The sequence below is a fragment of the Zosterops lateralis genome (assembly GCF_965231275.1).
Source record: "Zosterops lateralis genome assembly, chromosome: 5".
Taxonomy (NCBI): domain Eukaryota; kingdom Metazoa; phylum Chordata; class Aves; order Passeriformes; family Zosteropidae; genus Zosterops; species Zosterops lateralis.
Window position 1 is genome coordinate 1,823,985 of NC_139766.1, and position 113,186 is coordinate 1,937,170.

The window sequence follows — 113,186 nt, forward strand, 5'->3', positions numbered from 1 at the left end:
CCTCGGATTTTGGATGGATCCACACTTGGATAAACCTTTGGGAGGGCTCAGAAAATCTTTTCTATGGAGCAGGAATTCCAGAGGGAATTCCCAGGGATCCCTCATCAACCCTCCCCAAGGAAATTCTTTGGAAAACACTTCAAAAAATTCATGGAATTCTCCCAAATATTTGAACCAATTGGGAAAATTGACCGGATTCCCACTTCCTTCAAATCCCAAAGGGAAAAGAGGAATCTTTTTTCCTTTTTTTTTTTTTTTTTGATCCTTATTTCCTTTAATTCCTTGGAAGGGGAAAAGTGGAAATTATGGGATGTCTCCACAACAGGAAAGGGAATCCCTGGAAAAATCCCTGGAAAAGCTCTGAGCACTCAAAATTCCATAGGAACCTGGCAATTCCCTGATATTGGATCCCTGATCCCACATCCCAAACTCAGCAGGGAACGGGAATTTCTCCTTGGAATCCTCTCAGCTCCAGTTGTCCCATCGGGAGAAAATTTTTCCAGGATTTTCTAGGATTCTTCTCTCTCATCAGCCTTGGAGCCTTTTTTTCAACCCCAGAAAAAAAAAAAAAAAAAAAAAAAAAAAAAAAAAAAAAAAAAAAAAAAAAAAAAAAAAATAAGATTTAAAAAAATTTTAAAAAATAAAAATAAATAAAATAAAATAAAAAAAAAAAAAAAAAAAAAAGAGAGAGAGAGAAAAATCTGGGAATATCCGTGGAGTGGGAAATTTTAAAGGGAATATGGAGAGGGAATCTTTGAAGGGGAGGAGGTGGAGGGATTTTCCAGGAATATTGGGATGACGGGGGTTTTTTGGGAGCCTCGGATGGCAGGGACCGGGAAGGGGCTCCAGCTCTTCCAGGTGGGATCTGATCCTGGAAAAACTTGGAATGGGAAATTCAGGATTCGACAGATTCCGGCTTTATCTGTAATGGAAGAGCTCCCTCTGCTGCCGCCAGGAATTCCCACTTTTCCTGTTTTTTCCTATTTTTTTCCCTATTTTTTCCTCCTTTTTTTCCCCATTTTTTCCTCCTTTTTTTCCCCCAGTTTTTTTCCAGAAAAAATCACTTTTGCTGCTCCAGAGGGAAGGACAAAGCTCATCCCGATTTTTTCCCAGAGTCAGGAAAATCCAGTTCCTCCTTGGAATATCCCAAATATCCATGGATACCCCAAGAGAGGCTGAAACCAGGAATCCCAAAATCCCAAATCCCGAAATCCCAGGGAAATATTCCCTGGAAAAACAAGGCAGTGGTTCCCCCACCTCAGAGAGTGTTCTGGAATTCCATGTTTGGAATCCATCCAGGGAATTTTATCCGTGTCCAGTGGGATGGGATCCCAAACTGGGAAATGTCCCACTATCAAACCCTTTATCCCACTTTTTTTTTTTTTTTCATCCCAGTCCTTTTCCAACAAGAAACTGGAGTTTTTTCCATCTAGAGAATGAAGGAAATTTTTTGTGTGTGTGTCAAAAATCCAGCCCAAATAAAATGAAGGAAAAGGAAATGAAGGAAAAAAAAATGAAGGAAAAAATAATCCCGGAGAGGATTTTTGGGATGGAGAAATTCCAGAGCTGATTCCATGGGCATGGGATCATCTCCAAACCTGGGGATTGAGGAGATTCCTGCCCTCGGAATGAAGAGTTATCCAAGGTTTTTTTGGGGATGCAGAGACAAGAGAAATGTCCAGAAGAAGGTCATCAAATAAAATTGTTCTTGGGAGATTCCAGGGAAAACTTGGAGCTTTTTCCAGGGCCTGAAGGGGAAAACTCCAGGAGAGCTGGAGAGGGACTGGGGCCAAGGGCTGCAGGGACAGGACACAGGGAATGGATCCCACTGGGAAAGGGGACATTGGGCTGGGATCTTGGGCAGGAATTGCTGGGAATGGAATTCCCACATTTGCTGGGGCTGCCCCTGGATCCCTGGGAATGTCCAAGGCCAGGTTGGATCCACCTGGGATAGAGGAAAATATCCCTGGATTGAACTGGATGGGATTTAAATTCCCTTCCCACCCAAACCACTCTGGAATTCTGCAATTCCATGAAAGATTTTTCCCTCCTGCAGTTCCTGGGATTCCCCTCAGGATGACATTCATGGGAATTATCCCATTCCAGTCTCTTTAAATCCCAATCCCATCCATAATCATGGGATTTGTTCTCACCCAGCTCATTTCTCCCTGCCCAGGGAAAACAGGAATCAAGAATTTTCCAAGACCTCTCCATTCCCTGGACCCATCCAGAATTCCAGGTTTTTCCATTTGCTTTCATAATCAGGAGAAAAATTTAAAAAAAAAAAAAAAAACGAAAAAGAATAAAAGCTGAAACAAACAAACAAACAACAAAATCCGGTGGGAATTCTCAGATCCTCCTTTGCCAGGTCGGTTTTGGGAGGGGAAAAGGAATTTTTTCCTGGGATGGAGCCGTTCCCTTCCCCATCTGGGATGGATCCATCCCAACAGCTGCTCCCTGGGAGCACCTCTGATCCCTGTGGCTGCCCAGGGCCCTTTCCCGGCTATTTTAGGAGGGAATGTTTTGCCCAGAACCCCCATGGAGCTTTTCTGGGAAAAGGAGGGAACAACCCGGGGCTTTGGGTGGATGGAAAAGCGACGGCAGAGCTCGGGATTCATGGAATCCTGGAATGGTTTGGGTTGGGAAGAGACTTTAAAAACCTTCTAACTCCAATTGGATGTGCAAGGACATCTCCCACCATCCCAGGTGTTCTCCAGGGGAACATTCCCAGCTCTCCCAGAGCAGAGGGGCTCCAGAACCCTGGAATGGTTTGGGTTGGAAGGAACTTTAAATCCCATCCCATTCCCACCCCATCCATGGGCAGGGACAATTCCACTGTCCCAGGTGGATCCAGCCTGGCCTTGGGCATTCCCAGGGATCCAGGGGCAGCCCCAGCAAATGTGGGAATTCCATTCCCAGCAATTCCTGCCCAAGATCCCAGCCCAATGTCCCCTTTCCCAGTGGGATCCATTCTCTGTGTCCTGTCCCTGCAGCCCTTGGCCCCAGTCCCTCTCCAGCTCTCCTGGAGTTTTCCCCTTCAGGGACTCGGAGCATTCCCTGCACTTTTCCCTTCTCCAGGGGAACATTCCCACCATTCCCAGCCTTTCCCCCAGTAGAGCTGCTCCATCCCTCTGATCATCCCGCTCCTAAAAAAAACCCTGGAGCAGCTCCTGGACAGCCACCCTCAATCCTGATCTTTGCTCCTAAAACATCCATGAGGAGCCTTAGGAAAAGCTGAGCTCTGGAAAAGGTTTTTTTGGGAACTCTGATGGAGCTTGGGATGGATTCGGGATCTTCGCATTTCTGCATTAAAAAAAAATCCCAACAAAAATCCCAAATCCCAACAAAAAAAAATGAGGCAGAAATTCTGGAAATCAAAGGATTTTCCACCTTTTCCAGCTCTTTCTCCAGGAGTTACGGATCCACATCCCATTTTAGGGCCTGAGAAGGGAATTCCCGACAGCATCCACTTCTCATTCCTGCACTTCCAGGTTTGGAAATTCCACCGGAAAATCGAGATTTTACTGGAAAATGGAGATTTCACCCCCAAATCACTTGGAAGGACAGACAGGAGTCTTGGGATCCTTAGGAAAACTCGGAATCTGCGGGATAAAATCCGTGTGGAACAAGAAGTTACTTTTAGCCGAGATCCAGCTCCATCTGTTTCTGCCAGATTTTGGGATTTAAAAATCCAAGACCTCTTTCTATGGAATTTCTGGAATTCCATTTTTTTTTTTTTTTTTTCAATCCCAGAATTCCCAACAACTTTCTCCTACTTTTTTTCCCCTCTGATCCAGCTCCACTTTTTCCTCAGGAAGAGTTTTCCCGTCTCTGCTCCGTTTTATTGGATTTCCATGCCCTGACGCGACCCCCGTTAATTCCCAAATAAAAATCCGGCTGAAGATAAAAAAAAAAAAAAAAAACAACCCAAAAAACTCCTCTGTTTTTTCCACCTTTTGTTTGGTTTTTCTTTCTTTTCCTTCTGTTTCTGGGCTCATAATTTTTTACGAGCTCGGTGATTCCATTTCCCAGCTCTCCTTCATTATTTCCATGTTGGGAATTTTATTGGCCGGGGCTGGTAAACAAATAACATTTGTTTTCCCCTAAAAATCCACATTCCCCCCTCCCACTCCTTGTTTTCCTGGCTGTTCCCAGTCTGGCTTCTGTTTGTCTCATATCCCACGTGGAAAAGGGATGGAGGTGCAGGAATATTTTGGATCCCTGTTTTCTTGGAGAAGGTTTGGGGGTTGGAATGAGGGCAGGAAAAAAAGGAGTTTTGAGGGAAAAAAAAATTTTTGGGGGGGGGGGGATAGGTGGTTGATCATTCCCAGAGAAGTTGTGGATGTCTCATCCCTGGAAGTGTCCAAGGCCGGGTTGGATATTGGGGTTTGGAGTGACCTGGGATAGTGGGAAGTGTCCTTTCCCATGGTTGGGGTGGAATTGTTGGGATTTAAGGTCCTTTCCCAATCCAAAGTATTCCATGATGTTTTGAGGGATATGGAAAACTTTGAATTCCCCAAAAGGATGCAGCACATCCAGGGAATCCCAGAATTCCCACACTGAGCTGGAGCTGGGTGCACACCCCGGAGCAGGACCTGTCCATCCCAATCCTAATCCCAATCCCAATCCCATCCCATTTCCATTCCCATCCCATCCCATGGATCCCACTCCCTCCCAGTCCCATCCGATCCCATCCCATTATCCCACCCCATTCCCATCCCATTACATCCCATCCCATGGATCCCAACTGATGGATCCCATCCCAATCCCAATCCCATTATCCAATCCCATCCCATTATCCCATTCCAATCCCAACCCCAAACTCATCCCATTATCCCATAATATCCCATCCAATCCCAAACACATTCCATTCCCATCCCATTTCCATCCCATCCAATCCCACCCCATCATCCCATCCCCTCCTATCCCATTATCCCATCATCCCATTCCCATCCCATTACCCCACAGATCCCATCCCATTATCCCATCCCATCATCCCATTCCCATCCCATTATCCCACAGATCCCATCCCCTTATCCCATCCCATCATCCCATTCCCATGATCCCATTCCCATCCCATTATCCCACAGATCCTATCCCATCCCATTATCCCATCCCATTATCCCATCTTATCCCATCCCATTATTCCATCCCATTCTCCCATTATCCCATCCCATCCCATTCTCCCATTATCCCATCCCATCCCATTCTCCCATTATCCCATCCCAGAATGAGCAGGGAAAACCTTTCCATGGGACACTCTCAGCACTGTCCTATCCCCCCCAAAAAATCCAGACCCATCCCTGGGAAGGAAAAAACTTCAGAGCAAGAAACGCTCGGAGCAATTTCCAACTCCCCTCCCTCATTCCTTTGGCCAGGAATAAATCCACGGAGAGCAAAAAAACCCCAAAAACCTCTCAGGGACTCGCAGGTGCTCGGAGGCCGTCGAGATTTTCCCGGAATTGCTCTTTTTTCCTTCAAAAATGGGATAAAAATCCATCCAGAGCCCTTGAAAAACACCCACGGAAGCGGCGACATCCTATGAAAAGTCCTTGATTGGAGTTTCCTTCCCGTTTTCCCCTCTCGATCCGTTGGGAGGAGAGCGGCTCCTTTGAGGTGCTCGTCAATGCTGGGGGAAGAGAGGGATGAGCGCAATTAGCTCGGGAATTGTCGCGGAATAAAGGTCGGCTCGTTAGGAGAACGGAATTAATTAATTCCTGAAGTGTTTTTTGGTTTTTCTTTTTTTGTTTTGTTTTTCCGGGAGGCTCTCCAGGCCCTCGGGAGGCTCAGCCAGGTGAGGAAGGGGGAAAGAGGGAATTGCGGCGCCTCCGGATCCAGAATTGTCCTCTGGGAGCAGCTGCACCAGGGAGCAGCTGTGGGAGTGCAAAAAAAAAAAATAATCCCTGTTTTCACAGAATCCCGGGAAAGGTTTGGGATGGGGTGGGTTTAAGGCTCAGTCGGTTCTTCCCAGGGATAAATCCCACTGTCCCAGGTGGACCCAAGACACAGTGTCTGACCTGGCCTTGGACACTGCCAGGAATTCCAGGAGGGAATAAAGCTCCTTTTGTTTTTCCAGAGGCAGGAGCCATTGACGGTGAGGACGGGAGGCTCCGAGGATGGGGATGGGATCCGACTGGATTGGGATGTGGGATCCAACTGGGAGCAACTGGACGCAGGGACAGCACACAGGGAATGGATCCCACTGGGAAAGGGGACATTGGGCTGGGATCTTGGGCAGGAATTGCTGGGAATGGAATTCCCACATTTGCTGGGGCTGCCCCTGGATCCCTGGGAATGCCCAAGGCCAGGTTGGATCCACCTGGGATGGTGGGAGGTGTCCCTGGATGAGCTTTTAAGTCCTTCCCATATCAACCCTTCCCATGATCCCACTTTTTTTTATTCCCCCTGGGATGAAAGAACCTCTCCTGGGAGGTGCAAATGTCACCAAGGAGCTGCTCCTGCTCCCAAAATCCAAATTTTCGGGATCTGATGAGCTCAAGGTGACTCTTCCCAACCCCATCAGGGTGAATCCCTCTGCAGGGGCTGGAGAAAAACCCATGGAATGAATTCCCGATAGGAATCTGACCTGTGGATATGGAAAAATCTGTGAAACCACCTGGGGTTTTTCGTGGGGTTTTTTGGGACAAACTTCCCAAAAAAAAATCTGTCTCAATATCCCACTCGACTCTGCCCTCCAGCAGTCGGAAGCCATTCCCAATTTCCCTGCCCCTCACTGGGTACAATCCCATAAATCACCTTTTTTCCCCATAAAGCTGCACCTGAATCCGGACACAAAGATCCTTTCCCACCTCTGGATCAAATCCCACCTTCCCAAAAATCTGCTTTTCTGGGGTTTCCCTTTCCCAGTTTTTATACCAAGGGAGCTCCCTGGAATTCCAGGGGATTTACACAGACAAATTTCTGATGTGGTTAAACCAATCCCATCCCGGATTTTCCTCCCAGAGCTCCATCAGCAGATCCTTCAATGCCATTTTTCCATGGAAAAAAAATCCTGGATTTCTTCTCACTCCCAGAATTCAGTCTCACTTTAAGTGGCTTCCGCCTAAAACCAGGAATGAGAGAGGCAGATTTTCAATCCCTTTGGGAATAACTTGGCTCCTGCTGGGATTTCTCCCTTTCCCAGCTCCAAGGAGCCCAGAATTCCCTCCTTTCCCTCCCTCTGGAAGAGCAGCTCAATCTCCTTTTCCACCCCTTCCATTTTTATTTTCCTTTCAAGCCTCCTGAGGCCAAGGAATAAAATCCCCTGAGCTGGAAAACCGGGAGAGAAAGGAGCCAAGCAGACTTTGGCCTTCAATTTAGGCAGGAAAAAAAAAAAATTAAAATTATTTCTCCCTTTGGGAAAATCAATTCCAGACCCGGAGCCACCGGGATGAGGGAACAGCTGCCACCGCCCCGAGTGCATCCAGATGTGCCACCCCCCTTTCCCTCACACTTCCCACCCTCCCTGTGTTCCCAGAGCCAGAGAAAACCCGGGAATAGCCGTGCTGACAGGATGGATGGGTTGTTGCTGTTGGTTCAGGAGTATTTTTGGGAGTCGGGAATGTCCCGACGGCTCCGGGGTTGTGATGTCACCATCAGCTGATGGATCCAGGCTTCCAGGAGATCAGGAGGATGGGGCTGGAAAAGGCTTGGAGGGATCTGGGATAGGGGAAGGTGTCTGGGATTTAAGTTACTTTCCCGACCAAGTCAGTCTGGGATTTTTGGGATTTTTTGATTTTTCCCAAATTTCCCTGCGGATGGTGCTGAATGATCCCTGGGAAATGACCTTGGATCACATTCCCCTGTTCCCTCTGGGAGCGCCTGATGCCCCTTCCAGGTCTGGAATTCTGCACCTGGGAGGGCACTGACTTGGAATTATGGAATGGTTTTGGTGGGAAGGGAACTTAAATCCCATAGATCCCACCCCATCCATGGGCAGGGACGCCTCCCACAATCCCAGGTGGATCCAACCTGGCCTTGGACATTCCCAGGGATCCAGGGGCAGCCCCAGCAAATGTGGGAATTCCATTCCCAGCAATTCCTGCCCCAGATCCCAGCCCAATGTCCCCTTTCCCAGTGGGATCCATTCCCTGTGTCCTGTAGGAATGGGATGGTGGGGTAGGGAGAGGAAGGTGCTCCAGAGGGGCCTGGATTTGACACATTCCCAATTTCCAAGGGGCAGCAGTGGGAGAACAATTCCCTGGAACAGGAGCAATAAAAGGTTATGAGCTCGGCCTTCCCACCTGGCCAGGAGAGATCCTTTGATGTTTATCCATGGATTTCCCATAAACCCTGATTGGAAAAGCGGCTGCTGGATTTTGCTTTGGCTCTGTGGAGTGCAGAAAGGAGAGTTGTCCCAATTCCCGGCTTTTGGTGGGATCCTTGGAGCAGAGAAATGCTGGATTTGGTCCACCAGAGAACCACCTGATCCCAGGGATTGGTTTGGGAATCTGTTGGGAACTGCGCGGAGCCGATGAAGGAGGCAGCTCCAAATTCCATCGCAGCCTGGCCTTGGACATTCCCAGGGATCCAGGGGCAGCCCCAGCAAATGTGGGAATTCCATTCCCAGCAATTCCTGCCCAAGATCCCAGCCCAATGTCCCCTTTCCCAGTGGGATCCATTCCCTGTGTCCTGTCCCTGCAGCCCTTGGCCCCAGTCCCTCTCCAGCTCTCCTGGAGTTTTCCCCTTCAGGGACTCGGAGCATTCCCTGCACTTTTCCCTTCTCCAGGGGAACATTCCCAGCTCTCCCAGCCTGGCTCCAGAGCAGAATCCTGGAATGATTTGAGTGGGAAGGGACCTTAAATCCCATCCCATTCCCACCTTTTCCATGGGCAGGGACACCTCCCACCATCCCAGGTTTCTCCACACCCCAATGTCCAACCTGGCCTTGGGCACTGCCAGGGATGAGACTTCCACAACTTCTCTGGGAATTCCATCCCAGCCCCTCACTCACCTCACAGCCAAGAATTCCTTCCTAAATTACAGAACTGGAACAATTTTTTTTGTCCATTTCTCTCAGTTTTGAGGTCTCCCCGATGACACTTTTGGAAGAAGGATCCTCATCCCTATTCCCAGAGAATCCATTCCAGGATGGAAATTAAAACCCACATTTCCCCATACAAATCCTGGCTATTCCAAACCTGGAATTCTGGATTCTCTGGGTGCTGAAGATCCTAATATTTCTAAAAGTATTTTTCCATGCTTGGGATGTCATAGCAGAGAATCCATGTTTGATATTCCAATGGGGTTTTTTTTCCATCTCGCATCCCATCATCCATATTTTATTATTTTTTATTCCTTCCTTTTATTCCTTTTTCAGCATCCATCCCTCAACTCCCTGGATATAAAAACAAACAGCTGAAATCCAAACCCCATTCCCAAAAAAAAAAAAAAAAAAAAAAGTGGCATTTAATGGAGTCCAGAGCTCCAGCTGCTCTTTAATGGGAATCAGAACCTTTGGAATTGGCCAGCCTGGAATGTCTCGTCCACCCACTGGCACAGCAGGAGTGGAATTCCTGCTCCAGACCCTCTCCAGCCTTCTTTGGCACAGGGAAAACTTGGACACGAAGGGTTTGGAATTTTCCACGGAGCCCTGAAGTTGCTCCAAGGGGAATTTTCCCAGCGGTGAGGAGAGGGTGGAAAATCGTCTTCCCAACCATCGGAATTTGGGATTGGGTTTTCCATGAATTTGTGGCCTCCCGTCCCTGGAAGTGTCCGAGGCTGGATTGGGATGGATTTGGAGCATCCTGGAATATTGGGAGGTGTCCCTGCCCATGGAATGGGATTTGAGGTCCCTTCCCTGAACCATTCCATGATCCTGGGAAAACTTGGGAAGACAAAGGATCATGGAAAAACTCCAACCTCAAGGAAATGTCAAGGCCCAACCCGACCTCAGCCGCTGCTCCTGCTGGAATAAAATCTGGGATGAATCCACAACCTTTTCCTCTCTATTTTATCCCAATTTTTCCTTTTTTTTTTCTTCCCGCTTGGCCGGGATTTATTCCCAGCTGTTTCCTGGTTCTGGATGAGTTTGACAAAACCTGGAAATTCCAATTTCATCCCACACAGAATCTCCCTTCTCCCAGATATCCCAGCTCTCTTCCCTATATTTTTTTTCCAGCTTTTTTTCCTTGTCCAATTCACTCCCATCCAGTTCTTCTGTGGGAAGGATAGAATTTCCCAAAATTAAATATTTGGGACAAATCGAATTTCCCAAAATTAAATATTTGGGACAAATTGAATTTCTCAAAATTAAATATTTGGGACAAATCCCTGTTTTTGAGTTAATTCCTGGTTGGGGATTGGAGGTGGGAGAGGCAGGAAAGAGGGAACGATCAGCTCCGAGTTAATTTTTTTTTAGGGTCAAGTCGAGAACTTAAAAATTATTTAATAATAAATTAGTCTATTAAAATGAATCTATAATTAATTAATAATAAATTAATTAATTAAAGGCTTCAGCATCTCTGGGATTTCCAGAGCTCAGACCACGTGGGAGATGATCCCAGATATCTCCATCACCCACAAAATTTGGGATTCCTGGTATTCGGAAGGCTGGAATTTCCCAAAATTAAATATTTGGGACAAATCCCTGTTTTTGAGTTAATTCCTGGTTGGGATTGGAGGTGGGAGAGGCAGGAAAGAGGGAACGATCAGCTCTGAGATGGTTTTTTTTTTTAGGGTCGAGTTGAGAACTTAAAAATTAATTAATAATAAATTAGTCTATTAAAATGAATCTATAATTAATTAATATTAAATTAATTAATTAAAGTCTTCAACATCTCTGGGATTTCTGGAGCTCAGACCACAAGGGAGATGATCCCAGATATTTCCATCGCCCACAAAATTTGGGATTCCTGGTATTCGGAAGGCTGGAATTTCCCAAAATTAAATATTTGGGACAAATCGAATTTCTCAAAATTAAATATTTGGGACAAATCCCTGTTTTTGAGTTAATTCCTGGTTGGGATTGGAGGTGGGAGAGGCAGGAAAGAGGGAACGATCAGCTCCGAGTTAATTTTTTTTTTAGGGTCGAGTTGAGAACTTAAAAATTAATTAATAATAAATTAGTCTATTAAAATGAATCTATAATTAATTATTAATTATTAATATAAATAATTAATTAAATGTTAAGATAGTTAATGAATTAATTAATTAAAGCCTTCAACATCTCTGGGATTTCCGGAGCTCAGACCACGTGGGAGATGATCCCAGATATCTCCATCACCCACAAAATTTGGGATTCCTGGTATTCCTTAAAAAAAAAAAAAAAGGTGCTGGAACTGAAGGAAAATTCCACAATCCGATGGGAATAGGAATATTTTTAGGGCTTTATCCTTGCGAAGGAAACAATGGAATTCCACAATCCCTGATTACCCGGACAACCGGAAAACAGAAATAAAATCCAACCTGCCTTGGTGTTGTTATTGTTCTGTTTGTTTTCCCTGGGATTTCATAATCCCTAAAAAAAACAACCCAAAACTGACTCCAAATTCTCCCAGTCCCTGTGGGGAAAAGTGGGATGAGCTCTTCCCGGAATTCCAGCATGGAAAACCTCCAAACCTCTCCAAGTCCCCACTTGGGGTCCTTGGGAAGCTCCAAGGCCATTCCCAGCCTTGGGAATTTGGGAAGTGACTCATCCCAATGTTCCCTGTTATCCATGGAGGGACACGATGAATCCAGGCTTTGTTTCCCCAGTCGTGGATGATTCTTCCCGCTGTTTTTGTTGGAAAAAAAAGAGGGAATTGCAAACCTCTGGCTTGTCCTGGGATTTTTTTTCTCCAGTTTTTTCGTGTCCATCAATCTCTGTTTGTGTTTATTGGATTGGGACAGGAGCACAACCTTTGGAGTTTGTTCCAAAGGAGGAAAAGACAGGGATAAAGGAAAAAAAACAGGGATGAAGGAAAAAAACAGGGATAAAGGAAAAAAAACAGGGATAAAGAAAAAAAACAGGGATAAGGGAAAAAAAACAGGGATAAAGAAAAAAACAGGGATAAAGGAAAAAAACAGGGATAAAGGGGAAAAAAAACAGGGATAAAGGGAGAAAAAACAGGGATAAAGGAAAAAAACAGGGATAAAGGGAAAAAAAAACAGGGATAAGGGGGAAAAAACAGGGATAAAGGAAAAAAACAGGGATAAAGGAAAAAAAAAAAAAGGGATAAGGGGGAAAAAACAGGAAAAAAGGCCAAAAAAAAAGGGTTAAAGGAAAAAAACAGGGATAAAGAAAAAAAAAACAGGGATAAAGGAAAAAACAGGAATAAAGGGAAAAAAAACAGGGATAAAGGAAAAAAAACAGGGATAAAGGAAAAAAAAAACAGGATAAAGGAAAAAAAACAGGGATAAAGGGGAAAAAACAGGGATAAAGGAAAAAAAAAGAGGGATAAAGGAGAAAAAACAGGGATAAAGGAAAAAAACAGGGATAAAGGGAAAAAAAACAGGAATAAAAGAATAAAAAACAGGGATAAAGAAAAAAAAACAGGGATAAAGGAAAAAAACTGGAATAAAGGAAAAAAAACAAGGATAAAGAAAAAAAAACAGGGATAAAGGAGAAAAAACAAGGATAAAGGGAAAAAAACAGGGATAATGGAGAAAAAAACAGGGATAAAGGGAAAAAACAGGGATAAAGGGGGAAAAAACAGGGATAAAGGAAAAAAACAGAGATAAAGGAAAAAAAACAGGGATAAAGGAAAAAAAAACAGGTATAAAGGAGAAAAAACAGGGATAAAGGAACTAAAACAGGGATAAAGAAAAAAAACAGGGATAAAGGAGAAAAACACAGATAAAGGAAAAAAACAGGGATAAAGGAAAAAAAAACAGGGATAAAGGAACTTCTCCTTCCTTCCACCAGCCCCAGGAATTCCATCCAGTTAAAGTGCCCTGACTCCATGATTTTCATAAATATGGGATTAAGCTGTTCCCAGGGAAAACCTCCTGGAGATCACAACACTGAGGCGGGAGGATGGATGGATTTAATTCCCAGGAGTTGTGGGGAAGAAGGAAAAAGAGGGAAAACCAGGCTGGATTTGGGAGGCTGTAATTCCCATCCCTTCCCAGGATTCTGGGCTTGGATGGGACCTGGATACAAACCACAGGTGGAAAAGGTGGAGAGGGTGGAGGGAAAAGTGGGAAAAGACCAAAAAAAAGAAGGGAAAGAAAAGGGAAACAGCACCGGGAGAGGTTTGGATTGGACATGGGGAAGAATTCCTTCATGGAAAAGAGTGGAAATTCCTGATGTTCAACCCAAGGAATGGGTTGGAGCAGCCAAAGGGTCAAGGAGTCTCCATGGAATTATCCCAAATGCCAAAGAGGAGAGCTCAGGGAATCCTGGAAGTTGGGAAAAATCCCCCAAATCCAACCTTCAAAATCCTGGTTTGGATTCCCCATCCCCGGAATCATCCAAGGACGAGGCTTGGGGCAACCTGGGATTGGGGGAGGTTCTGAATGGGCTTTAAAAGATCCATTTCACCCCAAACCTTTCCATGATTTCCACAATTCAGCCCAAAATCCCAAATATCCACCAAACCTTTCCCAAAAGTCAGAATTCCGCGGCCAGAAGACGAAGGATCACGGATCTCACGGAACGGGAGGAACTTTCAGGTCTCTTCCCTGAACAATTCCATGATTCTGGGAAAAGCTTGGGAAGATAAATCATGGAAAACATTCCGGCCTTGAGGGAAGATCCAGGCCCAATCCAAGCTCTGGCTGGAATAAAAACCTGGATGCATCCAGAGATTTTTCCTCTTTTTTTTTTTTTTTTTTTTTCTTTATAAGGAATAAAAGCACCCGGCACATTTCACGGATCGGTTTTTTTTTGGGAAGGCTGGGATGGGAATGGGAAAAGCAGATGGGAAAAATTAAACCCAAAATGGGACAAAATAAACTCATTTTCCTCTGGAAGTGGATCCGGGATGGAGATAAACCCGGAGCAGTTTCACGGCTCATTTTTTTGGGATTCTCCTGCAGATCCCCACAAATCATCCCTCAATCCCGAGGTTTGGGCTTTTCTGGGATGAATCCTGATAAAACCCCAAGATTATCCATGGAAAAATCTGATTTTGGGAATTTCAGGTTATCAATCCACCTTTAAATTCATCACCAACTTTTCCATGGCTGCTTTTTCCAAGGGGGGAAATTCCAGCACTGGGAATCCTGGAAAAACCTGGAAGGGGTCAGGTTGAAATGGGTCATGTCACCCAAATCCTAGAAAATCTCCAGCTTCCCATTGGAAAACTCACGGATTTGGGAGCCAGCAGGCCACAGTGGTGTTTTTTAGGGAGCATCCCATGGGATCAGTGTTCCCATTGGATCCGTGTTCCCAGGAATGAGCATGGGGAGGTTAAATCCACAAATCCAGCTGCCAGCAGCTCCCAAAAATTTTTTATGGAAGCACCTTGACCTGGATCCCACTTCTCAACCCCCTCTCCGTGCACCACCTCCCTCTTTTCCAAGTGCTCTGGAAAAATCCAGATTTTTGGGTGGAAAAGGGTCGCTTTGGAGCAGATAAAACCAGGGACTGTCTGGAAAATTGTTCTTATTGGGGAGGAAAATCAATCCAGCTCATTCCCAGGGATTTTCGGGATGGATGGTGGAGATTTAGGGAATTCAGTCCAGGTGTGGGATGGAAGATTTCCAGCTCCTCCAGCTCCTGGAGGGAATGGGGATACAACGGGGGTGTTGTGTGTGGATGGTCCCAAAGGAGCTGCCACACTTCGGAATTCCAGGCTGGAATTACTCCCGGCATCAGGCTGAGGAAATCCGGGATCAGGGAAGCGCTCAAGCAGTGGAACATTGGGATATTCACTTCCATGCACGGGCAGGAAATCATGGAATGGGTTGGGATTGAAGGGACCTTAAGGATCATCCCATTCCCATCCCACCCATGGGCAGGGACATCTCCCACCATCCCAGGTGGATCCAACCTGGCCTTGGACATTCCCAGGGATCCAGGGGCAGCCCCAGCAAATGTGGGAATTCCATTCCCAGCAATTCCTGCCCAAGATCCCAGCCCAATGTCCCCTTTCCCAGTGGGATCCATTCCCTGTGTCCTGTCCCTGCAGCCCTTGGCCCCAGTCCCTCTCCAGCTCTCCTGGAGTTTTCCCCTTCAGGGACTCGGAGCATTCCCTGCACTTTTCCCTTCTCCACAATCCCGATTTTCCCATTCCCAAGAAGAGCCGCAGTTCCACCCCCACAATCAAAACACTGGGAGAAGGAACGTTTCAGAGCATTTCTTTGGGAATCACAGTGCTTTGGGCATTATTGTGGATAAGGCAGGCACGAGTGATCCAGAGCAAATTCCAGCCAATTCCCTGGAAAACCGGAAGCCACAGGGAATTCTTTCTATGGCTCCCACCTGGATTTGGAGGAGACACAACCAGGCCTGGAGTTGGATGTGGCTGTTCAGGGAAAAAAAAAAAAAAAAAAAAAAAACGGGATGGAGTTGGTTTTTCCAGATGCTCCAACCTGAATTTGCCCACCGGAATCCCATGGGATCCTCTTGGATGAAAACTGGGCAGGGAGCACGGATTTCCCTCTGGAAATCCCTGTCTTCATGGAATGGGATGCCCTGGATCCTTCCCTCCCATCCCTGCTGACCCAGGGGAATAAAAACAGGATTTCCCACTGGAGTGAATCCCAAATTTTCAAGCCCGTCCCACTCCAGGCATTCCACAATCCCAGCTGGATCCGATCCTTATCCAGGCTGGCCTTGGACATTCCAAATGGATGGATTTTGCTTCCTTGTCTTTCTGGGAGAGACAGCGGCGTTCCTGATGGGATGGGGGGATGAGCATCCCACCCGTGGTATCCCAAGATGGATCACGCGTCCATCCGGGGGCTCTTGGCTCCAAGATTTTGGGTTGGGATCACGGGGAATTACACCAGGATGAGAAATCCCAGAATCCCTGCAAACCCAAGAGATATCGAACCTGAATTCCCACTGTGGGATTCCAGGGGAGCACTCAGGGAATTCCAGATTCCCTCTGGTGGGAAAGGAGCCGGGACCAACATTCCCACAAAACCCAAATTCCCAATCCCAGCGAGAGCCAAACAGAAGCAACTTCTGTCCTCGGCTCCTCAGATCCTCCGGGATAATAAAACCTCTGGAAAATTGGAGCGAATCCTGGTGGTTTGATGGCGGCTATAAACAGGGAATGGGGCTGGGAGGATTTTAGGGGAAAAAAAAAAGAAGGAAAACGAAGCGTTTAACGACGGAAAACGAAACCTCCGCCCTGGGACGTGCAAATCCGGAGCCGATTCCTCTGCTCCGACTTTCTGGGAAAAGGGCCACGGATCAGCCAAAGCTCAGCAGCAGGGACGGGGTTATAAATCCCCATAAATAAATCCCTATAAATAAATCCTTATAAATCCCAAAGCCACGTGTTTTCCGCGCGGAAAACGCGGAGAAGGAGCTGCAATCCAGGAGCTGTTTCGATGAGAATCCCGGGATTTAATCCTCTATGGATTACATCCCGATCCAACAAAGAAATCGGGATGTTTTCCCTATTTTTTTTAATTTTAAAATTAAAATTAAATTCCCTATTTTTTAAGGTTAAAATCCTGGCTGGAGTGGGGCAGGAGTCGCCCTCGGCACGGTTTTTCCCGGGAAATTGATCCCTTGGGATCATTTTTCCAGAAAAGCCACAGCTCCAAGGAAAACATGGAATCAGGGATAAATCTCATCCTGCTGAAGGGAGGGTGGGATTATCTCCAATCAGCAAAGGTGCTGGAGGAGCAGGATATTAACGGGATTTTTTTTTCCAGTGGAAAAATGGGAGTTGATTCCTTGCGGGATGAGAATTTTCCTCACAGCACTGGAAAAGGCTGGGAATCGTGGAATTATGGAAGCATCCAGGGTGGGAAGGACCTCTGAGCTCAACTCCGACCCTGCCAAGGTCACCGATCCCCAAATGTCACATCCCACGGGATCATCCCTCTCCCAGCAAAAGCAGGAATGTCCCAGCATTCCCATGGGAGGCCGAGCAGGTTGCGGATCATGGATTTGTTTGGAAAAAAAAAATCCCATCCCGGGATAAATTTTTCGCTCCGTTAATGCCTGGAAGCCGCGAGTATGGGTTGGGGATGTTTTCCGTAAGAATCTTTGGGAATATGAGGAAAAAATGACTGATTTTAAAGGAATATCAGTGAGGATCAGCCTGGAGAAAAGGAGGATCAGGAGGGACCTTCTGGCTCTCCACAATTCCCTGAAGATTTGGAGCCAGGTGGGAGTTGGGATCTGATCCCAGGGAATCACAGGAAAAGAGGGAACGGCCTCAGGTTGTCCCAAGGGAGGCTCAGGGTGGGCAGCAGCAGCAGGAATTTCCTCATGGAAAGGATGATCAGGCCTTGGAAGTGCCCAGGGAGGTTTGGAATCCCCATTCCTGGAGGTGCCCAAGGAATTCCTGGATGTGGCACTCAGTGCCAAGGTGGGAACACGACGATCCCAAAGGTCTTTTCCAGCCTCAAGGATTCTGGGATTCTGCAAATGCTGACACTAAAACCACCGAGAATTCCCAAAAAAAAAAAATAAAAGCGTCTGGAAGACAGCGGGAGAGGAGGAAATCAAAGCCCAGCCGCTCCTGGGATCCCTCTGGGATTGTGGAGCAGCTCCAAGGGAAAACCAGCTCCAGAATTCCATGATGGAATGAAAAGGCCTCAAGAGAAACTGGGGTTTTGAGGAGCACCAACTCCAAATCCCGGGTTTTGCACCGCGGCTTTTCCTGGAATTTCAGCTTTGGGAAAGTGATGTTTCACCCCAGGAATTCTGGTTTTTTCAACACATTTTTTCCATAGGTTTACAATAGATAAATGGGATAATACAGGGAAAAAGGAAAAACTGAGGATGGATCAGAGAGCAAAAAAAAAAAAAAGTGCTTGGAATCCGTGGGATTCGCTCTGGCCGGCAAATCCCAAATCCTGCCCTGAGGATTCTCTGCCCATTCCCAATTTACGGATGGAAAGGTCCTTTCCCTGCTCCCTCCTGGGATTTTCACCGGAATTTGGGATTTACCAGCCAGAGCAGCAGGAAAACTCAAACAAAACACAAGAAGTCTGGAAAACCGGGAATATTTTCATGGAAGTCTTTGGTTTCGTGACGCTTCCCAGGCGGAATTCCGAAGGGGAGCGAAGCCTTTGGCAGCAGCTGGAGGCCTGGGTGAGGTTGTTCCTTCTCCACTTCCAGAGGCAAAATTCCTTCCCAAAATTCCCAGGCGGGCACAGGGAGCAGCTTCAGTTGAAAGGTTTCACCAGTTTCATAGCAGCGTAGTTCTGGAAGGACGGAAAAACACGGGAATCGTTGGAAAAAATGAGGGGATGATTGGAAAAATGAGGAAATCGCTGGAAGAATAAGGGAATTGTTGGAAGAATGAGGGAATGATCGGAAAAATAACAGAATCGTTGGGAAAAGGAGGGAATCATTGGAAAAACATGGAAATCATTGAAAAAAAATGAGGGAATCATTGGAAAAATGAGGGAATGATCGGAAAAATGAGGAAATCATTAAGAATGAGGGAATCATTGGAAGAATGAGGGATTGATTGGAAAAACTGGGAATCATTGGAAAAATGAATGACTGGAAAAATGTGGGAATGATTGGGAAAATGAGGGAATTATTGGGAAAACATGGGAATCATTGGAAGAATGAGGAAATCATTGGAAGAATGAGGGATTGATTGGAAAAACAGGGAATCATTGGAAAAATGAATGACTGGAAAATGAATGAATGATTGGAAAAAAAGAGGGAATCATTGGGAAAACATGGGAGTCATTGGGAAAACATGGGAACCATTTAAAATGAGGGAATCATCAGAAAAATGAGGAAATCACTGGAAAAGGGAGGAAATTACTGGAAGAATAAGGGAATCATTGGAAGAATGAGGGAATGATCGGAAAAATCACAGAATCGTTGGGAAAAGGAGGGAATCATTGGAAAAACGTGGAAATCATTGAAAAAAAATGAGGGAATCATTGGAAGAATGAGGGAATGATCGGAAAAATGAGGGATTGATTGGAAAAATGATTGGAAATGGGAATGGGAAAAATTATTGGGAATGATTGGAAAAAAGAGGGAATTATTGGAAAAATGAATGACTGGAAAAATGTGGGAATGATTGGAAAAATGAGGGAATTATTGGGAAAACATGAGTATCATTAGAAAATGAGGGAATCATTGGGAAAATGAGGAAATCACTGGAAAAAGGAGGAAATCACTGGAAGAATAAGGGAATCATTGGAAGAGTGGGAGGATGATTGGAAAAATCACAGAATCGTTGGGAAAATGAGGGAATCATTGGAAAAAAATGGAAATCATTGAAAAAAATGAGGGAATCATTGGAAGAATGAGGGAATGATGGGAAAAATGAGGAAATCATTGGAAGAATGAGGGAATCATTGGAAGAATGAGGGAATCACTGGAAAAAAATGAGGGATTGATTGGAAAAATGAAGGATTGATTGGAAAAAAGGAGGGAATGATTGGAAAAATGAGGGAATTATTGGGAAAACATGGGAATCATTGGAAAAATGAGGGAATGATCGGAAAAATTAGGAAATCACTAAGAATGAGGGAATCATTGGAAGAATGAGGGAATCACTGGAAAAAATGAGGGATTGACTGGAAAAATGAGGGATTGATTGGAAAAATGAGAGAATGATTGGAAAAACAGGGAATCATTGGAAAAATGAATGACTGGAAAAACGAATGAATGATTGGAAAAATGAGGGAATTATTGGGAAAACATGGGAACCATTAAAAATGAGGGAATCATTGGAAGAATGAGGGAATCATTGGAAGAATTTAACAAACTTTCAGGGAATTGTGGAGAGCCACAAGGTCCCCCCTTGATCCCACTTTTCTCCAGGATGAGCCCCTTTCCCATCTCCCTCAGCTTTTCCTGGTGCTCCAGCCCCTTCCCAACTCCTTCCCCATCCCTGGACATGCTCCAGCCCCTCCATATTTTCCCCATGAGGATCCCAACCCCCAAAAAAAGTCTCTTTTTAACCCGTTGTGTTCCTCATCACGAAATTTTCCATCCTCCCCCTCAGACCTCGGCCAATCCCTGTCCTCTCCCAGCCGCTCCGTACCGGGAAGGCGTAGACGAAGATTCCCAGGAAAAGCAGCAGGATGAAGAGGAGGATGGCCAGGATCAGCACCCACTTGTAGCGGCGCCACAGGATGAACTTGAGGGTCTTGTAGGGGGACGTGAACCACAGGAAGGAGGTCTCGGGACGCCTGGAGACAAGGGAAAGGGGAGGTCACCTCGGAATTCCGTCCTCATGGATCCCCAATCCCATCCGCCTTGGTGGTACAGACCAGACTCCAAATCCCACTGGATTGGTGGTCCAGGCCAGTTTCCAAATCCCAATGGATTCATGATCCAGACCAATCTCACAATCCCAGTGGATTGGTGGTCCAGGCCAACTTCCAAATCCCAATGGACTCGTGGTCCAGAACAATCTCCCAATCCCAGTGGATGGGTGGCCAAGACCATCTCCCAAATCCCACTGGATTGGTGGTCCAGGCCAGCTTCCAAATTCCAATGAATTCGTGGTCCAGACCAATCTCCCAAATCCCAGTTGATGGGTGGCCAAGACCAGCTTCCAAATTCCAATGAATTTATGGTCCATACCAATCTCCCAATCCCAGTTGATGGGTAGTCAAGACCAGCTTTTAAATTCCAGTGGATTTGTGGTCCAGACCAGTCTCCCAAATCCCACTGGATTGATGATCCAGGCCAGTCTCCCAATCCCACTGGAATGCGTAAGCTCTCCATCCCTCTGGGTATGTCCCATCATCGTCTCCCAAATTCCACTGGATTCATGGTCCAGACCAGATTCCATATCCCAGTGGATTCATGGTCCAGACCAATCTCCCAATCCCAGTCGATGGCTGGCCAAGACCAGCTCCAATGGATTCATGGTCCAGACCAGTCTCCCAATCCCAGTCGATGGCTGGCCAAGACCAGCTTCCAAATTCCAATGGATTCATGGTCCAGACCAGTCTCCCAAATCCCACTGGACTGGTGGTCCAAGCCAGTTTCCTAATCCCACTGGAATCTCTCAGCTCTCCATCCCTCTGGGTCTGTCCCTTCAATGTCTCCCAAATCTCACCGGATTCGTGGTCCAGACAAATATCCCAATCCCAATGGATTCATGGTCCAGACCAACCTCCCAATCCCACTGCTCTCAGCTCTTCCATGTTTCTGGACACATCCCATGAATATCCTCCTTGGTGATCCAGACCAGCCTCCCAATCCCACTGGACTGATGTCCAGACCAGACTCCAAATCCCAGTGGATTCATGGTCCAGACCAGCCTCCCAGTCCCACTGGATTGATGTCCAGACCAGACTCTCAATCCCAATGGATTGATGATCCAGACCAGACTCTCAATCCCATTGGATTCATGGTCCAGACCACCCTCCTAATCCCACTGGAATGTGTCAGGTCCTTCATCCCTCTGGGGATGTCCCACCAACATCCTCCTTGGTGATCCAGACCAGACTCCAAATCCCATTGGATTGGTGATCCAGACCAGATTCTCAATCCCATTGGATTCATGGTCCAGACCAGCCTCCCAATCCCACTGGATTGATGTCCAGACCAGACTCTCAATCCCAATGGATTGATGTCCAGACCAGACTCTCAATCCCAATGGATTGATGTCCAGACCAGACTCTCAATCCCAATGGATTGATGATCCAGACCAGACTCTCAATCCCATTGGATTCATGGTCCAGACCACCCTCCTAATCCCACTGGAATGTGTCAGGTCCTTCATCCCTCTGGGGACGTCCCACCAACATCCTCCTTGGTGATCCAGACCAGACTCCAAATCCCACTGGATTCATGGTCCAGACCAGACTCTCAATCCCATTGGATTCATGGTCCAGACCAGCCTCCCAATCCCACTGGATTGGCACTCCAGACCAACTTCCCAATTCCACAGAATTGGTCCTCCAGGCGTCCCTCCCAATCCCCACCAGTTCAGAGTGGATCCCACCCAGTTTCAAACCCATTTTATCCCAATTCCCTGCAGCTGGAAACCCAGAATTCCCATTTGGGACCTGGAGAATTCCATGCCCCGGCGGTTGCTTTTCCATTTGGGATGTTCTTACTTGGGATCCTCCAGCCTGGGGTTCATGTTTGGCTCATCCCGCCCCATCCCGGCCGGACGCTCCTCGTGCTCCTGCTCCGCCACGATCTCCAAAGTCATCTCCAGTTTGCCCTGGATGGGTCCAACAAAAACAGATTTGTTATCCCCAAAAACATGGGGGAAAGGTGAGGAATGAACATGGGATGGGAAACAGGGATTAGGGGAGGAAAATATCCTTTGGGCGCAACCAAACCACTCCCAACAATGGCCATGAGGATTCCAGGATTCCAGAGATCCCTCACCTTTTACTGGAGATATTCCAGGAAATCCCACTGATACCCAAATTTGGGCAGAATCCCAGGATCACTGAGGCTGGAAAAAACCTCTGGGATCAAGTCCAAGCTGTCACCAATCATCCCTAAATACCACATCCCGTCTTTCCCTATTCCCCGATTCCCAATTTCCCTGGAACCATCTCAGGGGATTTTTGGTTGAATGAGCCAATTCCTCTGCCTGGATTCCCTCAGCTGCGTGGAACAGTCACCAAAACCTGGAACAGGAGCCCAGACACCTTTAAAATTATCGCTGGGACAGCTGGAATTTTTTTCCTGGTGCTCAGGACACAAGATAATTGGGAATAGTCGTGATATGGAGCCAAATCCGGTGGCACATTCCAAAAACCGCAGTGAAAATCCCACAAAACCTAAAAATTCCTCTGCACAGCGCCAGAAAAACTTCCAGCCAACCACGGATGGATCCACAAAAAAATCTGGATCCACAAAAATCCCCAGCTGGAAATGGAATTTTTCATCCTGGATGAAGCTTCCAGGGAATCCTGGAACGGTTTTGGATGGGGAAGGAATTTAAGTTGCCGTGATGGGCAGGGAAAATTCTGCCATCCCAGGTGCTCCAATCCTCATCCAACCCGGCCTTGGAGGCTCCCAGGGATGGGAATTGGAGTGGAAAATCCAAGGGAAAACGTGGAGAGGCCACTTTACCGCCAGGATCTTGTGCTTGTCCTGCTCGGCCACGCAGGGCCACCAGCCCTTGACGGTTTTCTGCTCGAAGAGGGACACGGAGCGGCCGGAGGACAGGGAATCATCCACAAGATCCAGGGAGCACTTTTCCGCCGTCTTGGCAGGCTTGGGCATCCTGTTGAGATCCATCTGGATGGATCCTGAGAGGGAGAACATTCCGGGTGAGACATTTCAGCGGGACAATGTTTAAAATGTGGAATATTCCCTGATCCTGCAGAGTTTTGGGCCACCCCAACCATCCCAATCCAAATTCCCAATTTCCACTATCCCAGGTGGCTCCAACCCAGCCTTGGACAATTCCAGGGATGGAGCATCCACAAAAAACCTGTGCTGGTGATTTTTTTTCCTTTTTTTGGGGAGATAGATTCCCAAAATTCCCAACTCACCCAAATAGTCGTCAAAGGAGAATTTGTCGTTGTCCCAGATCTGGAGGATCAGCTGGGGTGGGATCTTGTTTTCTGTCTTGTCCAAGCTCCAAAAGTGTTCCTAAAATCCCACCAAGAAAAAAAATCACAGGAAAATGAAAGATCCATCGGAAAAACTGGGCAGAGCCTGGAAATCCTGGAATTCCCAAGGTGTCCCGCCACTGGAAAACTCTTGGATAAAGATAATCAGTGGAAAAACACAAGATGCTTCTGGAAGTTGTTGGCAATAATTTATGTCTTAATTTAATGAATTAGATTAATGTCATTGATTTTATTTAAACAATTTAATTCATTTAAATTCAATTAAATTTAGTTTAATTTAATTTATTTTAGGAAAAGGCTCCATGGGATCCCAAACAGAATCCTTAGGAGTGATAGAAATTCCCACAATTCCAATGAGGGAAAGTGAAGAGAGCAGTAAGTGTTGAGTGCCAAACTTCGCCTTCCTCTTAATTCATGGAAAAAATATGGGATTGACACCAAAATCAGAACTTCTGGTAGAGAATTCCCAAGGATCCCATCCCTTCTGGATCCATCATGGTTCAAATCTGCTCTGAGGTCTGTCACAGGCAGTGGGACAAACAGAGACCATCAAATGCCAGCTCAGGCTCCTGGATTTATTCACGGAACATGGATATGGAAAGGAAGATTCCCTGGAATCCCAGGAATATCACACAGGCTGCTCCAAATCCCAACGTCCCAACCTGGCCTTGGACATTCCCAGGGATCCAGGGGCAGCCCCAGCAAATGTGGGAATTCCATTCCCAGCAATTCCTGCCCAAGATCCCAGCCCAATGTCCCCTTTCCCAGTGGGATCCATTCCCTGTGTCCTGTCCCTGCAGCCCTTGGCCCCAGTCCCTCTCCAGCTCTCCTGGAGTTTTCCCCTTCAGGGACTCGGAGCATTCCCTGGAATTTTTCCCTTCTCCAGGTTGAACATTCCCAAGTTATCCATCAGCTCTGCACCCCAGAGTAAGGAATATCCACTGCCTGGGAAGCGGCATCCATGTCTGTGTGTGAAACCAGGAATTTTTTCCAACAGGGATCTAACACTAAGAATCCCAGAATCCCTGAGGCTGGAAAAGCCCTTTGGGATCAGCGAATCTGATCTGTGCCCAATCCCCACCTCAGCATCCAGGAATTCCTTGGACACCTCCAGGGATGGGGACTCCAAACCTCCCTGGGCATCCTTTCCATGTAAAAAAATTCCTCCCTGATGCCCCAAAAAAAGAAATGTTGGGATAAAGAAGAAAATTCAAAATCCCACCCAAAGCTGAGGAATAGTTGGGATTGTTATTCCTGGCTCCAGCAAAGAGGAGGAAAATCCCAGCAGGATTCCTGACACCCCTCTGGGGGTTTTCCGAGCAGCAATTCCTCCTGGAAGTGTCAGAAATGACGAGATTTAATTAAAACCAGGAAACTCCAGCGTTATTCATCCGTCTCTCCATAAATTTAACCCCAAGACTCGGATTCGTTATTCCGTCCGATATTAAATTATATAAAAAAAAAAAGGAGGAAAAACATTCCATAGGAACATAAATATTCCAGCTGGGAGTCCGTGGGCACTCCAATCCCATTGGATTCACTTTTAAGAGATCCCCCTGGATGGTTTTGTTTCCATTCCCCTGCCCAACTTTGGGAAAACCTGCCAGGAATTTTGCACTGGAGCATTTTATGGATGCGTTTTGAGATATCGGATAATCCAGAAATCCCAAATGAAGCCCGTGGAAAATTCCCTCTCTCCCCTCTGCCGGTTGCAGCAGGTTGAGTTGGGATGGATGTTGATCCAGGGGAATGTTTTTCCAAGGGGATTTTTTTTTTTCCAGCTTTTTCAGCCATTTTAAATTAAAACTGCTAAAAAATGGGGGGAAAGCTGATGGAGATTCTTCCCTTTCCCAGAAACTGAGGAAAGAAGGGATCCACAGGGATCCAGGAGCCTGGGATCCACAGGGATCCAGGAGCCATGGATCCATGGATAAGAAAGCTGGGATGACCTCAGGGAGGGGCTGGAAAATTCCAAGGTGGTGGAAAATCCATTTCCAAGGCAAACACCACGAGCTCCTTTGGATTGTCCCTCTCTGGAGAAATCCAGGTGCCCAGCTAAGCTTGGGTTGGAAAAGGGGGAAATAAATGGAATTCCGGACTGGTTTGGGGCTGGAAGGGACCCTCAAGTCCATCTCATTTCCCGGCTGGAATATTCCCTGGAAAGGAAACTTCCACGAGCTCTGTGTCCTCCAGGTGCCTCTTCTTCCCAGAGAATCCCTGGCTCAGGGATTCACCCCATAATTCCCGCATTCCATGGATTGGAATTTCCAATGGAGAACCGTTGGAAAACTCTTCTGGGTTGATGCAACTTTTCCCAAGGATTTGTTGGAATTTCTCATTGCCCCATCTGGAAAGGACTTTAAAGCCCATCCAGGGACAAATTCCGCTATCCCAGGTGGATCCAAGCCCTGCCCAACCTTGGACATTTCCAGGGATGAGACAATCGTGGCAAATCTGGGAATTCCATCCCGGCTCCTCCCCGCCCTCACAGCCAGGAATTCCTGCCCAATATCCCATCCAGCCTTTCCTTCAGCTTCGTTATCCCGAGGGACACGGATCCAGTTGGGATTGGTGGGAGATGACCCCAAGTTTGATGGGATATTGGGAAGGAATTCCAGGCTGTGAGGGTGAAGAGGAGCTGGGATGGAATTCCCAGAGAAGGTGGGAATTCCATGGTTGTCCCACCCCTGGAAATGTCCAAGGTTGAGCAGGGCTTGGATCCACCTGGGATAGTGGAATTTGTCCCTGGATGGGCTTCAAACTCCTTCCCATCCCAAACCATTCCATGATTCCATGGAACTGGAAAATCCAGGAAAACCTGAAAACTGCTGGCAAACCCAACAGACTTTGGGATCCCCCATTCCTTCCTTCTCACCACAACATCCAAGGAAAAAAGGGAACAAATCCTTGGCTCCGCACTGTCTGCATCCCAATCCTTCAAAACAACATCCTGGCATTCCAAGGATAACTCGGGTGGAGTTCAACCCTTTTCCAGGTGGGAATTCAATGCTCCATCTCTCCAAATTCCCCTTTTTTGCATCCCAATCCCTCAGAACAACATCCTGGCATTCCAGGGATAACTCGGGTGGAGTTGGAACTCTTTTCCAGGTGGGAATTCTATGCACCATCTCTCCAAATTCCCCTTTTTTTTTTTTTTTTTCTTTTTTTTTTTTAATGGAAAAACACCATAAAATATAATTTGGCCGGAAACAAAACCTCCCTGCTCCGAGCCCTGACAACCCAGAACTCCTCTGGAAAGGCGGGAAAAGGAACAGGGAATTGGGAAGGGGGAATTTGATGCCGAGCGAAATTTATGGGTCCCTTTCAAGGGCAGCGTGAAATTCACATCCATGATTAAATCGAGCTCCGAACATTCCCTATAAAAACAACCCGGAGCACGAAATTTATATCCCAGCCTTGTCCAAGCCATGGGGGGGAAAAAAGGGCTGGAATTATTGTTTTGGGGGGTTTGTTTTCCAAGAGAGGGGAGACTCAGGGATGTTTTATGGATTTGTGTGGATAAAGCGGCAGGAAAGTTGACAGGGCAGCATTTCTCCCGGATTGTGAATGTGCTCCGGAATACAAAGGAGGAAATGGGATTTTTGGGAAGGAGAAGAAGTTTGCTCCTGGAAAGTCCTGTTTAAGCCTCATCCTGCAGAATTTGGGAGTCGTGGACAGGCAGGATCCCTGGGAATGCCCAAGGCCAGGCTGGATCCACCTGGGACAGTGGAATTTTTCCCTGGATGAGCTTTCATCTCTCTCCCCACCCAAACCATTCCATAATTCCGTGATTCCTAATCCACCTGCCCACACTCCCGGGATCTCCAGCACTGAGCAAACGAAGGAAAACCATTGGAAAACTCTTTCCCTCCCAGCCCAGTTGGGCACAGGTGGTTTCGAGCAGCTCCTCAAACTCCCCACAGTCCCTCCCAACCTTTTGATTGGAATTCCACCTTTCCATCGCCTGCCTCTCCAGCCGGGATTTTTTTACAACCGCAGGAACCGAAGCCGGAGTTCAAACAGCACATGGCCAGATTAAAAAAAAAAAAAAAAAAAAAAAAAAAAAAAAAAAATTCCCGGGGCCAGGAATGCCCCACCCGGCTTTTCCCCTTCATTATTCCGGCCTTTACAGAGAGATTTTACAAGGTGTTTATTTTCGGATCCAGCCTTGGGATGGCCATGTGGCGGGAAAAGATTCCAGATCGGCACAGCGGGATGGATTTGCTTTAAAGGGGATTTTTTATGGAGGGCTTTTTTTTGTTTTCCAGGCGGGATAATTGGATGTAGCACACCCTGTACTCGGGATTTGTTGGGATATGAAGCGTGAAATGGGCCCGGCTGGGATGTTGTCAATCATCGGAACTGCCCTGGAAAGGGTTTTGGATGGTTTTTGGGAATTGTCTGGGATAGGGGGGGATTTGCTCGGCATCTTCCCAGCCGAGGCGCTGGTTCAATGGAAAATGAGATGGGATGGGGATCTCGGTGGGGTTTGGGGATCCTGGTGGGGTTTTGGGGATCTCGGTGGGGTTTGGGGATCCTCAGGGGATTTTTGGGGATCACAGGTGGTTTCAGGAATCCTGGGGGTTTTGTGGATCCCAGGGAATTTTTGGGGATCCCAGCAGGTTTCAGGGATTCCAGGGGTTTTTTGGATCCTGGGGTTTTTTGGGGATCACAGTGGGGTTTCAGGAATCCCAGGGGTTTTGCAGATCCCAGGGAATTTTGGGGATCACAGTGGGTTTCAAGGATCCCAGGGAATTTTTGGGGACCCTGGGGGTTTTGCAGATCCCAGGGAATTTTTGGGGGTCCCAGTGGGTTTCAGGGATCCCTGGGGGATTTTTGGGGTTTCCAATGGGTTTCAGGAATCCTTGGAGTTCTGCGAATCCCAGGGGATTTTTTGGGATCCCAGTGGGTTTCAAGGATCTCAGGAAATTTTGGAGGATCACAGTGAGTTTCAGGAATCCTTGGGGTTTTGCGAATCCCAGGGAATTTTTGGGGATCCTGGTGGATTTTGGGACTCCCGGCAGTTTTGCAGAACCCAGGGGATTTTTGGGGATCACAGTGGGTTTCAGGAATCCTTGGGGTTTTGCGAATCCCAGGGAATTTTTGGGGATCTTGGTGGATTTTGGGATTCCCGGGGGTTTTGCAGAACCCAGGGGATTTTTGGGGATCACAGTGGGTTTCAGGATCCCTGGGAGATTTTTGGGGATCCAAGTGGGTTTCAGGAATTCCAGAGGTTTTGTGGATCCCAGGGAATTTTGGGGGATCACAGTGGATTTCAGGAATCCTGCGGGTTTTACGGATCCCATGGGATTTTTGGGGTTCCCAATGGGTTTCAGGGATCCCAGGTGTTCTGCAGATCCCAGGGGATTTTTTGGGATCCCAGTGGGTTTCAAGGATCTCAGGAAATCTTTGGGGATCCCAAAATCCGAGCATCCCCAAGGGATGAAGGCTCAGGATGAGGTGGAGGAAGGACTTTGAGCCTCCAGGGAGGTGCCACAGGAAGTTGGGATTTTCCCTGTTGTCCACAGACACAAAGAGCCAAAAAAATCATGGAATCATGGAATGGTTTGGGGTTGGAAGGGACCTTAAAGATGATCCAGTTCCATCCCTGGATAGGGAATCTTCCATCGGATTATTCCTCTTAATCCTTTTAATCTCCAGGTGAAGGAAATTCAAATCAATTGATGTCCTCTATTGTTTGGTGTCCAATTTTCCCTAATTCCCAACTTTAGCCTGTGTTATTCCATGCACAGATCCCAACCCCATTCCCATTTCCTTCCATCCATGCAATTCCCATGAATTGATCCATGGAGGAATGAGGGGATCAAAATCCCATCCGAAAAAAACCCCATCCACTTCAACTCCCAATCCAACCCTCTCCCTGAATCCAAAGCTTTTCTTCCCTGGCACATCCCAGCCCATTTCCCATCAGGAATTTGGAGGCAGCTCCTTTCTTTCCCCATTTTTAGCTTTTTTTTTTTTTGGGAAGTTTTGGCACGGCACGACACCCATTATTCCATGCGGGAAAACAGAGATTCCCACCAAACCATTCCCATGGAATCACCAACTCCAGCTTTAGAATATCCCCATTCTCCAAGAGCATTTGGACACTCTCTCCAATATTTTTCCTGCTCCAGCCTGGATGAATCATTCCCAGAGGGATCAGTGCCTCCAAAAAAAAAAATCCACCTCTAATCTCGACCCCATTTTCCTTCCAAACTTGGATTTTTGAACAAAATTCCCAAAAATTTTGCTGTCAATACCACAAAAAGGTCTAGCTTTGCACAGCTCTGCTCATGAAGGTCTAAAATTCCCCGTTCCACCCCAGAATTCCCAGAAAACTGCAGAAATTCCATCCGGGACCGCTCACCTTCTTGGCCACGTGGCACATCTGCTCTGCCGGGAGATAATCGAAGGGGAAGATGAACCTCCAGTTGAAATTCCCTTCTCCTCCCATGGATCTGTAGTGGACGTCCGTCTTCTGCTTGTTCTCCTCGTGTCCCACCAGCCACCTGCCAGGGACAAGCAGAGCCCATGGAAAATCGGGATCACGGCGAGGATTTGGGATCTTGTTCACCGTCACAAAAACATCCAGGAGTGGGAAATGATCCTGATCCCGGTGGCTGCTGGGGGTGGGGAAAACCTGGAGATGGGAGAGGGAATGCGGCAGTCCCAGAGTGGGGAAATCGGTCAGTGCTGAGGGGAGCAACTCCAGAATTCCGGGATCGTGGAATGGTTTGGGTGGGAAAGATGTTAAGGATAATCCCATTCCACACCTGCCATGGGCAAGGACACTTTCAACTGTCCCAGGTGGATCCAACCTGGCCTTGGGCATTCCCAGGGATCCAGGGGCAGCCCCAGCAAATGTGGGAATTCCATTCCCAGCAATTCCTGCCCAAGATCCCAGCCCAATGTCCCCTTTCCCAGTGGGATCCATTCCCTGTGTCCTGTCCCTGCAGCCCTTGGCCCCAGTCCCTCTCCAGCTCTCCTGGAGTTTTCCCCTTCAGGGACTCGGAGCATTCCCTGCACTTTTCCCTTCTCCAGGGGAACATTCCCAGCTCTCCCAGCCTGTCCATCACTTCTTGGCAATCCCTTTCCACTGCTTGACAGCTTTTCCATAAAGAATTTTTCCCGATTATCCAATATAGGACAGGCAGGTTCCATTCCCTGCTCCAGAGGCAGCAATGGATGGAGGAAACAGTCCCCACTGGATTCCCAATCCATAGGGCAGATCCTTAGGATCATTTCACCCCTTCCCAACAGGATTTTTCTGGATGACTTTCCTTTGGGATGAAAGACCTGGAAGCTGAGCAAGGTTTTACTCATTCCAAACCTCGCAGGATTCTCTTGGATGATAAAATTCGGGAAAGGGATCTCAGCAATCCCTGGATGTTCTCACTTTTCCAGCAGCACGACTTTTTAGGAGCCCCAAAAGACACGGAACAGCTCAACTGGAGCTGATAACAACAGACTTGATGGGAATACCAGGAAAGCCACAAGGAATTCTGGATTTACAGGAGAAAATCAGGATTGTAAACCAGGGATTTACAGTCCGTTCCTAAATCCCACCTCTTCCTGCCTGTAAATCCCAAAAAAAGAAGTTCCTTTGGCTGGGATTGCAATCTTTGACACAAGATAAATCCTAAAGAGGGAAGGGAAGGGAAGGGAAGGGAAGGGAAGGGAAGGGAAGGGAAGGGAAGGGAAGGGAAGGGAAGGGAAGGGAAGGGAAGGGAAGGGAAGGGAAGGGAAGGGAAGGGAAGGGAAGGGAAGGGAAGGGAAGGGAAGGGAAGGGAAGGGAAGGGAAGGGAAGGGAAGGGAAGGGAAGGGAAGGGAAGGGAAGGGAAGGGAAGGGAAGGGAAGGGAAGGGAAGGGAAGGGAAGGGAAGGGAAGGGAAGGGAAGGGAAGGGAAGGGAAGGGAAGGGAAGGGAAGGGAAGGGAAGGTGTTAAAGGAGCTGTTTCCAAGAATAAAGGGAATTCCAAAGAAATCAGCCATGCAAACAATCCCACCAGTGAGCACGGAAAAAGTCTGGGAGAGGACCTGGGAATGAGCAGACAGTGAGCTCCTCTCCCCACAGCCAGGCTGCTCCCACATCTTATCCCACTGTGGGAACATCCAGATCGTCCAAGGAAAAATATTGCCACGGGATCATCGCAGAGATCCGAAGGAAAAGGTGGTGAGCTCAGCAGAGACGTGTCTTCCAATAAGCTGGATCCAGAGATGGAGAGGGGTGGATCCATAGTTGGAGAAGTGAGGATCCATAAATGGAAAGGTGTGGATCCATGGCTGGAGAGATGGATCCATGATTGGAAAGGTGTGGATCCATGACTGGGGAGGTGTGGATCCATAGTTGGAGAGGTGGATCCGCAGTTGGAGAGGTGTGGATCCATGGCTGGAAAGGTGTGGATCCATGATTGGAGAGGTTGATCCATGGTTGGAGAGGTGGATCCATGATTGGGGAGGTGTGGATCCATGGCTGGAAAGGTGTGGATCCATAGTTGGAGGTGTGGATCCATAGTTGGAGAGGTGTGGATCCATAATGGGAAATCCATGATTAGAGAGGCAGATCCATGATTGGGAAGGTGTGGATCCAAAGTTGAAAAGGTGAATCCATAGTGGAAATGCATGGATCCATAATTGGAAATGCATGGATCCATGGCTGGAGAGGCATAGATCCATAGTTGGAGAGGTGGATCCATAGCTGGAGAGGTGGATCCATAGTTGGAGAGGTGTGGATCCATAGTTGGAGAGGTGGATCCATAGCTGGAGAGGTGGATCCATAGTTGGAGAGGTGTGGATCCATAGTTGGAAACATGTGGATCCATGATTGGAGAGGTGTGGATCCATAGTCGGAAAAGTATAGATCCACAGTTGGAGAATTGTGGATCCATGGCAGGAGAATTGTGGATCCACAGAAGGAGACGTGAACCCACAGATGGAGAGCTGCGGATCCACGGCTGGAGAATTGTGGATCCACAGTTGGAGAATTGTGGATCCATGGCAGGAGAATTGTGGATCCACAGATGGAGACGTGAACCCACAGCTGGAGAGTTGCGGATCCACAGCTGGAGAATTGTGGATCCACAGTTGGAGAATTGTGGATCCGCAGATGGAGAGCTGCGGATCCACAGATGGAGAATTGTGGATCCACAGCTGGAGACGTGAACCCACAGCTGGAAATCCCTGGATCCATAACTGGAGAGCCACGATGGCCCCTCCATCCCAGCAGCCTCCAGGTCTATCCCAGCAACCCCAATCCAAGGACCACCCTAATTCCTTCCCTGCCGCTCCTGCACCTCCGGAATAATCCGGGAGACTCCAGAGTGGGACACTCACCCTTTGACGTAGATGTCGCTCATCTTCTCCCCGGTGATGCTGAGGTCATCCAGGATCACGTCCTTGGCGTTCCAGATGATGCAGCGCAGGTAGAACCTGGAAAATCCCGGGAATAAAACCACGAGAAGGTGGAAAACTCATCCAGCTGGAAGCCTGATTGTCCCACTGATGGATTTCCCTGCAGGAGGCATTTCCCTGGAGGTGATCCCACATTTTTTCCCTCACCCAAGTGGGTGAATCCAGCCACACCTGAGGCTTCCAAGAATTCCCAGCTCCTTTCCCAAAGAAAAGATGGGGAATAAATGGGAAGTTACCTCTTGGCTTTGCGTGGAGTGACGTTGAAAGGGGGTCCTGGATGTCCCAGGGATTTGGGGAACAGATCCACCCACATCTGGAGCTTTCCCTGTGTGGAAAAACAGAGCCTTGAAACCTCGCGAGATTCCAAACTGGAACACCGGAACCTCCCCAGGGAGATCTGGGATCCGTGGGTGGGAGGGGAGGATTCCTCGAAGGAAAAGTGGCATTAAAGGTTATATTAAAATTATTTTAGGGACAGTTGGGAATGTGTTGATAAGTCCTGAGGAGCAGCTGAGGGAGGTGGGAAAGGGGCTGGAGCACCAGGAAAAACTGAGGGGGCTGGGAAAGGGACTCATCCTGGAAAAAAACAGGGATCAGGGGGGACCTTCTGGCTCTCCACAACTCCTTGGAATGTTGGAGCCACGTGGGAGTTGGGATCTGATCCCAGGGAATAACAGGAAAAGAGGGAACAGCCTCAGGCTGGGCCAAGGGAGGCTCAGGGTGGACATTGGCAGGAATTTCCTCATGGAAAGCCTTTGGAAGCATTGGAAGTGCCCAGGGAGGTTTGGAATGCCCATCCCTGGAGGTGTCCAAGGAATTCCTGGATGTGGCACTCAGTGCCAAGGTGGGGATCGGGACTTGATGACCTTGGAGGGCTTTTCCAACTTCAGTGATCCTGGGATTGTGGGAGAAGAATTCTGAGCGGGACTTTTAAACCAAAAATGTAAAATTAAAAGATTGAATTAAATCAAAATCAATCAAATAAATTAAATCAAATTAAATTTAAAAACGGGAGAATACGCCCAAGGCAACGACCACCTCTCCTCCCTGGGGAACACCCCATCTCCCAGGGCAGACATTCCCAGCAGGATTCTCCCCCTGGACAGGGCTGGATCAGGAGATTCTGCTCCCGGGTTCATCCCGAGATATTCCAGGGCCCACCTGCTCGATGTCAGGCTGGAGGGGGCTGAAGAGGCGCCGGGTCTCCACGTGCTCCGGAACCAACCCCTGTTTCCTGAGGGCAGCCAGGGCCAGCCGCTCCTCCACCGGCCCCAGGTGTGGATTCGGGGGTTTTCCATCCTCTGCCACAAGGGAAAAACAAACCACTAAATCCCACAGGGGATGGATTTTGGCCAGGAGGAGCTGGAGCAGCACAGCCTCCGTTCCCAAATCCACGTGCGGCTTTACACGTGCCGGGAAAAGAAACGAGCCCCTCTTGGAGAACAACAAAATCTGGGAGTTATGGAATAACGGGCCAGGGGGGAGAGAGAGGCTTGTAAAATCCCAGCTCTCGTGTTTAACGGCCCCGGTTTATTCGCGGTCCGGCTCCGGAGCTCGCAGCTGGATTCCAGATCTGCTCCGGGTCAAGCCTCGGGCTTTGTTCTGCTGTTTGAACTCGGAGAAGGTGACACCAGGCGCTGCCACAGGGAGGGGGACACATTTTAACACCTCTCCGGCCCTCCCTGGAAAACTTTTCCATAAGGGTTCCTTGCTTCCCTTATCCTCAGGGGAAAACTGGAATTCCTGAGGGAGTTTGTGCTTTGTTTCCCAAGAGTGCAGAGAGGGATCAAAACCAAAAATCCCGTCAAAAATCTCATCAAAATTCAGGGATATTGGGGATTCTTGGCTGTGAGGGTGGGGAGGGGCTGGAAGAGAATTCCCAGATTTGCTGTGGAAGTGTCCCAGGCCAGGTTGGATCCACCTGGGATGGTGGGAGGTGTCCCTGCCCATGGAGGGGGTGGGATGGGATCATCTTTATGATCCCAGCCTAAACCATTCCATGATTCCAAAGTGCAGCTCCTGGGTCAGGCCTGGTGGGATTTCACCTCCTTCTGGGACTAAAACATTTTTTTTGTCCCTTGAAGGAGAGTTTTCCCAAAAAAAAATCCCTCCTGCCCCTGGAATGTTGGGTCAGAGGGAGGTGCCATGGGCAAACACAAAACTCCTCCCCAAAAAGCCCAGAACTTTTCTCCTGTTTTTAGAAGTTGGTTTTGTCCTCCGATTCCCTCAAATCTCAAAAGAATTCTCGGGTCTGTGTGTGGGACGTTGTCTCCCTCTAGTGACCATTCCCAAAATGAGATTCCAATCATTGGAATGAGATCCTGGCTCTGGCAGCACCTGGAACATCAAGTGGAGCTTCTCACTCCCAATGCAGGGGTGTTGGGTTTGGTGCAACTCAAGGTCAACTTTCCTTGAAGGAATGTTGGGATTCCTGGGATTGAAGGTCTGGATTCAATCCCAGGATTTGGGGCATGGCCAAGATTGGGAACAGTTCAGAGCCAATGGGGATGGAGAGGAGGAGGAGGATGGGGACAATGCCATCACTCAGTCCTGGTGACGTCTCCATGACATCCAGCTTTATCCCTTATTCTCGAGGAAGGAAATTCCTCTATCCCAAAGCATCCCTGACCCCTTACCCAGCTCGGAGAGGACGTACTCCTGGTCCCGGAAGATGATCCGGTCGGATTTGTAGGTGGGAGGTTTGTAGTTGTGCTGCAGGGAGAACATGTGGAGCAGCTGGGAAGGGCGGAGTTGGTCTCGCCACTGGTTGGGGCCGGAGCTGAAACCAATCAGAATCACAGAGTCAGGGAATGGGGTGGGATGGAGAAAGGGTAAAGTTCATCCCATTCCATGGGCAGGGACACCTCCCACTGTCCAAGGCTGCTAAGTCACAGTGTCCAACCTGGCCGTGGACATTCCCAGGGATCCAGGGGCAGCCCCAGCAAATGTGGGAATTCCATTCCCAGCAATTCCTGCCCAAGATCCCAGCCCAATGTCCCCTTTCCCAGTGGGATCCATTCCCTGTGTCCTGTCCCTGCAGCCCTTGGCCCCAGTCCCTCTCCAGCTCTCCTGGAGTTTTCCCCTTCAGGGACTCGGAGCATTCCCTGCACTTTTCCCTTCTCCAGGGGAACATTCCCAGCTCTCCCAGCCTGGCTGCAGAGCAGAGGGGCTCCAGAATCCTGGAATGGGTTGGTTTAGAAGTGACCTTAAATCCCATCCCATTCCCACCCCATCCATGGAAGGGACACCTCAACTATCCCAGATGGATCCAAGTCCCAATGTCCCACTTGGCCTTGGGCACTGCCAGGGATCCAGGGGCAGCCCCAGCAAATCTGGGAATTCCAGCCCAGCCCCTCCCAGCCAGGAATTCCTGCCCAATATCCCACCCCAACATCCTCTTTTCCCAGGATATGGCACCCACAGCTTCTCCAGGGGCCTCCCCAGCATGATGCCACCAGGGATGGAAAAGAACCTCCCTGGAGGAGAACCAGAACTCTGGGAAGTGTGGGGGTTCCCTGGGACAACCCTGCTGTGATCGTGCGGCCACCCCAGCCCCCCAAATCGAAGGATTCCCGGGTGTTCCAAGCCCCGGGGAGGAACCCACACGCAGTAGGTCTGGGGGAGGCCGCAGCGGGCGCCGTATTTGGACAGGAAGCGGTTCTCCAGGTCGATGACGGTCTCGCCGATCTTCTCATCCTTGGACAGCAGGTCGTAGTCGTAGAGGGTGACCTTGAGGTCCTTCTCCAAGGGCAGGGTGCAGCTCAGCTCGAACATCCTGGGGAACGGGGGAAAAGGGAAAGGATTGGGAAAAGAGGATGGTGCTGATGGAATTCTGTGGGGGTGGATCCACACCCTGTCCTGACCCCACTGGGGATGGGATGGGTCAGAGTCCCTGATCTGTGTCACCTTTCGTGTCACCTTCCGTGTCACCTTGAGCCAGCAGGGCCAGGGCTGTGTTGTGCTGGTTTCGTTTATCAAGGAATTGTGGGATCATGGAATGGTTTGGGTTGGGAGACACCTCAACGACCTTCTCATTCCACACTTTCCATGATCCCAGGTGGATCTAAACCCCAATGTCCAACCTGGCCTTGGACATTCCCAGGGATCCAGGGGCAGCCCCAGCAAATGTGGGAATTCCATTCCCAGCAATTCCTGCCCAAGATCCCAGCCCAATGTCCCCTTTCCCAGTGGGATCCATTCCCTGTGTCCTGTCCCTGCAGCCCTTGGCCCCAGTCCCTCTCCAGCTCTCCTGGAGTTTTCCCCTTCAGGGACTCGGAGCATTCCCTGCACTTTTCCCTTCTCCAGGGGAACATTCCCAGCTCTCCCAGAGCAGAGGGGCTCCAGAATCCTGGAATGGTTTGGGTTGGAAAAGACCTTAAATCCCATCTCGTTCCCACCCTTTCCATGTTTAGGGACACCTCCTGCTATCCCAGGTGGATCCAAGCCCTGACGTCCAACCCAGCCTTGGACATTCCCAGGGATCCAGGGGCAGCCCCAGCAAATGTGGGAATTCCAGCCCAGCCCCTCCCCACCCTCCCAGCCATGAATTCCTTCCCCAAATTCCATTTAAACTCATCTCCCTCTCCATCTTGCTCTGTTGGGAAGGTGTCCCAGCACTGGCGGTCTGGACTGGTGGGAGCAGCCTTGGAAAATCAGATGGATTTTATGGGAAACAAGATTTGATCCCTGTTTGTGTCCCCAGTCCCGGATTTTGGCAGCCTGGAGCTTATCCCAAGGGACAGCTCTGATCTCTGGGATCCAAGGAATGGCTGGAGCTGTGCCAGGGGAGGTTTAGGTTGGATATTGGGAAAAGATTCCTCATCCAGAGGGTGTTGGGGCACTGGAACAGCTCCCCACGGAATGGGCACATTCCCAAAGCTTCCAGAGTTCCAGGAGCACTTGGACAACATTCCCAGGGGCAGGGAGGGATTGTTGGGATTGTCCTGGGAAGGAGTCAGATCCATGATCCTTATGGGTCGTGTCCAACCCAATTCCATGATTCTCTGATTTTCTGGGAGAGCAACACCCCGTGGAGTTGAGCTTCCCTCAGTTTCCCCGCTCCTTTTCCAGCCTTGCCGAACATCTTTTCCCAGAATAAACCATTATCCTTGGAATTTTATCCCATTTCTGAGGGAAACAACTCAATTATCCATGGATAATCCTTTTCTAGAACATTGGGAGGTGTCCCATCCCTCTCCATTCCTCAGGCTTTCCCTTCAGGCATCAGATCAAAATTCCTGGATGACAAAAAGTTCACCAAACTCTTTCCCATCAATGGGATGAATCCATATTCCTCCACTGCGGAATTCCGTATCCAAAATCCCAGGGATTGATGAACAAGAGCCAAGGGAATCACGGAACAGTTCGAGATGGGAGAAACCTTAAAATCCATCCCATTCCCGATCCCTGCCGTGGATTCCATTCCCACCCCAACATGGAATCGGGTGTTGGAATGGGACGCTCCCGTTGGCCCAGCACAATTCCCTCAACAGGACACCCAGAAAATTCCGCGGATCCCGAACACGGAATCCACACTTACTTCCCAAAGACGGGCTCCAGAGTGCAGGGGAGGTAATTTTCCTGGTCGTTTATGGATTTCTTTCCCACGGAAATCTTCACGTAGGGATCACACTGGAGGCGGGCACGGAAATAAAAACAAAATTCCCATGGGATTGTTGGATTGGGAGCGACCTTAAAGCTCACCCAGCCCAACTCTTTTTCATAGTTTTTTTCCCAATTCCCATCCCTCTCCCAAAAAAAAAAATATTCTGGGAATTCACCAACGATTTTGAAAATGGGGAATTTAATTCAAGTTGGATTTTTTTGTCGGGAGAAGGAAAAAATTCAAGGAAAAAAATCCAATTCTGCCTAAAAAGATTTTACCTGGATCTACAGGGATCCACCATCCCTGTCATATCCAAAAATTCCTTGGAAAAAACACCCAGGTCAAGTTTTCTCATCATGATTTTCCTTTTCCTGCTGAGTTGTTTCTTAAGGAATGGATGGGAAACATCACTCAGGGAATGGAACGAGCACCCAAGTATTCCTTGGGTTGGGATGAGCCTCTGGAAAATTCCAATCCCAGGGGAAATTCAGGATCAAATTTGGGTTGGTTTGGGGCTTTAAATGGAAAAACTCCCATTTTTTCCCCCTTCTTTTTAATCCTCGGGAATTACTCATGGAAGATTTCTAAGGAATTAAACACTCCCATTCCAAATCCATTCAAAAAAATGGGGAAAATTCAGAAGTGGTTGGAATTTCTTCATCTATTTTTCCATATATTCCATACATATTTCCCATATTCCACTTTTTTTTTTCCCCATATATTTTCATATCTGTTCATTATTTTTCCATAAATTTTCTATGTGTATTTATTATTTTCCCATCTGTCTTTCCTTTATATTTCCCCATATATTTCCCACAGTATTCCTTAAATTTTCTCCTCTTTTCCAGTGGAACAAAGAGTCATAAAAAGGATTTTTCCCTTCCCTGAGTTTTGGGTAGTTTTGGACCTACACAATTATTCCCATTTTCCCAGAATTTTCCTTCCTGACCAGCGAAACTTTGCAAGAAGGAATTTTGGGAAAAAACGGGATTTTATTTCCTTCAGCACCAAAACACCAATTAAAAAAGCCTAAAATAAAACAAAACCCAAAACTGATGGAACTAATCCTGAAAAACCCCAGCAGACAAAAGAAGACTTGGCTCCTGGAATTCCCAGATATTCCAAGGGAGACAAAAAACAGAAAAAAAATCTTAAATTTTAGGGTGAAAATATTGTAAATTTTGACCGAATTTTGACCATATCTTGACCAAAATTTGACCCAATTTTGGCCCAATTTTGACCCAATATTGACCAAATTTTGGCCCAATTTTGACCTAAATTTTGACCTAAATTTGAACCCATTTCAACCCTGGTTTGACCAATACTGACTGAAATTTGAACCAATTTTGGCCCAATTTTGACCCAATATTGACCAAATTTTGCCCCAATTTTGACCAAAATTTGAATCCATTTTGACCCAATTTTGACCAATATTGACCAAAATTTGACCCATTTTTGACCTGACAGTGACCAAATTTTGACCCAATTTTGACCCGATTTTTGCTGAATTTTGACCCAATACTGACCCAATTTTTACCTAATTTTAACCCAATTTTCACCCAATTTTGACCTAAATTTGAACCAATTTGGTCCAATTTTGGCCCAATTTTGACCAAATATTGACCAAAATTTGACCCAATTTTGGCCCAATATTGACCAAATATTGACCCAATATTTTCCCAATTTTGACTCAATATTGACCCAATTTTGACCTAATTTTAACCTTATTTTTGCCGAATTTTGACCGAAATTTGAACCAATTTTGACCCAATTTTGGCCCAATTTTGACCAAATTTTGACCAATAAAGGCTGAGCTCTTCCAAGAATCCACTGCAGGAGCCGACCCTGGGCTTTCCCACTGGGATACCTTCCCGTTGGAATCCTTGGGCTGGAGGCCGAAGGCGCGGATGACGTAAACCCGGACCAGGCATTCCTGGAGTCCCCGGGCCGGGAGCTGCTGGAATTGCCGGGGAGGCGCCGGGACACGCGGATCGTCGGGAAGAGGGTAAATCCTGAAGGAACCCTGGGAAGGACATGGGAATTCAGGGGGATGGGTCCTGTGGGAGCAAGCTTGGAATGATGGGAATGAATCGTGGAATTATGGAATGGGTTGGGTGGGAAGGGAGGTGAAAACCCATCCCAGTGTCATGGGCAGGGAAATATTCCCGCTATCCCAGGTGGATCCAACCTGGCCTTGGGCATTCCCAGGGATCCAGGGGCAGCCCCAGCAAATGTGGGAATTCCATTCCCAGCAGGAATTCCTGCCCAAGATCCCAGCCCAATGTCCCCTTTCCCAGTGGGATCCATTCCCTGTGTCCTGTCCCTGCAGCCCTTGGCCCCAGTCCCTCTCCAGCTCTCCTGGAGTTTTCCCCTTCAGGGACTCTGAGCATTCCCTGCACTTTTCCCTTCTCCAGGGGAACATTCCCAGCTCTCCCAGAGCAGAGGGGCTCCAGAATCCTGGAATGGTTTGGGTTTGACAGAACCTTAAATCCCATCCCATTCCCACCCTTTTGATAGGCAGGGACATCTCCCACCATCCCAGGTCGATCCAATCCCCTTTCCAGCATCCTTGGACACTTCCATGGATGGAGATTCCACAACTCCCACAATTCCTGAGCTCGCGGAACGATTCGGGATTGAAAAGGGCTCTGAAGATGCCCCAATTCCCACCCCTACGGATACAATCCATGGAGAGAGGGCCCATCCCACCTTGAATTCCCCCACCACCGAGGGGTCGTCGCTAGAATCCTGGGATCTGCCCCGGAACAGTTTGAAGGTGTGGCAGAAGTCGGAGAGGTGCTCGAATTCCTCGACGTTTTCCAGCTCCGTCTCGTAGACCTGAAGAGGAAAAGGTGGAACAGGGAAGAAAATCCCAACCAAATTCATCAATCCTGGGAAAATTCATCCCATAGGGAGGAATTTCTGGGAATTTTCCCCCTGGGGCAGTGAGGTGAGGAGAATTTGGGAATCCCACAATAAATTCCAGCTCATCCCAACAACCCAGACAAAGCCAAGGTCTCCTGGTGGGTTTTTCATGGATAGAGATCTTCCAGCTGGGAATATTTTCCTTTAAAACCAAGGAAAATCTTCCCTATTTGGGAGTTTGGGTTAAATTTAGCATTTCTTGTGCCTTAATCTCCCTCTTCCTTGAGAAATTCCTGATTTTCCTCATTCCCAAACTCCTCCCAGGGCAGTAGTTCCCAACCTCCTTCGCCACTTCCCAAGGGAAAATTTCAAGAAATTTTACAGAAGGATTTTCCTCAGGAAATAGAATTTTCTACACCTGGGGAAAATGTTTCGGGGTTTTTTGTTTTGAATCTGGATGGAAAAAAAACCCAAAATCCCAAGGAAATCGTGGAGAGGAATTCCAAGGATCCACACCTGACGGAAGCCACTCACCTTCAAGGTGTCAAATCCCTTTTCCAGGTAATATCCACATTTCTCCCTCTCTCCCGTGGAAGCGTAAAATTTGCTCCACCAGTCGATGAATTCTTCCTCCTGCAGCCAGAGATCCCAAAGTCACTCATTTTCCACACAAAAAAAATAAAATCCCGGGAAAACAGCATCAGCAGCTCCCAAATTTGGGAAGTGAATCCTGCATCAATCCCATCCCTGATTTCCAGAATTTTTGGGATGCTCCCAGCCCAAATCCGGGGGCGTTACAGCCACTGTGGAGATTCCCAAGAGGATTATTCCTCATGGGAAGATGAGGTAGAGCTCCAAGAATTTGGAGCATTTTTTAGGGAATTTTTGGCTGCTCGGAGGGTGATTTTCCTGGGATTTCCATGCAGGGAATAAACCAATTTAACTCCGGTGTTCACAGCTTGAAACACCCCAATTTTCGGCTTTCCCTGGAAAATTTTGGGATTTGGGAGACACGGATTGACTTCCTGCACCACCCAACCTCCCCATCCCAAGAAAAGTTGCAGATAAATCAATAAATCCATAAAATTCCCAACTTTCCATTAAAACTCAACGGGGCTCAGGTCTCCGGAAAGATACAACCTTAGGATGAAAAAAACCTGGGAAAATCCCACAAAAACCTCAGCCGTCACCATCTCCCATTGCCTCATTCCCAGTGCAAACCCTTCCCACTCCAAGGATGCCGTTCCAAGAGGAAAAATGGCCACGCCAGCTCAATATTCTATGGATTTTATAGGAATCCTGTGTTTTTTGCCAGCAATCCATGGAAAAAAATCCCTGGAAAATCCTGGTGTCTCCTTTTAGGAGGCCGCAGGATTCCAGCTCAGTGACCTCCTGGAGGATTCCAAATGGAGATTTATTGGATTTACATTTGAAGCCAACGGCACGGGATTTTATGGATAAGCATTGGATTTAATTGGAATATTTCAGAAATTCACTGAGGCTTCTGCCACCTCCTTTTTTTTTTTTTTTTTTTTTTTTTTTTTTTTTTTTTTTTTTTTTGGAAAATCCCAATTTTCCTTTTGTCACTTCCCATTTTATTTGTTCCAAGGGCTCCATTCGGTCACTGTGACATTCCACAGGTATTGGGATTCAAGGAAAACCTTTGGATTCATCCCGGGACTTACCCACGGAATCTTCCGCAGCCCAAAAGGGAAAGACTTGGATTAGAGATTTTGGTGGACATTGACGGTTATTCCAACGAAAAACAGGGAAAATGTAAGAAGGAGGGAAGGGGAGCGGTTGGAATGTTAATGGTGATGGATATGATTCCATTTGGGAATGGGAAAGCAATGGATGGGCAAAGGATGGGTTGAGGAATTCCGTTTATCCAGAGGATGGATAAAATTCCCTCCAGGTATCCCAAACCACCTCCAGGGGTTTATCCCTGGCACTGACAATCTCTGGGATTGGGATCTCTGCTCCTTTTCCAATTTTTTCATGGATCCCACTGGGCACAACCCCCGGGGTAGAATCCCTTGTGGATAAATTTAACCCCAAGTGACCAAATCCTGAAATTTTCCTGGAAAAGGAGCTTATTCCGACCTGGAAAGCTGCTCCAGGATTATCCACAGGTTTCTGGTCTCCCTATCCCTGTCCTGTCCCTCTTTCCTCTCATCATCTTGGAACTCCAACCTTTTTCCCAAGAGATCCCAATCATTTGGTTGTCCTGGGAATAACGGGGTCATTTCACCCAATCCTGTCACCCCAGGAACAGCAGCAGCTCTGGGAACAAAGCACGGCTGGAGGAAGGAGAATTTCTCCTTCATGGAAAAAAAATCCTGGCTGGGAGGGTGGGGAGGGGCTGGGCTGGAATTCCCACATTTGCTGGGGCTGCCCCTGGATCCCTGGGAATGTCCAAGGCCAGGCTGGATCCACCTGGGATATGGGAATTATCTCTGCCCGTGGATGGGGTGGGAATGGGATTTAAGGTCACTTCTAAACCAACCCATTCCAGGATTCTGCTCTGGAGCCAGGCTGGGAGAGCTGGGAATGTTCCCCTGGAGAAGGGAAAAGTGCAGGGAATGCTCCGAGTCCCTGAAGGGGAAAACTCCAGGAGAGCTGGAGAGGGACTGGGGCCAAGGGCTGCAGGGACAGGACACAGGGAATGGATCCCACTGGGAAAGGGGACATTGGGCTGGGATCTTGGGCAGGAATTGCTGGGAATGGAATTCCCACATTTGCTGGGGCTGCCCCTGGATCCCTGGGAATGTCCAAGGCCAGGTTGGATGGACTTGGATCCACTTGGGATCAGGGAATATCTCCCGACTCACGGCACTGAGATGAGCTTTCAGTTCCCTCCCCACCCAAACCACTCCACGATCCTACAAACCCCGGCTGTGGAAATCCTGGAGTTTTCCCTGGGAACACTTTTCCCCCTCCCCGGTGGCAGTGCCGTGGGCTGGCTCCCAACTGGGAATATCAGAGCCATCAGGAACATTCCAGGGAGGGGAGCTCTGGTACGGGAACCATTCCCAGGAGGAGCCATCCAACCCCCAGAGCTCTTCCAAGGAACAGTAACCGGAGAAGCCGTGAAATGGGGGCTCGGATTTGGAAGGAGCAGACACAGCAAACAACTAATTATCCCAAATAGTTCACAGACATGGACAGGCTGGAATTGGCTCCGCTCGGCTCCGTGAACGTGGCCTGGGATGGGGGATTTGGAAAACAGCAAGAGCTGGAGTAACCGAGGAGTAACAGAGGAGTAACGGCCTTGGAGGGCTCCTCAGCAGGGAATGGAGGAGCAGAGGGGTCTGAGAGTCCCTCCTGAGCTCCTCCCCTCTGGGAGCTGCCCAGGAATCATGGAATTATGGATTTGGGGAATGGGAAGGGACCTGAAAGCTCATCCCACTGCCATGAGCATGGACAGTTCCCACCATCCCAGGTGGATCCAACCTGGCCTTGGACATTCCCAGAGATCCAGGGGCAGCCCCAGCAAATGTGGGAATTCCATTCCCAGCAATTCCTGCCCAAGATCCCAGCCCAATGTCCCCTTTCCCAGTGGGATCCATTCCCTGTGTCCTGTCCCTGCAGCCCTTGGCCCCAGTCCCTCTCCAGCTCTCCTGGAGTTTTCCCCTTCAGGGACTCGGAGCATTCCCTGCACTTTTCCCTTCTCCAGGGGAACATTCCCAGCTCTCCCAGCCTGGCTCCAGAGCAAAATCCTGGAATGGGCTGGTTTAGAAGCGACCCTAAATCCCATCCCATTCCCACCCTTTCCATGTTCTCGGACACCTCCCACTGTCCCAGGTGGATCCAACCTGGCCTTGGACATTCCCAGGGATCCAGGGGCAGCCCCAGCAAATGTGGGAATTCCAGCCCAGCCCCTCCCCACCCTCCCAGGGCAGAATTCCGCCCCGATATCCCACCCATCCCTGCCCTCTGGCAATTTAAACTCTCCCCTCTCATCATTAACGCCCCAGCCGGAGGCAGATCCCGGTGAAATCCAGGACTCTCCTCACACGCTCCGCTCTGAGCTGGATTTTTTTGGCTGGAAAAGCTTTTTTCCAAGATTTTTTCCCCAGCTGCAGCCCCTGGGCCTCATTCCCAGCTCCTGCTTTTCTGCAAAGCTCCCAAGCCATAAAGGAGAAAGAGCAGGGAAGGAAGATGGAAACTCAGTTTTCCAAACCAGGACAAAAGGTTTTCCCAAGGAAACATTCCCAACTTTCTGCAAACTCAGATTTATCACATTGACTCCCATTCCTGGAAGATCCTGGAAAAATCAGGACAACGGAATGGTTTAATCCTACTCAATATTCCCTTAGTTTGATTTTAAATTAATGCCTCACAGCTTCTCTCTTTTTTTTCTTTTTCCCTGAATTTTGTTCATCCTAAACCAAAAACATATCCATGGAAATTAAAAATGTGGATGGACAGAGGGATGGGAGGGGAATTTCAGGAATTTTTGCTTCCACAGTCAGGATCTCAGCACTGCCACCTCTCTGGGATGGAGAAATCCATCCACTGGACAATATTTGGAACCCTGGAAGTGTCCAAGCCCAGGTTGGAATGGGCTTGGAGCCACCTGGGATAGTGGGAGGTGTCCCTGCCCACGGAAATTGTGGAATGGGACAGGATTTAAGATCCTTCCAACCCAAACCATTCCATGATTCCGTCAGGAATCTGATCGGGATGAATTTGGGATGAAGGGAATTGCTCCTCTGGAGGCAAAGCAGCTCCTCTGCCTTCCCTATAAAAACCCAGGAAAATCCCAACATCTGCTTTTCTCATGGAAAAGAAACAAAGTGAGGAGGAAAAGGGAAGGGATCCTTAAATCCCATCCCATTCCCATCCTATCCATGGGCAGGGACACCTCCCACTGTCCCAGGTGGATCCAAGTCCATCCAACCTGGCTTTGGACATTCCCAGGGATCCAGGGGCAGCCCCAGCAAATGTGGGAATTCCATTCCCAGCAATTCCTGCCCAAGATCCCAGCCCAATGTCCCCTTTCCCAGTGGGATCCATTCCCTGTGTCCTGTCCCTGCAGCCCTTGGCCCCAGTCCCTCTCCAGCTCTCCTGGAGTTTTCCCCTTCAGGGACTCGGAGCATTCCCTGCACTTTTCCCTTCTCCAGGGGAACATTCCCAGCTCTCCCAGCTTTTCCTCCATCCCTCTGATCATCCTGGTCCCACCTCTGGATCTCTCCCACATTCCCATGTCCTTCCTGTGCTGGGATCCCTGAGCTGGGGACAGAATTCCTTCAAAACCGCCCTCATTCCCTTTGGAATGAATGGAAAAAACCCAAGGACATGCTGGAATTGCCACTTTCCAAACACCAAGTGGGATCATTCCCGGAAGGAAAACGCCTCCTTCCACCTTTATCCCCCGTGGATTCCGGCCATTAATTAAGCGATCAATTAATTAAGCGATTAATTAATTAGCAATTAGAAAGGAAGCGATACCTACATGAGGCGGGGCCCGGGAATCCGGGATGTTAATTAGTGCTGAGCTCGTCAAGCCCTCGGAAAGCTACAAATTAATTAAAACGATCCGTTATCCAAGGAATTCCGGGAACGGCGACGAACGCGCGGCAGCGAAAGCAACAATTAAAGGGATTAATCCAAAGTAATTAATCCAAACTAATCCGACCCTGGCATTTCCCGGGATGAGGGAAATTTGGGATGAGCGCAGGGTTTGTTTTTAGGGATGTTCAGCAAACAGCTGGGATGAAGCAGAGGAAAAATGGGATGTTAAAGGGGAAAAATGCGATAATTAAAGGGGGAAAATGTGGAAAAGCCATTAGTAATTCCAGTGGAGGAGAGGCTTTTCCCTGGATACCGAGGGCTGCAAACTCAGGGAGTTATCCCGGAATCCTGGGAAGGATCTGAGCCAGAGGGATTGGGAATGAAATTGGGAATGGGATTGGGAATGGGATTGGGAATGCTCAGGATCAGCTCATCCTGGGCAAACCAAAACCTGGGATCACTCCCATGGGCAGGAGGCAGCAGTGATGCTCCAGAATTCCAAGGATCCCTTGGAGGTGGATAAGGGAATGAGGAACGAGAGGTTCTTCCCAGAAAACAGCCAGGTTTGAGGATCAGCCCAATCCCAACAGCATTCCCAAAAACCCTGCTCTGATCCCACCGGATCCAGACTTGGATCTTTGGGCCAAACTCCACAATTTCCAGCTGTTCCATCGGGAAAAAAATTCCCCAAGGATTGTTTTCCACCAGGATTCCCTGGGGGCTCCCAGAGACTGCTGGGAGCGGCTCCTTTTCCAGCAGATTTATCCACGAGTGGACAGAACAAATCCCTGCTCATCCCATGGAGCTGTGGAAGTCCTTCCCAAGCCTCTTCCCATGGGAACGAACCCTCGGAAAACACCGGGAGCAGAGCAGGCAGGACAAGGCCTGATCCACAAATTCCCACATTTCCAAAACCCCATTCCATGCCCTTCTCCCAAAGAACCAAACTAGACGGGATCAGCCGGGGGGGAAAAAATCACTTTTCCACAATTTTTCAGGAGGATTTTCCTCACTTTGGGTGACCGGGAATTAAAAACTGGTTTTAAACTCCGGCTGAACTCTTGATCCCGCTCGGATGAAATGGATAACACGCTCCCAAAAACCTGGGAGCAGAGGGATTTCACCTCTGGTTGTTTTTTCCCCCGATTTTCCAGGGAAAGCAACAAAGGGATCCTTTGTTCCAACCATCCTTCGGAGCAGGGACCAAAGCCAGGCTTGGCAAGGAGGAAGAAAAAAAAAAAAAAAAAAAAAAAAACAAAAAAAAAAAAAAACCACAAGGAAACATATCCATGAAAAATCCTGGCTCCCGCCTTTCCAAAGAGCCCCAAGCATGAGCTGTTGGCTTGGGATCCGTCCCTTTTCCCGGGAAAGCGGAGCGGGATGGTCCCTGTGGGATGGGATTGCTCCTCGACCTCCCAAATTTGGCCCTGGATGAGCGGAATGATCCCAACGCTCCGTCCGCGCCTCGATCCGTGTCCAGCTCCAGGAGAGGAGCGGCTTCCAGGGCTGAAATCCCGAGGTGGGAATTTTTGGGTTGGCTTTTTCAGGAAGAAGCTCCCTCCTTTCGCAAAGTAATGGGAAAAACAAGGAAAGGAACAATAGGAGAAGGACAAATTTGGGATCAAACTGAAAAGCTCCGTTGGTGGCAGGGGGGATTGTTTGGGAAGTGTTTTTTTCCAGGGAAAAAAAAGCTGGAATTTTCCGCTTTGGAACAGTTTTGTCGCACTCCTCTCCCCACTTTTCCTGCTGTTTAAACTCTTCCCTAAAAATTTGATCTGAGCTTGGATTTCCAATAAAATTATTTCCAACAAAATTATCCCAGGGAACAAAGCTCTGGGATTCCAAAGCTCCGTCTCGTTCCTTCCTCTGGAATCTTCAGGATGAGATCCCAAATTCCCGGGAGCAGCTCCCAGAGCTCCAGGGGTATAAAGGGAGGTGTGTCCCTATCCAGAGGTTTTATTCCCAAAGGGAAAAAAAATAAAAATGGGAGCAGCTTTGCCACCAACGTGGTTTTCCGTGAATAAATCATGGAAATCTGAGCAGAGAATTCCAGGGAATTGTGGGCATGGCTGATCCCACTCTGGGCATTCCAGGGTGTTCCTCCCATCCTGACCAATTGGAAAAATGGGACAAACTGGGAATTCCAGCAGTGGGAATGGCCAGCACCACATTGTCCAAGCACTCCCAGCGCTGGATCCTGGGAAATCCTGATTCCAGGATAACGGGAAACCCCGGATCGGGATCACGGACAATCGGGATCAAGCTCCGCATCCCAAGCTGGGATCCCGCAGTGGGTTCAGCCCCCAGGAGATTCCCACATTATTCCCAACGTTTTCTCCCAAGTTTCTCCATCCTGGACTTAAAAAAAAGGGGGATTTTGATACAAAAAATTCCTGTTCCCCAATTCCATCTTTTCCATGGACACGCTCCAGTTACTTCCCTGATAAAAGACGAAGCTCAGTTACAAATTTTAAGGATAAATCCTTAAATAGGAAGGGAAAAGGAGGGAATGAGGCCACTTTCCCAATTTCCCAATGCTCCAATCAGGAGCATTTTCAGGAGCTGCTTTTCCCTTTCCGCATTTTCCACCGGAACCAACTTTTCCCAATTTCCCTGACCGGCTCCTAATGGAGGCTGAAGAATTTTGGGATGAGATCCCAATGGAGCCGTGAACAGGATCATGGAATCATGGAAAGGTTTGGGTGGGAAGGATATTAATTCCCATCCCATTCCAGCTTTTCCATGGGCAGGGACACCTCCCATTATCCCAGGTTTCTCCTCTTCCAACCTGGCCCTGGACACTTCCAGGGATGAGGATTTGGAATGAGCAGGGCCACATCCACAGAGAGGTTTTTTTTGGGAATTAGCTGAATTCCCGATTCCCACCTTGATGTGGGACCAGCCCGAGCCTCCCTTGGGATACACCACAAATATCCCACAGCGCCAGAAAATCCTTGGGAATAGAAAACCCCTGGAGCCATCATGGATATGGATAAAGAGCAGGATCCATGCCCAGGTTGGAAACATCTTGGATTTAGCAGCTCCTCCATCCCTGGAATCGCTCAAGGGCAGGGGAAACTGAGGCAGGAAACACTTGGAAGGCACATTCCTTCCAGGAACTCCCGGCTTTTCCTGCCCTGCGGCATCCAGGAATAGGGGGGAGGGGGAAATTCCAGCCCTTGATATCCCACCGAGGGATGGGAGAACAGGAAAAGCTCCACCAAACATTCCCAACACCATTCCCAGATATTCCAGAGTCACCAGGATCGTCTCTGGATCCGTGTATCCCACACACAGCTTGGCACTGGTCTATCCCAAAGATTCCTTCTAGAATCTGATGGATACAGGAAGTTTCTGGAAGAATGGAATCTCCAGGGCTGTGTCCATCCTGATCCATTCCCAAGGGAATGCTGAGATTCCTCAAATTCATTGGAAATGCACCAATTCCATCCCTCCTTCCACGCTCCCACCACCACGGATTTGGGATTCGGGATTCCGCAATCCCAGTCCGGTAAAATTCCTGCAAACCAGGAGCCAAATTGGGAAAAGGAGACCTGGCCATGGAGCCTGAAGGAATTTTTGCTTTCCTTGGGAAGAGCCCAGCATGGATTTCTCTCCATTGGGAAAGCAAATCCAGCCTGTCATTCCCAGCATTGGGAATGGGGAGCTGTTTGGGGTTGTGCAGGTGAGGAGAGTGAGGGAAAACACATGGAAGTTGGAAAAGGATGGATCCAACTAGATCCGGCCTCGGATCCACCCTCAGCAGACCCACCAGAGCACGGAAAGAATCCGGGATCTGGGAAGATCTTCGGGATCTTCCCGCGTTTTCCGTACCTGGATGGGGATCAGGGGCTCTTTGTCGTCGATGTCGATGAGGACGTCGTCCCTGGGCGTGAGGCTGACGTCATCTGCAACCGGAGCGGGGCGGCACCGTCATGCCGGGATACGGGAATTCCCGGAGAAATCCCAGAAACATTGGGATCGACCTCCAGGAGTGATTCCGGTTTCTCCCAGACCCCATCTCCAGCACCCCAATCCCATCCAAACCCTTCCCACCATCCAAAGTTCATCTCCATGATCCTAAACTCATCCCAGACATTTCCCATTATCAAAAGTTGATATCCATGATCCCAACATCTCCCAGACCCTTTCCATTATCCAAAGTTGTTATCCATGATCTAAATCCCATCCAAGCACTTCTCACTATCCAAAGTTGATATCCATGATCCCAAACTCATCCCAGACACTTCCCATTATCCAAAGTTCATTTCCATGATCCCAAACTCATCCCAGGCGCTTCCCACCATCCAAAAATGGTATCCATGATCCCAAACTCATCCCAGACACTTCCCACCACACAAAGTTCATCTCCATGATCCCAACCTCATCCAGACTTTTCACAGCACTCAAAGCTCATCGCCAAGATCCCAATCCTGTGATCCCAATCCCATCCAGGGGTACAAGGAATGAGGAGAGGGACTGGGGACATGGGCTGGAGGGGCAGGACAAGGAATGGACTGGACTGAAGGAAAGGGGAGATTGGGCTGGGATCTTGGATGGAAATTGCTGGCTTGGAGGGCAGGGAGGGGCTGGGATAGAATTCCCAGATGTACTAGGGCTGCCCCTGGATCCCTGGGAATGTCCAAGGCCAGGCTGGACATTGGGGCTTGGAGCAGCCTGGGATAGTGGGAGGTGACCCTACCATGGAATGGGTGGGAATGGGATGGGATTTAAGGTCTTTTCCAACCCAAACCATTCCAGGATTCTGGAGCCCCTCTGCTCTGGAGCCAGGCTGGGAGAGCTGGGAATGTTCCCCTGGAGAAGGGAAAAGTGCAGGGAACGCTCAGAGTCCCTGAAGGGGAAAACTCCAGGAGAGCTGGAGAGGGACTGGGGCCAAGGGCTGCAGGGACAGGACACAGGGAATGGATCCCACTGGGAAAGGGGACATTGGGCTGGGATCTTGGGCAGGAATTGCTGGGAATGGAATTCCCACATTTGCTGGGGCTGCCCCTGGATCCCTGGGAATGCCCAAGGCCAGGCTGGATCCACCTGGGATAGCAAGATGTGTCCCTACCCATGGATGGGGTGGAACGGGATCACCTTCAAGTTCCCTCCCACCGAGAACACAAATCCCGACATTCCCGCCTACCCGGCTGCTCCTGAGGCGCCCCCGTGTCCTGCTGGGAGGGATCCCAGTAGAATTCCTGGAGGGAACGGACGGTGCACTGTCCCACCACGGGCCTCCGGCCGAAGGGACGGTTGTCGATGATCTTCAGGATGATGGGGGGGCTGTAGAGGCTCTCCCTGGGAAGACGCTGCGGGAAGAGGGAGGATGGAATGAGGCTGGAAAGGGAGGGAAGACATCCGGCACCATCCCCAAAAAAAACCAGAAAGGGCAGAAGGAACCATTTTTATGGAATTTTCAACAGAACCGATTTTATGACACCTCCAGGTCCTTCACCATAAAATCCATTTTTATGGGGGTTTAAGGTCCTTCACCAGATCCATTTTCATGGGATTTGGAGGTCCTTCACCATAAAATCCATTTTTATGGGGTTTGTTTTAAAGTCCTTCACCAGATCCATTTTTATGGGACTGTGAAAGATTCACTTTTATGGGATTCTGAGGTCCTTCACCACAACATCCAGTTTCATGGGACCTCCAGACCCTTAAAAAGATCCATTTTTATGGGACCTCCAGACCCTTAATAAGATCTATTTTTACAGGACTTTGAGCTCCTTCACCAGATCCATTTTTAAGGCATTTTAAGGCACCTCACCCCATTTTTGAGGACCCTGCACGGCCCCACTCCCGTTGGGACCTCACCACTTCCATGAAGAGCACGCAGACATCGAAATTCGGGTTCTTCTTGACGTTCTTGATGACACCGGACTGGACGCGCTGCCCCCCGCACTCCACCAGCAGGCTGGGCGAGGTCACGCTGGCCAGCTGGAAACTCTTGAGGTTCCTCAGGCCCCAGGCCAGGATCTGTGGGATGAGGGGACACCAAATCCTAAACCAAATCCCAGTCCCAGATCTGCGGGATCAGGGGACACCAAATCCTGAGCCAAATCCCAGCCCCAGATCTGTGGGATGAGGAGACACCAAATCCTGAGCCAAATCCCAGCTCCAGATCTGCGGGATGAGGGGACACCAAATCCTGAGCCAAATCCCAGCCCCAGATTTGTGGGATCAGGGGACACCAAATCCTAAGCCAAATCCCAGCCCCAGATCTGTGGGATGAGGGGACATCAGATCTTCAGCCAGATCCTTGAGGTTTCTCATCCCTCAGGCCTGGATGTGTGGGATGAGGAGACACCAAATCCTGAGCCAAATCCCAGCCCCAGATCTGCGGGATCAAGGGACACCAAATCTTGAGCCAAATCCCAGCCCCAGATTTGTGGGATCAGGGGACACCAAATCCTGAGCCAAATCCCAGCCCCAGATCTGCGGGATCAAGGGACACCAAATCTTGAGCCAAATCCCAGCCCCAGATTTGTGGGATCAGGGGACACCAAATCCTGAGCCAAATTCTGGAGATTCTTCAGCCCCCAGCCCCAGATCTGTGAGATGAGGAGACACCAAATCCTGAGCCAAATCCCAGCCCCAGATCTGTGGGATCAGGGGACATCAAATCCTTGAGGTTCTTCATTACCCAGCCCCAGAGCTCTGGGATGAGGTGACACCAAATCCTAAACCAAATCCCAGATCTGCGGGATGACAGGACACCAAATCCTTGAGGTTCCTCATCCCACAGCACTGGATCTATGGGATGAGGGGACACCAAATCCTGAGCCAAATCATTGAGGTTCCTCATTCCTCAGGCCTGGATCTGAGGGATGAGGGGACACCAAATCCTTGAGATTCCTCATCTTCCAGTTCCAAGTTCTGTGGGATGAGGGGACACAAATCCTGAGCCAGATCCTGGAGGTTCCTCATCCCCCGGCCCCAGATCTGCCGGATGAGCAGGGACACCAAATCCTGACCCAAAACTCTGCTTCCAGGTTTCCATGGAGCTCCTCGGCAGTGGAGGAGAACCCGGAGGTTGAACCGTGTAGGACAAGAAGTGGTGGGAATTATGGAATTACTGAGGTTGGAAAAGACCTCCGAGGTCATCGAGTTCAACCTGTGACCAATCTCAGCCTTGGCACCAGGAATTCCTTGGACACCTCCAGGGATGGGCATTCCAAACATCTCTGGGTGCTTCCAATGCCTGAGCACCTTTTCCATGAGGAAATTCCTCCTGATGTCCAACCTGAACTTCCTCCTTATCCTATCCCTTGTTCCCAGAACTTCATCCGTATCCCATCCCTTCTTCCCTGAACTTCATCCTTATCCCATTCCTTGTTCCCTGAACTTCTTCTTTATCCCATCCCTTGTTCCCAAACTTCATCCCTATCCCATCCCTCGTTCCCCGGGAGCAATCCCCTTTATCTCCACCTTCCCTCGGGAGGAATCCTGGATCCCATTCCGGAATCCGTGGGGCTCACCTCGATGGCCGTGTGCTGCAGGACGGGTTTGATCCCTCATTCCCTGAACTTCCTCCTTATCCCTTCCCTTCTTCCCTGAACTTCCTCCTTATCCCATCCCTCATTCCCTGAACTTCATCCCCATCCCATCCCTCGTTATCCGGGAGCAATCCCCTTTATCTCCACCTTCTTTCGGGAGGAATCCTGGATCCCATTCCGGAATCCGTGGGGCTCACCTCGATGGCCGTGCGCTGCAGGACGGGTTTGATTCCCTGCGGGACCATGTAGACGTTGGGCTCCCGCTGTGGCGGCGGGTAGGGAAGGTCGGAATCCTCGGACTGCGGGAAAGGAAAATGTTGGGAAGTGCCCGGGATGGGACATCTGACCCCTTTTCTGTGGCGGATCCACCCGGAATCTCCATCTTTGCCAAACTCATCTCTCCCGGGAAATCCGGGATAGCCGGAGGAGGGAGATGAGGAATGGCAGGATGGAAAAGCAGTTTTATCTCTTTAATCCATTCTGGAGAAGATCCAACATTCCCGAGGTTTTCCCAGGGAAATGCAAAGGATTTGCCCTCGAGGGTGAATGTTTTTTAGGGAATGGCGGGATGGAACCACCTCTATCCCATCCCCTTTTTTAGGGAATGGTGGGATGGGACCATGTCTATCCCATCCCCATTTTTAGGGAATGCCGGAATGGGACCATGTCTATCCCATCCCCATTTTTAGGGAATGGCAGTATGGAACCACCTCTATCCCATCCCCTTTTTTAGGGAATGGCGGGATGGGACCATGTCTAGCCCATCCCCATTTTTAGGGAATGGCAGGATGGAACCACCTCTATCCCATCCTGGGATCACGGCGGGATGAGGAAAGGGATGAAGCAGCAGCAGCGGCGGGTTTGTAGTTGGGCAATCCCCAAAAATTTTAGTGGGAGCAGCAACCGTGGGATGGGGGATTGGCATCGCCTCTGGATCCGGGAAGGGGCTGTGGTTCATCCCACACCTCATGGATAATCCAGGAATCCGTGGGATAAGGCTCAGGTGAAACTATCTGGGAATTCCATTTGGGATCATCCCAAATCTGGGAGACACCCAAGGAATTCCTAATTTGCCTTCCCAGAGGAGGGAAGTGGGAGCCGGAATTCCTCCCCTTTTCTTTTCCTGCATCTCCCAGAACCCCCAGAAAGGCTGGAATGAAAGCAAAAATCTCTGGAAATCCATCCCAGGAGTGTGGAATTCTCTCCCAGCTGGAATTTTATGGGATTCAATGACGTATGGGTGAGTTTTAATGACGGGATTGGGTGAGGGATTGGCTTTCCAAAGGGATTTTCCACATGGAATCATGTTGGGGTTTGAAAAGACCTTAGGGATCATCCAATTCCAACTCCCCTTCCCATAAAATCCCAAGCTTTAATTTTCTTTGGGAATCGCTGGTTCCTGAGTCCAGCTGCTCATTAATTGAAGGTTTTTGGGAATTCCATGTGGGAGAAGGTGCCTGGGATTCCCACAGGGAGCAGCCACTCCTCCATCCCATGATCCAGGTGCTCCCAGCGCTGGTTAGTGCTGGCAGGGATCGGGAATTTTATCTGGGATGACCTGAAGGCGAAGGGAGAGCTGCAGAGAATTCCCACATTCCCTGGGAATTGAATTACCTCTGGAACTCTAATTCCCATTAAAAAACCCTCATTTCAGGCTGCTCAGGCCCAAAATCATGGAATGGTTTGGGTTGGGAGAGATTTTAGCGTTCAATCCTTCGGCAAATCCAACGGGAAATCCTTGGGGAGGGAAGAGCTCCTGCCCCATCCATCCTCTCCAGGATCCAGTTGGTTTTGAACTCTGCATCATTCCAGGATTTGTTTTGGTTTTTTTAATCCTTCCTGCTGCTCTCCCAGTGATTTTTTTTCCTGGATTCCAGATGAATGTTCCACTGGATGGGCGGGAATGGGCAGGGAATGCCGAGGATGAGGCGGGAGAAGGGAGGGATCAGGACGGGAGTGGGAAAAAAGCAATTCCCGGACAAAGCCGGCCGGAGGGAGGAAAATCCATGAAAATCCTGCTGGGAGCCAGGATGGGTTGAACAAGGATAAATCTGAGGGAATCCGGGTGGCAAGGGAGCTCTGGGGATCATGGATTCCAACACGGATTTGGAGCAGAAATCAACATGGATGAGGCCAAAAAAAAAAAGGCTGGAAAAGATTCCCAGTTTCTATGAAAGCTGGGATGGGATCCAAAGATAAATCCCAGAGTTTGGCGGGAATTCGGCCCCAAAAGGCCATTCCCAAGGAAAAACAATGGATAAGGATGGAGCCAGCCTGGTCCTTCAGGAGCATCCATGAGGGACCAGAGATTCCAGATGACACCAATCCTTGGGATAAAGCCTCGGGAATTTTTGTCAGGATGGGGTTCCTGCAATCCTGCTCTCCCTGAAAGGCTCTGCCAGGATTTTCTTGGATTCTGGGAAAAAAAAAGGGGAAGCGAAGGGAAGAGAGCGATACCCATTGGAGGAGCCCCTCCGAGAACATGGCGGGGATGCAGAGCTGTGGAATTCCCCATCCCGGAATTCCGGCAGTGGGGAGAAATGGAGGGAGGAAAAAAGAGGAGAGAGATGATTACGGACACACGGAACAGCAGGATGAGATTCCCGAGGGAAGGCGGCTCGGGTGGGAAAACAAAAAAAAATCTTGGAAAAATGTGTTTATCCCACCCGATCCGACCTTTCCTGGGAATGTGGCTCAGGTCATTCCCAGCTCGACTCCCGGATTTTGGGATTAACGGCTCCGAGGGCCACCACAACATTCCAAGGGTTGTTCCCTTTCCCTGCCTGGAGTTTTCCAAGATCCCAACTCCACCTCTTGGCTCAGCCCGGGATCGGCTCCATGGGATGCACATGGATAAAGTCTTGGGATCTTGGGTGTGGAATCATGGGAATGATGGAATCATGGGAATGATGGAATCATGGAATAGTTTCCGTTGGGAAAACTCATCCCATTCCATAGGCAGGGAACCCTCCACTATCCCAGGTTGCTCCAAGCCCCATCCAACATCTATCCCTGAATTTCTCCTGGGATGAGGGATGAAAATTTCCTTCGGAAAAATCCAGCACATGCTCGATTCACGGCAAATTCCCTATGGAAAGTTTGGGATTGGGATTTCCCAAGGAAATTTGAGCTCTGGGATGCCTGGGTTGAAAGGATTGGACACCTCATTCCAGAGGAATGGATCCCAAAATTCCCACCATGGAGAAAAGCCCATCCAGCTGAGGGTCACTCATATTCACAAAATCCCGATGCTCCCAGCTTGACCCATCCGGGAAAAAGAAGAATTCCCAAGAAAGCAAATTTGAACAATTCCAAGATGAAAAACATGGAATTCCCAAAGACTCACCTCATCCAGGCCGGAGGAGAGCTCGCTCTGGGAAAGAGGAGGAGAGGACGGAATTAGAGGAATTCTCATCCCTAAACCCATCCCAAGGTTTATAACCGGAGCTGGCAACCAAAGGGAATCATGGAATGGCTTTGGTACAAAAAAATCCTTAAATCCCATCCCAGTCCCACCCCTGCCCCAGGAGGATCCAACCTGGCCTTGGACATTCCCAGGGATCCAGGGGCAGCCCCAGCAAATGTGGGAATTCCATTCCCAGCAATTCCTGCCCAAGATCCCAGCCCAATGTCCCCTTTCCCAGTGGGATCCATTCCCTGTGTCCTGTCCCTGCAGCCCTTGGCCCCAGTCCCTCTCCAGCTCTCCTGGAGTTTTCCCCTTCAGGGACTCGGAGCATTCCCTGCACTTTTCCCTTCTCCAGGGGAACATTCCCAGCTCTCCCAGCCTGGCTCCAGAGCCTTTGGAGTATCTCCATGGGATCCTCTGGATCCTGGAGTGGGATAAATTTGGTCTGTCAGGGAGGAGCTGCGCCACTCCCAGTTTTTCTTATCAGCTGAGGAAAAGCAGAATTCCTCCATGGGAATTCCTCCATCCCACAACAATTCCCCAGGACAGGATTGAGGCACTGCTGCAGGGCTGTAAACGGGCTCCAAATCCCTGGGAAAGCTGGGAATGGTGCCAGATTTGTGAGGAGGAGGAGTCTGGAATTACCTCAAATCCAGGGATGTGATGAACAGCCGGCTGCAGGGAGAAAACACAATTCCCATTAACATTCCCGGTGCTAATTCCTCCTTTTCCCAGCAAGGAAACTTCAGCCCCTTCCCTTCCCAGCTCTAAAACTCCTGGACTCTCATCCCACCAGGAAGCACCAAATCCACCCGGATAATTCCCACTGGGATCAAACAGGAGCACATCCCATTCCAAGGCTTTTCCGAGGCTTTTCCCACCCGGATCTGAGGGAATGAGGAGGAGGAAGAGACCACGTGTGGATATTCGTGGTCTTGTCCTGATGTTTGAGATGGAATTTCCAGGGAAGAGGGAATTGTGGGATTCCCATTCCCAGATAAACCTCGGGGCTGGGAAGGAAGAATGGGATTCAGGGATTGAGCTTCCCAATCCATCCCTTTTTCCAGGCAAATCCATTGGAAAAGCCGGAGTGGCTTCAGCTCTCCTAAACCTCCTCCAGCAATAATTCCAAGGAAAGAGAATCCCCAATTCCTTAGGGATTTGGCAATTCCCAGCTCCCTCGACATCCCCGAATCCCCCAGGACTTGTCTGAGGAGAGAAGGATCCATCCAGCCCATCCCACCTGGAATTCTGCAGTTTTTCCCAACCCTAAACCCACCTCTTTTCCCACCTGTAAAAACCTCATCCTATGGAATCACCCCTCAAAAAAGGGACAAATCCCAAATCCCTTCCAGCTCTTCCAAAGGCACCAATGGATGGACTACGCCCGACACCCGGAAAAAGCTGAATTACGGGGGGAAGAACCGGAATTCCGAAGTATTCCAGGCTCAGGGATGGATCTCACCTTTTCCCTCTGGATGAGCTCGAAGGCGGCCAGGAGCTCCCCGACATTCCGGCCGGATTTGAGGACGGGATACCAGGAAAGGCGGGGAGAGCGCTCCAGGCTGGGCCGGCAGATGCAGCGTCCCATGAATTCATCCGCGCCCTGGAAAAAGGGAATTCCAGGGAATTCCAGGGAATTGGGATTGTCCTTCCCATCCCTTTTCCCAGAGAAATCCATCTTCCTCCATCTCAGCCAAAAATCGGGAGCGAGGGATGGGAATTACGGGATCAGGGCAGGAAAAATTAATGGATTGGTGCCCACAGAATGTCCGGTTTTCCAACTCCTCCCTGGAATTCCCAACATTCTTTTTAGGAGTTTTGGCTTAGGAGGTGGAATTCCCTATTCCAGGTTTTCCAAAGCAGGAATTCAGAGCCTTCAGCAGCTCCTAAAAATCCCATTCCTCTGCTCCAAGCTGGGACATTTGGAATCTTTCCTGCTGGGAAGGAGCAGGAGAGAGGGAAAAAAAAGATTCCTGACATATTCCTGAGGTGTATTCCAAGTGTTTTTCAACAGAATTCCCTCCTGCACTTGGTTTTCCCAAGGTTTTTTTTGTTTGTTTGTTTGTTTTTCCCAGGAAAAAATCTGGGGTTTTTTTCTGGTTTTCCTGGGGTTTTTTTCTGGGAAAAACCTCAAGTTCCTGCCACCAAAATTCCATCATTCCCAGGCCTTTTGGACACGGCAAACAGCAGAGGGCATTTCCCCACTTCCACCACTGTTTCCAACCTTATCCCAAGGTTTTTCCATGAGGAAACTCCGTTAATTTCTTCAGTTTAAATACCAATGAGGAAGCTCAATGAATGGAACCTCAAGGACACCACGCCCAAGGATTTTTCCCTGGAAAATTTTCCCTTCTGGAACATCCACCTCAAGGCCTGAACCGCCCCGGGGATGGCGGATTCCAGAGGCCGGGAATTCCCACCGGGAAAGCCCCGCACTCACGTAGGTGTCGTGGTCGTAGATTTCCACCAGGATGTTGGGAGGCGACTCGGCCACGTCCCGGGGATTCCCAAAAATCTCGATCTCGTAGAAGATGAGGGTCTGATCCCAGGTGGGGTTCAGGGTGTTCTTCTCCACCACCGTCTTCTGGCTCTGGTGCAGGAAGGACACGATGGCGTAGGGATCTGCAGGAATGGGACACAAGGATTGGGAATTCAGGGATGGATCCTCCAGATCCGACTCTTCCCAGAATTCTGAACTACATCCAGAACCGGCTCCCAAAGAATTTGGAAATTCTCAGCTCGCTCCACCTCGTCCTGAGGTCCCTCAGGTCTTGATTGAGGAAAGAGGAGTTGCCCAGTCCATCCCACCTGGAATGTGGCATTCCAAGCCCAAATTTCCTGGCTCTCCAGGAAGTTTTCCAGCTGGAAAGGCTCAGTCTGAGAGTTGGGATTGTGCTAAAGATCCAAGGAAATCTTGGAGGAAATTCCAGGGTCTAAAGGGGCTCTAGAAGAGCTGGAGAGGGATTTGGGATAAGGACAGGACACAGGGAATGGCTTCCCACTGGGAAAGGGGAGATTGGGCTGGGATCTTGGGAGGGAATTCCTGATTGGGAGGCAGAGGAGCATCCCACACATCCCTGGGAGCTTTAATGGGATTGGATGCAGCTCCCAGGAACATCCCTCATTCCTGGATTCAGCTCCCAGGAAAACCCCACACACATCCCTGGATTCAGATCCCAGAACTATCCCACATCCATGGATTTATACCCCAGGATTATCCCACAAACCACTGGATTCAGATCTCAGGATTATCCCACACACATCCCTGGACTCAGATCCCAGAACTATCCCACATTCCCAGATTCAACTCCCCAGGAACATCCCACATTCCTGGATTCAGAACCCAGAACTATCCCACATTCCTGGATTCAGATCTCAGCGTTATCCCACAAACGACTGGATTCAAATCCCAGGATTATCCCACACACATCTCTGGATTCAGATCCTAGGAACATCCCACATTCCTGGCTGCAGATCCCAGGATTATCCCACAAACCACTGGATTCAGATCCTAGAATTATCCCACACACATCCATGGATTCAGATCCCAGAACTATCCCACATTCCTGGATTCAGCTCCCAGGAAAATCCCACACACATTCCTGGATTCAGATCCCAGGATTATCCCACAGACCACTGGATTCAGATCTCAGGATTATCCCACAGACCACTGGATTCAGATCTCAGGATTATCCCACATTCCTGGATTCAGATCCCAGCAAAATCCCACAAACCACTAGATTCAGACCCCAGGAAAATGTCACGCATCCCTGGATTCAGCTCCCAGGAGTATCCCACATTCCTGGATTCAGAACCCAGAACTATCCCACATTCCTGGATTCAGATCCCAGGATTATCCCACAAACCGCCGGATTCAGATCCCAGGATTATCCCACATTCCTGGAAGCAGGGCCAGCTGATCCCAGCAGCATTCCCCCTTTTCCCTCTTTTTCCAAAAAAAATTGTGGCCCCAGGGGCTGGATTTTCCCCTCTATCCATCCTTAACAAACCAGGACCACTCGGACATTCCCAACAATCCACTCTGGGAAAAGCCCTTCCCACTTTTCCTCAGCCAAATCCATTACAATAAACAAAAAAAACACCCCTGGATTTGGAGTCGTTTTTCCCTTTTTTTTTTTCTCCCCATTTTTCCCTCCCTTCTCCCTCCTCCTTTTTTTTTTTATTTTTTTTTTTTTTAATGGAAACCTCTCTAAAGCCCCTTTGTTGGGAGCAGGGAATGTTTATTTTTCCAACTGCTGAGCCCCTTTAATGAACTCCTTTATTCCCGGCAGCGGGAATCACAATCCCGCATTGTGGAAACGTTGCTGCCCGTGTTGTCCTTGGCCGGGATTTTTCCAAAGGAAAACGATTCCGGGCTCCCCTCCCCGGGCCATGAGATCACCTCGCTCCCACCTCCTCCTCATCCCGACAAGGAGCCTTTTGTGGGAATTCCAGGTGGGAGCAGACACCCACCAGGGGAATTTTTTTTTTTTTTTTTTTTTTTTTTAATGCTCCAGGGGTGTTTATTCCCCCCCAAAAAATCACATTATTCCATTGGGAAAAGCAGGATTCCCTCAGGCTCACAATCCAGCTGCTTCCCCAATTTTGGGGTTGTCCCTGTTTCCCATCATTCCCGGGATGTGTTGTTCCAAGGGGGGTTTAAGTCCCAGAATTTGGAGGGAAATCCCTCTGTAAATTCCCGTGGGAATGGAGCAGGATGGGATGTTGGATTTATCTCACCAGTGGATTCTTATCCCAGGATTTGGGACCTTCCACATGATCCCAGCTCTGATCCACAGGAGGTGACACAGGGAATGGCTTCCCACTGGGAAAGGGGACATTGGGCTGGGCTGGAATTCCCAGAGAATCCCTGGCAGTGTCTAAGGCCAGGTTGGATCCACCTGGGATCATGGGAACTGTCCCTGCCCATGGGACGTTCCCTCTGTTCCCGGAATTCCATCCCGGAGCAGATCCGGACTCACCAGAGAAGCTGTCCTTGTCCATGGCCATCAGATCCCGAGCCTGGTACAGGTAACAGCGCAGGTGGAATCTGTTCCCGGCTGCCGGAAGAACGGGAAACATGGGGAAAAAAAATCCCAGGGATGGTATTCCATCATTCCCAGTCTCCCATCTAAGGGAATCCCAACTTAATCCCTCCCAGGATATCCCAAGCACCAATCCTGGAGCCTGTGGATGTTCCCATAAGCACCATCCTCCCGTTCCACTCTTTTTCCGTCTTTCTTTTTCCATCTTTTTCCTGGAAAAGGATGGGAAACGCCTTTCCCGCTCTCCTGGGATCCTCACAGTCAAAAATGCAGGAGATGGTGGGTCTGTTGACTCCGAAACTCAGGGTGGACGCGGATTTTCCGTCGGATTTTCCGTCGTCGCTCCTGTCGTCCGTCACTCCTCCCTGCAAGGAAAACCGCGGAAAGTCGGGAATGCCGGGATCACCTCCGGGATTCCTCACGGGATGGAATTCTCCGGGGTGTCTGAGAGGGGTCTGAGCTTTCCAGCATTCCCCAGAATCCTGAAATTTAGGTTGGAAAAGCTCCTGGAGATTCCCGAGTTCTCCTAATTCCCCATTGGCCTTGGAATATTTGCAGGGAAAAGGAGCGATTTCCAAGGCTGAGAATTCCCATCTCTGGATCCCATGGGAAAAAGGGGAATAGGAACAATCCTGCCAGGAGCTGGGATTCCCCAGGATGGGAGCAACTCATGGAAAACACCACGGAGCTGCTTTTATCCCAAAGGGATCGACTCCGGATTGGAGGGAAAGCCAGAGCAAGGAAAGAGGGAGGGAAAAAAAGCGCCAAACGGGAGAAGGAAAAAAAAAATTCCATAAAAACACAGAATGGGAGCTTTGTGCTGCTTTGGCTCTCGTGGAATCATTGGAAAAGCGGCAGATTGGGAAACCCAGAGTGAGGAGAAATCCGGGAACAAACAGGGTGGATAACGGGAAGGAGATAACGAGTGTCTGATAACGAGCAGCCGATAACATTCCTGGGGTCGGAAATTTGGGAATGGGAGAAGCCGTTCCCAACCTGTTGGAGTCCAGGACACGGAGAAACCCCTCAAATTGCCCTGGGGGATCTGGGACCCCATCTGGGACTCCAGGAAATCATTGCCTGTGACCTCAGCCCATGGGAAAAACTCCCAAAACTTATGGATGAAATGAGAACAACAAAAAATTCAAATTATATAATAGTTAAATTTGTCACAGGGTGAAAATTTGTAGTTTTGGGTTTTTAGAATGGAAGTAGATAACACCAAGATGGAGAATTTTGGAGTCCTTCTTCGATTCCACCTTCTGCTGTGACGGCGGCACAGAGACATTGGTAGGATGTGTTTGATGTAGAGAATTGCGTGTCAAGAATTAGTAGCAATTATTGGTACAAAATTGTAAATATAGTACGTTTCAAGAGTTAATTGGATTAGAAACCTTTGAGAGACCTCGAACACCAGGTCCTGTGCTCTTGGCAGAGGTTTTTCTCGGCGTGCTAAGCCTGGTGTTGGGCAGTGCATAAACCCAGAGATAAAAAATTGTGCGAAGCCTGGTGTTGGGCAGTGCACAAACCTTCAGATAAAAAATTTAATAAACACCTTTTGAGATCTTCAGATAAAAAAATTTAATAAACACTTTTCAAGACCTTCAGATAAAAAACTTAATAAACACCGTTCAAGACCGAGCTGCGAGTTCCGCTCTTCTTTCAAACTCTGGCCTGGAACTTTGAAAGGGAAAAAAAAAAAAAAAACCAAATTAGGGGGATCTTGGACTCGAAACACGAGACCTACCAGAGCCCCTTCCAGGGCGAAGACGGCGGCGGGGCCGGTGCGTTCCAGGGGCTCCATCCGACGTCTCCAGCGGCGCCGGCGGAAGGCGTCGGAGCGGCGCTGCTGGAGGTGGAAGCGCCATCCAAAGAGGGAAGCGTATTCCCAACCGTCCCCATCCAGCTCCTCCTGCTTGTGCTGCCGGGACAGGGGTCACAGGGATCAGGGTTTTTCCAAGGACTGGACCAAAAGCTGGATTTGGGGTTTTTGTGGGGATGTTGTTGGGATGCGGCTGTTCCGCCTCCAGGTCTTGCATGTTTTCCCCTCCAAGGTGGGATTGTGGAATAGAGTCGTGGGATTGTTTAGAGAATCATGGGAATGTTCAGGTTGGGAAAGATGTCCAGGGTCAGGTGGTTTAGGATGGGAACGGCCCTGGAGATCGTTATGGAATCATGGAATGGTTTGAGTGGGAAGGGACATAAAATCCCATCCCATTCCCATCCAGTTCCAACCCCAGGGACACTTTGCCTCTCCCAGGTGGATCCAAGTCCCAGTGTCCAACCTGGCCTTGGACATTCCCAGGGATCCAGGGGCAGCCCCAGCAAATGTGGGAATTCCATTCCCAGCAATTCCTGCCCAAGATCCCAGCCCAATGTCCCCTTTCCCAGTGGGATCCATTCCCTGTGTCCTGTCCCTGCAGCCCTTGGCCCCAGTCCCTCTCCAGCTCTCCTGGAGTTTTCCCCTTCAGGGACTCGGAGCATTCCCTGCACTTTTCCCTTCTCCAGGGGAACATTCCCAGCTCTCCCAGAGCAGAGGGGCTCCAGAATCCTGGAATGATTTGAGTGGGAAAGGATCTTAAATCCCATCCCATTCCCACCCTATCCATGGGCAGGGACACCTCCCCTATCCTTAGTTTTCTCCAGGCCCCAATGTCCAGCCTGGCCCTGGACAATTCCCAGGATGGAGCTGGATTTTCCCAGGATGGAGCTGGATTCTCCCAGTCCCACCATTAACACTGCTGGATGCACCACTGGGAATGCAGCCCTGGGATAAATCCCACATGGAGTGGGATCGCTGGGCTGCAGCTCCAGCAGCTCCACTTCCCATCCTGCTTTTCCCTTTGCCATCATCCCGACCCCTTCCCACGGCTCTGCCACCTCTGGAATTTCCCCATGGATCATCCACCCACAAGTTCTGGAAAAGGTTTTTCATCCACAGCGAATGGGGTAACAGTGGCTACAGTTATCCCGAAAAATTTTCTGGGAAGGGAGACAAGTGGCCTTGGGAAGCGGCGGGAAGGGAGGGAGGCTGGGAAGTGGAATTCCCGGTACAACGGCACCATCTAGAGGGAAGCGGGATAGGGACAGGCCAGGAACACTATCCCTCCATCCCTTCCACATTTCCCATATTCCAGGACTTTCCTGGATGTCCCCACCCCAATCCCTCCAGAACATTCCCCACCCCTGGGAATGTGGCATTTTCCGCTGAAAACTGGGGAACAACCCCCCGCCAAAATCTCCAAGGAAAAACAGATCCTGCCAAACCCAGGCACCCATCCGGAGGGATTGGGCCTCATCCTGATCCCATGGGAGCTTTTCCCACCTTTCTCCCGGTTTCCATGTGCTCCGGGTCGCGCCGGCGGAGCCGCACCCAGCGCCGGCGCCGGTTGGTGTGGAACATCTTCTCCGCCGGCACCCAGGCCTTGGGCTTGCGCTCCGGAGGGATGGTGATCCCGTATTCCCAGCCTTGGGAAGAAGGGAAGAAATGCCTGCTGGAGGTGGGAGAAGAGCCTCCAGCCCGCCCCCACCTTGGGTCCCAGCAGGATTTTCCAGCAGTGAAGGTGTGGCTGAATCCAGTGAAAATTTCCCAATTGGATTTCCCATCATTCCATTCCATCCCGCTGGAATGCCCAGAGGTGGATCCGTGAGGTCTTTGGCTCCAAATCCCTCTCTGGGGACTCTTCCTGCCTTTTTTTCCAGCCACTCCAACCCCCAGGACCATCCCAGCACTCTCTAGCCTGGTGTTTTCCATTTCTATTCCACCAGGATTTTCCCAGATTATCCCAGCGCTGCCTTTGGGAATTCCCATCCCACTGCTGCAGGCAGAGAGAAGGGGAAAGGATCCCCCAGAGCCTGATCCAGTTCCCGCAGCCATGGGAATGTTTTCATCCATAGACCATTGAAAGAAATCCCAGAATTCCCAAATCCCAGATCCCAAATTCCCCAATCCCAGATCCCAAAATCTCCAAACCTCCCAAATTCCATATCACAAAATTCCCCAATCCAGGATCCCAAAATTCCCAAATCCCAGATCCCAAAATTCCCCAATCCAGGATCCCAAAATCCCCAAACTTCCCAAATGCAAGATCCCAAAATTCCCCATTCTGGGACCCCAAAATCCCCAAACCTCCCAAATTCCATATTCCAAAATTCCTGAATCCCAGATCCCAAAATCCCCAAATCCCAGGTCCCAAAATTCCCCAATCCAGGATCCCAAAATCCCCAACCTTCCCCAATCCCAGATCCCAAAATTCGCAAATCCCACAATTCCCCAATCCCAGATTCCAAACTTCCCAAATCCCAAAATCCCATTTTCGTTACCTTTCTCATCCACAGCCCTGTTGAGATCCGTGTCCCATTCCACGTCTTCCCACTTCCAGCCCGGAGGACACTCGATCTCATCCTTGGGCAGCACCTTCTCCCCGTTCTGTGGGACACAGGGAATCCTCACCCAAACTCATCCCTAGAATTTCCCCCAGGATTCCAGCCCCTGAATTCCCGGAATTCCCAGTTTTCCTCCTCACCACGTCCGTGTAGGAATCGGTCATGTGGATCCACTGCCCTCCGGGGAGCCGGACCTGGTTCTCAAACACCTCCTCCACAAAGCTCAGGTGTCCCGCGTCCACGTCGTGCAGCAGCCTGAATCCCGGGAACACCCCAAAAATCAGGGATTCTCCATCCCATTGAATTATTTAAAAAACTATGATTATTGATCTAATACCAATATCCAACTATGACGGACAAAGACTCTCTAACAGTTTAAAGTTAGAAAGTGTGTGTTTATTACGACACTGGGATCACTCCCAAATACACACATCACAATTTACAGATGATCACAGGGTCTTTTTATGTCCAGGAGTATTGAATACTCAAAACACAAATTTATATTCATAACTCTGGTACATCCCATTCCCCGCTCCGTATGGTAATTAGCCCCAAAAATCCATTAAGCATGCGTAGTTTGTTCTTTAAAATGGGTCAGTGGTCTTTTTTATAGGGTGGGGTCCCAAAATGATGAAGTAAGATGGGTCTTCCTCTCTTTGACCTTTTTAACCTTTAGTGTTACGTGACAGCCGAATCCTGGTTTTTTTTCAGGACTGTTTGATTTATGATTGTATTGTATTGTATTGTATTGTATTGTATTGTATTGTATTGTATTGTATTCATGGGGTCTATTGATTATTCAGGATGCAAAAGCCTAGTTTGACAACTTCCATGATTTATCAGTTCCTTCAATGATTTATCAGTTCCTTCAGTCTGGCTTCTGTTAACAAAAAAGGAAGTCCTGGCTACATTACCTCAGCACCATCTATTTTGACTAAAGTCTTTAATTCTTCTAAATCAGTCCTTCGCCACCTTCCTCCTGAGCACCACCCTCAGCATTCCCAAATTTCTCCCACCCCTCCAAGCAAAGTTTCCCCCTCAGGAAAAAAAACCCAAACCAGGATGAAAACCCCACCCCCAAATCTCCTCGGTTTTGGAGCATCCCAAGATTTGGATGAGGGGGAAGAACAGACGAGGAACCCCGGGGGCATCCCAGATTTTTGGGATTCCTGGGAATTCCCAGTGGAAAAGCCCCACTCACGTCTTTTCGGGGCAGACGAACCAATCGCCGGCCCAGGTCCATCCCGCGGAAGGACGGAAGCTGTCCTTGGGAAGCTTGATCCGGCCGGTGACATCGGAATATTTGGGATAAGTGAGGCCGGTGGTGCCCCAGTTCCCCACCAGCGCCAGCTTGGTCTGGTTCTCGTACTGGGAGAGAAAAAAATTAAAAAAGAGATGGATTTGGGGTTTGAATAACAGAATTCCATTAATAATCCCATAGAATCCCGTGAATAATTCCATAGAATCCTGTGAACAATTCCATAGAATCCCATGAATAGTCCCATAGAATCCCATGGATAATCCTATAAAATCCCATGGTAGTCTCCCACAGAATCTTGTTAATAATCCCAGAGAATTCCACCAATAATCCCACAGAATTCCACTAATAATCCCATAGAATTCCATTAACAATCCCATAGAATCCTGTGAATAATCCCATAGAATCCCAAGAGTAATCCCATAGAATCCCATGAATAATCCCATAGAATCCTGTGGATAATCCCACAGAATCCCATGAATACTCCCAGAGAATCCCGTGAATAATCCCGTAGAATCCCAAGGATAATCCCATAGAATTCCACCAATAATCCCATGGAATTCCATGAATAATCCCATAGAATCCCATTAATAATCCCTGCAGAGGGACGGATTTCCTGGGAAAACCCCAACCCATCCCCTGGCATCCCAATTTTCCCATTTTGAGGGACAACGCGGCTCCATGGCTCATTCCCAACTTTTCCCCTCAGCATTCCAGGCCGAGATGATGGAAACAGCTCCTCCTTCCCATAGATTTTAGGGAACAATGAGATTTTAGGTCCAGCCCACCCCGTTTTTCCCGGCAGGATGGGGATCCCTTGGGAATTGCTCACGGTTTCGGCAAAGACGGAGAGTTTTCCCTCGGCGAACTGGTTGAACTCCTTCTCATCCACGGCCAACCCGAACCAGAGCCGCACCCGGATCTGCGCCAGGATCCGCGGCCCCATCGCCTCCTCCTGAGGGTACTGCCAAGGAAAAGGACCCCGGGAAGGGATTAATGGGAATTCTCGGAATTCTGGGATGGAGTGGGTGGAGCGCTTTGGGGATCACGGGATTGAGGTTGGAAAAAGACCTTCATGGTCATCCCAACGCCACCATCAACGTCCCTAAAATGTGTCCCCAGCTGAGGTTGGAGAGCTTTAAAATTCCAGTGGTGCTGGACAGGATCGGGGACAAGGATAGGGAAAAGGACATGGACAAGGTCAGGGACATGGACAAGGTCACAGAAAGGTCAGGAACAGGGACAAGGACATGGACAGGGATAGGGAAAAGGACAGGGATAGAGATAGGGAAAAGGACAAGGACAGGGACAAGGACAGGAAAAGACATGAACAAGGTCAGGAACAGGGAAAAGGACAAGATCAAGGTCAGGGATAAGGACATGGACAGGAATAGGGAAAAGGACCTGGACAAGGACGTGGACAGGGACAAGGTCACAGAAAGATTAGGAACAGGGACAAGGACATGGATTGGGAAAAGGACAGAGACAAGGACAAGGAAAAGGACATGGACAAGGTCAGGGACAAAGACAAGGTCAGGAACAGGGAAAAAGACAAGGTCAAGGTCAGGGACAAGGTTAGGGACAAGGACATGGACAAGGACATGGAAAAAGACAAGGACAGGGACTGGGAAAAGGAGAGGGATAGGGAAAAGGACATGGACAAGGTCAGGGACAGGGACAGGACATGAACAAGGTCACAGAAAGATCAGGGACAAGGACATGGACAGGGATAAGGAAAAGGACATGGACAAGTTCAAGGACAAAGACAGGGACATGGACAGGGACAGGGACAAGGACATGGAGAAGGATATGGACAAGCTCAGGGACAAGGACATGGAAAAGGACATGGAAAAGGTCAGGGACAAGGACAAGGTGATGGACAAGGACAGGGACAGGAACGAGGACAAGATTAGGGAAAAGGACAAGGACAGAGACAAGGACATGGACAATGTCAGGGAGAAGGACAAATACAAGAAAGGGGACAAGGACAGGGACAAGGTCAGGGACATCCTCCAGGGTCAGGGCACCAAACCCAACCCACACATTCAGAAAAACCAGAAACAATCTCCAAGAATTTTTCCTCACTGCTCTTTTCCCTCTCTCCCAGACAGTTTTTCCTGCTCTGAACACAGCTGGTTTTCCATCCGAAAATCAGAGATAAGGAAAAATCAAAATTTTGAGATTTGAGTTCATTTTTGTTGCCAGCTGCATTTGGGAATTGCAATTTTATTCCATTTATTTTATTTTCTTTCCTTTTTTTTTTTTTTTTTTTTTTTTTTTTTTTTTGCTTGTTCCATGCTGATTTTCTGCTCCAGATTTTTCCAGACCTGAAATATCCTCAGAGATGGGAGAAGTGCCTGGGAGAGGAGGCAGCAGCCAAAATTTTCTGGAGTGGCAAAGGGTCAGGAATTTGGAAAAATCTTTAAAAAATTTAAAAAATTAAATGGCTCTTCCTAAAAAAGCACAAAATGGGAATAATCATCACTGCTTTAGAATTGCAGGATAGAGGGAGCTATCCAGGGAATCTGCTGCAGATCCATGGAGGAGGAGCTGGACTCTGCCAGAAGCACAACCTGGAATTTTTCCTGCAGTTTCAACCGGGTGGAATTCCCAGATTTCCTGTGGCTGCTCCGTCCTTGGAAGTTTCCAAGGCCAGGTTGGACAGACTTGGATCCCCCCGGGATAATGGAAGCTGTCCCTGCCCACGGATGGGGTGGAATTGTTGGGATTTAAGGTCTCTCCCAACCCAAACCTTTCCACAATTCCACAAAACTGGGGGTGAACCGTGTGCTGGGATTTGATCTTTCCCTGCTGGATTTTTCCATCTCTTTTTTTTTATATTATTTTTTTTTAGCAGGAAAAAATCGTTTAGGAAAATCAAGATTCCATCTGGACATGCTTCCACAGGTACCTTGAGGAAGATGGTCTGGAGCTTCCCGCAGTTCCGGCCACAGCAGTCGGGGATGTTCCGGGAATACAGGACCTGGTGGGCCGGGACTCGGGCGAAGGCCACGCGTTTGTCCCCCTGGAGCATCCAGATGACGATGTCTGGGAGGCTGTTCTGGGGCTGGAAAACACAAATCCGTGGGATCCCCTCGGGAAGGATCCACCGCGGGATCGGGAAATCGTGGAATGGTTTGGGTTAGGAGGGATCCTAAAGCTCATCCAGTTCTGTGGGCAGGGAGACTTCCCTCTATCCCAGGTGGATCCAAGTCCATCCAACCTGGCCTTGGACATTCCCAGGGATCCAGGGGCAGCCCCAGCAAATGTGGGAATTCCATTCCCAGCAATTCCTGCCCAAGATCCCAGCCCAATGTCCCCTTTCCCAGTGGGATCCATTCCCTGTGTCCTGTCCCTGCAGCCCTTGGCCCCAGTCCCTCTCCAGCTCTCCTGGAGTTTTCCCCTTCAGGGACTCGGAGCATTGCCTGCAGTTTTCCCTTCTCCAGGGAAACATTCCCAGCTCCCCCAGAGCAGAGGGGCAGAATTCTCCCTTTTTCCTGCTGTGGGATCAGCCCAGAGCACGCGGAGCTTCCCACCCACCAACATTCCAAGTCCTTCTCCCAGCCCATGAGGTGACCTCAACTTATCCACCACCAAGACCAACCTCAACCACCAGAGCCAAACCTGGCACCATTGGAGAATCCATTTGGGAGCCAGGACAGAACATCACCTCCAATTCCCGCAAAAACCACAACGGGGAAAAAACCAGGAAGAGTCACCTCCTCCGCCATGGCCCGGAGCCGGCACAGCCAATCCTCCGCCTGATCCAGGATTTGGGAAAGGCTGGAATTGTCGTGCTTGAGCCTCAGGGCCACCTTCAGGATCTGCTCCAGGTGGGTGCTCCGGAAGCGGAACAGGTTCTGGTCCAGGTGGGTGCTGGAGGCTTTCTCCAGGACGTTGGGAAGCTTCAGGCTGCAGGGATGGGCGGGAATCAGGGATTGGGTTGGATCAGGATGGATCCAGAGGGTCGTTAAGGGTTGTTAATTGTCACTAATCATCATTAGTGGTCATTCGTGGTCACCAATCGTCATTAATGATCATTCATGGTCATTAATGGTCACCAGTTATCATTAATGGTTATTAGCGGTCACTAATGGTCATCAATTAACATGGATGGTCATTAATGGTCGTTAATGGTCATAAAAGGACATCAATGGTAACTAATTATCATTAATAGTCATTCATGGCCACCAATCAGCATTAATTGTCATTAATGGCCATTAATGGTAACCACTCATCATTAATGGTCACTAATGGTCACCAATCATCATGGATGGTCATTAGTGGTCATCAATGGTCATCAATCATGATTGATGGTCAATAATGGTCATTAATGGTCACCAATCATCTGTAATGGTCACTAATGGTCACCAATCAACATGGACGGTCATTAATGGCCATTAATGGTCATTAACGGTCACTAATGGTCACCAATCAACATGGATGGTCATTAATGGTTGTTAATGGTCATAAAAGGTCATCAGTGGTCACTAATTATCATTAATAGTCATTCACGGTCATCAATCAGCATTAATTGTCATTAATGGCCATTAATGGTCACCAATAATCATTAATGGTCACTAACAGTCATTAATGATCATAAATGGTCACCAATCATCATTAATGGTCAATAATGATCATTAAAGGTCACCAGTCATCATTAATGGTCAATAATGATCATTAAAGGTCACCAGTCATCATTAATGGACCATAATGGTCATTAATGGCCACCAATCATCATTAATGGTCACTAATGGTCACCAATGATCATGGATGGTCATTCATGGCCATTAATGATCATTAAAGGTCACTAATGGTCACCAATCATCATGAATGGTCATTAATGTTCACCAATCATCATTATGGTCATAAGTGATCATTAATGGTCATCAATGATCACTAATCATCATTAATGGCCATTCATGGTCATTAAAGGTTACCAATAATCATTAATGGTCATGAATGGTTATTAATGGTCACCAATAATCATCAATGGTCATTAACAGTTGTTAATGATCATTAAAGGTCATTAATGGTCACCAATCATCATTAATAGTCATTAATCCATCCCAAATCCACCCCAAATAACTCATCCAGCTTCTTGAGGGATTTTTTGGCCTTTTTTAAAAGTTTTTTCCAAATTTTCAGCACATTTCCAAAGAATTGAGAAGCCCCCAAAGATATTTGGGAACGGGAAGAGCAAAAGAGTTTTGAACCACGGCCGGAATTCCCCCTGGAATCAGGATGGGAACGAGCCACACCCACATTTTAATATCCATCACTCCAAGATCCTGGAAAAATGGATCAGGTGCCAGACTGGGAGGTTTTCCTGTAAAACTCAAGGATTTATGGATCCGTTGCTATAAATGAACTTCCTGCTCCCGGCTCCCGAGCCACAAATCAGGATTTCCTCCGGAAAAAATAGACGGACACAGAAAGATAAATTTGTTTTTGGGCCGAGGAGAGGTTTGGAAAGAGGTTTTTTAGGGATACATTCCCGCCTCGGGAATTGGGATCTGTAAATCCCGTTTTTATTGCAGGTTAATAGGGAGAAGGTGGAATTATGGAATGGTTTGGGATCTTCCACTATCCCAGGTTGCTTCAAGCTCTGTCCAGCCTGGATTTGGACATTTCCAGGGAGGAGGGTTTGGAGTGAGGGGCAATGAGCAGGAAAAAGGTGGGAAAAGAGGGGGAAAGGGGAAAAAAAGGGAAAAAAACAAACAGGGAGGAAAAGGGGGAGGGAGAAGGGAAAAGAAGGAAAAAAGGAAAAAAAAAAGGGGGGAAGGAAAAAAAGGGAAAAAAAAGGGGGGGGGGGGAAGAGAAAAGGGAAAAAAAGAAAGAAAAAAAGAAAAAAAAAGAAAAGAGAAAAAAGAAAAAATAAAAAGGCAAAAAAAGGCGAAATAGAGGGAAAAAAGGGAAAAAGGGAAAAAAGGAAAAAGCGAAAAAGGGACTGGTCCGTTCCAAGACGGAGAAGAAACATCAGGAATGGTTTCCCACCCCGAATTCCCAGAGTACCTGCAGTCGGCGATGACGTCGTCGAGCAGTTGGGACCCCAGGGCCTCCAGCTCCAGGGGAGAGCGGTTGGATTTCAGCGCCACCTGCACCTTCTCCAGGTTTTCTTCCTGCAGGAAAAACGGGGATCAGGAATCGCCTGGAATCCCGTCCCACTTCTGTAAAATTCCCAGAAAAATGCTGGGAATTGATCCCCAATTCTACTCTGGGATCTGCATCCAAATGTTTGGAGCTCCATGGGGAACCAACAGGGAAATCCAACAGGAAATCCCAGAAATTGCTCAGGAGCTGAGGGGTGGCCCCTGGAATCCTGGAATTGTCTCCAACCAGGGCTTGGAGCAACCTGGGATTGGGGAAGGTGTCCCTGAACATGGAATGGGGTGGGTTTGGAATTCTCCAAATTCAAACCATTCCAGGATTCCAGAATCCCTCTGCTCTGGGGGAGCTGGGAATGTTCCCCTGGAGAAGGGAAAAGTGCAGGGAATGCTCCGAGTCCCTGAAGGGGAAAACTCCAGGAGAGCTGGAGAGGGACTGGGGCCAAGGGCTGCAGGGACAGGACACAGGGAATGGATCCCACTGGGAAAGGGGACATTGGGCTGGGATCTTGGGCAGGAATTGCTGGGAATGGAATTCCCACATTTGCTGGGGCTGCCCCTGGATCCCTGGGAATGTCCAAGGCCAGGCTGGATCCACCTGGGACAGTGGAAGGTGTCCCTGCTCATGGATGGGGTGGGAATGGGATGAGATTTTAATTCCCTTCCCATCCAAACCATTCCAGGATTCCGTGATTCCATGATGCTCCTCATTCAGCAGATACACGGCTGTGACACTCCCCAGCCTGGACGTCGCCTTGGGGTGTCCCCAGGGGAGTCCCCAGTCACTCCTCAGCCTGGAGGTGTCCCCAGGGATGTCCCCAGGGTGTCCCCTGTGGCTCCCCAGCCTGGAGGTGTCCCCAGAGGTGTCCCCAGAGATGTCCCCGGTCACTCCCCAGCCCGGAGGTGTCCCCAGAGGTGTCCCCAGAGATGTCTCCGGTCACTCCCCAGCCCGGAGGTGTCCCCAGAGGTGTCCCCAGAGATGTCCCCGGTCACTCCGCAGGCTGGAGGTGTCCCCAGGGGTGTCCCCAGGCTGTCCCCAGGGTGTCCTGGTCACTCACCAGGCGCTGGGCCCCGTGCAGCAGTAGGTTCTGGGCGTCCGTGCGGTGTCCGATGTCCTCCCAGTACGAGGAGAGCACCACCACAGGCTTCACGTTCCCCCAGGGCAGGTAATAGTAGTGACAACCTGGGGACAGCACAGCGTCACCTCGGGGACAACAGGACACACCCCTCGGGAGTGGGGATGGAATGGAAAAACGGGATCAGGGTGGGAATGGGGCTCAGAAAGTGTTTGGGAGAAAGGTGGGCATGGTGTTCCCCAAATCCTGGAGATCCCACCAAGATCCAGCAGGATCTGAGTCCACGGGTCTGGTAGTGAGGCCAGAAACCAGATCAAGATTCCTGGTGGGACAAGGATGGGAGACAGGGAATGGCCAGGGAAAGGCCAGGGAATGGCCCGGGAATGGCCAGGGAAAGGAGCTCCCAAAAACCAGCCCATGGATCTGAGCAAAGTCCCGGCTTCCCTGCTCCTTCCCAGACACAAACTCCCCATGGCTGAGGTGGGAAAACCCTTTGGACTTCTCTGCTCCAAGCAGGGAAACCTTCAGCCAAATCACCTGGACACAACCTCGGGCTGTCCCTGGATCCCTGGAAGTGTCCAAGGCCAGGCTGGACATTGGGGCTTCGAGAAAACTGGGATAGTGGGAGGTGTCCCTGCCAAAGGTGGGGTGGGAATGGGATGGGACTTAAGGTCACTTCCCACCCAAACTATTCCAGAATTCTGGAGCCCCTCTGCTCTGGGAATGCTGGGAATGTCCTCTGGGAAAAGGGAAAATCCAGGGAATGCTCAGAGTCCCTGAAGGGGAAAACTCCAGGAGAGCTGGAGAGGGACTGGGGCCAAGGGCTGCAGGGACAGGACACAGGGAATGGATCCCACTGGGAAAGGGGACATTGGGCTGGGATCTTGGGCAGGAATTGCTGGGAATGGAATTCCCACATTTGCTGGGGCTGCCCCTGGATCCCTGGGAATGCCCAAGGCCAGGCTGAGTGGATTTGGATCCACCTGGGACAGCGAGATGTGTCCCTACCCATGAAACCTCCAAACCCAACCCATTCCCTCCCACCTGCCAGGTTCGGATGATCCCAAAGGATGGAATTCCGCGCTCACCATCGAAGACGGCCCGGCTGTACTGGGTGGTGGAGGCCAGGGGCAGGCAGGTGTTGTCAAACTTGTTTCCATAATTCCCGACGCTGACCTCGAACTGCACGGCCCCGTCCACCCCCTGGAGCATCGTAGCCGAGTAGAAGGCGGCGAAGAGGGAATATTTCCGCCGGCGCAGGAATTTCTGGAATAAGGATGGGAATTCCAGGTGGAGGAGGTGGTGAGAGTGACCCCCGGGAGTCTGAGCCAAGAAGAGGCTGGAGGGCAAATCCTAAGGAGAGGCTGAAGGAGCTGGGATGGGAAAAGCTGAGGAAATTGGGAAGGAACTGGAGAACCAAGAAAAGCTGAGGGAATTGGAAAAAGGTTGGAGAACCAGGAAAAGATGAGGGAGATGGGAATGGCCTGGAGAATCGAGAAAAGGTGAGAGAACCAGGAAAAGCTGAGGGAGCTGGGAAAAAGCTGGAGAAGCAGGAAAAGGCTGGAGAAGCAGGAAAAGCTGAGGGAATTGGGAAGGAGCTGGAGAATCAGGAATAGCTGAGGGAGCTGGGAAAGGGGCTCATCCTGGAGAACAGGAGGATCTAGAGGGACCTCCTGGCTCTGCACAAATCCCTGGAATGCTGGAGCCAGGTGGGAGTTGGGATCTGATCCCAGGGAATAACAGGAAAAGAGGGAACAGCCTCAGGTTGTCCCAGGGGAGGCTCAGGGTGGGCACCAGCAGGAATTTCCCCATGGAAAGGGTGCCCAGGGAGGTTTGGAATCCCCTTCCCTGGAGGTGCACAAGGAATTCCTGGATGTGGCACTCAGTGCCAAGGTGAGGATGGGGCACAGCTCGGATTCAGTGACCTTGGAGGGATTTTCCAACCTCAGGGATCCCAGGATGGGAATTTTCTTTCAGGAAGAATAACAAACTGCAGCACGGGAATTTTGGGAGAATTTTAGGAAAACCAGATAAAAGAGGAGGGTGCAACTTCTCATGGAAATGGAGCCAAAGAAGGAAATCTGAGAGCCGGAATGAAGGGAAATCTCCCAAAATGTCATGGGAGACTTTGGAGCCTCTTCCAGGCCCTAAAGGGGCTCCAGGATCTGTGGGGAGGGACTGGGGCCAAGGGCTGCAGGGACAGGACACAGGGAATGGATCCCACTGGGAAAGGGGACATTGGGCTGGGATCTTGGGCAGGAATTGCTGGGAATGGAATTCCCACATTTGCTGGGGCTGCCCCTGGATCCCTGGGAATGCCCAAGGCCAGGCTGGATAGACTTGGAGCAGCCTGGGATCAGGAAAAGTTTTCTCTGCCCATGGAACAGGATCAGCTTCAATGTCCATTCCCACCCAAAACATTCCATGATCCCACAACTCCATGTCCAGTTCGGATGGACCAACTTCCAACTTTGGGTTGGAATTCCAGCAGGAGACCCTTCCAGGAGCTCACAGTCCACAGGACAACCCCCACCCACATCCAACACCCCTTCCTTGGCGTCCCACCTGCCCATCCCAGAGACTTTCCCGGGAATTCCAATACCTCCACCCTCAGGATGTCATCGGCAGGGATCTCCTCCACCTTCTGCTCCATGTGCTCCACCAGTTTGGTCTGCAGCTCCACCAGGATCCGGCCCCGGTACGCCACCCCCTCGCCCTTTGGGATAGACCAGGAACAGGCGTCAGGATCCCGGAATTCCCTTCCCGAGGCCTTTTGCTTCCCGGGAGCTTCACCGTGGAGCGGGCAAAGAATTCCAGCCGGTGCTTCCAGGGTGGAATTTTGGGAGCAGAGCGGGATCGGGAGGCGTTAGCGGGAATAGCCGGGAGCAGGAAAGGCAGCGCGGGCTCCTGATGACAAAGCCAGGTTGGGTTAGAAGCAGCTTTATTTTTTGGGAAAAGAGGAAGCCGGAGGGTTATTTTTCCGGGAAGCAGCCGATGTCACCTTTCCCAGATTGAGCGTCTCGTAGGGATCGGGAAATCCGGTGAATTCCCGGGGGCTGCCGTAGAGGTTGATGTAGCAGGGCCCGAAGGTCGGCAGGAATCCCAGCCCGTCATCCACTGGGAATGGCAGGGAAAAGAGGGATTAGGGATTCCTGGAGGAACATTTGGGGCGCGTCGTGCTGGCTGTGGGATGGCGGGGATCACACAACACCAAAATCCTGGAATTTCTGCTCGTTTTGAGTCCCGCGGCCTCATCTTGGAGCGGGAGGGTGTGGCGCTGAATCCTGGGAATTCCCGATCCCAGGAAAAGTCCCCATGGGAAAGGGCAAGGTCAGAGAGGGGTGGGACAAGAGTGAGAGTGACAGGAGAGAGGGAAGAGCCTTGGGATGTGCCAAGGGAGGTTTAGGCTGGATTTTCAGGAATAATTCCTTCCTGGAAAGGGCCGTCCCCATCCCTGTGGTGGGACTGAACATCCATGTGGATGTGGCATTTGGGGACATGGATATGGGGTGGCCTTGGCAGCCCATGGATCAGAGGGATGTGATTCCATGAGGAGAACCACTCGTTTTTTATGGAATTTTGCTCAGGAATCCTGCCATGAGAGCTCCATGTGCCCGGCTGGCTCCGCATTCCAGACACATCCCAGAATCCTGGGAATCCCCAAAGCTATTCCGGAGCCATTCCCTTTTCCCAAGGTGCCCAACTCATCCCAGATGATGCTCCCCCCCCAAGTCCAGAGAGCGGAACCAGTAAAACCAGTCCCGGGAGGCGCCGGAAAACCAGGATGTTACTGGGAACGTACGGTCCGAGGGTTTCAGAGGCTTCACAGGAGCAGGAAATTCATCTGAGGCACAAAGAGAGGGAAGAGAGGTTGGGAAAGGTGGGAAGAGGAGCCTGGAAAAGGGATGGGGAGATGGGGATGAGGGTGGAGATTCCCACGGGATTTAGTGCAGAGAGATAGAGAGAAAGGGAGAGGTTTTTCATGGAATCATGGAATCAAGGAATCATGGAATAATGGAATCAAGAAATCATGGAATAATGGAGCCATGGAATCAAGAAATCAAGGAATCGTGGAACCATGGAATCATGGAACCATGGAATCACATAATCATGGAACCATGGGACCATGGAATCGTGAAATAATGGAATCAAGGCACCATGGAATCATGGAATTATGGAGTCATGGGATCGAGGAATCAAGGAATCATGGAATCACAAAATCATGGAATCATGGGACCATGGAATCAAGGAACCATGGAACCATGGAATCAAGGAACCATGGAATCAAGGAATGGAATAATGGAGCCACGGAATCGAGAAATCACGAAATCATGGAATCGTGGGACCATGGAATCATAGAATCACGAAATCATGGAATCATGGAACCATGGAATCATGAAATCATGAAATAATGGAATCAAGGAACCAAGGAATCATGGAATTATGGAGTCGTGGATTCGAGTAATCGTGGAGTCATGGAATCAAGGAATCATGGAATGTTTGGCACGGGAAGGGAAGTTAAACCCATCCAGGTGTATCCAGGGACACTTCCCGTTATCCCAGTTTGTTCCAAGCCTTGTCCAGCCTGGCCTTGGGCAATTCCAGAGGCTGGCAGCAGGATTGGAGCATCCCTGGGTTGCATTCCCAGGAATTTATTCGGGATCAGGCAGATCCCAGCGGTGGGACAGGAGATGACAATCCTGGATCTCCCCATTCCCATCCTCCCTCCCGGCTCCTCTCTCTCTCTCTCTCTCTCTCTCTCTCCAGCCCATCCCGGGCTCTGTGGTGGGATTGGGAAAAGGGTGGAGCCCCTGGATCGTGTCCTGATCCATGGAATCCCGGAATGGCTTGGAAGGAGCTCAAAGCTCATCCCATCCCATGGGCAGGGACACATCCCACTCTCCCAAGGTGCTCCAAGCTTTTTCCAGCCAGACCATCCCGTGTCCCCACAGTCACAAAGCCAAGCGCGGAATTCCCGCCGGGATCGCGGATTCCGTGGAAGTGCTGGCAGCAGGAAAAGCTCATGCAGGTGGAAGCTCCAAGCAGCTCCAAAGCCGTGTCCCAAATGCACCAAATCCGAAATCCAGAGGGGTTGGATCCACCCAGAAAGCACACACAGCTCGGGGTGACCGCGGGACCCCACCCCGTGTCCCCAGGGAGGGGACAGTGACAGCTGTGACATCCCAAAGCCACCACCAACCTCCAGCCACACCACGGGCCTATAACTTCCTTCCCCCATTCCCGAGAATCCACCGAATCCTAAATCCAGAGGAATCCATCCAGAAATGGGACAGAGCTCGGGGTGACCTCAGGACCACATCACATGTCCCCAAGGCAGGGACAGTGACAGCTGTGACATCTCTAAAGCCACCACCAACCTCCAGCCACACCACAGGCCTGAAACTTCCTTCCCTCATTCCTAAGAATCCACCAAATCCTAAATCCAGAGGGATCCATCCGGAAAGCGCGCACAGCTTGGAATGAGAGCAGGACCCCATCCCATTGTCCCCAAGGTACGGACAGTGACATCTGTGACATCCCAAAGCCACCAGCCATGACATGCAGCTTCTCCATAGCCCCATTCCCAAGAATCCACCAAATCCTAAATCTAGAGGGATCCATCATTGGAATGACCACAGGACCCCATCCCATTGTCCCCAAAGCAGGGACAGTGACAGCTGTGACATCCCTAAAGCCACCACCGACCTCCAGCCACACCATGGACCTGAAACTTCTTTCCCCAATTTCCAAGAATCCACCAAATCCTAAATCCAGAGGGATCCATCATTGGAATGACCACAGGACCCCATCCCACTGTCCCCAAGGCAGGGACAGTGACAGCTGTGACATCCCTAAAGCCACCACCAACCTCCAGCCACACCACAGGCCTGAAACTTCCTTCCCTCATTCCTAAGAATCCACCAAATCCTAAATCCAGAGGGATCCATCTGGAAAGCACGCACAGCTTGGAATGAGAGCAGGACCCCATCCCGTGTCCCCAAGGCAGGGACGGTGACATCTGTGACATCCCAAAGCCACCAGCCACGACATGCAGCTTCTCCATAGCCCCATTCCCAAGAATCCACCAAATCTTAAATCCAGAGGGATCCATCACTGGAATGACCCTGAGACCTCATCTTATTGTCCCCAAGGCAGGGACAGTGACAGCTGTGACATCCCCAAAGCCACCACCGACCTCCAGCCAGGCCACAGACCTGCAACTTCCATCCCTCATTCCTGAGAATCCACCAAATCCTAAATCCAGAGGGATCCATCACTGGAATGACCACAAGACTCCATCCCATTGTCCCCAAGGTGGGGACGGTGACATCTGTGACACCCCCAAAGCCACCACCGACCTCCAGCCACACCATGGACCTGCAACTTCCTTCCCCAATTCCCAAGAATCCACGAAATCCTAAATCCAGAGGGATTCATCCAGAAAGCGTGCACAGCTTGGAATGACAGCAGGGTCCCGTCCCATGTCCCCAAGGAGGGGAGAGTGACAGCTGTGACACCCCCAAAGCCACCACCAACCTCCAGACACGCCATGCAGCTCCTCCATAGCCCCATTCCCAAGAATCCATGAAATCCTAAATCCAGAGGAGTTGGATCTATCCAGAAATGGGGTGGAGCTCAGGGTGACTGCGGGACCCCATCTCATTGTCCCCAAGGCAGAGACGGTGACAGTTGTGACATTCCCAAAGCCACCACTGACCTCCAGCCACACCATAGACCTGCAACTTCCCCAGTTCCCAAGAATCCACTGAATCCTAAATCCAGAGGGATCCATCCAGAAATGGGGCAGACCTCGAGGTGACCCCAGGACCACATCACACGTCCCCAAGGAGGGGACAGTGACAGCTGTGACATCCCAAAGCCACCACCGACCTCCAGCCAGGCCATGCAGTTCCTCCAAGGCCATGCATCCCAAATCCCGGCCCGCTTCCCGCTCTTACCCTCCAACTCCCCTCCGGGGGCCGAAATCTTGGACATGCCCAGGAAAGCCGTGCCGATGACGTCGTTGTGCGTCAGGCGGTCCCTGCGAGGTGACACAGTCACTTTGGGGACCAGGGGATGTCCCCCAGCCAATCCCAGCACTGGGAATTCCCTTCCCGCTCACCAGTCGGTCACACGGATCCTCATCCGCTCGCACATGGACGGGAACTGGGAAAAAGGGACACGGGAAGAGGAGGGTGAGCGGCACTGGGGACATCAGGAGGGGACCTTGGGGACACCAGGAAGGGACCTTGAGGACACCGGTGCTCACCATGGCCGGAAGAGTCAGGCACTGGTTCCACTGGGGGTTGGCGTTTTTCTCCAGGATCCGGGAGTAGAGCTGGGAGGGAAGGATGGGAAGAGGGAAAAGTTGGGGTTGGAAAAGTTTGTGGAGTTGAGAAGCCTCAGATTCCCTAAAACCCAGTGCACAACCTTTTAGATTCCCTAAAATCTGGCGTCAGGTTCCCTAAAATCCAACCTCAGGTTCCCCAAAATCCAGCTTCAGGATTCCCAAAATCCAGCCTTAGATTCCCTAAAGTTGAGGCTCTGATTCCCCCAAATCCAGCTTCATATTCCCTAAAATCCAGCCTCAAATTACCTCAAATCCAGCCTCAGGCTCCTCCAAATCTGGCCTCAAACTCCCTAAAATCCCATCTCAGGCTCCTCAAAATCCAGCCTTAGATGCCCTAAAATTCTGCCTCATAGTCCCTAAAGTTGAGACTGAGGTTTCCCCAAATCCAGCCTCAAATTCCCTAAAATCCAGCCTCAGATTCCTCCTCCATTCCATGGGGTTCCTAAACCCCCTCGTGCAGGAGGCAGAGGATGTTTTGGATTTTCCAGGGATCCTCCCACCTTGGGATCAGCAGGATCCTGTTTGCCTCATTCCAGGAGCAAATTCCCCCATTCCAAGACCAAATTCCCCCATTCCAGGATGGAATTCCCTCATGCCAAGACCAAATTCCTCCATTAAAAGACCAAATTTCCTCATTCCAGGACCAGGCCTGGGGATCCACAGGTGGTTTCCCAGTGCCATTGCAATCCCAAGGACATCCCACTGAAACCCCAACCCCAGAGACCAGGAGGGACTATCCCACTGAAATCCCAATCCCAAGGACATCCCATTGAAATCCCAATCCCAAAGACCTGGGTGGGAATGTCCCACTGACATTCTAGTTGCAAGAATATCCCACTGAAATCCCAATCCCAGGATGATCCCGCCATTATCCCAGGCCCAGGAACACCCCACTGCCATTCCCAATCCCAAAATCATCCCACTGAAATCCCAATGCCAGGGATCTGGGAGGGAATGTCCCACTGCCATTCCAATCCCAGGATGATCCCACTGCCATTCCCAATCCCGGGTTCCTCCCACTGAAATCTCAATCCCAAAGATCTGGGAAGGAATGTCCTACTGCCATTCCAATCCCAAGGACGTCCCACTGCCATTTCCAATCCCAGGATGATTCCACCGTTATCCCAGTCCCGGGAACACCCCGCCGCCATTCCCAATCCCAAAATCATCCCACTGAAATCCAAATCCCAAAGATCTGAGAAGGAATGTCCCATTGCCATTCCAATCCCAAGGACGTCCCGCTGTCATTCCCAACCCAGGATGATCCCGCTGCTATCCCAGTCCTAAGGACATCCCACTGAAATCCCAATGCCAGGGATCTGGGAGGGAATGTCCCACTGCCATTCCAATCCCAAGGACGTCCCACTGCCATTCCAATCCCAAGGACGTCCCACTGCCATTCCCAATCCCGGGTTCCTCCCACTGAAATCCCAATCCCAAAGATCTGGGAAGGAATGTCCTACTGCCATTCCAATCCCAAGGACGTCCCACTGCCATTTCAAATCCCAGGACGATCCCGCCGTTATCCCAGTCCCGGGAACACCCCGCCGCCATTCCCAATCCCAAAATCATCCCACTGAAATCCCAATCCCAAAGATCTGAGAAGGAATGTCCCATTGCCATTCCAATCCCAAGGACGTCCCGCTGTCATTCCCAACCCAGGATGATCCCGCTGCTATCCCAGTCCTAAGGACATCCCACTGAAATCCCAATGCCAGGGATCTGGGAGGGAATGTCCCACTGCCATTCCAATCCCAAGGACGTCCCACTGCCATTCCCAATCCCGGGTTCCTCCCACTGAAATCCCAATCCCAAATTTTGGGAGGGAATGTCCCACTGCCATTCCAATCCCAAGGACATCCCGCTGCTATTCCCAATCCCAGGATGATCCCGCCGTTATCCCAGCCCCGGGAACACCCCGCTGCCATTCCCGGTATCCCGCTCCGCTGACCGTTTTCCCGGCAAAGCTGACTTCCACAAAAGGATCCACCAGGTTCTTCTTGTTGCTCTCGAAGCCGAAGATTTGCCGCACGTTGTCCATGACGGCGTCGTCCACTGGGAAAAAGATGGAAGTGCCAAAATCCGCGGAATTCCGCAGCATCCGGAAGTTCCCGGCCGCCCCACCAGTGGGATGAGCATTCCCAGAGAGGAAAACCCCTCCAGGCAGGGGGAAAAATTCCTCCAGGGGGGATAAAACCAGTTTGGACCAGTAAAAAAATCCTCCCCCACAAAACTACACAATATCCTTGGATTAAAACACAGATCTTTCCCTTCTCCAGGCCAAAATTCCTGCCTGGAATGCCACAATTTCAAGGGATCCAAAGCGAAAACCTACTCTGGGGCAAATCCTCGGCTTTGAAGATCTTGAGGCAGAACTGGGCAGCCCTGAGGGTGACCCCGGTGGGGCGCAGCAGGTTGGCCTCGATGTCCTCCTTGTCCTCGGCCACCTCCTTCTTCTCCAGCTGCGGGAAAAGTCACCCCGGATCTCGGGAATGAGCGGGAGAATCCCAAAAAAGGGAGAGGCTGGATGGGTTTGGAATCCCCAGGAGTGGCCAAGGTGGGTTTGGAGGGGGTTTGGAGGTGCCTGGGATAGTGGGAAGTATCGCTGGACATGGAATGGGATTTAAGGTCAATTCCAAATCCGAACCATCCCAGGATTCTGGAGCCCCTCTGCTCTGGGAGAGCTGGGAATGTTCCCCTGGAGAAGGGAAAAGTGCAGGGAATGCTCAGAGTCCCTGAAGGGGAAAACTCCAGGAGAGCTGGAGAGGGACTGGGGCCAAGGGCTGCAGGGACAGGACACAGGGAATGGATCCCACTGGGAAAGGGGACATTGGGCTGGGATCTTGGGAAGGAATTGCTGGGAATGGAATTCCCACATTTGCTGGGGCTGCCCCTGGATCCCTGGGAATGTCCAAAGCCAGGTTGGACAATGGGGCTTGGATCCACCTGGGATAGCAAGAGGTGTCCCTGAGTGGGAATGGGATGGGATTTAAAATCCCAACCCAAACCACTGCACAATTCCATGAGAAAATGTGGCTTTTTTCCTTCAAAACAGAGGAAGATCCAAACTGTGGCTTCCTTGGGAATGGCTCTAGGGGTAGGTGGCTCTTGGCTGGAATATTCCAGAGCTGGAATATCCCAGGGCTGGAACATCCCACAGTTGGAATATCCCGGGGCTGGAATGTCCCAAAGCTGGAATATCCCAGGGCTGGAATATCCCGGGGCTGGAATGTCCCCCCATTCCCAGTGGGAATACTCACGGGAGCTTCGTCTCCAGGCCCCAGCACGCAGGCGCTGACCTTCAGGTATCCCTTGGCTCCGGCGGAAAAATCCTCAGGATCCGAGAGGAGCAGCCACTTCCTGCGGAAAGCGTGTTCTGCGGGAAAACATGGAAAAACTGGGAATTGTGTTCTGCAGGAAAATGTGGAAAAATGGGAATTGTGTTCTGTGGGAAAACATGGAAAAATGGGAATTGTGCCCTGCCGGAAAACGTGGGAAACTGGGAACTGGCCCTTGGGTGTGCAGGGAGGTCAGGGATGCTCCTGGGTGGGGTTTAAATGAAATCCATGGAATGGGATAAGGGAATGTTTCAGTTCCTTTCCCAGGAAGGGAGCAGGGTGGGGTTTTTGGAATAGAATTCCCAGTTTTGCTGTGGCTGCTCCATCCCTGGCAGTGTCCAAGGGCAGGTTGGACATTGGGGCTTGGAGAAAACTGGGATAGTAGGAAGTGTCTCTGAACATGGATGGGGTGGGAAAATGGGATGGGATTTAAAGTCCCTTCCTACTCAAACCATTCCAGGATTCCATGACCATGGATAGGGGGTTCCTCTATGGAAGAACTGGGATGTGTGGGCTCATTTCCCAAAAAAATAACCAAAGGAGTTTCCCAGGGCTCACTTGGCTCGGAGTAAACGGTCTCCACGTCCATCTGTGGGATTAAAGGAAAAGGAGATTCCAGAGTTCATCCAGAGCGGGGGAAAGCCGGGAATAAGGAGATGGGAATTCCCTTACCCGGAATTCCCCGATCACCGAATCCGTGCGGAACGACCGAGAATCCACGACCTGAAAATGAGGGAAAATGGGCGATCCAACCCAAATCCTGCTGGGATGGAGGATCCTGGGGAACAGGGGAAGGGGAGAATTCCAGGATTTCCCAGCACTCACCGTGAGGAAAATGGGAGCATCGAACAGCTCCGACGGGGACTCGAAGACGTTGAAGAAAAAAGTCTGTGGAAAACCGGGATGAGGATGAGGCGTTATCCCGGTTTTCCCCCATTCCCAACATCCTGGAATCTCCCAGGAATTGCTGGAGCAGGAATTCCCGCTGACCTCATCGAAGAAGGGGCTGTTTCCTTTCCGGATCCGCGTTCTCCGGGTCTGTCCGGCCACCGTCACCTTCACCACCGGCCGGATCTGGATCCCGGGAAGCTGCCGGGCCTCGATGACCCTCACACGGATCTGGGATGGGATGGGGGACAGGGAATCAGCGGGATGGGGATCACCGGGATCATCCCATGGGATGGAGGACAGGGAATCACCAGGATCCAGGATGGGATGGAGGACAGGGAATCAGCGGGATGGGGATTACTGGGATCATCCCATGGGATGGAGGACAGGGAATCAACCACGGATGGGATGGGATGGGATGGGATGGGATGGGATGGGATGGGATGGGATGGGATGGGATGGGATGGGATGGGATGGGATGGGATGGGATGGGATGGGGGGCAAAGAATCACCAGGACCATCCCACAGGATGGAAGAAAAGGAATTACCAGGATCATCCCATGGGATGGAGGACAGAGAATCACTGAGATCATCCCATGGGATGGAGAACAATGAATCACCAGGATCATCCCAAAGGATGGAGAATGAGAAATCACCAGGATGGGAGTCACTGGGATCATCCCATGGGATGGAGAGCAAGGAATCAACTGGGATCATCCCATGGGATGGAGGACAGGGAATCATCAGGATCTGGGACAGGACAGAGGAAAGGAAATCACCAAGATCTGGCAGGGGATGAGATGGAGGACAAGGAATCACCGGGATCATCCCATGGGATGAAGGACAGGGAACCACTGGGATCTGAGATGGGATGGGATGGGATGGGGGACAGAGAATCACCAGGATTTGGGATAGGATGGAGGACAGGGAATCACCAGGATCATCCCATGGGATGAAGGACAAGCCATCACTGGGACAACCCGCCAGATTTTACGGGAACGCCTCATCCCACCTGGAAATCCTGCGGTTTGTTGGACAAAGGTTTTTTGGGAGAGCTCCTCCTCCTCCTCTTCACCCCCTGGATGTGATTCCCGGGGGGTTTCCTCGGGAGGGAGGGCGGCTCCGAGCCCGGCGCTCCCGAGGACTCTGCCGAGGGCTCCGTGTCCGCCGCCGCCTCCGGGTCCTCCGTGTCCTCCTCTCCGGCCGTCTCTGCCCGCCGGGAAAGGGGGAAAAAGTGGGATTTGGGAATGGGTTCGGATCCCAAAAAAGCGGGATGGGAAGGGTGTTATAAATGTGTGTTATATGGTTGGTTTTTCGCGAATATTAAAATGAATGTTGTAGGTATAATTGTATTGTGTTATCTTTTATTAATTAATATTATCTTTTATTAATTATGCCTATATTAGTATAGTTATAATTGTACTGTGTTATCTTTTATTTATTATCTTTTATTAATTATACCAATATTATTATAGGTATAATTGTACTGTACTATCTTTTATTGATTATCTTTTTTTAATTATGCTTATATTAATATAGGTATAATTGTACTGTGTTATCTTTTATTAATTAATATTATCTTTTATTAATCATACCAATATTAATATAGGTATAATTGTACTATATTATCTTTTATTGCTTATGTTTTATTAATTACACCTATATTAATATAGGTACAATTGTACTGTGTTATCCTTTATTAATTGATATTATATTTTATTAATTATACCTATATTAATATAGGTATAATCGTACTGTATTATGTTTTATTAATTCTCTTTTATTAATTATACCTATATTTATATAGGTATAATTGTACTGCATTATGTTTTATTAATTATTATTATCTTCTATTAATTATAGCTATATTAATATCGGTATAATTTTACTGTGTTACCTTTTATTAATTAATATCTTTTATTAATTATGCCTATATTAATATAGATATAATTGTACTGTGTTATCCCTTATTGATTATCTTTTATTATTTATACCTATATTAATATATTTATAATTGTACTGTATTATCATTTATTGCTTATCTTTTATTAATTACACCTATATTAATATAGGTACAATTGTACTGTGCAATCCTTTATTAATTAATCTTATATTTTATTCATTATACCGATATTATTATAGGTATAATTGTACTGTATTATATTTTATTAATTAATATTATCTTTTTTTAATTATGCCTGTATTAATATAGGTATAATTGTACTATGTTATCTTTTATTAATTAATATTATCTTTTATTAATTATGCCTATATTAATATAGGTATAATTATACTGTATTATCTTTTACTAATTAATATTATCATCTATTAATTACGCCTATATTAATATAGGTATAATTGTACCATATTATCTTTTGTTTATTAATATTATGTTTTATTAATTATGCTTATATTAACATAGGTATAATTGCACTGCATTATCTTTTACTGATTCTCTTTTATTGAATAATATTATCTATTTATTATCTGTTATTATTAACTATTTATTACTATTATCAATTATCAATAAAGGTGATAAATCTATATTTTACGATTGTAACATAGCATTAACAGTAAAAACACAATTATTTTTTTCTCTTTATAATATCTAAACTGACCAAACCAGAAGGCGTGGAGGGTGACCCCACATTCCTGCAAAACAACTGCTGAACTTCCTGTTTCTTATCCAAACCAAAGATAAGATAAGATAACCAAAAACCCTCAGGTGAAGAATTTTTGAGACCCAGACAGACAGAGCCACCCACAGATGGATCTACCGGATGAAATTATTGGGGAGGAGAATTGAACCTCAACAAACCCAAAGATGTACAACACACATTTCTTATCTACTCCAACAATAAACTCTCCCACCCCCAGATATTCTGCTACAATTTAACTCACTGCTAATATTTGCTTTGCCCTTGAATTCTCCCATCTAATATCATTTTATAATTCTCATCGAATTTTATTTCAGTTTGTTCGCCTCAGCCGGGGAAAAACACCAAATAAAGTCGATTTGAATTCAAATTGGGTTTGAATTTTTTCGTTAATGTACTATTTTGAAATTAATAATTTTGGTTAATGTACTATTTGAAATGAATTTTTTTGTTCGTGTACTATTTTGAAAATAATTTTTTTGTTAATGCACTATTTGAAATTAATTTTTTTAATGTACTATTTGAAATTAATCTTTTGGTTAATGTACTATTTTGAAATTAATTTTTTTGTTAATGCACTATTTGAAATTAATTTTTTTGTTAATGCACTATTTGAAATTAATTTTTTTAATGTACTATTTGAAATTAATCTTTTGGTTAATGTACTATTTGAAATTAATTTTTTGGTTAATATACTATTTTGAAATTAATATTTTGGTTAATGTACTATTTGAAATGAATTTTTTTGTTAGTGTACTATTTTGAAAATAATTTTTTTGTTAATGCACTATTTGAAATTAATTTTTTTAATGTACTATTTGAAATTAATCTTTTGGTTAATGTACTATTTGAAATTAATCTTTTGGTTAATGTACTATTTGATATTAATTTTTTTGGTTAATGTACTATTTGAAATTAATTTTTTGGTTAATATACTATTTGAAATTATTTTTTTGTTAAAATATTATTTTGAAATTAATTTTTTGGTTAATATACTATTTGAAATTAATTTTTTTGTTAATATACTATTTTGAAATTAATTTTTGGTTAATGTACTAATTGAAATTAATTTTTTGGTTAACGTGCCATTCATGTGGCGGTTTTATATTTGTCAAAATTTGTTTACTGACTGAGATACAGGAATTTTTGGGAGAGGAGCCTCTCTGGAGTTTATGGAGATAAATGGGACAAGGAAATGTCTCAATGTCACAAACCTGCCCGGAATTCTGCAGGTTCTGTGCAGTCCCACCCAAATAACAATTCCCTGAGCTGCTTTGGGGCATCATTTTAAGAACACCTTTCTAGTATAAAACAAGGATTCTCTTATTTTATTTCTAAAATCATCTCTATTTCAAAATAAATAGAGATCTTCTAATTTTTTCCTTATTTTAGGGACATATTCCATTCAAAATTCTCAATTAAATCTCACATATATCAATATGAACTACCCTTTGGCTACAATTCCCCCAAAAGGCATTTTAAACTGTTTTATAAGTAATACCAACCCGGAATTCTAAGTTTTGTCTCTTTACATTGTTTGTAGAAAATAAATAGTAAAAGAAAAATTTGGTTTTTAGAAATTAATTTTTGTTAGGTTTTGAGTTGTTTTTTTTTTTTCTTATTTTTTCCTCTTAGTGTATATTAATAAAATCTGTTTCTGCCTCTAAGTTAAGCCTGGTTTTGCTTTTTTTTTTTTTTCCCAAAAAATCCTGTCTCGCAATTAACAAACAAATTAAGCAAACCTAAACCATGACAACGATATTACAAAAAAAAAAAAAAAAAAAATAGTTTGAATCGTGCGTTAGGGTCTATTGAAAATGTAACACAGAGATCTTTAAAAAGAAGAAATCTGAAAAAGATAAAGAATGCGCCATTGGCTGGTTTTATGTCGAGAAACTTTTGCTTTTCTGTCTCCTGATTGTCAATTTGTCACTCTGATTTTTCAGCTTTCTGATGTGTTTTCATTCTCGGAGCTTGTCCACACACGTGCGACATAAACAAAGGCTGGTATTTTGTAAATACGCTTTCCTTCCGGAGGGGAAGGACAAATTGATGGATTTCCAAGTTGACTCCTCTCGTCTCCCAATCTCTGAATAATTCCTGAACTTTATATAAACCCCAAATCATAATAAAAACTCTCCTCACTTCTCAACTTGACGGGTGAACGTCCGTTTTGTGTCCCGATCGCGACATCTTTTTTATTTTTTTTTTTTTTTTTTTTTTAATTAAACTTATAAATTCTTCTAATTTATAGAAAAAACCTTGTTTTTCCCAGGAGGAGTTGTGGTTACCCGTGACCGTGTCCAGCTCGGGGGTGGCGGCAGCCGGGGCCGGCTCCGGAGGGGCCGGAGGAGGGAAAAGCGGGACGGCGCCCGGAGGGGGGATGTAGGAAACCTGCAGGAACAGGAACGCCTGGAAAAAACAGGGAATGAGCGTTGGAGAGGCCGGGATGGGAGAACTGGGGTCAGACTGGGAGGGACGTGGATCAGACTGGGGTCAGACTGGGAGGGACGTGGATCAGACTGGGGTCAGACTGGGAGGGAAGGGATTCAGACTGGTCCCAAACTGGGAGCCCCCATGACCAGGTCACGGCTCGTACTGGTCCCAATCTCAGAACCTCAACAAGTTCCAAAGTGGGAGCCCCAACTGGTCCCAAACTGGGAGGGAAGGGATTCAGACTGGTCTCAAACTGGGACCTTCAGTTGGGAAGGACAGAACCCAAACTGGTCAGAAACTGGGAGGGACATGGATCAGACTAACCCGAGACTGGGAGGGATGTGGCTTGGGCTGGGATCAAACTGGGAGAGACAGGCTCAGACTGGGGTCAGACTGGGAGGGAAGGGATTCAGACTGGTCCCAAACTGGGAGCCTCTCCAGCCATGCTAAAGCTTGTACTGGTCCCAAACTGGGAGCCCCCCAGGCCACGCTACAGCTGGTATTGGTCCCAAACTGGGAGCCCCCATGACCAGGTCACGGCTCGTACTGGTCGCAAACTCAGAACCTCAACCAGTCCCAAAGTGGGAGCCCCAAATGGTCCCAGCCTGGGAGGGAAGGGATTCAGACTGGTCTCAAACTGGGACCTTCAGCTGGGAGGGACAGGACCCAAACTGGTCAGAAACTGGGAGGGACATGGATCAGACTAACCCGAGACTGGGAGGGATGTGGCTGGGGCTGGGGTCAAACTGGGAGGGAAGGGATTCAGACTGGTCCCAAACTGGGAGGCACAACTGGTCCCAAACTGGGAGCCTCCCCGGCCATGCTAAAGCTTGTACTGGTCCCAAACTGGGAGGCCTAACTGGTCCCAAACTGGGAGGGAAGGGATTCAGACTGGTCTCAAACTGAGACCTTCAGTTGGGAGGGACAGGACCCAAACTGGTCAGAAACTGGGAGGGACATGGATCAGACTGATCCCAGACTGGGAGGGACAGGCTCAAACTGGGGTCAAATTGGGAGGGAAGGGATTCAGACTGGTCCCAAACTGGGAGGCACAACTGGCCCAGAACTGGGAGCCTCAACTGGTCCCAAAGTGGGAGCCCCAACTGGTCCCAAACTGTGAGCCCTAAGTGGCCCCGTCATGGCTTGCACTCATCCCAAACTGGGAGCCCCAGCTGGATGCAAACTGGGAGCCCCAACTGGTCCCAAACTGGGACCCTCCATGGCCATGTCATGGCTTTTACTGGTCTCAGACTGGGACCCTCCATGACCATGTTATGGCTTGTCCTCATCCCAAACTGGGAGCTCCAACTGGTCCCAGACTGGGAGCTTCAACTGGGAGGGACAGGACTCAAACTGATCCCAAACTGGGAGGGACAGGACTCAAACTGGTCTGAAACTGGGAGGGACGGGACTCAAACTGATCCCAAACTGGGAGGGACATGGATCAGACTGGGATCAAACTGGGAGGGACAGGCTCAGACTGGGATCAAACTGGGAGCCCCAAATGGCCATGCTGGTCTCAGACTAGAGCCCCAGCTGGTCCCAAACTGGGAGCCCCAACCAGTCTCAAACTGGGAGCCCCCATGGCCATGTCATGGCTTGGACTGGTCCCAAACTGGAACTCCACTGGTCCAAACTGGAACCCCACTGGTCCCAAACTGGTCCCGCTCTCACCCCGGTGCTCAAACTGGGAGCCCTGGCTGGTGCCAAACTGGGAGCCCTGACTGGTCATGCTGTGGCTTCCACTGGTCCAAACTGGAACCCCACTGGCCCCAAACTGGCCCCGCTCTCACCCCGGTGCTCTCCTTGCGCGAGTCCAGCAGGGGCAGGTTGAACGAGGCCGCCAGGCTGGGAGTGCCCAGAACATCCCGGAGCGGCACCCGGGATTCTCCCAAAAACCTGCGGGAAACAGGGACAGGGCTGATCCCCAGGGCACCCAAACCATCCCAGAGCCGGGGATGGAGGTCCTGAGGAGGTCACGGAGATGGAGCCGGGCTGGGAGAGCTGGGAATGTTCCCCTGGAGAAGGGAAAAGTGCAGGGAATGCTCCGAGTCCCTGAAGGGGAAAACTCCAGGAGAGCTGGAGAGGGACTGGGGCCAAGGGCTGCAGGGACAGGACACAGGGAATGGATCCCACTGGGAAAGGGGACATTGGGCTGGGATCTTGGGCAGGAATTGCTGGGAATGGAATTCCCACATTTGCTGGGGCTGCCCCTGGATCCCTGGGAATGCCCAAGGCCAGGTTGGGATGGATTTGGATCCCCCTGGGATAGTGGGAAGTATCAGCCAGAATCCTCCTGCTCCGGGATCCTCCTCCCATTTTCCCGTGGCTATTTATGGGCACCGGGGAGTTGGAGCAGCCCCAAATTCCAGCTCCTTTGGATTTCAGCCCAGCAGCAATTCCAGCTCCGGCTCCAGCCTTGAAATCAGGATCCTTCCCGTCCAGGCCTCATTCCCTTCCTCCTATCCCTAAAAATAAACCCCCTTCCTCTATTTTTATTTTTATTTTCTTTTCCAAGCACCTTTTTCCCAGCCAGGAAAAGGCTGGAGTGAGTGGAATCCTCTCATTCCTGACCCAGCAGGAGCCCCCTGATCCACGGGGAACCCTCTGGAATGGGGGAGCACCGGGATCAGCCGGAGGAAGGAAACCGGAGGTTTCGCTCCCGCCGCCCTTTCCCGGCACCGCCGGCGCCTCGGGAATGATTTTGGCAAAAGCTCTTCCCAAATCCTGGCCAAACCTCCAAAAAGTCCATCCCCAAACAAGGAACCCCCACTGTGTATTCCCAACTTTCTGAGGCTGGAATTTCTCACTCCCCCCCACGAATTCCGACCCCAAAAAAATGCGGCTTCGGCCTCCCACGGTCACTTCTCCTCCCACAGCGGGAATTTGGGAAAAAAAACGGGTTTGGGATGAATCCAGGGAATGGGAAAAGGGAGAGGGGAGAGGGGGTTGTGTGTCTCTCTCAAAAAAAAAAAAATTTTTGGGATTTTTTTTTCCCCCCACACCTGTTTCTTCCCACGGTTTCATGGTCCTTGACCACCACGGTGAGCTCGGCGTCGGGATCCAACGGGATTCCCTTCAGATCCCACTCGAATCCCTGGGAAAAAATAAAAAAAAAAAAAGGAGGAGGGAGAGGTTGGGATCGGCGCCTGGAAGAGGAGAACCCAAATCCCAAAATCCCCTTTGGAATCACAGCGTTCCCAAAGCCAAAATTCCCAGAAAATCCAAAATTTTCCTTGGTCACGGATCACCAGGAAGGAGAAAATCCCAGGAGCTGCTCCAGCCCCAAATCTGGGCCCTTTTTCCCACCAAATTCCCTTTTTTTTTTTGGAATTTCGGCCCATGGGAGCGCAAGGATGGGGTAGGAAAGGAAAAGGTGCTGGAAAAATTCCCATTCCGTAGAAATTCCTTGGAATGTTCATGGTGAGTCTGGATAAGACGTTGGTGGGAGGAAAAGAGGTTGGAATTCTGCCTGGAATTCCGGAGCAGAAAGGGAACCATCCCACACTTTCCATGGAGCAGAAGGAATTATCTGGGTTTGGGTCTGGGAACAGGGATAAATCCAGGGATTGGGAATCCTCACCTCATTCCAGACGGGATTCACATTGTTCTTGATGACCTTTGTCCTCTTCTTGACACCTGGAAGGAAAAAAAAAATGGGATTGGATATTCCCAGGGATTGGGATCTTCCCAGGAATCGGGATCTTCACAGGAATCAAGATCCCAGAATGAAACTTTGATCTCAGCTGGGTCTGAGCTTCCAGAAATTCCCACAATTCCCAGGATCAGGCTCCATTCCCTGATCCCAGCTGGAGCTGAACTTCCAGAAATTCCCAGGATTGGGATTGGATCCCAAATCCTGATCCCAGATGGAGCTCGGCTTCCAGAAATTCCAAAGACCAGGATTGGATCCCAATCCCTGCTCCAAATTGGAGCTTCCAGAAATTCCCACAATTCCCAGGATCAGGATCTGGATCTGATCCCATTCCCCGTTCCCAGCTGGAGCTGAACTTCCAGAAATTCCCAGGACCAAGACAGGATCCCAATCCCTGATCCCACATGGGGCTGAATTTCCAGGGATTCCCACAATTCCCAGGACCAGGATCAGGGTCCTTTCCCTCCTCCCAGCTGGGCGTGAACTTCCAGAAATTCCCAAGATTGGGATTGGATTCCAATCCCTGATCCCAGGAGGGGCTGAACTTCCAGAAATTCCAAAGACCAGGATTGGATCCCAATCCCTGCTCCAAATTGGAGCTTCCAGAAATTCCCACAATTCCCAGGATCAGGATCAGGCTCCATTCCCTGATCCCAGATGGAGCTGAACTTCCAGAAATTCCAAAGACTAGGATTGGATCCTAAACCCAGATCCCAGGTGGATCTTCCAGAAATTCCCAGGATCAGGATTGGATCCCAATCCCTGATCCCAGCTGGGGCTGAATTTCCAGAGATTCCCACAATTCCCAGGATCAGGCTCCATTCCCTGATCCCAGATGGGGCTGAGCTTCCAGGAATTCCCAGGACCAAGACAGGATCCCAATCCCCGATCCCACATGGGGCTGAATTTCCAGCAATTCCCACAATTCCGAGGACCAGGATCAGGGCCTTTTCCTTGCTCCCAGCTGGAGTTGGACTTCCAAGAATTCCTAGAAAAATTATTGGATCCCATTCTCTGCTCTCAGGGGTGGCTGAACTTCCAGAAATTCCCAGGACCAGGGTTGGATCCCAATCCCTGCTCCAAATTGCAGCTTCCAGAAATTCCCACAACTCCCAGTATCAGCATCAGATCCCATTCCCATTCCCATTCTCAGCTCCCAGCTGGGGCTGAGATTCCAGTGATTATTCCCACAATTCCTAGGAGGAGGATCAGGCTCTGGCTCCATTCCCTGGTCCCAGCTGGGGCTGAACTTCCAGAAATTCCAAATACCAGGATTGGATCCCAAACCCAGATCCCAGGTGGATCTTCCAGAAATGCCCAGGAGCAGGATTGGATCCCAATCCCTGATTCCAGCTGGGGCTGAATTTCCAGGGATCCCCACAATTCCCAGGACCAGGATCAGGCTCCATTCCCTGATCCCAGATGGAGCTGAACTTCCAGAAATTCCCAGGATTGGGATTGGATCCCAAATCCTGATCCCAGATGGAGCTCGGCTTCCAGAAATTCCAAAGACCAGGATTGGATCCCAATCCCTGCTCCAAACTGGAGCTTCCAGAAATTCCCACAATTCCCAGGATCAGGATCTGATCCCATTCCCTGATCCCAGCTGGGGCTGAACTTCCAGAAATTCCCAGGACCAAGATTGGATCCCAAATCCTGATCCCAGGTGGAGCTCGGCTTCCAGAAATTCCAAAGACCAGGACTGGATCCCAATCCCTGCTCCAAATTGGAGCTTCCAGAATTTCCCACAATTCCCAATATCAGGATCAGATCCCATTCCCTGTTCCCAGCTGGGGCTGAGCTTCCAGAAATTCCCAGGACCAGGATTGGATCCCAATCCCTGATCCCAGCTGGGGCTGAACTTCCAGAGATTCCCAGGACTGGGATTGGATTCCAGAACTTCCAGAAATTCCCAGGACCAGGATTGGATCCCAATCCCTGCTCCAAATTGGAGCTTCCAGAAATTCCCACAATTCCCAGTATCAGGATCAGATCCCATTCCCTGTTCCCAGCTGGGGCTGAGCTTCCAATGATTATTCCCACAATTCCCAGGAGCAGGAGAAGGATCAGGGCCCTTTCCCTCCTCCCAGCTGGGACTGAACTTCCAGAAATTCCCAGTATCAGGATTGGATCCCAATCCCTGATCCCAGCTGGGGCTGAATTTCCAGAGATTCCCACAATTCCCAGGATCAGGCTCCATTCCCTGATCCCAGCTGGGCCTGAACTTCCAGAAATTCCCAGGATTGGGATTGGATTCCAATCTCTGATCCCAGGTGGAGCTCAGCTTCCAGAAATTCCCACAATTCCCAGGGTTGGATCCCAATCCCTGCTCCAAATTGCAGCTTCCAGAAATTCCCACAATTCCCAGTATCAGGATCAGATCCCATTCCCTGATCCCAGCTGGGGCTGAGCTTCTAAGAATTCCTAGAAAAATTATTGGATCCCATTCTCTGCTCTCAGGGGTGGCTGAACTTCCAGAAATTCCCGGGATCAGGGTTGGATCCCAATCCCTGCTCCAAATTGGAGCTTCCAGAAATTCCCACAATTCCCAGGATCAGGCTCCATTCCCTGATCCCAGCTGGGGCTGAGATTCCAAAAATTCCCAGGACCAAGACAGGATCCCAATTCCTGATCCCACATGGGGCTGAATTTCCAGGGATTCCCACAATTCCCAGGATCAGGCTCCATTCCCTAATCCCAGCTGGGGCTGAGCTTCCAGAAATTCCCAGGATCAGGATTGGATCCCAAATCCTGATCCCAGTTGGAGCTTCCAGAAATTCCCACAATTCCCAGGATCAGGCTCCATTCCCTGATCCCAGATGGAGCTGAACTTCCAGAAATTCCAAAGACCAGGATTGGATCCTAAACCCAGATCTCTGGTGGATCTTCCAGAAATTCCCACCATTCCCAGGATCAGGATCCGGCTCCATTCCCTGATCCCAGCTGGAGCTGAACTTTTAATTATTCCTAAAAAAAAAAAAATCATTGGATCCCATTCTCTGCTCTCAGCGGGGGGTCTGAACTTCCAGAGATCCCCACAACTCCCAGGATGAGGCTCCATTCCCTGATCCCAAAAAATTCCCAGGAGGAGGATCAAATCCCATTCTCTCCTCCCAACTGGATCTTCCAGAAATTCTCACAATTCCCAGGATCAGGATCCACATTCCCTGTTCTCCAGCAGGGCTGGGAATGCAAGGATTGGATCCAGGATCCCATTTGGATCCCCCAACTTTTCCAGGTTGGAAAAAAATCCCATGGGAATCCCCTCCTTGCTGTGCCTCAGTTTCCCCCAGGAGCATCCAAAGATTTCCCAGGAAAAATTCAGGGATGGGAAGATCCCAAATATTCCATTCCCTCCATTCCCAAAACTCGGGGTGGTGCCTCAGTTTCCCGCCCCCCCCCCCCAAAAAAAAAAAAATCCAACATTCCCAAAATCCTGGGAATTCTCCATCCCCCCAATTCCCCCTCCCCTCCATCCCCCCTGGAATGTCGCCGCCTCATCCCAAGGGAGGGACCCCCGCGGGAAGAGGAAAAGGAAAAGGCCAAACAATGGGAGGTGACTCAAATCCCGGGAGACTCCCGGGATATTCCAAATATTCCCGGTTTTTTGGGGGTTTTTTTGGGGTTTTTTTCTCTTTTTTTTGCCTCGTTCGGCGTCTCCTTCTCTGTTTGGGATTGGGAAAAAATGAATTTCTCTGTTCTGGGAATATGGGAAAACTCAAAGATTTATTCCCTTATTTTTTATTATTTTTATTGTTATTATTATTATTATTTTTCCCCAGGATTCAGAGCCCTGGAATTGCCCTGAGTTGGGATTTGGAGCTCCCAGGATTCTCCAAATTCACCCCCCATTCCCAAATGGAAAACCTGGATCTGGAGCCGCTCATCCTTTATCCTTAATTTTTATTAAAAATGGGATTTTGGGGGGGTTTTTTCCCCAAATTTTCGAACTCTGGGAAAATCCCAAGGGCAGCGCCGAACTCCAATGGGAATTTTGGGAATGCAAACCCCTCTGATTTCCCAGGAAATTCATCCCTCGGGAATGGGAAAATCCCTGCTCCAGGTGGGATTATCCACATCCATCCCAATCCAGGATTATCCAAGAATTTAATGGAATTGCCAGGGATATCCCAGCATGGAATAAGAATAATAATAAATATAATATAATAATAATAATAATAATAATAATAATAATAATAATAATAATAAATTATAATAATAAATAATGATAATGATAATGATAATAATAATAATAAATAATTATAATGATAATTATAATAATAATAGTAGTAGTAATAATAATAATGATAAATTATAATAATAAATTATGATAATGATAATGATAATAATAATAATAATAATAATAATAATAATAATAATAATAATAATAAATGGGATCAAGGCAATAAAAGACACAAACGGAAGGATTTTCCAAGGATTTAGGAGCTTCCCAGATCCCAAATTTCGCTTCTAAAGGAGCCAAAAATATTCCAAACCCTCCCAAAAAAATAAAAATAAATAAAAATTGGGGATTCCCTCACCTCGGAACGTCAGGCTGGCCACGGGATCGCTTTGTTTATCCCGCTTTTCCACGTTGGGAAGTTGGGAAGCCCTTTGGATCAGGCAGCGGAGCATGGCCGGGAAAAAAATCCGGGATCAGGGAAAAAAAAATCCGGGATTGGAAAAGCCGGGATTGGAAAAAACCGGGATTGGAAAAGCCGGGATGAGGATCCGCTGCCTTATCCCATTCCCAGCCCCTTTTCCCGGTCCGGCCCTTCCCGGGAACGCCCCCGGAGAGGCTGGAAAAAAATAAAAATAAATAAAAAAAAAACGGGAAGGAGAGTTGGGATTGGGGGAGATGGGAAAGGGCGGGAGTTGGGAATAAATTCCCGGGATTCGGTGGGAAAAGGGAGGTGGGGAATAAATTCCCGGGATTTGGGGAGGGGGAAATTCCCGGGGAGGGTCAAAAGGCCGGGATTTGGGAATGAGGGGAATTCCAAGAATTGGGAATAAACCCACGAGATCCAGGAATTCTGCAAATCCCAAAGACAGGAAATGAATCCCTGGGATTTGGGGCTCCCACAATTCCCAGGGATGGGGAATGAAAACATTTGGGATTTCAGGAATTCTGGGAACACCACGGATATCCCAGGACTGGGATTTGGGAATGCTGGGAATTCAGGGATCAGGAATAAATCCCTGGGATTCAGGGATGCTCCAAGGCCTGAGGATGATCCAGCACCAGGAACTGGGAATGCTGCAAACTCCAGAGATGGGGAATAAAATCCTGGGATTTGGGAATTCTGGGAACCCCAAGGAAACTCAAATACTGGGATTTGGGAATGCTGCAACTCCAGGGATTGGGAATAAACACACGAGATCCAGGAATTCTGCAAATCCCAAGGACAGGAAATGAATCCCTGGGATTTGGGGGTGCAACAATTTCCAGGGATGGGGAATGAAATAATTTGGGAATTCAGGAATTCTGGGAATTCAGGAATAGGGAATAAATCCCTGCGATTCAGGGATGCTCCAAGGCCTGAGGATGATCCAGCACCTGGATCTGGGAATTCTGGGAAACCCAGGGATGGGGAATTAAATCCTGGGATTTCAGGAATTCTGGAAACCCCAAGGAAGCCAAAAAAACAGGATTTGGGAATGCCAGAAACTCCAGGGATCAGAAATGAATCCCTGGGATTTGGGATCCTGCAATTCCCAGGGATGGGGAACGAAAACATTGGGAATTTGGGAATTCTGGAAGTCCCAAGAATGGCCAAACACTGGGATTTGGGAATGCTGGGATTTTGGGAATTTCAGGGATGAGGAATAAATCCCTGGGATTTGGGAATTCCCAGAGATGGGGAATGAAATAATCTGGGAATTCAGGAACTCTGGGAATTCCTCAGGAATCAGGAATAAATTCCTGGGATTCAGGGATGCTCCAAGGCCTGAGGGTGATCCAGCACCTGGATCTGGGAATTCTGCAAACTCCAGGGATGGGGAATGAAATCCTGCGATTTGGGAATTCTGGGAATCCCAAGGAAACTCAAATACTGGGATTTTGGGAATGCTGGGAACCGCAGGAATGGGAAATTAATCCCTGGGATTTGGGGATCCCACAGTTCCCAGAGATGGGGAATGAAAACATTTGGGATTTCAGGAATGCTGGAAATTCAGGAATTCTGGGAACCCCAGAGATAACCTGGTACTGGCATTTGGGAATTCTGGGAATTCAGGGATGAGGAATAAATTCCTGGGATTCAGGGATGCTCCAAGGCCTGAGGATGATCCAGCACCAGGATCTGGGAATTCTGGGAAACCCCAGGGATGGGGAATGAAATCCTGGGATTTGGGAATTCTGGGAACCCCAAGGAAACTCAAATCCTGGGATTTGGGAATGCTGCAACTCCAGGGATCAGAAATTAATCCCTGGGATTTGAGGATCCCACAATTCTCCCAGGGATGGGTAATGAAATTATTTGGGAATTCAGGAATGCTGGAAATCCCAGGGATATCCCAGGACTGGGATTTGGGAATTCTGGGAACCTCAGGGATGAGGAATAAATCCCTGGGATTCAAAGATGCTCCAAGGCCTGAGGATGATCCAGCACCAGGATTTGGGAATTCTGGGAAACCCAGGGATGGGGAATAAGATCCTGGAATTTCAGGAATGCTGGAAACACCAAAGAAGCCCAAAACCAAGATTTGGGAATGTTGGAAACTCCAGAGATCAGAAATGAATCCCTGGGATTTGGGGATCCCACAATTCTCCCAGGGATGGGGAATGAAATCCTGGAATTTCAGGAATTCTGCAAATCCCAAAGGACAGGAAACAAATCCCCGGGATTCAGGAATTCTCCAAGGCCTGAGCACGACCCAGCACCGGGATTTGGGAATTCTGCAATTCCCAGGATTTGGGAATACCAAAATCCCAAAAAACAACCAAATCCCCCTAAAAAAAAAAAAAAAAAAAAACAAAAAAAAAAAAAAAACACCTGGGAATTTGGGATGGGCGGGAACACCGTGAAAATTCCATGGGAAAAACTCAAAAAAATCCGCTTTTTTCCCCAATAAAATCCCGACCGACAATTCCCGTTATTCCCAAATTTGGGCTGTTCCCTTTCCCGCCCCGCCCTCCCCTCAATGAGCGGAAAATCCCAAAATAAACCCGGCCCGGGGGGGCTTTAGGGGGGTCCCCAAGGGCCACCAGGGGAGGGGACACCAAAGGGGGGGAGGTGACAACGGGGACAGCGAGGACCCAACGCTCTCACAATTTTTGGGGATAAAATTCCCTAAAATTTTTCCAAAACAATCCCAAAAATCCGATTTTTTTTCCCCCTAAATCCTAATTTTTTTTCCCTCTAAATCCTGATATTTTCCAAAAAAAAATCCCAATTATTTTTTCGCTTAATCTCGAATTTTTTTTCCCCAAAATCCTGATTATTTTCTTCCCTAAATCCCAATTTTTTTTCCCTCTAAATCCTGATATTTTCCAAAAAAAAAAATCCAGATTTTTTTCCCCCTTAATTCTGATTATTTTTCACAAAAATCCAGATTTTTTTCCCCAAAATCCCGATTATTTTTCCCAAAAAATCCCGATTATTTTTCCCCAAAATCTCGAATTTTTTCCCCTTAATCCTGATCATTTTTCCCCCTTAATCCTGATTTTTTTTTCCCAAAAAAATCCTGATTTTTTTTTTCCCCTCCGGATCCTGGAATGGGGAGGGGACACCAAAAGGGGGCGGTGACAATGGGGACAGGGAGGACCCAACGCTCTCACAACTTTTGGAGCAAAAATTCCCTCAAATTCCTCAAAAAAAAATCCCAAAATCCCGATATTTTTTCCCCTAAATCCTGAATTTTTTCCCCCAAAAATCCCGATTATTTTTCCCCAAAATCCCGATTTTTTTTTCCCTTTTATTCTTGATTATTTTTCCCCAAAAATCTCAAATTTTCCCCCCTTAATCCCAATTATTTTTCCCAAAAAAATCCTGATATTTTTCCCTTTTATTCTTGATTATTTTTCCCCAAAAATCTCGAATTTTCCCCCCTAAATCCCGATTATTTTTCCCCTAAATCCTGAATTTTTCCCCCAAAAATCCCGATTATTTTTCCCCTTAATCCGGATTTTTTTCCCTAAATCCCAATTTATTTTTTTCCCTAAATCCCGATATTTTCCAAAAAAAATCCCGAATTTTTTCCCCAAAATCCCCCTTTTTTTTTTTTTTTCACCCCTCTGGAGCTTCTCACCCTGAAATGGAGAGGGGACACTAAAGGGGTGGCGGCGACAACGGTGACAATGGGGGTGACACAGTGACAGTGGGGGGGTGACACTCTGCCAACCCCATCCCAACTTTAGGGGCCAAAAATCCCCCAAAATCTCCCAAAATCCCCCAAAATTCCCCCAAAATTCCAACTTTTTTTCCCCTCTCCAGAGCTCAGAATGGGGAGGGGACACCAAAGGGTAGCAGCGACAACGGTGACAGCGGTGACAGTGACACTCTGCCAACCCCATTCCAACTTTTAGGACCAAAATTCCCCCAAAATCCCGATTTTTTTCCCCAAAATCCCCTAAAATCCCGATTTTCTCCCCCCTCCAGAGCTCAGAATGGGGAGGGGACACCAAAAGGGTGGCGGCGACAATGGTGACAATGGGGGGTGACACAGTGACAGTGGGGGGGTGACACTCTGCCAACCCCATCCCAACTTTTAGGGGCCAAAATCCCCAAAAATCCCCCAAAATCCCGATTTTTTCTCCCCACAACCCCGATTTTTTTCCCCCTCCAGAGCTGAGAATGGGGAGGGGACACCAAAAGGGTGGCGGCGACAATGGTGACAACAGTGACAGTGGGGGGGTGACACTCTCACAGCCCCATCCCAACTTTTAGGGGCCAAAAATCCCCCAAAATCCTGATTTTTCCCCCCAAATCCTCCAAAATCCTCATTTTTTTCCCCCCCTCCGGAGCTGAGAATGGGGAGGGGACACCAAAGGGGGGGAGGTGACAACGGTGACAACAGTGACAGCGGCGGGGGTGACACTCTGCCAACCCCATCCCAACTTTTAGGGCCAAAAATCCCCCAAAATCCTGATTTTTTTTCCCCAAAATCCCCTAAAATCCCGATTTTCTCCCCTCCGGAGCTCAGAATGGGGAGGGGACACCAAAAGGGTGGCGGCGACAACGGTGACAACAGTGACAGTGGCGGGGGTGACACTCTCCCAACCCTATCCCAACTTTTAGGGCCAAAAATCCCCCAAAATCCTGATTTTTTTCCCCAAAATCCTCCAAAATCCCGATTTTTTCCCCCCCTCCAGATCTCAGAACGGGGAGGCGACACCCAAGAGGCGACACCGGTGACAGCGGTGACAGTGACACTCTCCCATCCCCACCCCAACTTTTAGGACCGACTCGGGCGTGGTCAACCCACCCCAAAAAAAAAAACCCAAAAATCCCCCAAAAATCGCCCAAAAATCCCCCAAAACGCCCCAAAATCCCATTTTTTTTTCCCCCCACCTTGGAATGAGGAGGAGCAGTAGGTGTCGCTGATGTCGCTGTCCCCCGTGAGGACATTCTCGGCCCGCAGGACGAAGACGCGGAGCATCGTCCCCTCCCCCACCCCCTCTGCATCCCCCCCCCTCCCCCTCCTTCGCTTCCCAAAAAAAAAAAAAAAAAAAATCCCGGGATTTCCCCCCCTCCCCCCGCCCCTCCCCCACCCTGGGCTCCTCCTCCCTTAAAGGGACCCGGCCCCGGGTGGGGGAGGGGCGGGGAGGCGCTGTCACCTCCCCCCCTTTGGGGACATCGGGGGGATTTTGGGTCCCCAAACCCCCTCATTGTCACCAGACAGGGAATTTTGGGGTCCCCAATTCCCCTTTTGTGTCCTGAGGGCGATTTTGGGGTCCCAAACCCCCCCCATTGTCACCAAGGAGGGATTTTTGGGGTCCCCTTTGGGGATATCGGGGGGATTTTGGGGTCCCCACCCCCCCCTTTTGTGTCCTGAGGGCGATTTTGGGGCCCCCAAACCCCCTCATTGTCACCAGAAAGGGAATTTTGGGGTCCCCACCCCCCTTTGGAAGTGATTTTGGGGTCCCCCCCTATTGTCACCAGACAGGGAATTTTGGGGTCCTAAACCCCCCTTTTGTGTCCTGAGGGCGATTTTGGGGTCTCCAAACCCCCCCCATTGTCACAGAAAGGGAATTTTGGGAGCGATTTTGGGGTCCCCTCCTTTGTCACCAAGGAGGGAATTTTGGGGTCCCCTTTGGGGACATCGGGGGGATGTCCCACCCCCCTTTAGGAGTGATTTTGGGGTTCCCCCTATTGTCACCAGAAAGGGAATTTTGGGGTCCCCAGCCCCCCTTTTCTGTTCTAAGGGCGATTTTGGGGTCCCCAAACCCTCCCATTGTCTCCAGAAAGGGAATTTTGGGGTCCCCACCCCTCCCCTTTGGGAACATCAGGGAGATTTTTGGGGTCCTCAATTCCCCCATTGTGCCCAAGGAGGGAATTTTGGGGTCTTCACCCCTCGCTTTGGGGACACTGGGGAGATTTTGGGGTCCCCAAACCCCCTTTGGAAGCGATTTTGGGGTTCTAAACCCCCCTATTGTCACCAGAAAGGGAATTTTGGGGTCCTCACCCCCCCTTTGGGGACATCGGGGGGATTTTGGGGTCCTCACCCCCCCTTTTGTGTCCTCAGGGCGATTTTGGGGTCCCCACCCCCCCTTTGGGAGCGATTTTGGGATCCCCCCCTATTTTCACCAGAAAGGGAATTATGGGGTCCCCAATTTGCCTTTTGTGTCCTGAGGGCGATTTTGAGGTCCCAAACCCCCCCCCCTTTGTCATCAAGGAGGGAATTTTGGGGTCCCCGTTCCCCCTTTGGGAACTTCGGGGAGATTTTGGGGTCCCCACCCCCCCTTTTGTGTCCTAAGGGCGATTTTGGGGCCCCCAAACCCCCTCATTGTCACCAGAAAGGGAATTTTGGGGTCCCCACCCCCCTTTGGAAGTGATTTTGGGGTCCCCCCCTATTGTCACCAGACAGGGAATTTTGGGGTCCTAAACCCCCCTTTTGTGTCCTGAGGGCGATTTTGGGGTCCCCAAACCCCCCCTTTGTCACAGAAAGGAAATTTTGGGGTCCCCACCCCCATTTGGGAGCGATTTTGGGGTCCTAAACCCCCCTATTGTCACCAGAAAGGGAATTTTGGGGTCCCCAGCCCCCCTTTTGTGTCCTCAGGGCGATTTTGGGGTCCCCACCCCCCCTTTGGGGGATATCGGGGGAATTTTGGGGTCTCTATAACCCCAAATTGTCCCCAAGGAGGGAATTTTGGGGTCCCCACCCCCCTTTCGGAGCGATTTTGGGGTCCTAAACCCCCCTATTGTCACCAGAAAAGGAATTTTGGTGTCTCCATTTCCCCTTTGGGGACATCGAGGGAATTTTGGGGTCTCTATTTCCCCTTTTGTGTCCTGAGGGCGATTTTGGGGTCCCAAAACCCTCCCATTGTCACCAGAAAGGGAATTTTGGGGTCCCCACCCCTCCCCTTTGGGAACATCAGGGAGATTTTTGGGGTCCTCAATTCCCCCATTGTGCCCAAGGAGGGAATTTTGGGGTCTTCACCCCTCGCTTTGGGGACATTGGGGAGATTTTGGGGTCCCCACCCCTCTTTGGGAGCGACTTTGGTGTCCCCCCCTATTGTCACCAGAAAGGGAATTTTGGGGTCCCCACCCCCCCTTTGGGGATATCAAGGAGATTTTGGGGTCCCCAAACCCCCTCATTGTCCCCAGAAAGGGAATTTTGGGGTCCCCACCCCTCCCTTTGGGGACATCAGGGGGATTTGGGGTTCCCAAACCCCCCCTTTGTCCCTCAGGAGGGAATTTTGGGATCTCCACCCCCTCAATTTTCCCTGGAATGGGAATTCGGGATTCCCCACCCCCTTTTTTTGTGTCCTCAGGGGGATTTTGGGGTCCCCAACTCCCCATTGTTCATGAAAAGGGGAATTTTGGGGTCCCAAACCCCTCCTTTGGGGTCATCGGGGGGATTTTGGGGTCCCCACAGCCCCCATTGTCCCCAAGAGAGAATTTTGGGGTCTCCATTCCTTCAGTGTCTCCAAAAAAGGGAATTTTGGGATCTCCACTCCCCCAGTTTTTCCCCGGGATGGGAATTTGGTGTCCCCAGGGGGATTTTGGGGTCCCCAGGGGGATTTTGGGGTCCCCAGTCCCGTTTTGGGATCGGGGCCGGGCGGGAGCAGCTGGGCACGGCCCCGCCCCCACCCCCGGCTATTTTTGGGAATTCTTTCCAGCCCCGGCTGTTCCCGGAAAGCGGCTCCGGGAGATCCCGCCCCAAAACCGGGATGGGATCCGGGATATGGGATCCGGGATATGGGATCCGGGATATGGGATCTGGGATCCGGGATCCCCCTTTGCCCTGGTTACCCCAAATCCCAATCCCCTCATTCCCACTTTTCCCTCTTCGGGTTTATCCGACCCCATTCCTGCTTTTCCCTCCTTGGGTTTATTTTACCCCATTCCCGTTTTTCCTTCTTTGAGTTTATCCCGTTCCTGTTTTTCCTTCTTTGGGTTTTTCCAACCCCATTCCCATTTATCTGACCCCATTCCCACTTTTGCCTCTTTGGGTTTATCTGACCCCATTCCCATTTTTCCTTTTTGGGTTTTTCCAACCCCATTCCCACTTTTCTTTCTTTGGGTTCATCCAACCCCATTCCCCTTTTCCCTCCTTGGGTTTATTCCATTCTCATTTTTCCTTCTTTGGGTTTATCCAACCCCATTCCAACTTTTCCCTTTGGGTTTATCTGACCCCATTCTCATTTATCTGATCCCATTCCTGCTTTTCCCTCTTTGGGTTTATCCCATTCCCGCTTTTCCTTCTTTGGGTTCATCCGACCCCATTCCAACTTTTCCCTCTTTGGGTTTATCCCATTCCCGCTTTTCCTTCTTTGGGTTTATCCGACCCCATTCCTGTTTTTTCTTCTTTGGGTTTATCCCATTCCCATTTTTCTTTCTTTGGGTTTATCTGACCCCATTCCCACTTTTCCCTCTTTGGGCTTTTCCAATCCCATTCCCGTTTTTCCTTCTTTGAGTTTATCCCATTCCTGTTTTTCCTTCTTTGGGTTTATCTGACCCCATTCCCATTTATCTGATCCCGTTCCTGCTTTTCCCTCCTTGGGTTTGTCCCATTCCTGCTTTTCCATCTTCGGGTTCTTCCAACTCCATTCCCATTTTTTCTTCTTTGGGTTCATCCAACCCCATTCCTGCTTTTCACTCCTTGGGTTTATCCCATTCCCATTTTTCCCTCTTCGTGTTTATCTGACTCCATTCCCATTTATCCAACCCCATTCTCCTTTTCCTTCTTTGGGTTTATCCAACACCATTCGCACTTTTCCTCTTTGGGTTTACCCCATTCCCGCTTTTCCCTATTTGTGTTTTTCCAACCCCATTCCCATTTTTCCTTCTTTGGGTTCATCCAACCCCATTCCTGCTTTTCACTCCTTGGGTTTATCCCATTCCCACTTTTCCTTCTTTGGGTTTATCCAACCCCAATCCCATTTTTCCCTTCTTTGGGTTTATCCAACCCCATTCCCACTTTTCCCTCTTTGGGATTACCCTTTCCGGTTTTTCCCGGCCCCAAATCCCGGGATCGGCTGTGACTCCAAATCCGGGTGAGCCGGGATTGGGACCGGGGGGATTTGGGGGAAATTTGGGATTTGGGAGAGCTCAAAGCCAAGGGCACCCACGGGAATGGGAGGGGCCACCGGTGACTGTCCCCAACCCCCTGTGAGTGTCCCCAACCCCCGTGAGTGTCCCCAACCCCCGTGAGTGTCCCCAACCCCTGTGCCATGCAAGTGTCCCCAACCCCTGTGAGTGTCTCCAACTGCTGTAAGTGTCCCCAACCCCACTGCCACATGAATGTCCCCAACTGTGAGTGTCCCCAACCCCTGTGAGTGTCCCCAAACCCTGTGTCACAGGAGTGTCCCCAACCCTGTGAGTGTCCCCAACCCCTGCAAGTGTCCCCAACCCCTGTGACTGTCCCCAACACCTGTGAGTGTCCCCAACATGGCATGTGCCACACGTGTCCCCAGCACCCGTACAGGTTCCCATCACTCGAGTGTCCCCATCACAAGTGCCATGTGTGTCCCCACCACCTGTCACCAACATGTGCGTGTCCCCACTGCATGTCCCCAACATCCGTGTGCCACATGTGTGTCCCCGTGTGCCATCTGTGAGTGTCCCCAACACCTGTGGCTGTCCCTATGCCATGTGCCACCTGCAGGTTCCCAACACTTGTGAGTGTCCCCAACACCTGAGAGTGTCACCAACATGGCATGTGCCACATGCGTGTCCCCAACACCTGTGAGTGTCCCCAATACCTGTGAGTGTCCCCAACATCTGTGAATGTCCCCAACACCTGTGACTGCCCCCAATACCTGAGAGTGTCCCCAGCATGGCATGTGCCACATGCGTGTCCCCAGCACTGGTGAGTGTCCCCAACACCTGTGACTGCCCCCAACACCTGAGAGTGTCCCCAGCATGGCATGTGCCACATGAGTGTCCCCAACATCCGTGAGTGTCCCCATGGGAAGTGCCACATCTGTGTCCCCTCAATGTTGTGTCACACGTGTGTCCCCAACACCTGAGTGTGTCCTCAGCATCTATGAATGTCCCCAACACCTGAGAGTGTCCCCAACACCTGAGAGTGTCCCCATCACCTGTGACTGTCCCCATGGGAAGTGCCACGTGTGTCCTCTCAATGTTGTGTCACACGTGTGTCCCCAACACCTGTGAGTGTTCCCACCACCTGTGAGTGTCCCCACCACCTGTGAGTGTCCCCAACACCTGAGAGTGTCCCCAATATGGCATGTGCCACATGCGTGTCCCCAACACCTGTGAGTGTCCCCACAGGAAGTGCCACATGTGTGTCCCCTCAACGTGTGTCACACGTGTGTCCCCAACACCTGAGAGTGTCCCCACCACCTGTGAGTGTCCCCAACACCTGAGAGTGTCCCCATGGCATGTGCCACACGTGTGTCCCCAACACCTGTGCCACACGCGCTCAGGGTGCCACCACCCCAGGCTGGTCACGGTGTCACCCCTGTCCCCACAGGAGGGTCCTGCGGTGTCCCCAGCCGCTCTGCCAGCCCCGTGTCACCACTCGGTGTCCCCGCCCGGTGTCGCCGTCCCCGTGTCGCCGCCAGCTGTGCCACCCCCCCCCCCCTCCCGCCCCCGCGCTGGCACCGCCACCTCCTCATTAACCTTTCTTGATTAACGCAATTAATTCCTGAGCTCCTCCTGAGCTCATCCCGGCGCGCGGGGGGGGGAGGTGACAGGAGGTGACACCGCAGCTGGAGGGGACCGGGGGTGGCCTGGAGGGGGTGGAAGGGGGGGGGGGTCGCGCCTGGAGCATTCCCGGAATTCCAGGCCTGGCTGGGGGTGGGGACATGTCCCCAAGGAGTGGAGGGGGACACTCTGGGGGTGTCACCATGCCGGGGGTGGGTGACAAATCCCGGGAGTCGCAGTTTTTTCCACGAGGATTTTAATTCCCAATTCTGCCCCCCCGGCCACGCCCTGCGACACCCCCGCGACAGGGTGGGGGGACATTGTCCCCAAAGGTCACCTCCCCCTCCTCTCCCGGGGGGGTTGGGAGGGGACACGCGGTGACACCGAGAGGGGACAGACATGGAGGGGAGGGACACGAGCCACCCCTGAGGGGGGGAAAAAGTGGGAATGTTGGGAATTCTTCCCGTTTTATGTACAAAATTCCCGGCTGGGGGAGGGGACAGGGACACCCAGGGGACACCCAGGGGACACCCAGGGACCTCCCCCCTCCCTGCGGTCAAAATAATTGTGATAATTAGTATTGGTAATAATGGCGATCATTAATGGCAGGGGACGGTGACCGCGGTGTCCCCACCACGCCCCGGGTGGCACCGGGATCCTGATCCGGGATTCTGGAATTCTGGGATGGGATTCTGGAATTGTGGAGTGGGGAGAGAGCCAGGAAAGGTGGGGGGAGCTGAGTCCCACCCGGATACCCGTCCTGTCCTGGGGTGTCCATCCCACATGGAATATCCATCCTCCCACCCGGAAAATCCCTCCTGTCCTGGAGAATCCATCCCACCTGGAATATCCATCCCACCCGGAAAATCCCTCCTGTCCTGGGGTGTCCATCCCACCTGGAATATCCATCCCACCTGGAAAATCCCTCCTGTCCTGGAGAATCCATCCCACCTTGGAGTATCCATCTCTCCTGGGAGCATCCATCCTGTCCCAGATCATCCCACCTGCTTTGGAGGACCCATCCGTCCATCCATCCGTCCATCCGTCCATCCGTCCATCCGTCCATCCGTCCATCCATCCCTCCGTCCATCCATCCATCCATCCGTCCATCCGTCCATCCATCCGTCCATCCGTCCATCCGTCCATCCGTCCATCCGTCCATCCATCCCTCCGTCCATCCGTCCATCCATCCGTCCATCCATCCGTCCATCCATCCGTCCATCCATCCATCCATCATCCATCCGTCCATCCGTCCATCCGTCCGTCCGTCCGTCCGTCCATCCGTCCATCCGTCCATCCATCCGTCCATATGTTTATTCATCCGTCCATCCGTCCATCCATCCATCCGTTTATTCATCTGTCCATCCATCCATCCATCCATCCATCCATCCATCCATCCATCCATATGTTTATTCATCCGTCCATCCATCCCTCTGTCCATCCATCCGTCCGTCCCACTCCAGATCATCCCCCCTGCCAGGAGCCTCCATTTTTTCCTGGATTATCCCCCTAATCCTCAATATCTGTCTTGTTCTGGAGCATCCATCCTGGATCATGTTGAGTATCCACCCGATCCTGGATCATCCCTCCTTTTCCAGAGCTTCCATCCCACCTGGAGCATCCATTCGTTCCTGCAGTTTCCATCCTACTTTGGATCATCCATCTTTTTCAAGAGCTTACATCCCACCTTGGAGCTTCCATCCCACCTTGGATTATACATCCCATTCCAGACCTTCTATCCCACCTCGGATCATCCCTCCTTTTCCAGAGCTTCCATCCCACCTCGGATCATCCATCCTTTCCCAGAGCATC

The 113,186-nt window shown here is 49.4% G+C and overlaps 1 protein-coding gene across 5 annotated transcripts; it reads right to left on the reverse strand.

The window, feature by feature from the left end:
• Positions 1-15,223: 15,223 nt before the first annotated feature.
• DYSF (dysferlin) lies at positions 15,224-105,717 on the reverse strand. Of its 5 annotated transcripts, XM_083861457.1 has the most exons (57): positions 105,612-105,701; positions 100,641-100,898; positions 96,028-96,083; positions 95,450-95,541; positions 94,238-94,343; positions 92,270-92,420; positions 88,364-88,560; positions 87,454-87,582; positions 87,289-87,351; positions 87,136-87,186; positions 87,022-87,052; positions 86,386-86,501; positions 85,461-85,587; positions 85,077-85,180; positions 83,045-83,113; positions 82,898-82,941; positions 82,734-82,816; positions 79,577-79,618; positions 78,776-78,891; positions 78,377-78,490; positions 76,863-77,040; positions 75,757-75,881; positions 74,607-74,713; positions 72,311-72,503; positions 71,503-71,658; positions 69,424-69,555; positions 68,535-68,701; positions 67,474-67,588; positions 67,271-67,376; positions 66,273-66,415; positions 64,586-64,868; positions 63,207-63,308; positions 62,885-62,962; positions 60,343-60,524; positions 59,365-59,505; positions 58,545-58,574; positions 57,840-57,866; positions 54,691-54,792; positions 52,812-52,973; positions 52,135-52,300; positions 50,820-50,893; positions 46,927-46,989; positions 42,003-42,101; positions 41,313-41,441; positions 40,471-40,626; positions 38,538-38,629; positions 36,603-36,773; positions 35,635-35,777; positions 34,160-34,299; positions 33,235-33,323; positions 32,921-33,016; positions 29,957-30,098; positions 23,506-23,605; positions 23,081-23,259; positions 22,105-22,214; positions 20,073-20,220; positions 15,224-18,258 (listed from the first exon to the last, which is right to left on the reverse strand). In XM_083861457.1, the coding sequence occupies exons 2-57, from the start codon at positions 100,732-100,734 to the stop codon at positions 18,220-18,222; spliced, it is 6,450 nt and encodes a 2,149-aa protein (XP_083717583.1). In that variant the 5' UTR covers positions 100,735-100,898; positions 105,612-105,701; the 3' UTR covers positions 15,224-18,219. The 5 variants fall into 5 exon arrangements, with proteins under 5 accessions (XP_083717583.1, XP_083717584.1, XP_083717585.1 ...); XM_083861458.1 differs by lacking the exon at positions 100,641-100,898 and having other exon boundaries at positions 105,612-105,717; XM_083861459.1 differs by lacking the exons at positions 79,577-79,618; positions 105,612-105,701 and having other exon boundaries at positions 100,641-101,054.
• Between the last annotated feature and the right edge of the window lie 7,469 nt (positions 105,718-113,186).

Coding starts and splice junctions, on each gene's coding strand:
- DYSF (XM_083861457.1), bottom strand. CDS start 100,734: ATGCTCCGCTGCCTGATCCAAAGGGCTTCCCAACTTCCCAACGTGGAA. Junction 57,867..58,544: donor ATCACATCCCTGGATTTGAG/GTAATTCCAGAC, acceptor CCTCTTTCCCAG/AGCGAGCTCTCCTCCGGCCT. Junction 23,260..23,505: donor CTCCTTTGACGACTATTTGG/GTGAGTTGGGAA, acceptor TCTCCCTCTCAG/GATCCATCCAGATGGATCTC.